Source organism: Panthera tigris, chromosome D2 (assembly GCF_018350195.1).
Source record: "Panthera tigris isolate Pti1 chromosome D2, P.tigris_Pti1_mat1.1, whole genome shotgun sequence".
NCBI lineage: Eukaryota > Metazoa > Chordata > Mammalia > Carnivora > Felidae > Panthera > Panthera tigris.
The window spans coordinates 50,219,355-50,363,533 of NC_056670.1; positions in this window are offsets into that span (position 1 = coordinate 50,219,355).

Genomic DNA, 144,179 nt, shown 5'->3' on the forward strand with positions numbered 1-144,179 from the left:
TATCTATCTATCTATCTATATATAAGTCAGTGCCTCCAGGAACGCTTTTGCTTAGAATCTTATAAAAATGACAGGTTTTATTAATAGCTGACACCACTGTAATTAAAGCTATTTATAGTTAATTTATATATAGCTGGAAAACTATACAGAATATGCAGGTGTATATTATCTCAGCCTCCATTTTTTTTTTTATCTCTAAGGAATGGTGATCATCTCTAATCAGAGTAGTTTCATAAATACCATAACCCCCTTGATCTTTATTCTGCTCTGCCTGAGCAGTCCTCAACATTTCACCTCACACTGTTCTGTGGTGCATGCTAATGTTGCTTCAGGGTCCACATTCCTCTTAAATACTTGTCCAAATTATTATATATGCACATAAAAAACCTTCCCAAATTCTTTTAGAAATTAAAGACATCTCATTAAATCCAGAAGAAGAGAATCCTAAGATGTATTTTGATCAGGGCTCAACAATTTCACCACAAACCCAGGTTCTTTCCTTTTCTCTGCTCTCCCTCTTTCTGCATGGACTTCATTCTATGACTGCTCCTCTTTGTGGTCCCAAGATGGCTGTAGACTTTCCAGAAGTTATGTTCAGATAGGATAGTACCTAGCCCAAGGTAGAAAGAGGATGCTCACCTCCCCATATCCCTTTTCAGGAAGCGGAATCTCCCTCAGAAGCTCCATGAACACTTCTTTCTTTCAAGTTTCACTGGTCAGAATCACATCACACATCCACTTCCAAACCAAAACTGGCAACGGGACTAAGAACTTAGAACAAAAGTTCCATGAGTAGTGGGTGGATTTCTGGCAGATCCCCAGACCCTTTCAGGGAATCTCTGAAGTCAAAATCCATTTCGTAATAATGCCAACACGTTATTTGTCTTTTTCACTGCATTGTCATTCACACTGATGGTAGGAGATCAATGATAGATAAAACTACTGTATCAGCACAATCCAAGCAGAGGCACTATACTATATTAGCAGTTATTACATTCTTTATTGCCATGCACTTGCAGTAAAATGTCCTTGATAAAGCAGTAAAAATTAATACATCTTGACACTTGAGCCCACATCTTTTTAATATTTTGTGTGATGGAAGTATATGCATGAATTATTTCTGCTGCACATAAAGTACATTTATCACCAGAAAAAAAAAAATCACATGTGCAACTGTTTCAATTGCAAGCTCAAACAGTTTTTCAGTGGAATACTATTTTTTTTTTTAACAAAACCAAAAATGACAAATCGTAATTATTCAGACTTAGGTATTTAGCAGAGATTCTCTTTGGGAATGAAGCAATCCTGCCACTTGAGAGAAAGAGGGTGGGCAGAAGGGAGGGAAGAAAAAACAATTACTAACTGTATTAGTTGCCAATGAAAATTTTAAGTTTTCAGGGGGAAAAATAGTATTATGGAAAACTTGTTTCTGCTACCATGAGCTTGACACCTTCCTGATACTGAAGACTTTTCTTATGAGATGTTGGGGGGAGATTACTGCATATGATTTTTGTGATTTTTTTTATATTAACATTTGAAGAAGAGCTGCATAACTGTAAACCAACATTTTTTTATGTGTTTATTCATTTTTGAGAAAAAGAGACAGAGAGCAAGCGGGGGAGGGGCAGAAAAGGAGGGAGATACAGAATTCAAAGCAGGCCCCAGGCTCTGTGCTGTCAGCACAGACTCGACACAGGGCTCGAGCTCTCAAACCGTGAGATCATGACCTGAGCCGAAGTCCAACTCTTAACTAAGCCACCCAGGTGTCCCGAACCAACATTCTTCTGACAACCAGAGCCTAATGTGAACTTAGGTATGGCTGGAAGTTCCATTTAATGTGTAAGATAGGTCAGTGAATTGTTACATGACAGGCAAAAAGTCCATTAACATGGTTTTAGTTTCATCAATTAACCTTTGAAAAACTGCCACTTTTCAAGTTTTAGTATAATATCAAGGAGGAACATCCATAATTAGCTGAAAACTTTTCTTATTAAAATATTTCTCCCTTTTCCAGCTTCATATATGTCAAAGAAATATTTTTATACTTTAATGAAAACATATTGCAATAGGTTGAATGCAGAAGCTAATATGAGAATCTCTTGCACCAAATAATAAAGATACTTGCAAAATTGCAAAACCGTTCTCTCACTACTCATTTCATTTGTTTAGAAGAATATAGTCATTTTCCTCAAAAATGGTACTCCTGTAAACATGTAGATTTATTTTAAAATACATTTGTAAGTATTTAAAAATATTCCAAAGTTTTAGTTTCTACAATGATAAATGTTGATAGATATAAACCACAAAAGCAGCTCACTGCAGTCCTCAATTCTTTGAACATCAATGGCTAAGGCTAATCAGGACCCATCATCAGAAGTCATCAGATGCATTTCTGGTGTATAAGAGGATGCATGGACAGATGTTGAGTTTCTGTTGGCAAAGAAAATGGGAGCATCTAATACAGTTATAGTGGAAACTTTCACTTTTCTCCAATATGGCTGCCAGTGCAGTAATTAATAAGAATGGCTTTGTGACATGGCAGCTCAGTCTCTCTCATTACCAGGCTCTGCAGCTGTGTTCTCTCTGCCAGGTTCGGCCCCTCTAGCTCTAACTCTGCTGTCTGATTTGTGGGAACACACTAAGGGGTTGTTTCCTCTTACAGCACTAGCAGGGCTCATATGGCCATGATCACAGATGATGATACTTGTCTCAGTGCAGCCAGAGGGGAGAAGTGTGGAAAAAGGAATTGAAACATATTAATAAACAGTTACCTACAAGCAGTGGAACCTTTGTATTCTCTTTATAGCAGCAGCATAGGAGCAGTAACCTGGTTGGAAAGGAGAGTCTATAGGAGTTGTTTAGAAACTGTATTTGCTGAGCAAGCATGCAGTTGTTTTTAATCCATGCTTTATATTACAGATATGTAAAAGCAGCAAACCTTGGTAAAGATGCTTTTTTTCAGCATTTAGAATTCATGTCAGATTTAGAAAATGACAACTATCCATCTCAATAAATGTGGAATGACCTAGGGACGGGGCAGATGATGGGTATTTAAGAGTACGGAAATTAAAAGGGGACTCCCCTATTCCTAACATACTCTTTAAATATTGCCTCTTTGGAGGAGGAAAAAAGTCAAGGGGTCATGGAGTAAGGTGCAAAATCCATTGCTAAGTCAAGGACACTAAATAAATAGCAATACTCAAGAGTAACATAGGGTGAACAATTTCTGGTACTTTCGGTACTTGAGCAATAGACAAAGTGTAACAGGTGTCAAAGAGAATGAACTTTTGCTGGTGACGTAGCTAAAAAATATTTTCCCCTGCCTCCAAGATTCAGCACACATAACACATTTAATAGAGTCCTAGCAAATATTGAGATGTTGATCACAGAGGTAATAGCATCTGCAAGACTCTGCACGCTTGAGAAAATGATTGAACAGTAGGATTTGGGGTAAGGGAAAGACATTGGGAGGCCTAAGTCTACTCAGGAGTTATTACCAATAGAACAGTCTCGCTCATGTAATATCTGATACGTCTATTAGATAAACTCATTAATTAACCTGTCTAATGTAACATTGTACTGAAAGCTCTCGCTTCAGGTCTCAAATATCCCCAAGAGTTTCCTGAGAAGTCACTGGAAGGTGGTATGGCATCTAACAATATTCCAGGAAATTGATTAACTAGGGGAACTCATAAATCTCACGGATGGATGAACTACAACTTACTAATTTAACAACAATTACACCACATGTAGGTATAGCATTTAACTCTTTACAAAGCAACCTTATTCTGTCATCCTCAGAGCATCTAACCTGGAATTACTTCACCTTATCCTACAAACAATATGCTTTATCTCCTTTTGACAGATAGGGAAATTAAGGCTTTAACTATTTGCCCCTGATTCATGAGCAAGTTGGAGCACAAAGAAAATTTAAACCCAGGTATTCCAAATTCCACATCACAGCTGCCTGCTGTTTACAAACTTGCCCTGCTACATCCAGAAATAGGAACATAGCTTCCAAAGTCATTTGACTTGTTGTTCACGTCATGACATTTATGTTTCAATATGGAGAGGCTCCCGCCCCCCCCCCTTCCTCTAGCACTTGGTTGGGCCTGACTGGCAGCACTTACTACTGTCTTGTAGCACTGGTGTTGTGTAACATGCTTGCATCTCCCGACAACTCCTGAGAGAGGATGGTGACTAGCCTCAGTGATCTGAGGCCCCCTACCGCAGCTCAGTCCCTGGCCTATGATAAGAGCTCAGGTAAATACTCATCCCTGGTTGATGAAATGCTCACCATTCTGCTCTGAGGGCTGAATGGTTCCAAGAGAAACTCATCCTCATGACAAGTCAATTATCCCATGAAATTCCTTTTGTCACCTGAATCCAGATTTGATCCTTCAGAAGCAGCCTGAATTCAGCCAGGTCAGCCAGCACTCCCAGCCCACTGGGAAGACAACGAGATGTACTTCCTAGGTCCTCTTCGATGGACTTGGTGCCCCAGCTGCTGGCAAGTACTGTCATCAGACCATACTCAGCATCAGCCCCTTCGGGAATTACTGTGACTGCCCCTCCCCCACTTCCAGGAACACTCCTATCCATGACAGATCTGTGTGGGGGTTATAAAGGCCTGGCTATCTCAATTCAACATGGGACAAACTCCGAAGGGCTATTACAGCTGGAGGACTCCCTGTGGGGTCATTGGTCATTCATTTCATCACTAAACCAATATGACAGCTCAACATCACCCTCTGCCCAGCTTTTCCTCCTCTCCCTTCCCTGAAAGTGGCTCTCAAGCACTCCCCCAATAAGCATTCTGCATATCATGTGCATCTTAGAGTTCCCATTCTGAAACACCTTCACTTCTCCCAGGATTAGAAACAAATTCAAAAAGGGTTCTAAAGGTCTTCCTTATTTCTGGATTCGCCTTGTAGAATTAGAGCCAGCCACAGCACTGCTGCCTCGCCCCTTTTGTATAGTGAAAATAGCTTTCCTGTGATTATAAAAGTAACATAGGCTCAATAAAAAGTATTCTAACAAAACAAGAGTACAAGTCATGTGAGTATTAGAATACTGCCTTCAATACTTTGGCGATGATCCTTTCATCTCTATGTACACATACACACATATACAGTTTTACAAAAATCTGCCAAACTCTATCAATGCACAGTTTGTAATCATGGACACCATATATTATGCACAGTCCCACAATATATATTATACAGCTTTCTGGTTTCACCTAGCTTTCCCTTCTCGCTGCTCCCCTTTTTCTTTACAACACCTACACATAACACAGGTAGGAAGTAGTATTCAGTAGGTCTCCTTATGTTGACTTCCCCATGATGTTATCTCAAATATATGCAGAGACACCACAGGTATTTTTGCCACTGTTTTTCAAAAACAAAATTATTCCTTTGTATCTTGCTATTTTCACTTACTACATTATGGTCATCTCTCCAAGCCAAGTGGTATAGCCTCATCTTGTTGCATTGTATTCCATCAAAGGAATGTGCAAGTCAACTAAATATATGAACTGTTTTTTATGCATGTTGGCATTGTTTCTAGGTTTTACTACTCCAGTGTTGAATTAAACATCTATTATACTAGTGGTTCTATTTCCAAGAACGTAGTGGTTCTACGTTCCCAGAAATGGGACATGGGAATACTGTGGCAAAAGATGTGTACAAGTTTATGTGTGTGTATACATATATATAGAGATACCTATAGAGAGATCTACTGGTTTCCTTCCAAAAGAGATAGAAAGACTCATGATTTATCAAGCAATATTTGGGTGGGTGTACTCCTTGTGCTGCCTAAGTATTATCACTTCTTAATCTGATGATTATATATCGATATCTTGCATTAATTTGTATTTCTCTGCACACTAGGAGTAATTTTCAATACACGCAGTGGCCACTGGATTTACACATTTTCATCCTTTCTACTTTTTCTGTTTTTGACTTCGATCTCTATTCAGAAATTGTTCAGAACTAGCCTTCTCAAATTCAAAAAAATGTTTTTAATGTTTATTTTTGAGAGAGAAAGAGAGATACAGAGTGCGAGCAGGGGAGGGGCATAGAGAGAGGGAGATACAAAATTGGAAGCAGGCTCCAGGTCCTGAGCCGTCAGCACAGAGCCCGAAGAGGGGCTTGACCTCACAAACTGCAAGATCATGACCTGAGCCCAAGTCGGATGCTCAACCGACTGAGCCACCCAGGCACCCCTAGCCTTCTCAGATTTTAAAATGTAAGTAGGAAGATGGAAGTCAGACATGAACTGTACTGATAACAGTGAAGCAGGGATGGGGAACGTTGTTCTAAAGGACAAGTTAGGGCTGATTAGAGGCAACTAGAAGGGAAAGAAAATAACATTGTTGAGCTACGCTACTCTGCTGTAGGTGCTTCACCTATCTTCACTTCTCATTTTCTCAACATCTCTGTAAAGTTGGTAGTATCATCCCTCTTACACAGGAGGAAACTGAAGCTCAGAGATTTTCAGGAGTGTTTCAAAGTCACTTAGCTCCTGATTCATAGCTGGAACTTTGTGAGCCAGAATCCCTGTCCTACCATCACTCCACACTGCTTCGCAGCATGCTAGACTTTTTATAGTCTTTTATCTGTCCCCTCTCCACATAAGGCATCAGGTCCTCTGTGAGCTTCTCATGCTCCCTTTACAGGATTAGGAAAGTGAGTCCCACCAGGGCCACAGGGGTAACAGCTAGGGCAAGAGACAGTCTAATATTTTAAAGGATTGGAGGGATGTGGAAAATAATTTATCTGCTAAAAATATCTATGGCACAAAGGTGCTACAATGTTAGAAATCCCATCATCGAATACTTTCTCAGGAAACTATTAAATCACCAAAGCTCTTTGCAGAGTACTAACAGATGTTGGTATTTTAAGAATTGATTTTTCCCCTGAATTTACTGTTCTCTTATAGCTCAACGAGCTTCCTTACGACAGATATTTTCAATAAATTAAAAAAAAATTAATGTTTATATTCCCTTGAGAGAGACACAGAGTGAGAGCAGGGCAAGAGCAGAAAGAGAGACAGACAGAATCTGAAGCTGGCTCAAGGGTCTCAGCTGTCAGGACAGAGCCCAATGCGGGGCTCGAACCCACAAACCGTGAGATCGTGACCTGAGCTGAAGTCAGACACTTAACCACCTGAACCACCCAGGCATCCCTGAATTCTTTGTCAGATAATTTCTTGATCTCCATGTATTTAGGGTCAGTTACTAGAGATTTATTAATTTCCTTCGGTAATGGCATCTTTGCCTGATTTTTCAAGATCCATGTAGCCTTTCATTTGTGTGCATTTGAAAGAACACACACCTCTTCCTGTCCTTACAGACTTACTTCAGCAGGTAAAGACCCTCTCCTGCCAGGTCTCCTGACTGATGGGATTGCCTCCAGAGTATCAGTCAAGGGAGACTGGCTCCAGGTCACATGGCTTCTGGTTGGCAAGCCTACTATTTCCAGGGGCATGGTGGATGTCTCCTGTGCAGTTCTTGGGACATCAGGACTAACTGTGAACTGGCAGTAAAGAGGGGCTGGAGGTGGGTCACCAGACTGCTGCAGGGGCCTGCAGTTCCACCTACAGTGGGGTGGAGGGCGAGCCACATGCCAAAGAATGAAACTGGACCTTTATGTTACACCATACACAAAAATCAACTAAAAATGGATTAAAGACTGAAAAGTAAGACCTGAAATCCTACAACTCCTAGAGGAAAATGCAGGGAAAAATCTCCTTGACATTGGTCTTGAAAATGATTATTTGGATATGACACCGAAAGCAAACCCCAACAAACAAAAATACAAGAACTAAAAAGTTTTTGCCCAGAAAACCACCAACAAAATGAAAAGGCAACCTATAGAAGGGGAGAAAATATTTGCAAACTATATATTCAATAATGGGTTAATAGCCAAAATATATAAGGAACTCCTACAACTCAATAGCAAAACAAACCAGCAACAAAAACCAAGACAGACCAAATCAAAACAAAAACGCAATTAAAAATGGGCAATTGACTTAAATAGACATGTTTCCAAAGAGAACATGCAAGTACCCAACAAGTATATGAAAAGATTTTCTACATCACTAATAATTAAGAAAATGAAAATCAAAACCACAATAAGGTATCACCTCATACCAATTAGAATGGTTATTTTGAAAAAGACAGATAACAAGTGTAGGTGCGAATGTAAAAAAAAAAAAAAAAAAAAAAAAGACACGTGTGTACTGTTGGTGAGAATGTAAATTGGTACAGCCACTATGGTAACAGTATGGAGTTTCTACAAAAATAGAGCTACCACATGATGCAGCAATCCCACTTCTTTTTCAAAGCAAACACAATCAGTCTCTCAAAGACAGATCTGCATTCCCATGTTCGTTGCAGCATTATTCACAATAGCCAAGATATGTAAACAATTTCCATGTCCGTTGACAGATGAAGAAATTACATATTTAGAATACTGTACAGCCATAAAGAAGGAAATCCTACCATTTACAGCAATATGGATGCTATTGTAAGGATATCATGCTAAGCGTGTGACCACGGTTGTATATGGAATCCAAAAAACTGAACACAGAAACAGAGGAGTGGTCCCTGAGGGTTGTGTGGCAGGGGAAATAGGAGATACTGATAAAAGGGTAAAACTTTGTTATAAGATGAACAAGTTCTGGAGACCTAATATATGGTATGGTGACTATAGCTAGTATATTATACACATGAAATTTGATACGTAGATCTTAAGTGGTCTAACCACATACACACATACACACACACAGTAACTATATGAGGTGATGGATAGGTTAATTAGCTTGATTATAGTAATCATCTCAATATATACTTGGGTCAAAACATCATGGTATACTTGTATACATTTTTTGTCTATTATACTTCAATAAAGCAGGAAAAAATGAATAGATTATTATACAGTCAGTCCCTTTTCATCTTGGACATGTCAGCCTTCTTCTTTGTACCACATTGTGATTTCTTATTCAACAAACCTGACAATAATGATAATTTTTATTATAATAGCAGTATTAACCCTCATTCTTTTCCTACCAGATTTTGTCAACTGTGATTTTATTATAGCAGGGCTTCAAGGGGGCAGGCACTTTCTTATTTGCTTTTTACGAGCATGGTCTCATTTAAACCTAAGTGTAGATAAAGTCTCATCCGTTAGTCATACTAACCTAAGGTAAAAGAGGACATATATGGTACATTTAAATTATCCTCTTTGCTGTCAGCTGTAACCCCTCAAGCTTTCTGTCATGTTCTGTGAGTCACTGTTGGATAGTTTTACTAATGGCTGGTTCCACTTGCCAAGTAAAGAGAGATGGTGACACTTGAAAAAAAAAAAAAAAAAAGCCTGCTCTAAGTAGGTTGCCTGCATACACTATCTTGGAAAACCTCATGTTCTGTTCATCAATCTCTGCACTGTAGGGAGGGTAAAAGTGAAACGTGCTTGGCTCTCGCTCCCAGCACTTGCATTAGCAAATTATTGTCTGGTTGCTTAGAAGTCCATCTGCTCCTGCTGGGTGTTTCGGTACTTGGAGGTCTAAGCCCCGTAAGTCATACCCAGTTACTGCCAAGGACCCAGATTCACTGCAGAAGAGGTGATTAAGGCTTCCGTGTGGGAAAAGGGCCACAGGAATAGATGACTTTCCAGAGCTCTGATTGTATCTAGATGACCTATGGCACATTGAAAAGAAAGGATGCACAATTTACAACGAACTTTTTTTCTTTTTACAGCTCATATACTTGTCCACTGCGGTGCAGTTTTAGGTCTTTACACTCTGATCCCTGCATCACAAAGGGAAATTGGGGCTTTTAGTGGAATGGTTAGTGGTGTCAGTCTTTTGTATGTCTTTCCGAACCAGCAAACACACAGGGCAGCATTCTCCTAGGGCTTCTCTGTCGGGCTGGGCAGACTGGTGTGTATAGGATTGCACTCATGGATCAGCTGCTGACCTGGGGAGACAGAGTAGAAGCCAGGAAAGAACTCTGGGGTGGAGACTCTTCTCCTGGCCTCTCCAATGATTTGCTGCTGTCTGGTGCGCACTTAGTGGCTTCCTTTTTCTGGAAGCAGAAAGTCCGAAGTATACTGTTAACGGGCTGTTAACCTTCAAAATCAACCGCTTAGATTCTCCCTAATGTGGCAGTTCCATTTTTCTTGTCCTTACTGCATGTCCTTCACTGGTTGCTGAAAACATCCATTCCAAACATCTCATCTGCAGCAACATTCTCCCTTTCCTTATCAAGGAACTCCTACCATATGCCAGTTCTTTGCTAGAGTATGGACACTGAAGCTACAATCAGCTCAGGAGAGCTACAGATGGAAACAGAACTCTTGCCCCCACTTTTCATGAACCACACTGTGCACCCCTTAGGCTCATGGGTATCCAGGAGGTGACATACTACGTAAAATATGGACTGGAAAATTAGCAGGTACCATTATTGAAGTACAGAAACAATCCGGTATCTAACTGCAGAGTGGCAAGCTGTTCCTGGAAAAGTAGTGCTGAGTGAGACTGTTTCCCTGATTTAGGCACTATCTGGGCAATGACACAATGCCCATTTTAGCTGTCCATTTCCCCATGAAAGAGGAGCTATCGGACCCTGACCAATTCCAAAGCTCCCAATAATGCTCTTGGGTGTCAGCCAGCTTACAGTTTCAACATTTTCCTACGTTCTGTTTCTCCTTCAGAGATCCTACTACTGATCATTGAAGATGGGACCTGGGGTTCTAAAGGGAAAATTCTGGGGAGCTCCTGGGTAGGGGGAAGTCAGTCGGTTAAGCATCCAACTTCAGCTCAGGTCATGATCTCACAGTCCATGAGTTTGAGCCCCGCGTCGGGCTCTGTGCTGACAGCCTGCTTCAAATTCTGTGTCTCCCTCTCTCTCTCTGCACCTCACCAACTCACACACGGTCTCTCAAAAATGAACATTAAAAAAAATTTTTTTTAGAAAGGAAAATTCTGCCTGTCCTGAACCTCACAACTTCCAGATACCTTCAAAGCATGCAAGAGGTTGGGTTTAAACATTTTCTGAGGCAAAGGTATATAGCTGCTTCTTCTAGCCATCCAAACCACTAAGTAGTAATTTTTTACTTCGGGCACACCACATGCACCTCTTTCACTGTTAGGAGGTAAGACCTGCCTTACTAGACCATGGTAAGGATGAAATGAGATGACGCTAGGAAAGCAGGGGGACAAAAATGAATAATGAATGCTTTATAAGTTGTAAATGGCGGCACCAGTATTGTCATTGTCATTACTCCAAGTAATAATTAGTTTACACATAAATGAAACTTTTGATGCATTTCCAATGTAAGTAATTTTTAGAGCTATTGTTGAGTGATTCTTAGCATTCCTTGGAATATGTGAAACATAAGAGTTCTCGGCCAAGTTATATTAAGAGGTTAATTTAGTAGAAATCAGTGTGTGTACGTACGTACGTGGGGGAGTGTCAAACATTAAGTGGGTAGATGGCGTATACACATTAAACTCAGTGTGAAAACCTGACATTAAAAAAACTCCCCTAATGCAAAATCCTTATAGAATCATCCTCTCAAATATCTGTATAATTTCCTAGGGGTACCTTGCTTCCATTTTCAGCTTATAAGCATTTTCTAGAATTCAATTAAACAAGTCAAATATTGGATGCAGACAAATTAATTCCCTTTGAGTTGGGCCTCCAGAAAAAAACTATTTCTCCTCTTGAGGCCACTTCAACTCCATTCGTGCACCTGTGCCACCATTCAGTTGGCAGTTAGTCTCTTTGCTCATCTGATTTACCATCTCCCCAAGACCTTGAATTTGCCACGGAGAGAGAAATTATTCTTTGAATTTTTGTAATTATTTTTCATTTGTTGTATCATCTATCCTGCCTCAAGAGATTCCCTTTTTCCCCTGTTGCTCTTCAGTTGCTCTCAGTGACCACTGAATTCCCACAACTTTTTGCTGTAATCATGCTGCAGAATAGCATCAGTGTATCAAGTTGGACCCATAACTGGAAGAAATTACTGCAGCTTCCCAAAATACATGGGCTACTCCCCCAAAGTTACATATTTGAAGAATCTGAGTCATGAACTATGTGATCTATATAAGCAGAAACATTTCCTAAGAGAAATTACCCTACACCACAGTTTTGCTTTTCTGAGACACAAAGCGTGAGAAATAATGGAATTTAATACAGTGTCATGCAAAGAATAAACCATTACTCATAACAAATAGCACATTACTTAGGAGCTGACAAGAATTACTAGGGCACTTCCTGCAACAGGAATCTACATGAGCAATAACTAAAGAATATGGCGCTCTCTCTCTCACCAGATGGCCAATATATGCTATTGCAGTTACCTAGCAGAATTCAGAATCACAGAAGATCATGTAATACAAGCCCCTCACCATTGTTTCTCAGACTTCAGTCTGCTTAAGAATTACTGGTAGAGTTTGTTAAAAATTTAGGTCCCAAGACTCAGAGATTTTAGGGAAGTGCAAATTCAGGTAGAGACCAAAAAAAAAAAAAAAAAACCAACAAAAACATTCACCTGCATGTTTACTGTGCACCCTAGGGAGTTATGATGCACTTACTCCATACTTGAAATAACATTACTTTGACACTGCTGACAGAGAAAGTAAAATTCAGAAATACGTATCTGTATACCCAAGGTCAAAGACCCACTTATCAGCAGAGCCAGGACAAGGAATGATTCATCATAATCATAAGTTAAATGTTTCATGGGACATTAGAAACCAATCTCCTGCCTCCCATGCAAAAGTGTCCATCGTTTGCCTCATCCTTACCTATGCCCCCCATCATGCAGGCATCTTTAAAATATTAAGCATCTACTATGGTTAAGACAGTAAGAGTAAAAGGTTTAGAGACAGACATCTGGTCTCTTCCCTCAGGAAGCTCAGAGTGTAGCAGACAATTGTTTATAGATAGAAGAACGTAGTATAAAAACAATGAAAGAAATGACTTTATTGGAACAATTCTTAAGGATCCACTCAATATTTATGGAGTTAATGTGGTAAGAATGAAGACTGGCATTTCAATATAGTAACTTCTCCATTTTTTCTTTCTCCATAAATATTATTTATTATGTGCCATGCACTATGCTAGGTACCAGGGATACACAAGAAAATATAAAAGACAAGGTCTCTGAATTCTGGAAGGGTAACTTCTAATGGGATGACAAACAGATAATCAACAAAAATCACATAATTAAACAACATTACAGATGAAGATAAGTGTTCCAGAGCAAATAGGGAAATGCAATAGAGTCAGAGGAGGAAAAAGAGGCGTTTCGGTGTGATGGCCAGAGAAAGCCACTCTGGGGAAATAACATTTTATCTGATACATAAAACCACACAGAGACCAAGTATGTATGCAAAGAGCTGATAAAAACAGCGTTCCAGGTAAAGGGAACAGCAAGTGCAAAGGCACAGATAAAGGAATAAGCTCATTACATTAAAGGGATAGAGGTGAGAAGAGTTTGATATTTGAATAGAATGTCGAGCATGACAAGCAAAGTGGTATAACAGAGTAAGTCCAGGATGTAGTCAGGAGCCAGAGTCTTTGGGATTTTGTAGGCACAAGACAGAAACTCAATTTCAAACCAAGTGGAGCAGTTGGTCATGAAAAGCACAGAGATTACTCAATTTGCATTTCTAAAGCTCACTGGATCATCTGTGAAGAATGGATTAAAGGGGAGGATGAATGTAACAAGGAGAACAAGAGACTACTATTTATCGTTCAAGATGTTTCATGCTCTGAGAGTAAGGAAGGATATTCACCAGGAACAAGAAAGAGAGGAGGGTGTCCATCAAGACATCATTGGCCATTTTAAGTAGCAGTGCACACAGTGAGGCACAGGCTGTCCGGTCTGGCACCCAAGACCATACACCCCATGACCCGGCTCACATCACTGGATTTGTCCTCCCACCTGTGTACCAAGCAGAGCAGACTCCTGGTCTCCAAGCGTCCTTACCATGTCCGGTGCCATACTGATTCCTACCCAGTTTGTTCATGCCAAAACTCTTATCTTACATGTAAGGGCTTACACATGTTTCTCCCTCCACAAAAACTTTTCTGTCACATACTACCTCTTTTTCCTTGGAGAATGCATCTCAATTCACACAGTTATGCCCAGCAGTATTGCCATTTATTTCTTTATCTTTCCTTCCCCAAGAGACTGTGAGCTGCTTAGGGGAGAAATGGAGTCTCACTTTTTGTTACCCATGATGCTTTTGCACAGGACCTCAGAACGGAGGCAGCCTTCTAGCACCTGAACTTAACTAGCTCCGGAGCTTCATTCCTAGCTCTCACCCACTGCCTGACCACATGCCGTTCCAGCTTGCAGTTCTGTGGAAAAGACCATGCTACATTATGGCCTGGCCGTTCATTCCTTTTCTATCATATGCATAGTATGCTTTACAGCCTCTCGTCTGGCCACAAATGCCTCTTCATCTCTCAATACTTAGCCAAGGACCAATCTCTTTATAGAGTATTTAATAGCATCCTCACCCTCAAGTAGAACTGACAGCTCCCTGTTAGAGGTCCTCCTCCATACCATATAAACTTCAAATATAACATCCGGTACATATTATTTAAAACACAGTATCTTGCAAGGTATTGCTAATTTATGGAAATAAGTAAATGTAAATGCTAAGTTGACAATAATAAAAAGCTCAAGAGAAAAACTACACCCGACAAAAACTACCAGTTTTTTATATGTTGGAAATCCCTGAGTTAGCAGAGAAAGCAGAGTCTGAAAAGACTGGATGCTCACCTAAACCATTGACAGTGAAGCTCACCAGTTCCAAAGTCCTGCATATATGCACAATACACCAGCTTTGTTCGTGTACCCTACTCTTAAACCTATACATATTCACAGATGAAGTATTAGTAAAAAGCCTCTACTGAAGAGAAAAGGAAATCAGAAGCTACAGAGATAAACAGAAGGATAAACAGAGATTCCTGTTTAACTATAATTAATTTCTCCAGAAAGGAAAAAATGCTATAAAAAGGAACATTCATAGCATTTCAAAAATAGCTCTTAAAAATTAAACACATGTGAAAGCAGAAATACACATGCCTACACACACATACACGAAAATACAACTGGTAAGATCTCAAAGATCTCCATCAAGAAGAACAATACACCTGAGAAAAAGTAATATTAAAAAAAAAAGAAAATTAGAGGATTAATCGGGGTAATTTAAGTACCAGAAAGAAAGTATAGGAAAAAATGGAGGGTAGAGCAATACTGAAGAAATACAAAAAAATCTCAAAGCCTGGGCTTAGTAGTTGAAAACCCTAAGGTACATAATTGTCAAATTTCAGAGTTTTGGGTTTAAAGAGATCTGGAGAGATCCCAGAGGAAAAAAATAGATAATTTACACATAATCAGAAATAAGAATACTATCAGCTTTCTCATCAGGAATACTGGAAACCAGAGAACAATGGAGTCATGTGCTTAAACTTCTCGGGAAAATAATTTTCAGTGTGGAAGTCCATCCTCAATGAAACCATGATGGAAGCTTAAGATAAAGACATGTTCAAGGACACCAGGTCAGAAAGCTACCAGAGAATGTTTTCCTTAACAAAGGGTAACAATCAGGAAGCAAGGGATTTAATCTAGGCAGAGGAAAAAACAGAAGTGAAAGATATTTCTAGAATGATAGTAGAGGGAAATCCTGGGATGAAACCTGCACAGCAGACCTAGAAATAAAGTATCTCAAGTGGGCCAGGAAAAGACTGCTCTCAAAGGAGAAAAAAATATAACTGATCAAGATTATCTAGTATATCTGATCACGGTAAAAAACCAAAAAAGTTCTGCAAAACTGTCAGATTATGGTGATGAGCACTTAAAAAACAATGAAAAGCACCAATTATTAACTCTAGGAAGGCGGCAAGAAAATATGATCACAGCGTTATCAGGTGATGCACATGGAAACAGCATTTTCATTGTCAAGGTGATGTAAATACTAAATACTGATAGAACCAAGTTCAGATGTAATTGTACTGAGTGAAGAGGGGAAAGGAAGTATGTTGGAGGTGGTTGTAAAATGGAAGTTACGTATTAGATCTTTCTACATCAAGAGGTAATCTAGAAAATGTTTTGTTTCAAAAGTCAACAAAGATCAGTGTAGTATCAACTGCACAGAAATAGCTTAAAGATCAGCTGAAAAAAACAGGTTGCTGCTGGGGAACAGAGAAGGAACAAAAACAGGAATGAATTTAAGAAAAAAAAAAAAAAAAAAAAAAAGGAGTAACAGCATGTTTTATTACTCTTGCCAGAAACATTTAAACAGACTTTTGATGTAGGAACTATTGAGACCATTCTTCTACTCTCCCCTAGATAAGAGGGTAACATACAGAACAATAGGTTTCACTCTCTGAAGAACAGTACACTTTGCAAAATGATGATTTGTCGCTATACAGGACTCAGAAATGTAATACTTTTGAAGGTGTTTGGGCAGTTTTTATATAGTTTAGAGCCAGAATGTCCTTCTTGGGTACACGAAATCTTCCTTTTTCAAAATCTCTTAAAAAAAAAATTCATGGTATTTATCTACACCACAAAACAGGATCAAAATAGGTTCATTCATTGATTATTTTACTGGTCACTAAGCATCAGGCACACCAATGTTGACCCTAAAAACAAAGAAACAGTACTGGTATGATCAGATTTGCATTTTAGAAGATCCTGGGCTGTTCTATGGACTAGACTGAACTATAGTATCACCTTACTGAATACCAGAAATTTGATGAGAGAGATTTCAGATGCTCTGGTCTCACACACCCACACACACACACACACACACACACACACCGCCACACACAGTAACTACAGGAGAAAATTGTTAATTGACTTGACTATGGTAATCATTTCACTATGTATATCAAATCATTTTCCATACCTTCAACCTTTTTTATCAAAAATAAATTTTCAAAATCGGTAGTGAAGACTTAAGGACACCACAACCGTTCAATTAAAAGTTGAGAGACAAAAACCAGAGTGTTAACAGTGGAAATGAAGAGAAATGTATTCATTTTAAATACATTTTGGGGTGATATCAAAATTTCTTGGTGGCTAACTGGGTTTAAGGATTGACAGAGGGAGGCACCAAGGATAGTTTCTAGTTTGGGTCAATTGAGCAACCAGGAGCATGGTGGTGCCATTAATTGATATGGGCAACAGTTATATTGCTGAACCACATGGTCTCATTTATGCCCTCTTCTTTAAAACAACTGGGATTTCAGTGAGCTGAAGTCTATGGAATGAGGCCTTTAGGAATTTCAAAGAACATCAAGTCTCGCTTCTTGACATTTTGGTTTTGATCCTAAAGGAAAGGCTCTCTATTCCTACTTTTACTCAAACCTTGAATAAATGAAGTTAGTTTAGGGCCAGGATTTTTTGTACTAAAACTAAAAGCTGTTCTTTTAGTTTTATTGCTTTCTTAGGACTTTAGCAGGATTTGGGGCACCTGGGTAGCTCAGTAAGTTGAGTGTCCGATTTTGGCTTAGGCCATGATCTCGCTGTTCATGATTTTGAGCCCCGTGTTGGGCTCTGTGCTGACAGAACCTGGAGCCCACTTTGGATTCTGTGTCTCCCTGTCTCTGCCCCTCTCCCACGTGGGCTCACTCATGCACTCTCTTTCAAAAACGAATAAACATTAAAAAAATTTTTTTATAAAGGGCTTTACCAGGGTCCTCTAGGCCTTACAAAGCATATCACTAGTGGGCTGGCTGAGTGACTGTTTCCTAATCTCAGAAAACACATCAAGAATTCAGGTGGCACTAACCAGAGCAAACCTAGAGGTCATCTGAGTGGTACAAAAAGCATATAGATTTCCTTTAGAGTTTTATTAAGAAATGCTATGTTCTATGGTCAGGAAGATGTACAATGCATAATCTGCAGGCGGGGTAGACCGGATAGGGTTGGAACAGCCAATCAAATGGAACCTCAGGACTCCACAAGACTGAAGATGCGCACAGACCTGCTTTGCCACCTTGAGACTGTTTAACTGGACAGAGAAGAACTGATTAATCATCTCCAATTGCACCAATTCTGTGAGGCCACTACTTCCAGGTGAGATTTGAATCCAATTTCTGATGACAGACTATTGTGAAGAGGCAGATGATCAACATGATGGAGAAGGACAAGAGGGGTTGGACGAGAGCACCATCTGATGGAGCAGCAAGCATTCTCTTTCAACTGCAACCAGTCAGCATCTGAGAGTCTGTCCAGAAAACTGGAGAAAACATCAGGCCACTAACTAAATATGCTACTCTTGGGCAGAAAATAAAAATCAAGTGTGCTTTGAAACTGATAGAGAGGTAAAAGTTGCTTTCCCTATCAGCAAACTAAAACCATTAGCTTCCTAAGGGGTAAATTAACGTGTCAGTGCCAAGCCAGAAATCCACATTCAGACTCAAGATGGCCTCATTCTTTCTACTATGAGCGTTAAATAGTCATTAACACACTAGGTCCTTTTCGCTGTCTCCATTGTGCTTGCCTGGACCAAGCTAAGGAAATTATTAGTATTTCTCTTCTCTACTTCATGTAAGGTAAGACCTTTTCTCTCAGCTTGTGTAAGGATGTGTGTGTCTCTCAATGAGCTTGTATGACAAAAAAGCTTCCGGGGACTTCCAAAGAGGCAAGAGAAGAAAAAAAAAAAAAAATCAAAAAGTATTTCCCTTATGTGGAAATGTTTCTGATGTTGAATAAAATAGAGTATTTTAATAAAAATAAAGGCCTGTTCCCGTCATGATGAGAAATCTCATGGGGGACAGGGAGCTCATGACAATATTCATGTTTACAGTTAGCAGAATTTAACAGGACAGAACATAAATACTGCTGAAACTTCAAACATCTCACACATTTTATAATTTTCTGAATTTTTTAAGTATGAGAATGTGCAAGCTCCTATCACAATCAATTCTTCATGAACCAATGAGTAACCCAATAAGGAGCAAGTATAATCTGAGTTAAAAACAGACACGCATGCACACACATTTACTTTTTCTCCACATAATGTCCATGCACATACCCTAAATAGCCTGTTAAAGTCATTTAAATTCTAATATAGTCTTCAAATTAGACATTAAAAAATAGGATACACAAACCTCAACTACATAAACATTTTCTTAGCATTGTTCATGCTTCATCTGTAAGTACAACCTCAGCAGTCCTCAGGCATATCTCACAGAAAGCTCATTTTTATTTAAATTCTTAAAGAATGACAAAAAACTTCCTTTCAGACTTTCCAAACTATGGCATTTGGTTATGCAAAGTAGATTCTCACCCATGAAAAGAAACATGCCTGAACTTTGAGTGGTCTACGAACGGGCCTTATAAACAAGGAGTTTCTTTCAATTTAGTTTTCTTTGTTCAAGTTTCTCGCTCTTGGATCACAGGCCAATATTCATTAGAGACCTGTTGGAACCCCACTGGGATTCTCATTTCAACGGTGCTCCAGGGCCTGCGTGTTGATGAGCACTGGGTTTGTCAGTCTTCTGAGGATATTTCGGTATCAATCTTTGGAATAACAGCAATTCCTCAGAGCCACTCAATCCTTCTAACACATGTAAGAGCTGTACTGGATCTTTCCGGGGCTACATCACTTGCACTCCTAAGTTCTTAAGTTTCCCCCGAGTTGGGACTCACATCAGGTAAATCGTGCAATGTAATAAAATGGTCTTTCTTGGGGCACCCGGGTGGCTCACTTGGTGAGTGTCTGACTTCAGCTCAGGTCATGATCTTGTGGTTCATGGGTTTGAGCCCCACGTAGAGCTCTGTGCTGACAGCTTGGAGCCTGGAGCCTGTTTCAGATTCTGTGTCTCCCTCTCTCTCTGCCTCTCCCCCTATCACACTCAGTCTCTCTGTCTCGCTCTCTCGCTCTCTCTCTCAAAAACTATCATTTAAAAAAATTTTTTTAGAAAGAAAACGGTCTTACTTTTTCTCTCCACTCTTTTTCATGGTCTCTGTCTCTGCTCTGGAGCTTCCCCAGGAAGCACTAATAGCCCTGGGCGGCTTTCGGCCACCCAGAACTTTGTCCCAGATCTTGCCTGCCTCCTCAAACCATACAATCAGTATTCATCAGGACAAAGATACAAATCAGGACCTACACAAACCAATGTGACTAATGACTACCTCATGATATTAATGATAGTGGAATAACAGGTCCTATTAACACAAGGGTGTTTCCCTGAACCCCCAGATGATTTTACTCTGTTGGCTACTATTCTGCTCATCATGTAAAAGAGCACACTCATTACCATTCTTCCCACCCTGAATCCATAGCAGACAATTCTAACTGATGGATTAGACTTCCCAAAGGAATAAGGTCTCAAACTCTTTTGCAGAACCCTGCTTCAAGTAAGCAGCATTAATTGGTATTATTTACTGCTGTGTTCAAGTTACCCTAAAATGTTGTGACCTAGGTCGACAAATATTTATTATCTCACAATTTCTAGGGGTCAGGAGTATGGCTTAACTAGGTGCCTCTGATTCAAGATCAAAGTTCAACTAGGTTAAGATCTGTTTCCAAGCTAACACATTATTGAGCACACAGCCATAGGTCTTCCTTGACTGTTGGCCAGAGATCTTTATCACATGGTCCTCTACATAGGAGGGTTCACAACATGGTTCTTGACATCTCATAGAGCTAGCTATTAACAGGGAAGGGGGAGGGAGAGGAAACCACAGCCTTATTCTAATATAGCTTCAGAAGTGACACTATCAATCACTACTGCTGTATTTTGTTTGTTAGAAGTGAGTCTCTAGGTCCTGTTGGTGATGAAGGGGAGGGGATTACACTAAGACATGAAAACCAGGAGGCAGTGATCATTGGAGGCTATCTTAGATATGGCGTACCCTATTTATCAATCAGTTTGGACATACAATATAGACCTTACTCTACAAATTACTGTTAAATAATTTCAAATGAAGGCATGAAAACTTGAATTTAGTAAATGATCAAAATCTAAAATATTAGTCTTTCTTCAAACTTGTTTTTAATGGAAAAATTTCTTTAGCTTCTCTTAAAAATGAACTACTTGGGGCACCTGGGTGGCTCAGTTGGTTAAGTGCCTGACTCTTGATTCCAGCTCAGGTCATGATCTTGCAATTCGTGACACCGAGCCCGGCATCGAGCTCTATGCTGACAGTGCAGAGCCTGCCTGGGATTCTCTCACCCCCTGTGTCCCTCCCCCTGCATATTCTCTGTTTCATTAAAAATGAACTGATTTTGGAAAACAGTGATTTCATTCAGAATTCCAAAAGAACAATATTAGCTAGGTCTGCAATGAGATTTCCTCCTGTAGATGGTATTTTTAGTTTTTTATTTAAAAATGTAATTAGCCATTGAGATAATAAAACCTAGACAGGTGAAAGGAAAACAAATTATGATTTTACCCTTCACAAATAAACAATAGTTTAGACTTTTTCCCCCCACAATTAGTACATTAGTATATGTATTAAACATTTTAAAGCTTCACACTTGATTGTGAACATTGTTAGCACTTACCCAAAGGGAAACAAAATTGGAATTGTTACTTGATCAAGTACATGTCAAGATGACTCATTCACTTGCAGGCAGACATAGACTTGAAGGGAATAGCTGTAAAAACCAATTGGGTCATAGCATAGTGTGGCCCTGTGGTGAATTTTTCATTTCTTACAAAATCTCTCACTGCCACAATAATGGTTTAGGAATAAATAGAAACCCCAAGAGAGAAAGGCATAGTATATTTTCTCTGCATACCTGGATTGAATGATTATGACAATAGCTATGAGCCTTTTTAAGGAAGAACATACAACAAATCAATTTTTCTTGTATGTTTAGCCTGTTTTGTTCAGTACTTTTTTTTTTTTTTTAACTATTCTATTTACCATGTTTCACTAATATCACTATTCCCACTACTGATTCTAACCCATCTGAATACCCTTGGCCCCTTCACAGTGTTTTAGGTTTGGGTTTACTAGCAGAGTCTAAGAAGACCATTTTATAATACCTATAATTTATCTTTAAAACTTGTATTAATATTAAAGCTAAAATATGTACCTCATTAGGTCATTGGGAGGACTGAGTGGGACAAGATTAATAAACCACTGGGACATAGCAAGCATGCAATGATGGTAACAATTGGAAAGGAGAGCAGGGGCCAATCAACTTCCCTGAGCAAACTATGCTTAGCAGTATTTGTGTACAGCGATGGAAAAAGAGAGGACTCTGAAAAATCTTTAACCCCCATGGAAACATGTCAAGAGGGGCTGAAAGAAGACACACCTGTCAGGTCAAGATAAATGAAAGAAGGGAAAGAATTTTTTGAATTCTCACATTTGGTCCACATTTACTCCTTTAATGGTTCAAAGGACATTTTCAGAAATTTCAGATATCGAAAAAATCTTATTGCAATCATCTAAACTCTGACCTGGGAAATTCCTACAGACCCTCCTGTTTCCTCCTTGTCCATCTCTCCTGCATCTTGGTTCCCTTTTGGACTCAACCTTACTCAATCTCTTATTGTGGCAGAGATGGCTAACTATCTATTAGACATTCGAGTTCTCCCTCTGCATGTTGAACTTTGGCTAGGAGAAGATGGTTTAGCCAGTGACTAGATTTCCCAGCTTCCTGCACAACCCTGTAACTAGTTCTTTGCAGTGGATCGTGAAAGGAAGTGGTGTCACTACCAGGGTGGGATAGTTCTCTTTCCCCACATGCTGGCTGAAAGAAAAGGGAAAGCCCAAAACAGAGGACAGAATTAGCCTGGGTCCCTGAGTAACTGCACGCAAGGCCACCTGTGAAACACAGACACTAGGCTGTTATTCGAGTAAGAAATAAACTTTATATTGTGTTAAGCCACTGCAATTTGGGAGCTTCTTACATACCAGCTGGCATTCTCTTAACTAATAGTTACCCAGCTCCAGACTAACCCTTTTGCTGCTGACCAGGGAACTCAACAGAACTCTGTCTCAGCCCATTACTAATCAGCTGCACATACCCTCCATGGGTGCTTAGGACTGTATCCAGTTCCCCAGCAAGGGTGCCAACCTGCCTAACAAACCCATCTACTCCTCTAGACCTCAAGAACCCAGGAAGAGAGAGGAGATAATGTGTTTGCAAACAGCTAGCTCTGGTCTCTGCATCTCCTTGAAATTTCATTGTCTTGTCCCCAAAGTTCAATCAGAAAAACACTGCCATAAAATAACAATTAATGGGGGTGCCTGGGAGGTGTAGGACTTTCGCTCAAGTCATGATCTTGTGGTCTGTGGGTTCCAGCCCTCCATCGGGCTCTGTGCTGACAGGTCAGAGCCTGGAGCCTTCTTCAGATTCTGTGTCTCCCTGTCTCTCTGCCCCTCCCCACTCACACTGACTGACTGTCTTTCTGAAAAACATTAAAAAAATCTTTTTAAATAACATAACTACTGGATTTTGAAAAGTGAGGCACAATTTAATGGATATAAGATATAGTAAAGCTAATTATGGCATCAGGTGATATTAAAGAAATACTTCAATTGCTAAGTCAGAAGAAAAAAAGCAGGGGTATAAAATCCAAGTTAGTTGCCAAGCACCAACAGTTTGGGTATCTGCTTTAAAGAATCAGGAGCCAGTATCCATTGATCTCAGTTTCAAGGCATTGCTGACTTTCTAGGATATAGTGAAGTCCCAAATAACAAACACACCGCACAAGTACTAGTCGGCAGCAGAGAAAGGTCAATCTCCAACATCTCTTTGACAGAAGGCAATTGTCAATTCCACTCTATCCATGTGATACTGACGGACTCCCTATAGAGTTCCAGGGTCCAGCAATTCACCCCCAGGGCTGCTGAGACAGTCCATTTGAACACATGCACAGCTGTGTTATTGTATCTGCTACAAAAGGCCAGCAAAATTAGCTGCAGCTGTTGTCCTAGTCACCCAAGACCTCTGGTGGTCTACACACAACTGAATGGAGTTTTTTTTTGTTTTTTTGTTTTTTTTTACCAAAAACAACTTCAAATGGAGTATGTACTAAAATGAGGCAGAATGCAGTTGATTTGGGATACACAGAAGACATGGAGGTAATTACAAATAGCCATCTCTAGCTTTAATTTTGTTAGTTTAAATTATTAAAGATTAAAGCTCATGAAGTTTATGGCTTTTTTATATGTTAGGCTAAATAACAAAGCATCTTTCTACCGTCATTCTTACAGCAAGTGTAACTCATAAAGCATGCAAACCATACTTATTTAAGAGGGTGCTGGCTCTTACCGCAGCTTTTAAACAAATACTCTTTTACTACTGCTAAAACCCAAGTCACTAAAGTGTAAATTGTTTAGATTCTGGTGAATCACTATGGAAGCACAAATCTTGCATTATAATAGCAACAGAGAAAGGTTGCTGTTAGAATGGAGTCAGTGGCAGTAGAGACTGTTTCCTCCCTCATGTCCCTCTTTACTCTCAGGAATGGCTATTAATGAATAAACTTTATGGAGAAAGTATGTGACCACTCTGATGGAGATAATATAGTCATAAAATCCATGTGCTTCCTAAGTAAGCCATAAACAGTAAACTCAAATTATACCTAATTATAAATTATCCAATCAATTAAACCATGAGAACTGCATATGCCCCAGTGAAAACGAAAAATAATTGTTCTGGGATATTTTTACTAAAAACACATTCACCTAAAATATTCAGGCAGTAAACCACACATTCTGGTCCCTGACAAGAACACGTACACGTTTTCAATTCTGCAGCTCAATGTACACATGTGAAATACAGCCCTAAATTACCAATGTATAGAATGTGACTTGTACCATACCATCAGCTGACCTGGACTTCATGACTTGATCTGCCTAGTGGCTGAAATGAAGACTCTGAACTTTGTTAAGGTTAACAAAAGGGCTTTGGTGACGGCCACTGTACTATCCCGAGCTAGATAAACAAACTTTCACCAACAACTATTTCACATAATATTTACCACCTCAAGAGTGAATTTCTATATTCTAAAATCTTAGTAATTCAACAGGCCTGATAGAAGGGCTTGATAAAGGGGTTGAGGGGCCTGGGTGGCTCAGTTGGTTAGGTGTCTGACTACAGCTCAGGTCATGATCTCATGGGTTCAAGCCCCGCATCATCGGGCTCTTTGCTGACAGCTCAGAGCCTAGAGCCTGCTTCAGATTCTCTATCTCCCGTTCTCTCTGACTCTCCCCAACTGGCACTCTGTCTCTCTCAAGAATAAACATCTAAAAATTTTTTTTCGAAGGGGGATAAAGTGAAGAAATAAGGTAATGAAAATGTCAACATCTGTGGCCAATACTGGGGAGGAGCTTCACATACATGATTGCATTTAGACCTTAACAGTACTACCATGTGGTAGGAACTATAATTGTTACTTTATAGATCCAGACTTGGGCTTCATTTTACCCAAACACCTAATGAGTGCTGGGCTGGAATTAGAATTTGTTTGCTTCTAAAAGCCTTTGTCCGTACTGCTACATAATCCTCCTTTGCAATACCTCTGAGTTACTGTCCTTATTGGTGAAACTGTAGACAAGCTTGTTAGTACAGGATCAAAGGATACAAATTTGATTATGTTCCTACAAAACATGCCAAGATCTAGGCAAAAAGCGTGGGGTAAATCATAATTTACTACAAATTAAAATTATGTATAAAATCATCATTTCATCAAATCTTCCTTTCTGACCATCAAACTGAATACATCCCCCAAAATAAAGATGACAATAAAACTTGGTAACTATTTCTCAAAATATTGAAGGGGTGACAATAAATCAAAGAAATAAGACCTAACAAAAAAAAGAAAGATAACTTTAAGGTGTTGCTGGTGCTTTCTGAAAGATTTTCAGTGTTGCCCAGATGTAGGGTGACCTCTCTTAGTCAAGAGTATATGAGAACATCACCTAACCAAGGTTTTGGCAAAGCAAGGAGGAAAAATGTCAGAATCAACTTTATCCAAGCTGTAGCTTTCAATTTTAAGTCATCAGTAGGCGGGACAGCTCTCAAGATAGTTTAGGCCAGGGATTAAAAAACTTTTCCTGTAAAGGGCCAGATAGTAAATATTTTAGGCTTTGTAGGCCCTTTGGCCTCTATTGTAACTATTCTGTTCTAGTATTATAGCACGAGAGCCTAGACAATAAACACATGAGTGGTTACATCCCAAAAAAAATTTTACTTACAAAAAGTATGTGGTAGGCCAAGTTGGCCCACAGGTTGTTGTTTGCCAATTCTGGTTTAAGCTCTATTTTTTCCCCCATGTTGGGAGTGGAGGAGGTTTGCTTAAGTTATTATCACTTACAAGACAATGGGTTCTTAATGGGGAGGAAAGAAAACAGGAGGTAGAAGACAGTTGTCTTGATGCAAAAGCAAACAGGGAGGTCTATGTCTTCAGAGAAACTAAAAGGAACTATATAGGGGACACCTTTAACTTCAGGAATTTCCTCATTAGCAAAAAGAAAGGCTGAAGTGGATCAGAGTTTGAGAATACTCTGTTCAATGAAGTCTTGTGAAGTCCCAATGTGTAAAACACATTAATCCACTCACACTTTAGTTACAACTCGAATGAGCAAGCCTCATCTCTCTCTCAGATCTTGAGCCATCTAAAATGCCCATGACTCTTTCCTAAATATCTGAACTCCAAGTGTAGGTTGAAAGCCACCATAGGAGACAAACATAAAGGCTCTATTTGTGACATTTTGTGATTGTGTGATTTAATTTGTATTTATTCCTGCTCTTAAGGTAGATCTACATAACACTACAACTATTCTCATTTTAAGATGTCATCTATGGCATCTTTCAAGTAAATATCTATTAGTCATTAGATCTCTAAAAGAGCAACATGGTTGGTTTAACACAGTGTTGCTGTTTCTTTCTGCACAACAAATTGCTCAAATTTGTTCAGCTGTTAAAAACTTTTAAATGAAAAATTAAAAAATTTAAAAAAAGTAAATAACACAGTCCAATAGGTCTGGTCTTAGGGTCCATGTGAACTAAATTTCAGATTTATCCCAATTTTAGTCTTGTCTTCACATGCTCAGGCTGCCATAACAAAACACCATAGATTCGTGGCTTCACCAATAGGGATTCATTTTCTCAGAATTCTGTTATGATGCCAAGATCAAAACACAAGCATGGTCAGCCCCTAGTGAGACTCGTCTTTGCTACCTCCCTCTCTTCCTCCATCTCCACTACGTAAGGACACCGGGAGACAGAATCTATTGACAAGCCAAACTATGGACAGGTTCTGCCTAGATAACCTTATTCTCAATAGATTTTCACGTCTTTGACATTTTTAATCTAACCCCATCGTTCTAGTCAGACTTTTTATGATGAGCTGTTTTTAGGTAGTATCATTTGGAGGGCAAAGAGAAAAGCTAGAAATGTTGCTGTATGCTTGGAATGCGTGCATTTACAGGAAGTGTCATCTTCATTTTTTTTTTCTTTTGATTAAACGCAGGAAGCACTACAAGAGCATTTTTTCCTCCAAACACTAAACAGATTTGAATTTTGGGCTTTAACCGTCTGTTTCAAGCAACAAGTATCTTGATTAGGAAGGTGTTTACAGAAGTGGCCTTTCTGTAGTCACTGGAATTGAGTTACTTCTGTGAGACTGGCCAACAGACTGACTGCAGGTTTCCTATGAGGAAAGCACTGCCTGGCTAGTAATTGAGTTTGGGTTTTCATCCGAGGTGGCAATTGTCTGGTGATAAGGTTTCATCTCCTGCAAGCGCCTTTCTCTAGTGCCTAGCACAATGCTGGGTGCCAAAGAAGCATGCCGTGGAGGTTTTCCAGGTGTTTTAAGCTCAGGATGCAGCCTCCCACCCGAGATTCAGGACCCCTGGGAAAGATAATACATAGAAACGCCGAAGGAGGCTGTCACTGCTATTATCTTTTTGGGAGCAGAGTAAGTCTGCTCCTCCAAGGATAGTTGTAGTTGTTTTTCCGAAAGAAATGTGGGCCCTTTTTAAGCACATTTGGTCCTAGCAGCTGTGGTATTTTATGTAGCATTTTCTTTTATTTTTCTCTCCTTTAAGACCAACAATAAACAAAGCTTACTTTTTCTTCTTTTATAACTTCACAATACATGATGCACAGTCACTGTAATTATTCCAAGAGGCAGCATGGTCTTGCATTTATCCCATTTTATCACCCACCGGAGGATACCATGTTTCCTATTACTGCTGGTGAACTTGATGCCATTATGTGTAATTTCTTCCAGATGAGCTGTAGCACTTAACTTTCTACTTCAAAATACTGAGTTATGTTTAAAACAAGCCTCGCTTCTATCAAGTGATTTCCCAAGGCAGCAGAGAATTCAAATCTAATTAAACACATTGCTTCCCCATCAACGTCTTCTCTGTGCCCAAATTGTTTCTTAAGAAGTACACAGGTGTCAAATCAAGCCTGGAAACAATTTTTAGGTTCTGGGTGGACATTAACGAAGATCGTTTACTAAACTACTAATGATAGAACAATAACCATAAGAGAACTAAAGATAATTTATAGAATGAGGTTTTTCAAGCCGCAATGCAGGGCTTCTTGTCTCGCTCTGCTGTCCCACACGTGCATAATACCTTTTGGGTTTTTCCTCCTACAAATACAAATTTAAAAGAGACTTTTTGGAATTAAGTGCCTACAGTGTGACAATGTCTTTAACAAGGTATATGGTTTATTTCTAACGGTCACAGCCCTAACAGTAAAGTATTACAGATATGCAATCCCTCACCCAAAATTCTGATAGCCATAGGTATTCCAGAATTTAGAATTGTTTGGATTTTAAAAAATAAGGTACATGTATATATTACATATTCTATAACCAAACAGGATCAGGTAAAGTATTTGGGAGGCAAATTATCTGCAGTGAAACGTAAATCATTATATTAAGTGAAATTAAAACACACACACACACACACAAAAAATGGTTCATTAATAATCACCAAGGTACTTGCCATACATTCATTTGATTTTTTTTCTCCAGAGGCTTTTGAATTGTGCACTTGCACATTAGCTGTTGTAGATGTTTAGGCAAGTTAAAAGAGGTTAAATACAAAGCTATACTGCTAAAATATAGCTGGATTGGGATTTGAACCCAGGACTGTTTGCCTCCAAAGGCTATATTCCAATAAATGGAGAGTGATACAGATTTAAAAAAAAAAAAAAAAAAAAAAAAAAAAAAAAAAAAGATCTCGGTAAGACAAAGCAGAACAAAATAGAGGTCAGGCAGGGGGAGGAACAGGGCAGAAAAATAAAAGGACATTTAACCTAAGTAAAGAAAGAAATAGCCATGACATCCTCTGCCCAAGGGTAGCCAGAGAGACAATGAGAACAGTGATCAGAGAAAGCAAGGGTTGGGGCGCCTGGGTGCCTCAATCGGTTACATGTCCGACTTTGGCTCAGGTCAGGATCTCCTGGTTCTGTGAGTTCTAGCCTGGTGTCAGGCTCTATACTGACAGCTCAGAGCCTGGAGCCTGCTTCGGATTCTGTGTCTCCCTCTCTTTGCCCCTCCCCTGCTCGCGGTCTGTCCCTCTCTCAAAAATGAAAAAAGAAAAACAGAAAGAAAGAAAAAGAGCAAGGGGATGAGCAGAGTGGGAAGAGAATAGTGTGTCAAGGGTCCCTGGAGAAAAGATGGATTCTGCACAGACTGACGGAGGCGGCTATGGGGATGACAAGAACCTTCTCATTGTACCAAAAGTGTCTCCAATTTCCATAGCTCCTGTTTATTAAGATGTATTCAAGCAATACCTACCATGTGCCAACACTAGGGAGAAAGCTATGAAAAACATGGGCATATCTCTGCACTCTTGGTCCCACCACTTATTAGCTGTGTGGCAAAGTTACACTCCTCGGGGTTGCAATCTATTCACTTGTAAAATAAGGATAATATCTTCTACCCAAAAGATAGTAAATGGTGAGAATTAATATATTACACGTGAAGAACCAAGCACGGTGCCTAGAACAAAGCAAATGAAATATTTGCCAATACTATTAAAGGAATTTTATCCTTTGAGACAACTGATTTCTCTAACCAAAGAACTGTCCACCTTCTGTAAGTATTTGCAGAAAGCAAACCAGACTACAAAGTACCAACTTCTGGTCAAATATAATTGTTATTCCATCAGCAATCCTGGTGAGTTTGCTCTATTTTCAACTCCAACCCTAACTTGTTGTGTTATCCTGAATGAGTCATTTAACAGCATCTGCTCCCCTCTCTGTGAATTGACTTCTGCTCTTTAACTCAAGGGTATTGGAAGACGCTTTAGGGATAAATGAAGGAGAAATCACTGCTTCAGCTAATATGCTGCTCCAAAACATGGGTTTTTAGATAACTCTCAGGAACTCGTTGTAACATTAGGAAAGATACACACTGAGATAAAGCAAGCTTCTCTTGCATGCTCGTCCCTGAGAGGAATCTGTATGGGTGACCACAGCATAAGCAGAGAGAGTCTGAATTAACATTGCTTTTCTCAATCCTGTAGTAATATTCCCAATAAAAAATACAGTGCTCATTTGAATACAAACATTATTTCCTCCCAAGTTAGAAAATTGAGAATTGCTAAAAGAATTGATCCATTTCAACTGCTTTTATAGTACAAGTTGATAATCCAAATGGCAGTCATTTGTTTTTGACAACATCAGTAATATATTTTGTGGGCAATCACTTTCATTGAAAACCACCTATGCTGCTTTGCCTACCTGTAAGACGGCATCCTGCAAGGGAAAAGAGTAAAGATCTTGGGTATATCCAATGCCTTGGGCGCACAATTGGGAAAGGAACTGCTAGGAGATAATTAACTCCAAGTGTTTACTTACTATTTGCTCTCAATGCAATGTGGAGAATCCATGCAAAATAGAAAGCTACCATCTTGAATACAGGAAATATACGTGGAAAAGCTGGAGCCATAGGACCATGGCACCCTATTATCTATGGGATAAAGTTCCTAATGTTTGAGGACAGTATCCGAGAGGCATAAAATAGTCTCTTTTGTCTGTGATGGACAACTAAAGACATGAGACAGAACCTTACAGAACAGATTGTCTCCCCACCAAATTAGATCCCATTGGTCTGAATTTTTTCCCTTTTATCATCCTCCAGTCCTATTCAACCACATTCCCAACCCTGCTGTGAATTCATTTTTAGTCTTTGTACACTGTGTTCCCTTTGCCTGGAATCCTTTCCCATTCTCTAACCTCTTGGTTAACTCATGTTTCATATTATGACTAGGACTCTTCCCCTGACCTCCTAATGTCCTGGTTAGCTATCCCTTTCTGTGCTCACGTAGCCCTTGACCTTCTGCATGATAAAAGTTTCTCTCCTGATCTGTCTCTTCCACTTGACAATAAGCAAATCGAAGGCAGAGGCTGTGTCATATTCACAAGTGAATTCTCAGGGCCCAGCACAGCACTAGCACGGTCACGTAGTAGGCACTCAGAAACTATCTGTGGAATGTTGACTGAATGAATGAGGCTACTTCCATGAATTAATCAAAGGATGACTGTAGTTCACTGTACCAGTGCCTCTATCAACAGCGCAACAAAAACTTATATGCAGCTTAGCAATGAATGTTTCAGGGGTGTTTATAGCCATCTACAGGACTGGCCACCATTTACTATCTTTAATTCTAGTTCAGACTTTAAGGTTTGGTTCTAACTTCAGTGAAGGAAAAGAACACGGCTTGACAATCTCTTAGTTCTGTTGATGAAAATGAACCAGAGTGAGAAATGCAGATCTCATTAGACTTGAAAGTCTTTTTAGTTGGAGAACATTGGCTTTAGACGGCCAGCAAACCAAATGGAAGAGCATTGTGATGAACTGCATACATGTTAGTGAAAATGGTCAAGTGGGATCAGGATTCAAAGAACTGCCTACTATTTCTACCAAATCAGTCTGGTTGCCCAGCAACTACTCCATATGGGAATTGCACATGACGACATAATAGATCCCCATCTCACAAGTGGACCGACAAGCCAAAATCATTAAGATGTGCAGTCTGACTTACATTAACCCTACGACCTTGGTCAACTGCGAATGAGTCTCATCCTTTGCCTACACAAAAGGTGAGGTCAGAAGAACACACAAATACTCTGGGTGCCCTGAGATACCGTGGATGTGTTTAAGGAGAGCTGAATTCATAACACATGCAGATTTGATTACCTCTGCATCCCGAACTCTTCCCATCGCACTAGTTTAGTATACCAGTGATAAAAGGTGACGTCTTGGCTGGCCTTGGCAGAGAGAGAAGACCTGTGTTTTTCTATGCCATTTCTGAGTCTCACATTCCTTCTGATCTGTCACTGTTACTACCCACTCTTTTTCCACAAGAGGGAAAATAGCAAACTGTAAAGCTAATAAAACAGCAAACTATAAAGCTACTGTTCTAACATTTTTTTTTTTTTACTTAAAAATGGAAGAAAATAACACTGTAAAAAAACTAGCAAAAAGGACATCAAGGGATTTATATACAAAATGAACAAATGAATAAATAAAATCAAGTTACCGTTTGTTAAAAATCGCTATACAGTTCTTATATATATTACGTATGCCAAACATTATTATCTGGGTTGATATGCCAAGTACTCAGAACACTTAATTTTATGAGATACGTGTTATGAACATCACCCCTAAAAGATACAAAGTTTAAGTAACTTGCTACAGGCCAAGTATCTACTAAGTATCAGACCCTGGATTCACAACAGGCTGAGTGACTCCAAAGATGACCCTCTCACCTCTGCACAATGCTCTTTCAAGAAAGGCCCATAAGTATATGAAAAACGCTTCTATCACTAGTCATAAAAGAAATACGAATGAAACCTAATAGCAATGTGCTATTCACCAATCCAGCTATGATTTAACACAATGCTAAAATTTAACATAGACACTGTTGTATATAGTGTGTAACATGGTGAATCCCAACTCTTTTGCCAATTTTTTCAATTATCATCATAGTGGAATGGCAAAAGATTGTGAGTATAATAGTGATCCTCCCTATTAGTCACTATATGCATACTTTCAGTGAATTATGGGCAGTATTTGTAATTTTTATCTCCTGTTGTTTGTTCTGATTTATTGAAATATAACTTCATGTCTATTTAATGTGATTAAAAGATTGGGTGTGCAAAAATATTCAGTGTAAGCAAGGATAAAGTAAAACTCCTTTCAGAGACTGCTGGTGAGAATATTTAGTATAACCTTTCTAGAGTGAACCTAGGCATTATGCATCAAGAGCCTTTGAAAGCTGTCCTTTGACCTACTCCAAGAAATCTGTCCTAAAGACATCATCAGAATTTTTAGCAATTACAAACATTAAATATTGACTAATAATTTAGAGTTGTAAAAACCAAAGTGTTCTAATGTTCAAAATTAGATGACTGTTGTGTAGTTATGAAAGACAAAACAATCACAGCATAGAACTCACTTTAACATGAAGTGAAATTACCAGAATATCACATACATACACACACACACACACACACACACACACACACACCCCTCCCTGCCAGAGAGAGAGAGAAAAGGAAAGGGATAAAGAGAAGGCTTCTCTGGAATACAATACCCAAAAATAAGTAGTGGTAAGTTTATTTAACAATCATCAGTGTTTTTAATTCCAAACTTCTAAGGTTTCGTCAATATTCTTAATGTAAAAATACTAAAAAATTAATTAAAACCTATAATAAAACCTACTAATACTCTGAGCTTGAATTAGAGGACCAGAAATCATTTAACATTTTAGTTTAAATGTCTACAGTGCCTTAAAGCACTTAAAGCAAAGGAAGAAATATGAAGCTCTCAGATTTTAAAGAACAACCCTTACAGCAACAAAGTGCCTTACAGTTTACAAATTCCTTTCCCAGAGAAGACAAGGCCAGTTTAATCCTGAAATGACCTTTCAGGAGAAAAGTCCTAATATTAAAACTTAAGAAAAAGAGCAGACAGACCTCACTGTTAGATGCATGAGGCCAGTATGTTGACTGATCTCACCCCATCTCTAACCCCAGCACTGAACTAAGCAGATGAGAAGTCCTACTCGGCCAGAATCGTGGGTTAGGTCATTAAGGTCAAGGCCTACACACAGACTAAGTTCCTTTGATTCTAAATCTGGCACACTTTCCCTTAAGCCATCAAAATAATCAGGTCATTCTGTGCGGGACACAGTACGGAGAGGAATTCCCTTTTTTCTGAGTTTTGTTAGGAGCAGCATGGAACACAGGTTTCCAAGTAGACTAAATTCGGGATTAAATACATAGCTATGTGTTTGCTACGTCATCTTTCCAGGCAACTCATGTTGAGCCATTAGTGTTCCTGTCCCTAAAATGAGAATAGTAATGCCAACACCTGTAAGCCTATCATGAAGATTAAATAAGATATGTATTATGTGCTTGGTGCCATGTGACTTTAGGCAGCTATTTCTTGCTCCTGCCAGGCATCACCCCCTGCCTCATCCCACTGATGCACAGGCACAGACTTGTTTTAAGCCTGAATATCTTCCTTTTGTAGTCAAGAAGACCGAGTTGGATGCCTGGGTGGCTCAGTTGGGTAAGTGTCCAACTCTTGATTTCAGCTCACAGTTCATGAGAGCAAGCCCCACAGCGGGCTCTGCACTGCTTGGGATTCTGTCTTCCTTTCCCTCTGCCCCTCACACTCTCTTCCCAAATAAATCAACTTTATAAAAAATAACAAGAGTTAAGCACCATCCTGCAGAGAACAAATATATACAAGTAGGAGTATAAATCTTAAAAATGCCCACTTTACCTAGATATTTTCTTCATACTCTGTACATTTGCTACAAAGTGCTCAATACAGACCACTGAATCTCTTTTGATGCTAAATATAAGAAACTACTTGGGTAACAGCATTCAGTCACATGTTCAGCTTCGAGAATATTAACAGGGTAAAATGCTGTTTTGCCTGCATGTGACCAGGGCCTGATGGAAGTCTTTTTTATTATTTCCTTTTTAAACATGGAAAATCTGGCTTGAAGATATGCAATGGGAAAAAGCACGTACATTTTATTTTGTCACTCTGAAGGCTTTACACTAAGCCTAAAAGCTCTTGGCTAAAGTGAAAAAACACTAGAGACCCATTTTGAATAGCAAGAGAACCTGAAAAGATTTCAGCTCATCTGCAGTTGTGGTGGCTGGCAGGAGGTACCTTTTTTTAAATTGATTTTTCAAATGCCTGATCGTCATCAAGCTTGCAGATTTCAACCTTGTCTATAGAGTATAAGCAAACGTTCACAAAGAATGAGAATTTTGAAAAATTCTAAGTTATTTGGACTCTAAATTTGAAAATGGGGAGATTGGAGACATTGACAGTAATCCTAATGGAACGAAGGTTCCCAAGTAAACCTCAGATAGAAGGCCAACTCTTAACTACTTGAACGAATATAGAGGTTAGGCCAAGGAAAGGCCTCATTTGAACAGCTGCCTGACACAAAACTCTTGCTAGAAATTTCCAAACTGGGCTTGGTTTCCTCCTCTTTGTCCACATCTGCTAGCTTTACAGTGGGAATGATTGAATGAAATGTCAAGTACAAGGAAAGCTCTTGAAATTGTCCCTAAGTCAGAGTAACCAATCCTTTAATAGTTACACTGCCAGTAAATCAGGGTATCTGCAGTCAGCCTGGCTGGGTGAAGACTTTGGGTGCCCCCACCATCCGTCATTCAAAGTCAAAAGATTCTTGGGGCATCTGGGTGGCTCAGTTAAGCATCCAACCTCAGCTCAGCTTAGGTCATGATCTGTTTGTGGGTTTGAGCCCTGTGTCAGGCTCTGTGCTGACAGCCTGAAGCCTGCTTTGGATTCTCTCTCTGTCCCTCTCCCACTCACACACACAGTCTCTCTCTCAAAAATAAACATGAAAATAAATTAAAAATAAAGTAAAAAAAAATTCTAAATCATAAGATTAAATATGATAAGTCCAACAAAATTCTCATTTTATCATTTATTATTACTTTTTCCCTTTGAGATATCTAATATTAAGTAATGGCCAGATACTTTTTCTCATTTCGAGATTCCCCTTGCTGTGCTGGTTCCCTGAACATAAACAGTCTACAGGTTAGATCGTCAAGCACCAAGTGAGAGCTAAAAAAATAAATTCAGTAACACTAACCCATTTGCTTTAGAAAAATTTAATTCATTAACAGTTACTGGTTTTCTTGCTCATCTACAATTCTTTGTTCACATCTCAATTAGGGCATTGAATACTACTGCTGTGAAATCATGCTAAATATCTCATATGAAGCACGTAATTTAGATTCTATTTAAAATGAGTTTCATAGTATATTCCAATTCCCTGTATGTCTGTATGCCCTGAAGGCAGAGCAGCTGTTACTTTCTTTCCTGTAGCTTCTGTGCTTAAAACAGTGCCCAGCATAGCAGGCACTCAATCAGTATCTGGGAAGTGACATGACAGATTCCGAGCAATCGGAGTTGATTTTCTCCTGTTGGTGTTACTGGTTACATCTTTCACATAAGGAAAGTTTTGAGAAGTTCCATGACTGTCTAAGGGCAATCAGTGGCAGAAATGGAAGGAGATCTTAGACGACCTTTCTGATGTCCTGAGAGAACATCCTTTCCACCGCACCACCCCATCTCCCAGCAACCACCTTCTTTAACTTCATGACGGCTGAGTTAAATAGTGGCAGTGGTTGTAAACAACAGAACAAGTTTCTGACATGTGTTTATGGTGAAGATACTAATAACAGAGCTGCTTCTCGTAAACTTAGCTACCAAGTTAGTTACATTTGCTCATAAATATGGATATAAACATTTGTTTGTCAAATTAAATATTGCTAATTCCCCCAGACAGAAGAATCACTTTTTGGTCTAGGAGAAAACTCTTTCCTTCCCACTTCTCCTAGGCTCTCAGCCAGTCTTCTCAAACCCTGAGCTCCTCAATGAGCCTAAGGATTTTGAGGTAGAGGAGATGGAAGGGAAACTTGAATCTCTTGCAGGCTACTTCTGTTTTCTACACCTATCTCCCCCCTAAGGCAAGAGAGCAACAGAGTCATACACCTACTTGAAATGGAGAAAGGAAAGAATGGGAGGTGTATGTCAAAGGGTAATAAGAAAACCTAAGTATAATAGTAAAATGAAGTTTATATCTCAAAAAGTCACATGTATTTTTTTTCCAAGTCAGGAAAAAGTATTACAGCAAAAACCACAAAAATTAACAGAATAAAAATATATATCCCATCTCTGTTTTCAAAATAATAAACTTTACTACTAATACACAAAAACTCAACCATTCTTTTGGACTCTCATAAAAAGATTAAGTAGTTTGATAATAAGCTATATGCAAGAGAATAGACACTCCTGTTAAGATGCCAAAACATTTTTTAAAAATGTTTGAAAAGCTTTCAACATTTCTTTTAACCCAGAAATTACATTTCTATGAATTTATCTATTGAAAGTAATCATAAATTGACAAAGATGTTTGTATGAAGACGTTCATTACAACAAACTGAATGCCAACCAGTGGGGAAATGGTTTTAAATATGGGCTTCAACATGCAATGGCATCTCCTGCAACTGTTACAACTGATGGTAATAAATTAAAAAGTTAATAAAACAGTATTACCTTCTACCCTGCATAGGCTTATGTACATGTAAAAAGTCTGAAAATCTACATAATACGAAAGGTTATTTCTGAAGACTTTTTTTTAATGTGTATTTTTCAGAGAGCAAGACAGAGCATGAGCAGGGGAGGGGATGAGAGAGAGGGAAACACAGAATTGGAAGCAGCCTCCAGGCTCCGAACCGTCAGCACAGGGCACAACATGGGGCTTGAACTCACGAACCAAACTGTGAGATCATGATCTGAGCCTAAGTCGGACACTTAACCGACTGAGCCACCCAGGCGCAACTGAAGAGATTTTATTTGACTCTTTAATTTGGTTGTATTTTCTGTGATTTCTGAATATTTATTATTTTTATGATTAGATATACCTTAAAGGTTACAGTCATTTTCATTCTAGAAAGGAAAAGAGGGAAGGAAAGGGGGAGTATAGGAGGGAAGGGAGTCATCTCTTTCGGTAAAACCAGAGTGACATCCCATAACTCAAAGATTTGGCAGCCAAGAGTGTTCTTGGGGAGAAAGTAACAAGGTCAGCATCATTAACAAGATCCTCAAAGGAACTTTGTCCTTTTGTTCCCCTGAAATTCTTCTCTATACTTTAAGGTCTACGGACCAGATGGTAATGTGCTGAAAGGTGTACTGCCTCAGATACCTTCTTACCATTGGCCTGGTCTTTCTTTTTCAGGGGTTCCTCCAGGAGCCCAACCTCAGGTCCCATTATAAATTTAAGTCCAAAACTCCAAGAACTTCTTTCTCTCCATGTTCCCTGCTTTGGATTTATACCTCTCTTACCTGTCAAAATGCATATATCATGGTCTCTGCTAAGTAGCAACTGACACTAGTGAGCTATTATGATTTAATTACAACTATTTTAGCATTCTATTTTTTTTTTTTTAATAAAGGAGCATGTTAGATGTTTTGGGAAAAATAAAGAAATATCAAGCATGGTTGTTATACTCAAGCTTGGGAGACCACAAATAACTAAGTAATGCCAGAGATTTATAAAACTAACAACAGCAATGTGAGCTATATAACAGTGAAGTATTTACGTCAACAGTGGGGTCAGATGAGTTGGAGGTTTGGAGATCATATGACCAGAGTTTGAGACCCAGATCCTTCCCCTTCCTTGTTCAGATAAGGGGTCTTAATTCCTCTGGGTCTCCATTTGTTTTTCAAGAAATTAGATATTGTAATATTAATAGCTTCTTTATGGGATTGAGAGAGATTATTTGTAAAATACTGCATCCATGGGTGTACAGGCATAATATCCTTCAAAGCACTGGTTTACTTTATTATGCCCTATGTGATCAGTTTCCTGATGTATCTCCATGTTAGACCAACCCTGTTCACTTCTCCCTGCCTTGGCAAGAACACTTGTGTTCAAATCAGCAAGAAAAAGAAACCTGAGTCACAGAAGCAGCTGCACATCGAGTTTATCACTTCGAGTTAGACATCATCAGTGGCCCCTGGGAGATACTCGTCATTTCTGAGTGATAAAGAATAGAAGACTAAAGATTTCAGTTGAGTGACATGGATAAGGCAAACATGATGTGAACCCTTTTCATTTTTTAAATGTTCTGTTTAACCCAGTGTCTCTCAGTACCAAGTTTTCAGAATTCACAGAGAGGGAGACCAGTCTGTTTTATTTGTTTCAATATAGAAGAAAAAGTTTCAGATGAACACTGAAATTAGGAATTTATGCCCTCTCTTGTACTCTCCCCACCTACTTGAACTGTGGCTTTAACATGATTCTGAAATCCCAAACTTACAAAATAAAAGGTCTGATACTTTTAAAAGTGTTCAGTCTCTCAAGTAGTGGACATAATAGAGCTACTCCCCCTGCCGGCTTTACTGAGATATAATTGATCAATAAAAATTATGTATGTTTAGCATCTAAATATGATCATTTAATATACACATTGTGAAATGGTTACCACAATCAAGCTATTATTTAACACCTCCCTCAGCTCACATAGGTGTGTGCAGTGAGAACCCCTAAGATCTACTGCCTTAGCAAGTCTCAGGGACACAATGCAAGATTGTTAACCAGAATCACCATGCTGGATATTAGGCTATCACATCTTGTTCATCTTACAATTCCAAGTTTATACCCGTAACTTTGAGAGGTCATAGAGAACAGGGGCACTGCCAGGTGAATACAGACTGGCAAATACATTAAAGAGAAAAAAGCCAAAATTCTGCAAATTACAGATTTTGTGAGCTTGTAATTAAACCATAGCAGAATCCTAACCTGCTTATGTATCAGGCAATTCATGAGCCTTTAGAACATAATGTTATGATCACTGGCTTACTAAAAGCCAGTCACATTGTGAACGTGAAAGAGATTGTAGGCTTAATTTACGTAAGTCTGTTAGAATGAGCAAGAATACTTTTTTTGTGCTTAACATTTGCGGATTTTCAAGCCACTTTCATGGTTTTTCTTAAAACCTCATAACCTCTCCCTAGGCTAAAAATGGGTTTTTGTTCCAATTCGAATTCAGGAGGAAACACACAAAAGATAATTAAGGGTTACAAGGGAGCAAAGCTAGTGAATGGAAGAGCTAGGATGTTAGCTTGACTTGTGAAGGGTGATCCAGTGTCCTGGTCACCACAATCCCAATCTCTTTTCAATGGCTGAATTTACAGATGTGAAGGTATTAGGAGGTTCGTCTACTTTGTCTGTTTTTAAGCTTTCTAACACTGGGATGATTCATTTCACAAACAAATACTATTTGCTTCAGTTCAAGAGTCAAACAGCTAAGTGGCTTAGAAGTAGGACAAATCATTCTTATATTGGTAACCATTCAAATCCCCGCATCTCTGAAATCCTGAATTAGAAATTTCTGTAATGCTTCATTCAATCAAAAAGACCATATTTTTCCCCCTGGACATTGGCTATATACTATAAATTGCTTAATTTATGAACTATTGTTAAAGGAATTGACATTGGAACTTCAACCTAAGTAATCACTGACAATTTCTATTGAAGTTTTAATTTTTTTTCTGGGTTAATTACTTCTTTTCTGGTTTTTATCATACAGGAGGTCATGATTTTGAAAATTAGCCATTATATTTCTGCATATTTTCATGCAATGAATCAGGATGTAAAGGTAGATATTTTAAGTGGATCACAGCCTAGCCATCTGACCATTATATCACCTCATAATTAAACAAACCTTTGAAAAACTATTACTTTCTGAATTGATATGAACCCCTTTTCTCAATGCAGATAATCATCCAGCACCTCAAATATCTCCGTTTCTTTCGAATCCGGCTGAAAAACCCAGTTGAAATCAAGTTCCTTTGATGTTATTTTTTCACCCAGTCTTGTATCTCCATTACTACCATGGCACTCCTCCACAACCTGCACACATGCATGTGAAGCATGTTGCATATACCTGTGTGCACACAGAGCTATATAGTTACATGTGGAGAAGTTTGGAAGACTTCTTCAGGAACACATTTAAAGTCATCCAGGATTTAGTCCTGGGCATTTAAATCAGGCTAAATCACAAACCATCAGTGGAAAACAAATATTGTCCTTGCACTTCCAGTCCTATGAATTTTCTTGACTTTTCCCCCTTTTTTCCTCTCTACCCAATTACAATGTAAAACTCACTCTGAATGTTCTTGGTTTTGCTCCTCATGTGTTAAGAAGTCCACTTATCTGTTTCTGAATTTCAGTGCTTCCCAGGACACTGTTGGTTGTTTTCCAAGCTTCTATGTATCTAGCCTGTCACCAGCAACATCAGCTTCCCCAAACCAACCTTGTCAGTGTCTGGCTCATCCCTTTGGAGAAAGGGAAGAGGGCCAACAGAGAGAGGACAACAGAGTGAGACCAAGCAGGAATGAAGATTTGTCAAATCTTTTGTTTCCTAGGCACAGCCCAATCCTCCAGAAGATTAGAGGAGGCATTTTCCTTCGAAGTTTTTAAACTCTGCCACATTCATTAGTTACTGGTTATCACTGTGGAAAATTCATCTGGGACAAGGTTTGCCACAGGCATTACCGTTTCAGTCATTTTTTAGGGCCTAATTTTCCCTGACAAAGCAAGTAAGGGAGAAAAGTTGCTAATGTTCAGCTAATATGTCTATTTAATAGCCAGTGAAATGCAGTCATGTCCATTTCCAAGAGTCATAAAGTGTTCAGTAGAAATGCTGGTTTATAACTATTCCGGGGCAATATTAGTTCAAGTATTTGGAGCGCGCGCGCGCACACACACAAACACACACACAAAATGTGACAGTGTTTGAAAAAGGAGGTTATGGGGCTAGTAGGGAAGAGCTCCCAATTTGGGCATAGATTTAATTCTGAAACTAAGAATCTCACTTCTATTACAAAGCTACCTTACCTATAAATTTGGCCCCAACAGAAAATGACTCAGGCTATCAAAAGAAGAGATCTCTGACCACAAGTCCAACATCAAAAGGCCTGCCACAGGGCCACTTCTTCCAGCACTTGAGACTAACTTACTTGGCTTTAGAAATTCTGATCTGCTCAAATCAGACTACACTTGGTTGTATATAGCCTATTAATACAGATTCATCATTAATATTATAGCATGAATCAACCTATCAGATCTTTTCTTAAATACAGGATTTTGTGGGACTAAAGGCTGTTCTAATTCTGTTAAGGAAAGTCAAAGTATAGAGAGGTGTGGTACTGCAAGGGAGGGCTACGGATGGTAGCGCCTTACAGAAGGGTACAGAGGGAAAAACAAAATTAAAGGAGTTTGAACTGTATGGATCCGTTTAGAATACGTGAATTCTTTCCCCAATAAGTAAATACAGGTCTATAAATGTATTTTCTTTACGATTTTCTTAGTGACACGATCTTCTCTGTAGCTTACTTTATTGTAAGAATACAGTATATAATACATAGAACATAGCAAATAGGTGTTAACTGTGTATGTTACTGGTGAGGCTTCCAGTCAACAGTGGGCTATTAGCTGTTGTTAACCTTTTGGGGAATCAGAAGTTATACAAGGATTTGTGACTATGTGGGGGGTTGGCACCACTCAAGCCCACATCGTTCAAGGTCCACCTATACTCAACTGTCAGTGGAGCACAAAAACAGCTATAGACAACATGTAACAGTCTGCTCTACAATTAAACCTCATTTACAAAAACAGACACAAACCAAATTTGACCTATGGTCTATAGTTGGCTGACTCTTGCCAGAAAGACCCACACAAGACTTATTTTTACATCGAGATCCCTTATCTCATGTAGATAGTAAAGCAGAACAAACATTAGATTTAGGAGCACCACCTTCCATTTCCGTCTCTAGCACTAAAGGCTGTGTGGTCTCGACTACCTTCCTTACCTCACTGGCCTCCCTGAGTTGTAACAAGGAAAAGGTAAACACCAACCTGTTTTAAGGTCTGAAATGTTTAAATCTCCTTAAGTGCACAGATAATTCTCATGAATCCTGTTTTCTCAAGTTTCGAGCCTCAGAAACAATTTCATTGCTGCAAATTATTAAAGGCTACACTTATCACATAAATCACTGGCATGGACCACTGACCAACGAACATGACTTCTTTATTAGAACACAGTATGCCAAAAGAAAAAACTGTTGAAAGAACTTTAATGGCACACCGAATCTACTTTTAGAGTTTTCATATTGTATCAAGCTCCCATGTCAAGTTCATTATAAACCCAAGTTTGAGGGTCGCACTGGCTTTAGTAAATCATTCATAAATTGGGCAGCAACCCATCCAGCAAATGGAACCTCCATAAAGCTGCAGAAAAGGAAAGGTTTTTAAAAGACCAAGAAGGAGTTGAAAAGGAAATTGTTAGCCAAGAAAACATTCTCTTAGGCAAGGCTTTCCTCCTAGTATTGACCAGAACATTCCAGTTAGCAGTTAGACTAAAGTTTACAACCCAGCAGGGAGGAGAGGAGGGTGGCATTGAAACTGTGGTTAGGTTATGTATTAAGTCTTAGTTTACGGACATGGGGCCTTAACATAACTGATTCCATTTTGGGCTTGTGGTTTGCTTTTTAACATGTTGTCTATCTCAATGGAAAAGTATTCAAACCTTTTAATACACGGTTCTTTTGAAACTAATTTTCTTAAGATTTGATTGAACTCTATTTTATTAATGTGGCATGATTGTTTTAAAGTTACTCTAGTTAACATTAAACATTGTTTTGGAAAAGGAGTTCAAATACATTATTGAAAACAAACCTATCAATTGTCAGACAATCGAATGAGCTGTCATCAGGCATAAACTGCATTAGACACAAATGGTTGTTACAATGCTTAAAAATAGAAGAGCTAATATGTTAACTTAAAATTTATGATAATTAAACTTAGAAATGTTTCTTCATGACGAAAAGAAAAAAGTTATAATGAGTTTTCTATCAGAGTATTCAAGCACCTGATCAATGTTAAACATGTTATTGAAAATGTGTACAAATTAAGCCAAACGTGAGCATAAAGAAAGAAATAATAGACATTAGAGCAGAAATAGAAAGACTAACAACAGAAAAAGCTCAGTGATACTAAGAGTTGATTATCTGAGAAGACGGGCAAAAGTGACAAACTCTAGGCTAGGCCAAGTAAAAAATCAGAAATGAAAGAGAAGACATTACAACGAATGGCACAGAAATCAAGTGGATCATAAGAGACTATTCTGAACAATTGTATGCCAACAAATTAGATAATCTAGAAGAATGGATAAATTCTTAGAAAGATACAACCTATTAAGACTGAATCATGAGGAAATGGAAAATCTGAACAGACCCATAACAAACAAGTAGATTGAACCAATAATCAAAAGCCTTCCAACAAAATAAAATCCAGGACCAGGTGGTTATAAAACCCATCCTACCAAACCGAATTCTAGCAAACATTTCAAGAATGAACGCCCATCCTTTTCAAACTCAAAGAGTTTAAGAAAAAGGAACACTTCTAAATTCATCTTACAAGGTCAGCATTACCTTAGCAAAGCCAGACAGAAACACTACAAGCAAACTACAGGACCATACCCCTGAGGAACACAGATACAAAAATGTATGAGCAGACTGAATTTCAGAGCACATTAAAAGGAAAAGATATGTATACATTGCATGAGAGTTTGGATTCACCAACCCTGAGATAATTTCTATTTTTATAAATTTGTAAAAGCCAAGAAAACTATAAATTCTGTTTCTTGAATATATAACAGAAGTATTTTTAAAATGTTCATTGTGGGATGAGTACAGTAGAGAATGCTCAACAGACGCTGAGACATGAATGAGAGAACTAAGAAGATACAGACCTTTTAATAAAGTGAGAAGACATTGTTACCTATTTTCACAGATGGGGTAAGGATCATGTCCAGAGTCCGGAAGCACAGCTGGTTACTGGCCAAGCTCAAACTACAGCCTGTACTTCTTAGTTCTTACTCTAGTCTTCTTTCCACTTTACCGCTATGAACTCACATAAATAGACAAAGGTGATTTAATAATAATATAGAGGCATCTGGGTGGCTCTGTCGGTTTAGAGTCCAACTCTTGATTTCAACTCAGGTCATGATCTCTCGGTTTATGGGATCAAACCCCGCACCTTGGGATTCTCTCTCTCCCTCTCCCTCCCCCACAAGCACGCACTCACTCACGTGCTCTCTCTCAAAATAAATAAACTTTACAAAAGAATAATAATGCTATAGATAAGGCCTAAATTTGATGCTGTAAGTGGAAAATTAGGGATTTCTTAGAGACATGCACAGAACAAGTCAAACCATGCTGACAGAGGTAGGTATAAAGGGAGGAAGGGATAATGGGAGAGGTAAATCCTCCTAGGCAAAGGCAAAGGCAAAGGCAGTGCGAGGCACTGAGGCTTCAAAACAACAAAAAATCAACTGTGGAACAGGAGAGGACAGTTTTATATATTCTCTTGACTTGGAAACTAGAGAAAAATGTAAGAAGTCTGGTTCATTCACTTATTCATTCAGCAAACATTCCTTAGCACCTACTATGTGGCACTGGCCGCGCTCAGTCCTGTAAACATGATCAACGAGCAATGTGTGGCACTGGCCCTCCAGGAGAATACTGTTTGACAAAGGAGACAGATGTTTGGCCTAGCAATAGCCTGCATGGAAGAGCAATTTTCGAGTAAGCAGAGTGTACAGGGAGAGACTGACCTAGTGAAGGAGGAGTAACTGAAGACTTGCTAGAGGAAGTAGTATTCATCAGTCAAGAGGATGAATCAGGCAGCCATGCAAAGGAGGAGGACAAGAGTTGCAGATGAGGAAACGCTTGTACTACCATTTCTCTTGACTTCTCTGCAGACTTAACAGAACTGGCACATTTTCCTGCTGGGGTTTCATGACATCACCAGCTACCCTTTTTCAATCTTCTATGCAGGCTTGTCCTCTTTTCAACATCTTAATGTTGCTCAGCCCCAAAATCTTCTGTCTACATTCTCACATTTGGTGACTTTTATCCAGATCACTAGCCTGATATCTAGGCCTGGTCTCACCACTGAGCTACAGGTCAATGAGTCCAAAAACGTTTCAAATCTATTGTTTATCAGACATTTCAAAAACAATATGGCTTACCTGGGGCAGCCCTCCATTTTTTTGTGTTGAGTGGATGAGCTCTCTTGGAACACACTCATGTTAATAAGAGGAGCCAAAGTTGGTTTAAGCACAGAAAAAGAAATGCATTTAAGCTCAGCTACTACTGAGGATGAGTAGTATTTAGCAATGCATTGAAAGAGAAAAACACTATTTCAAGCCAATTACACTCTTCTCTATTTTTACCTTATTTCATCTCTTAACAATCATCCCTAAGAAGGCATAGATGTTTTTTTAAAATTCTTTCATATGTAGCCTAAATTTTCATAAAAATTTAACAATATACATTCTCAGTAATGACGTAATTTTGCCAAGAAACATACATGAACCTGGGTCACTGGGAGAATGTCAGTGATGCCAGTCATCCATGCATAGGCGTTAATTCTTAGATACTAGACTTGGTTTTGCATGGTTCCTCCACTATCTAGCTGAACATGTATAACCAATGAACTCTTGCAGCCATCTGAGTGAGTCATTATGAAAGCCAAAGACAACAAAATGGCTTGCTAACTTTTTTGAATTCCTAGGTATATGGCCTTGCCCTTCAATTAAAAAAAAAATTTTTTTTTAACCTAACCACATCCCCTCACCGACAGCTTTTTGTTGCAAATACATAATCATGAGAAGAGTGAATAGTTCAACTCTCAGCCTGATTTATAATGACAGTTTTCTGATACAAGGGAAATGAAGAATTGAGCAGATTCTGTGAAGTGAAAATTCCCAATTATGTTGTTCCCTTGTATTAATTAAACAGGTGCTAGGTAGCTTTCAGAGTAGCGCTTCTGAGACCTCTGTTGTACAGAATTACTTACAGTTGTTAAATGCTGTGCTCTTCTCAATGCAAGCAGGGATACAAATCCTGATTGAACATCTACAAGGTACAATGTACCATTTTGCTTGGACTCCCTTGAGGAGTCACTACTAACCCTGAGGCACTTCTTATATTTTACCAAATTGTTTTTTTTTTAATTTTTTTAACGTTTATTTATTTTTGAGACAGACACAGAGCATGAACAGGGGAGGGTCAGAGAGAGAGGGAGACACAGAATCCGAAACAGGCTCCAGGCTCTGAGCTGTCATCACAGAGCCCGACGCGGGGCTCAAACTCACAGACCATGAGATCATGACCTGAGCCGAAGTCGGATGTTTAACCGACTGAGCCACCCAAGGTGCCCCCAAATTGGTTTTTTTTAATAAAGCAAAATAGTCTGCTTTAGAAGGATTCCAATATTTGTCAAACACGCTAATGAAAAAAATTAAAGATCTTAACCCACTTCACTATCACCCTATTCCGTGATTTGCAAAAGCAAAGTATTTTCACTGGGTTCTGTATGCATAAATGATCCCTATTTTTAGAGTAGAATTTAAGGTCTCTCAGAAACTAGACCATCTCATCCATTCCCAAGAGTTAAACTAATCTAAGTCTGTGACTTCAAAACCTGCAACTTTTGACAAAACTTCATTCTGATTTCCAGAATAGAATTCTAAGAAACTAATCAGTATTTTTTCTTAGTCATCTTTCAAATGCCTCAAATATCAACCTATGTGCAACAAAACTTGTCATCTTCAACAAAACCATTCTTCCATTTATATTCTCTGCATCTTTGGCTGAATATCCAGTATCTCAAACCAGAAGCCAAGAAGTTATCCTAGAGTCTTTTTCCTTACCCCTCATATTCAGTCCACTACAAAGATCTTTGAGTTTCTCTACCTAAGTATGTCTAGAACCCTTCCTGCCTCTCCATTACCAATTCTACAACTCCAGTTCAGGCCTACATCATATCTAAACAATTTACAGTAGCTTCACTAAGTTGTTTTTCTTCTATCCATGTCCCTTCTTCCCCATCAGTCACACAGTCATGGAAGCCTGTGCTCATGGTCATGAGATTTATCTTTCTAAGTCAGAAGTGTGATCACATCACTACCTTTTCAAAGTTCTTCAATGGCTTCCTGCCCCCCTCCAGAACATTATCTCAACTCCTTTACCTGGCCTACAAGACCCTTTTTCATATAGCATCCTGCGTCTTCTGTTAGCAATCTTCACCTACATGTCCCGAACCACTTTATTTTCCAATTTGTAGAGAACGCCTTCACTCACTTAGGTCTCCAGGCCTATACACATTAAGGTTATTCTTTGCATAGAATCCTGACGTATTCTTGCTTATCCATTAAATTCTCATTTACAATTCAAGTCTAAACTCAAGTAGTTTCCACTGTTTAAGCTTTCCTGGACTCCTGAAATCTTAGAATCTCATTTCAGTCTCTCTGTTGAACATATTAAAGATATAATAACCTTCCTTTCATAACACATTTTATATATCTCCCTATGAGATTATGCATTCTTTGAACTTAAGATCCTTGCAGCTTATCACTTACAATATGCCTGACATGTGGTCAATATGCAGTATTTTTAAGAAATTGATTTGAATCAATTAGTGTGTGAAAACACAAGGTTGACCTGAAAATATAAGGCATTCTTTTTGCTTCAACTGCTTTCCAACTTGATCAACTGTTACTCTAGGATCCTGAGTCACCTGAGAAATTTGACATCTGAATCCTGCCTCTGAAGTTCTTTAAAGCCTGTTTTATGACATTTCCTGCAGAAAGAGGAAGTAGTAAATGTGAAGAAGAGATACGTGAATGCATAGATGAATTTTTGCCTAGGTCACCTCCAGAGTCCCTTTCAGTTCTGTCCTGTGCCTCTTGGCCAAGCACCAAAGCAAATATATGTTATTAATGAGTTATTTCAGGCCATTTATCAGACCGACCAAGTGACTGGCTTTCCTAAACACTGCAAGGCAGGTTAAAAACTGAGAGAGGAAAAGTACATGAAGCAAATCTGTATCCTCCTGTGAAGAACCAACCCAGGGTTTGGTTACAAAATTGGAATGTTCCTTTTGCTGCCTTTACACTGGAGATTTGCCCACTGCTTAGGTTCAGTGGGCAAATAGGGAATGTGCCCAGCATATGGAGGCTTCCAAAACTCACATGAACACCAAAAATTTAAATAGGACGTGAAATAAAATCAAAGAGAAAATGAACCAAACCTTTTGTTTCACCTGGCCAGAGGATCTGTATTACATATGTTACTATTTATTCAAATTCCTAAATTTTTTCTAAAATGTCACGTACAGAGTCAGATACTTTTGGAGTTGGACAAGACCTCGGACACCCGGTGGTCAGGTGCTTCCCAGACACTGATCCTTAGTGCCCTGGGATTGTGATGTGATACCTCAGGAACCAAACAGGAGAGCAAGATCCAGCCCCCTTCCCTTGCTTCAACTCAAGCAGCAAGTCTCTTGTCTATTGCATTTCCTGTTCAATAATAGAACCCCACACATGATTTCATTTGGTGGGGATGAAAGGATTCTGTGTAAAAGTTTAAAATATTCTGTTATTCCAAATTCCTTTGATTTACACAGAAGGAATCTGAGGCTTAGAAAGGTTGATTCCTCACTAAGTGGCTGATGACCAGGACCTGCCCAGGTATTCTAATGCCCATTAAAATGGAAGCGATAGACCTGAGAATACGTTTTAGAGCACAACTGCCTGAAATCAAACTCTGCCACTGTCACCTGACTTTAAGCAATTCATTTGTCCTTTATCATCAGACCTCATCTAAAAAATGGGATTCATATTGGCACATGCCTCATAGAATTGTTTCGAGAAATCAGTGGGTTAATACATACCAAGTGTCTGGTACATAGATAATAAGCACTGAAAATACTACCTGTTACTACAACTCTTTAGTTTTCTCAAACTCAAAAACTTCAGGATTAGGGAACAGGGTAGTTTCCTATTGGTGCTTTAACAGATGGTCACAAATTCAGTGGCTTAACACAAATTGGGGCACCTGAGTGGCTCAGCTGGTTAAGTGTCCAACTCAATCTTGGTTTAGGTCATGATCTCATGGTTCCAGGCTTGAGTCCAACATTGGGCCCTGCCCTGGGCGCAGAGCCTACTTGGGATTCTCTCCCTCTCCCTTGCTCTTATGTACACATGGGCTCTCTCAAAGCAACAACAAAAAACCCCACAACAATGGACATTTAATATCTTAAAGAGTTATTGGGATCAGAAATCCAAAAAGGAACTCAGTGGGATGAAATCGAGGTTTCAGCAGGGCTAATGTCTAGGGTAAAATCTGTTCTCTTGACTTTCCCAGCTTCCAGAGGCTGCCTGCATTCCTGGGTTTCTAGTCCCTTCTTCCATCTTCAAAGTCAGTAGGGCAACATTATCCACTCACTCTCTGGTTCTGATTCTCCAGCCTCCCTCTTTCACCTATTTTACTTGTGATTATATTAGGCTCACTCAGCTAACCCAGGATAACTGCCCTAAGTCAAGACCCTGAACTTAAATCACACCTACAAAGGCCCTTTTTCCCCTGTAAGGAGATATATTCACAGCCCCTAGGGATTTGTACATGGACATACTGAAGAGACTGTTACTCTGTGTATCATAGGCAAGTTATGTAAATAAGCAAAACAGTTTTGTGTAAGAGGGAATGGGGTGGACTGTTTATGCCTTACCCAAAGGAAATCCTATTTTTTAAATATTAGACAAACCAATACATCCCAAACCTGGCATGGCATGAGTCCACTGGTGTGGGATCCCTGCTCTATGACATTTCATTGTTTGGTTGGCCCGCATCTACATGAAGCAAAGAAAGGTGGTAATTTCCAGAGTCTGTGTTACCTAAGAAACCTACATAATTCAAGATATTTTGTTCATAATGAAACAACGTAAGTTTCTATTGAAATTCGTACAGTCTGCTTCTTACATGTGTTAAATACCTGGCCATGGGAAATGACCCAGTTTTTCTGTTGACTATTTCAAATTAAACCCTTTAGCAGCCAATAACCACAGGAGTCATTCCAACAGGTGCTTCATCCTACACTCCCGTTTTATGTCTCTTTTTTAGCAATTACACCTGGTTGACTTGGAGATCCTCCAGGGATGGCATCTGTTAGCACTGTCTCCCTTGAAATACAGGCCCACGGTAGTTGATTTGCAAATGTTGATGAAAACCCGAACCGTATTTGTCTGTTCTCATGTCTTTGCCACCATATGCTAAGTCCAATTCATCTCACAGTTGGCAGTTGAAAGAAATGAAATAGTCAATGCAAAGAATCTTCCTTACCACTGGGGAAGTCAAATATTAAACGTATCTCCTTTATTGAGTCTGATTGTTATCATTGTTAACACGCAAAGTGGCTTTTTAAAGTGAGCACTAGAGAGAATCCAAGCTGGTACAGCCATTGTGAAAAACAGAGTGGAGGTCCTTCAAAAAATTTATTTACCCAAAGAAAATGAAGAGTAATTCAAAAAGATAGATGCACCCTCATATTTATAACAGCATTATTTACAATATCCAAGACATAGAAGCAATCCAAGTGTCCATCCATAGATGGATGAGTAAAGATATGGTGTGTGTACACACACACACACACACACACACACACACTGCAATGGTACTCAGCCTAAAAAATTAAATCTTGTCATTTGTAACATGGATGTACATAGAAAGCATAATGTTAAGTGAAGTAAGTTAGAGAAAGACAAATAACCAGATGATTTCACCCATACATGGAATTTAAGAAACAAACGAAGAAAAAAAGACAAACCAAAAACCAGACTCTTAAATGTAGATAACTGATGGTTACAGAGGGGAGGTGGGTGGGGGTTGGGTGAAACAAATGAAGGTGACCAAGAGCACTTATGATGAATCATTGAATCATTATATTGTACATCTGAAACTAATATAACACTCTGTTAATTATACTTGATTTTTTTTTAAAAAAATGAGCACTAGAGGATCCTTCTGAGTATACACATCTGTCACTACTATGTAGATTTGTCCTCATAAAGCAGGAGTTTCAAGCATGAAAACTAAGGGTCTTTGAGGCAAAGACATTGAAGGACATTAGTAGGAAGAAGAGAGGTAAACAATAGATGATGAAGTTATCATGTGTCCCTACGCATGACAATGGGCATGTGGGAAAAAAACTAAGGGTGATCGTCAAAAATCTTAGAAGGAAAAGGCTGGTCTTTGTCCATCTCTGGCTGCTAAGTGGATGCAAGAGTGCTAATGCTAAGAGTTACAAGCCTGTGGAGACCTTTATTTATTGAACTTTAGTTTATGAGTCATTATTTACTCAACATATGGAAGGAAACAATTACTGTCATATGCCTGATTTTCAGAAAGGAAGCAAACTCCTCAACATGGAGACTTGCTCCACTGAATCAGTTCATTTGTCACTAAATCTCCATCTATCATGGCCACTATGACCAAGTAGAGAAGATGCTGGTATGAGAGTCAGGCAGTTGCTTTTTAATTCTTGGCATATAGATTTCCTACTGCTGTTTCAATAAGTTACCATAAACCTAATGGTGTAAAACAATGAAATCTGTGATCTTACAGTCTTGGAGACTAGGAGTCTGAACGGAGTCTTATGAGGCTAAAATCAACAGGTGTTTAAGGCTGTGTTCCTTCTGGAGACTCTAGGGGAGAATCTGGGTTCCCCCCCCCCATTTCTAGCTTTCAGTGACCACCTGCATTCCTAGACTTGCGGCTCCTTCTGTCTTTAAAGGGCAACACTCCAACCTCTGCTCTTGTGGTCACATTTCCCTTTTCTAACTTAGACCTTCTGATCTAAGGACCCTTGTGATTACATGGGGCCCACCTAAATAATCCCCGATAATCTACCCATCTCAAAATCCTTAATTTAATTCCATCTGCAAAGTCCCTTTTTCTAGGTGAGGTGATATTGCCACTGATTCTGAGGATTAGGATGTGGGTGATTATTTTGTCTAGCACAGATTTGTCAAGGAAGACTTTATTCCAGAAGCTACAGAACCAAATGTCCACAGAGGACAGACAATATAAATGAATGAAACAGACCAAGAAATGGTGGAAAGGGAAGTAAGCTGGAGCATGAGTAGCAGCCTAAAGCATTCAAATCTGAAAAACCGTATGTAATTACCGTGTGGTTGGGGGAAGAAAAAAAAAAAAGGTCTCTGCTTTATGCCCGCTGACTTGCAGTCACTGTTTGAAACCAAATATTTGCCGTTTTCAAAGAGCCTCATTTGCCATAGAGGAGGTACTTTGTTAAAACAGCCACATGCACTCTGCAACCAAAGACACACTGACATGAATCTATAAAAGCCTAAAAAGAATATGCTGAAAAGAAGAATGAGGTTTAGAGCATCACGTTAGTGGAGAGACCCACCACCAACTAATGGGAACAGGCCACAAAGGAAGCTGACACTTGTAAGAAACAGAGGAAAAATAAAAAAGGATGGTGACCCTGTTCCCAGCAGGCTCAGAAAGAGCTCTCTGGCTTGGAGGCAGATGAGAGCCTGCTACGTAGCCTGCAAGGACTGATGGCCCATAAATTTCTCAAAGTACCAACTGACATTGTAGCCCATGTTCCAAGGACACAGGAAGAGACAGCAGCAATGTCATGTTCATGCTGGACTTGAACTTAGAGAAGCTCTGCCCACTCCTGAGGTTTGGTGTGTGTTATAAGGGAGATAGGGATGGGGCATCACACTGAAGATGTTGAGTATCTGGCCATGGTAAGAAATGAATTCATCATCAGTTATGAGATTCCGTGCTTGCAGACACTATGAAACTTAGATCAAAATCAGGATTTATACCAAAGGTTTCTAGAGGTCTGGAACAGAATTTAATACATGGTAGCAGGGAGGAACAAGATGGACAGTCAGCAGAAGAAGACAATTAGGGCAGCTCATGCATGGGTGGGTGGGGGATTCAATTAGAATTCATATGGGGAGAGACATCCTGTACTATTTTAAAACCAGAGCAAACAAGCACATGGATGTCTGGTTATTAAAGCAAAAGGCCCTATGATTGTCTAGAAGGGAGAAGTTGACCCAAAGGAAATTTTTCTTTTACACAGAAACCATAACAAATCTAAGTGTCTATGTAGGAGAGAAAAGAGGAAAAGAGACAGCAGGAAAGAGAAGACACAGAGGGAGGAAGACGGACAAAATGCTTTACTGAATGATTTGTACTCAGTAAGGGTGAAATTATGAATTAGCTTTTTCTGTTGTTATATGCTATCGCCTTCCAACAAGTTTTGTCAATCATTTTCCTGCCTCTGGATGAAATCCCAAAAACATAAAATGGCTTCTCCTTTCATTCACACATACAAGTGAATGTCTTCTGATATGAAATTCTCAGTTTAGTCCTATCTAACACCAAAGCCTTATTCTCTCGTGTCAGTCAAACCCTCTTCCCTGTCCTTCTGTATCTTGGGCTGGCAGAGGTATAGAGAGCTGCAGCGGTGAGGGGGGAGCTCAGTCAGCTTCTGACTTTCTCTCTGTTCCCCTCTTCAACTCACTAGGCTGTCTGGTTTTCCAGGGCTCAAGAGGAGGAAGAGGGGAGAGAGAAGGCAGAAAAGATTCTGCTTGATGGGTAGTGGTAGCCACCAGAAACTCTTTCCTCGTTCCCCTCTCTCCCCATGTCCTGGTCTCTCATGGGACACTTCTGTGGAGTCTTCAGAAACCATCACTGTGCATTTCTCATCCACCGTCCCCGTGGCACAGGATGTAACACCTCTACCACTTCTAGGTGGTTGCCCATGACTCTCCGCTCAGCCCTAACATCTAGTGGTTCACCCCATACATGCTTCCCCTCATGGACTCACACACACTCCAGGAGATCCTTTCAGGCACCATCTAAGTAATGTAATTTCAGCTCCTACATCAATGTGTATCTGGTCCATATCTAGTAGAGTAGACCCTTTTGAATGCAGCCCTGTGTCTGCTCTCCCACCAGAAACAATCTCCTTGAAGCACTTTCCTTGATAAATCCCAAGTGTATATATCAGGTTCCTCATTATCAGCAGGCACAGGTCAAGTCTGCAGGTGATTTCCTAAAGCGTCCCTGAGGAGACAGGAGATCAGAGTTCAACACCTCTCTACTTGTCTTCTGTGCCTTCCTGAAGTTACCCACAATCTTAACATGGCTTATATAGATGACTGAACACCTACCATTCTCAGCCTTTTGAATCCCTCCTGTAACTCCCAGGTACAGGGAAAAGCCACAGTTAATATCCTGTTACACAGATGATACACATATATATTTGTGTGTGTGCACGCGTGTGTATGTGTCTCTAGGTAGTGGCTAGCTGCCTAAGAAATATGGAATTGGAGCCCTAGAATTCAAAGGAAAGACATGAGGTTTGAGCAGTCGCTTCCTGCAAGAAAACAGATTCTAAGACAAAAGCTGATTAACAACAGTGGGGAAGTAAGAGATTTTAGAACAGTAATGACTGGCATTGGATTTTTAGTTGTTTCTGAATCTGGGCAGAAATGCCCTTCAGAGGGACGCCTGGGTGGCTCCGTCGTTTAAGCATCTGACTTCGGCTCAGGTCATGATCTCATGGTTTGTGGGTTCGAGCCCCGTGTCAGGCTCTGTGCTGACAGCTCAGAGCCTGGGGCCTGCTTCAGATTCTGTGTCTCCCTCTATCAAAAATAAACGTTAAAAAAAAAAAAAAAAAAAAAAAAAAAAAAAAAAAAAAAAAGAAATGCCCTTCACAACACCCAAATCTTCAGGACGATTCTGTCACCATATTATCACTGAATTAGTGCAGCATTGCTTTGGGTAACCAAGGAGAGGCGTTTTCATTCCCATTTAGGAGAGAAGGGACAGGACAGACTTGGAGCAGGCAGCATTTGTGGTGAAGTGATGGTGGGAGGTTCTTGATGATTTAGCCAAACAGGAAGTTACAGGCAATTTCAGGCAAGAGTTATCTCCACTTTGGGGCAACTTGCAGAATCTTTGAATTCTCCTTGGTATTTAGGTTGGAAGCTTGATGTATCTCAAGTGCAAGTCAAACAAGATGGTGCCTTCAGAAGGCTGGACAGCATGGAGGTATTCAAGATACATGTAACTAATAAAGAATTCTGTGTTTTAAAGCTTTCTAGTGTAAATTTGAGGTTGCAGAGTTTCATCAAACTTCAAAATGTTTCACCATTATTAAATAGCCATAGACCAAAACAAACATTACAAGGATATCAAATACCTACAAGAATCAAGTACAAACTATGTACCTACTAGCACAAATCGTTCATGTTTTGTTCAAGAGTACTTTGAGGATTAGACTGGGCAATCCCTAACTTTTTTGAGCCTTTATGATTTCAGTGTTTTATTGCTTGAGCTCTCACTTCTATGGGCTCCAAGTTCCCTTATTCAGACCATTTGCTTCCAAGTCTCACTTTGAGGTTGAGAATGGGATCGTGATGAGACAAAAGCAGAGGACAGGAAAATAATCGGTTTCCCTAGGACTCCAGACGTTTCTTGCAGAGGAGGTAAAGGGCAGGAGGCAGATCCAAGTTTGGTCTCTGCCAAACTCACCACGACACCCTGCATGCCATGTTAAGGTCAGCTGCGCTAGGCTGAGTTGCAGGTTTCCTCCCTATAGGCTAAGGTTTTGTAACTTATTATATTTCAGGACCTTGTAGGTTGACTCATTAAAGCCACAGGAGAGTGGCTCACACCACTCAGACTTGCCCAAGGCTCATTTGTAAACCAGAAAATCAATTTGCTAATTTCCAGTGATTCAGATTCAGCTACCATTTGTTTGGAACATGCTGCATGTCAAACATTGAGCTTAAGGCTTTCTTACTGGTGATCTCATTTAATCCCCCCGTCAATGGATGTCCCCAGAAGCAAGCCTATTTAGAAAAATGCCTAAGGTTTAAAGAGTTTCTTGAAAATACTGAATGAAGGCAAAGAGAAATAGATGATCTGTAGAGGTAATCTTACAATATAACGATGTTCTGGAGTCTTTCTCTTATAATATATACCTGTTTATGATACAAATCTCAGTAAGGAAACCCAAACCGTCCCCCCACTGGCAGTGGCGGACCCTGACTGATCAAAACTTTCTCCTAACCCTTTTCAGTATTTTATGCTGACACTTTGTGCCTCCCACAACATCTTATTCCCTTACAACCAGAATGCCTTTGAAGAAAATCCATGTGTAGTACATTTTTCTGAATACAGGAGAATGTCCCCCATTTCTTAAATAGATGCAAACTCTTTCCTGAACCTGACTGATCTCATTTTCCACAGTAGTATATATAGCAATTTGCCTCCAGAGTAAATCTCTGGGACCTTCTAGACCTAGGCTGAGAGCAGAGGGTAACCTGTGCCCTCTGTGGCTTTAGGCATGACATAAGGATAAGAGGGAGGAGGAACACAGATGGTAAAGATTCCAACTTTTTTTGTTTAAAAAAAATTTTTTTTAATGTTTATTTTTGAGAGAGAGAGGGAGACACAGAATCTAAAGCAGGCTCCAGGCTCTGAGCTGTCAGCACACAGCCTGATGCGGGGCTCAAAGTCACAGACCACGAGATCATGACCTGAGCTGAAGTTGGATGCCCAGCCGACTGAGCCACCTAGGTGCCCTAAGAGATTCAAACTTTTAAAGTTTACCATCACATGGAAAAACTATCTCAGCTGTATCAATGAGATTTTTTTTTAAATGATTTGACAAGTTTATTTTTTTAATTTGTTTTTTTTGAGTACATTATTTAAATTCAAGTCAGTTAACATACAGTGTAGTATTGGTTTCAGGAGTAGAACCCACTGATTCATCACTTATATGCAACACCCAGTGCTCATCCCAACAAGTGCCCTCCTTAACACCCATCACCCATTTAGCCCATCCTCCCCCCAGTCCAGCAACCCTCAGTTTGTTCTCTGTATTTAGGAGTCTCTCATGGTTTGCCCCTCTTCCTATTTTTCCTTCCCTTCCCCTATGTTTAAATGCCACATATGAGTGCCATCATTTTGCCTATTTTTTTTTAATTTATTTAAGCATTTATGCAGTGTCATGCACTTGGTATATAGAGATGAATAAGTCATTTTACTTTCAAAGAACTCGTCCAATGGGGAACACAAACACTTAAGGAGATGTTTCTAATACAGTGAGCTAAAGGTTAATGGAGGTACAAATATGGTACCACCAGAGAATTGAGGTTTGGAAAATTGTGACTATGTGGCCAAAGTCTCATAGCTAAAGTGACATTTGAGTGGTTTTAAATTAAGGGCAAATTCACTGGACAGGAAAAGGAGGGGTAGTGAAAGAAGGGGTGAGGAGAAATGTTTAGGGAAGGCTTTCCAAGTGGAAGAAACAAAGCCCTAAGACACCATAGGACTTTTTAGAAAATGTATGACCCTTGATATACTTACAGCAATTCATGTGAGTAGAAATGAGGTGAGAATTGGCAGGATCAAATCAAAATTGACTAACTGTTAAGATTAGAAGCTTGAATTGCAGTTGGTAGCCATTAAGTGTGTAATTTAAGCAATGTCATGTCAAGAATGTATTGGCCTTTTTAAAAGAATACTATTACGATTTGTAAATGTTACTTTGTTTTGTAACTGCTAACTAAAAATAACATGTGAATGACAGTATTTGTTTTAGGGAAGTATATTACTCTATCCTAATGTGTTTTATAATATTACTTTGATAATATTCTAAATATTTTGCAATGTGTTCTCTTATCTAGTATTTCCTGATATACCAACAGCTTAATATATAGTATATAGTCTGGTATAGTGGGGAAGAAAGCTAAGCTTAGAGACAGAAAACTTAGCTAGAAAGAGCAAGAATAGCAACTCAGAGCCATGCAACCTTGTTGAGTAACTTAACTTTTCTGAGATTCAATTTTCTCATCAGTGAAATGGGGATATTGATATTCACCTTCCGATTGACCATGAGGATTAAATTAACAAACAAGGGAGATAGCCCTTGGGCCTAAGGATTCCAATTCATGAAACCTAGGGTGCTGTTAGGTGATATTTAACAAACCTTGCTGATCTTGAGTGGTCAACTTCAATCTCCCTTTCTTTACTATAAAACAGCATTTGGGGTCATCCTAACAGAAACTAGGGAAGGGGCTAAAGTCCGGACCCCCAGAACAATGCACCTGCATTATTCAGAAGTGGTCTAGCATAGCTTCATCAATAGCATGCCAAAGCCTCAAAATGAGAATTTATTTAAACAGTGTGTTAATATACATGGGAAGAGGTTCTGATTCCTTGACCCAAATGTGACTGGTTTGCTGCTTAATTAAAAAAAAAAAATCTAATAGTTGAGAGAAAACCTATTCCAACCTCTTCCCCTCTTAATGAAAAAATAGAGCTTTTCCTTACCACAAACTGTATTCTACACTCCTAACCAGATAGAGTGCTATCTACTGATTTAAGGTTGATTTCCTGACATGAAAGTAAAATCCTGATTGAACAACAATCCCACTGAAAAGAAATAGGTGGATTCCCATTTCAACCCATATGTTCTATGTAATGAAGTTCTCAGGAGCAGGGCTCTTACTAAAGCTGTCAAAATACAAGCCAAAATATAACAGGAAACAAGATTTTTCCAAAAAAGTGAACACAGCCTCATTTATTAAAAATAGATTGTGTTTCTTATGATTCCAAGACCAAACTGAGCAGAATAAATGAATTTAAATAAAGCCATTCAAGTAGAAAGGAGGAAATTTGTTAGAATTCTAATAAAAATCCAAGAAATTCCATTTCAGAGAAAATGCTGGGCTAGATTAACCAATATTCCTGCTGGGGAAAAAAAATAAAAATTCTGGATAAAATGTGTTTTAAAAAAAACTTCAAGTTCATAGAAGAGTTGAAAATATAGTAAGATATCAACTAATTCTAAGTCCTGTGTGTAACTGAATCACTGAAGGTGCTTTGACTCATTGGCATTTACCAAACCTCCTGAAGATAAACTCCAGATATGACTGTTTTGTACAGAAAAAAAAGTAAAAATCTAGAGCTTATGAAGTATAAAAACCAGCAGCAGATGCTCTTCACATTAAAACAGAACCTCAAAGGACTAACCCCTCAAGCAAAGATGAAACAATTAACTATGTGTCCCAACTACTCCCCACAAAGACAACTGCACACCCACCCTCAAAGAAAATTGCATGGAGAGTTGCACTGTGGAGAAGTGTAAAACAAAACAAAAATGCTAAGAAAAAAAAAAAACTAAAACTTGGTCATCGAAAAAACAAAATAAAAAGTCTCTCAAAAAAATGGTCCCGGAGTATGACTGCCTTCAAGGACCTACCACAAGTAAAAAACAAATCTTGTCTGGAGATACTGGTCTTCAAACTAAACCTCAAAGTATCATTACAAATAGGTACCTTCAAGGACAAAAAGTAAAATAAAGCTGAGGACATATGGGAACCACGTATGTTAAGCAAGCACCACTACAAAGAAAAGACAACAGAAAAAGATTCCAAAGCCTTCTGGCATTAGAACTGGAACAACAGATTATAAATTAACTGTGCTTCAAATACTGAAAACCAAGACAAAATTGAAAATACATAGGTAATAGGAAAATGTTAATAGTGAATAGATTTCAATAATTTTTAAACCTAATAACTAAAATGGAAAACTCCGCGGTGGTGTTTGACAGCAGATGCAACAGAGCTTAAGAGAATCAATAGGGGACTTCCAAGATGGCAGAGTAAGAGAATCCTAAACTCACCTTGTCCCAGAAATACAGTTAGGTAACACCCACGTCAGGGTAAATAACCCAGAAAATGACCCCAAGACTGACAAAACAGCCTCCCACAGCTAAATGTAGAGAAGAGCATGGAACAAAGAGGGTAAGAAGGACACAGATGTGGTCAGGAGCTAAACTGACCCATGGGACTGTCCACAGCAGGAAGGGACACCATGGATGCAGTGAGATACTAGGCACCTCAAGCATGGGGGGCCTGCATGGGGAAAATAAATCCCCCTAACATCTGCCTTTGAAAACCAAAGGAGACTTACCATCAGTGGGGCTTAACATCTGGAACTTTTAAAGTCAGCAGCCTTACCTCTGGGAGATCCTGGACAGTCATCGGAGTCCCCAACCCTAAAGGAACAGCACAAGAAACAGCCCTACTGAGATACTGCACACAGGCAGCCGTCCGAAAAACGGCTGGGGTATACAGGAGGGAGATTCATTTACAAATCTCAGACCATGTGCTGGAGGGGCAGGGATCTTTGCAAGACTTCTCCAACAGAAGAGCTGGTGGTTGCCGTTTCTTTTCTTCGCACCATTCCCACTTATATGCCCCGACACGTAAGGAACCAGTACAGCAGGAACACTCTTCACCTACCTTGCTAACAGCATGCTCCACCCACACATTCTCCTGAGGAAAGTCCCCGTCCATCATAGCCTCCGCTGGAGTTTTCCCAGGCAGCTGTAGGTCCCCTCCTGTAGCAGACCAACAGTGGACCTGGCTAGTACTACATGCCCTGCCTCCATGCTTTTCCTGCCAACAAGCCTTCTCCAGCCCAGCCTGCCTCAGCAAGAGTTTTCCAAGGCAGCTGCAGGCTTCTTCCCGCAGCAGACCTGCCTCCTCCAACATCCCTTGATAGAAGTCCATCCAAGTGGTGTCACAAGCCTCCCAGGGTACAAGCAGCTCCAACAAGGGCTAGTAGTACCACACCATAGTGACTTGTGCCCTGGAGAGAGGGGGAGATAACCACACATCCTAATTTGTTTGTGGCCCCAGAAGTGGACTGGGGGCAAATTGCTGGTTGGACTATAGGCCTCACTCACCAAAAGCTTCTCAGGGTACAAGAAATGTAAAGTGCCCTGCAATTTGTTGCTACAGTCCTTCTGACCAATGACTAGTATGACTCAAGACCAAGGAGGCCCCAGACTGGCCCACTAACTCCACACAGACCAAACCTTGCCCATAACAAATAGAGTCATTGCAAATGAATAGATTGAAGGCAAGTGTGACTGTGCTACTGAGTAGGGCACACACAACACACATAGGAGGTGCCCCTGAAGCGCCAGGATGTAATGACAAGGGGACACTGCACTGCAGGAGATCATCATAAGGCCCCTACTTTCAAAAACAGGAGATGTAGCTGACTTTCCTAACATAGAGAAACAGACACAGAGCTACACAAAATGAGACAGAGAATTATGTCCCAAATTGAAACAGAACAAAATCACAAGAGAGCTAACAAACAGAGATGAATAAGCTTGATAGAGAATTTAAAGTAATAGCCATAAAGATACTCACTGGACTTGATAAAAAAAAAAAAAGTGGGGAACCTGAGACCCTTAAAGAGACAAAAACAAATAATAACTAGAAATGAGAACATCAATAGCTAAAATTAAAAATACACTAGAGGGAATAATTAACTAAAGGAAGCAGAAGAACAGATCACCAACCTGGAGGACAGAAAAATAGAAAGTATTCAAGCTGAACAGAAAAGAGAAAAAAAATGGTAAATGAAAACAGACTTAGGGAACTCAGCAACACCATCAATTGTAATAACATCACATTATAGTACTCCAGAAGGAGAAGAGAGAGAAAGGCAGTTAGAAAATTTGAGGAAATAGTAGGTGAAAACTTCCCAAACCTGGACACAAAAATAAATCCAGATCCAGGAGGCACAGAAAGTTCTCAACAAAATCAACCCAAGGAGATCCAACAACAAGACACATAGTAATTAAAATGGCAAAATGTAGTGGTGATAAAGAGAATTTTAAAAGCAACAAGAAAAAAGAAAACAGTTACATACAAGGGAAAAAACCCATAAAGCTATAGCTTATTTTTTGGCAGAAATTTTGTAGGCCTGAAGCAAGTGGTAGGATATATTGAAAGTGCTGGGGAAAAACAAAACAATAAACACCTGCAGTCAAGAATACTCTAACCACCATAGCTATCATTCAGAATATAAGTAAAGAGTTTCCAAGACAAAAAAAAACAAAAGGTTAAAGGAATTTATTACCACTAAAGCAGCCTTAACAAGTTGAAAGGCAAGACTGTAAGTAGGAATAAGCAAAGTAGGAAGCAGAAAAGCACTAAAATTAGGTATATCCATAAAAATCAGTCATGAGATTCACAAAATAAAAGGATCTAAAGGATGACACCATATACCTAAAATGTAGGCAGGACAGGAGTAAAGGAATATATTTAAACTTAAGAAACCATCCGCTTAGTATACAATACTTGATGCATAAGATGTTTTATATAAACCTAATGGTAACCACAAATCAAAAACTAGTAATAGAAATGCCAAGAAAAAAAAAAGGAATCCAAGTAGAGCAGTAAAAAAAAAAAAAAAAAAAAAAAAAAGCCAGTAAACCCTAAGAGAGCAAGAAAGGAAGGCAAGAACTACAAATACCACCACAAAACAACAAAATGGTATTAAATACGTACTTACCAATCATTTTGAATGTGAATGGGCTAAACACTCTAAGCAAAAGACACAGGTGACAGAACAGATTAAAAAAAAAAAACAAAGACCCAAATCCTGAGCAAGATGGTGGCAGAGTAGGAGGAACCTAGGCTTGCCTTATCCCATGACTCTTAGATACTATCAAATCATTCTAATTACCCCAGAAATTGACCTGAAGAATGACAGAACAAACTCCAAAACTAAAGGGGGAGAAGGGGACACCTCAAATAAGGTAGTAAATGTGGAGACACGGTTTAGGGGAGAAACAGACCCTGGCTGCTGCAGAGAAGAGGGAGCCATGGTCTCAGAGGAGAGAGGGAGGGAGAGAGGGAGAGGAGCACACAAGAGAACACACAAAGAGAACATTACCCCATAGAAAATGAGGGGGGCTGAATTTGAATTCTTGCCACCAGCAGAACTTAAAGCTAAGAGCTGTAAATTCAGCAGGCTTGGCTGGGATAGAGCCTGGAGAGCACTATGCTGCTCTTGGAGAGAAGGCAGGCAAACAACTTTGGGCATACGGTATGGAAACATATCTGAAAAGTGCCTGGAACACATGGTGAGATTATCACTCTTCTCAAAGTGCTTCCCTCAGAGGCAGCATTCACTCGCACAACTTTCCACGAACAAAAGAGCTGGCTGGTGCCATTTCCTTCTGCATCCCTAAGCACCAACCCAGAGCCACAGGTATGAGTCAGCACAGGGCCAACACTGGCTAACTTGCTTACACTAAGCCCCACCCCCTGTGCTCTGGTAGGACTGCCCTTCTCAGTCACATTTATCTCACTCCCAGTGCAATAGGCAGCTTCCCCAGAAGACCGGCACAAACCCTGCCCACACCATGTCTCCTAGCTAGAGTTTTGCAGGGCTTCATTTCCAGTGTAAGTGGTGACAGGTCTCACTTCACAAGCAGACCAGGGCACAACTAGTTAAAATTCCCCATATTCAGACCAGGGACCAAACACTGCCCACAGCAGGCAAGGAGAGATTCTGCAGACAACTGGCCCAAAGGCTCCAGCAGCCAGAACACAAAACCGGAGTGTAAGCAGCACACACTGGAGATACTTCCTAAAGCACCAGGCTCTGGGCACTACATGCCTTCTTCAAAAGGCTATTACTTTCAGGAATAGGAGACATAACTGGCTTTTCTAACACAGAGAAGCAGGCAGACTCAGACAAAATAAGACAGAGGAATTTATCCTCAATTAAAGAGCAAGAAAGTGTCATGGCCACACATCTAATTTTAACTGTAACATGCCTGAAGGAGAATTTAAAGCAACAATCATATAATAAGACCCTTACCAAAGAGACAGAAGAGTTAATAAACAATCAGAGATGGGGTGTCTGGGTGGCTCAGTCAATTGAACATCTGACTCTTGATTTTTGGCTGAGGTCATAATCCCAAGGTTGTGGAATCGAGCCCCCTATCAGGCTCTGCACTGAGCATGGAGCCTGCTAGAGATTCTCTCCCTCTGCCCCTCTCCCCCATTTGCACATGCTCTAATTTAAAAAAAATAATCAGATCAACACTGCAATAAATGACATTACAAACACTCTTGATAAAATGAACAGCAGGCTTGAAGAAGCAGAGGAACAAAGGAATGACTTAGAAGACAAAGTAATGGAAAACAATGAAGTTGAACAAAAGATAAAGAAAAATGACGTAAAACAAGAACCAACTTAAGGAACTCTAAATACAAACATAGTAAAATTTCTATTATAGGAGTCCCAGACAAAGAGAGAAAAGGGGGCAGAAAATTCGAAAAATAGCTGAAAATTTCCCCAATATGGGGAAACAGACATTCAGATCCAGGAGGCACAGATAACTCCAATCAAAATCAACAAAAGCAGGCCAATACCTAGACAGTGTAATTAAATTTGCAAAACCTAGTGATAAAAAAGAAGTCCTAAAAGCAGCAAGGCAAAAGAAGTCATTAACTACAAGGGAAAAACCCATAAAGCAAGCTGGCAATCTTTCAACAGAAATTTGGCAGATCAGAAGGGAGGAGCATGATACATTCAAAGTGCTGAATGGAAAAAAATCTGCAGCCAAGAATACTCAATCCCGCAGGCTATCTTTCAGAACAGAAGGCAAGAGTTTCCCCAGACAAAAAACAAAGTTCGTGACCACTAAACCTGCCCTGTAAGAAGTATTAAAGAGGACTCTTTGAGGGGCAAAGACTAAAAGTGACAGTATAAAGACAGGAAACACAAAAGCACTAAAAATGAAAATTTATGTGAAAAAAATATCAGTCAAGGAACTCCCAACAAAAAGGATATGGAATACAATAACATGTACCTAAAATGTAGGGAAAAGAAAACAATGGGTTCAAACTTAAACAACTATCATCTTAATATATACTGCTATATGCACAAGAAATTATATACAAACCTAATGGCAACCATGTATCAAAAAGTACTAACAAACATGCAAAGAACACAGAAATCTAAATATATCACTTAAGAAAATCAGCAAAACATAGAAGAAATCCAATAAAGGGATCAGAGAAAATCTCCACAAACCATAAAACAAGTAATAAAATGGCAATAAGTACAGATCAATCAGTACTCTGTGAATGAACACTCTAATCAAAAGACACAGGGTGACAGAATGGGTAAAAAAAAAAAAAAAAAAAAAAGACCCATCCATATGGTGCCTCCAAGAGACTTATTTTAGACCTTAAGACACACACAAATTAAAAGTGAAGGGTTGGAGAAACATTATCATGTAAATAGATGTCAAAAGAAACCTGGAGTATCAACTTACATTGGACAAAGTAGACTTCAAAACAAAGACTAACAAGTGACAAAGGACACTACATCAAGAGGACAATCCAAGAAAATGTAACAATTGTAAATATTTACGCACCCAACATGATAGAACCCAAGTATGTAAAATAACATAAAAAAAGAATCCATAGTTAATACAGTAACAGTTGTGGATTTTAACACCCCACTTATATCAATGAGCAAATCATCTAAACAGACAAATCAACACGGAAACAAAGGCTCTGACACACTGAACCAGATGGCTTTAGCCAAGATATTCAGAACATCCTAAAACAGAAGAAATGGTCTTTTCAAGCACACATGGAACTCTCTCCAGAATATATCACAAACTAGGCCACAAAACAGGACTCAACAAGTAAAGATTGACATCATACCATGCACCTTTTCTAACTACCCTATCAAACTAGGAGTCAACAACAAGAAAAATCTGTAATCATCACAAATATATGGAGATTAAACAACATGCTACTAAACAATGAATGGGTCAACCAGGAAGCAGAGGAAGAAATTTAAAAAATACATGGAAACAGGGGCGCCTGGGTGGCGCAGTCGGTTAAGCGTCCGACTTCAGCCAGGTCACGATCTCGCGGTCCGTGAGTTCGAGCCCCGCGTCAGGCTCTGGGCTGATGGCTCGGAGCCTGGAGCCTGCTTCCAATTCTGTGTCTCCCTCTCTCTCTGCCCCTCCCCCGTTCATGCTCTGTCTCTCTCTGTCCCAAAAATAAATAAAAAACGTTGAAAAAAAAATTAAAAAAAAAAAATACATGGAAACAAAGATGAAAGCAAGTCAGTTCAAAACCTTAGGGATGTAGCAAAAGCAATCTGAAGAGGCAAGTAGACAGCAATCCTCAAGAAACATGAATCATCTCAAACAACCTAACCTTTTACTTAAAGGGCTAAAAAAGAACAAGTGAAGCCCTAAATCAGAAGGAAGGACCCAAGATTAGAGCAGAAATAAATGATATAGAAACTAAAAAACATAATAAAATCAATGAAACCAAGAGCTTATTTTTCAAAAAAAAAAAAAAAAAAACCAAATTGATAAACTTCTCGCCAGACTTAACAAAAAGAGAAAGGACCCAAAAAAGTAAAATCACAAACATGAGAGGAGAAATAACCACCACGAGAGAAGTACAAGAGTTTTATGAAAAACTATATGGCCCAAAACTAGACAACCTAGGGAAAAAAAAGGATAAATTCCTACTAACAGGTAAATTACCAAAACTATAACAGGAAGAAATGGAAAACTTGAACATACCAATAACCAGCAAAGAAATTGAATCAGTAATCAAATTCCCAACAAACCAAAGTCCTGGACCAGACAGCTTCACAGGCAAATTCTACCAAACATTTTAAGAGTTAATACCTATTCTTCTCAAACTATTCCAAAAAGAGGAAGGAAAACTTCCAAATTCATTCTATGATACCAGCATTATGCTGATACCAAAACCAAATAAAGATATCACAAAAAAAGATAACCACAGATCAGTAACTCCAGTAACTCTAGTGAAAATAGATGTAAAAATCCTCAACAAAATACTAGCAAATCAAATCCAACAGTACATTGAAAAAAGGGAAAAAAAAAAAACATTCACCACAATCAGGTGGGATTCATTCTTGAGTTGAAAGTGTGATTCACTATTCACAAAAACAGGGTACATGACATTAATAAAATAAGTGATAAGAACCATATGATCCTTTCAATAGATCCAGAAAAAAAGGATTTGACAAGGTACAATACCCATATATGATGGTAAACCTTCCACACAGGTTTAGAGGGAACAAGTCTTAATAAAGGCCATATATGAAAAACCCACAGCTAATATTGCAATGGGAAAAACTGCAGGCTCTTTCTCTATGGTCATGATAAAGACAGGAATGTTCAATCTCACCACTTTTATTCATCACACTACTGTACGTCAAATCCACAGCAGACAACAAAAAGAAATCAGACACATCCAAATAATCAAGAATTAAGTGCAGCTTTCACTATTTGCAAACCACATGATAGTATATAGAAATCCCCAAGACTCCACCAATAAACTGCTAGAACTGTTAAATGAGTTCAGTAAAGTTGCAGGATACAAAATCAACATACAGAAATATGTTGCCTTTCCATATACCAATAATGAAGTAGGAGAAAGAAATTAAGAAATCCATCCCATTTACAATGGATTTTTCACCAAAGGAAAAAAAAAAAAAAAGATACCTAGGAATAAACCTCAAAGAGGTTTAAGACCTGTACTCTGAAAACTAAAAAAATACTGAACAAAGAAATTGAAAAGGACACAAAGAAATGGAAAGACATTCCATATTCATGGATTGGATGAACAAAAATTCTTAAGAAATCTACAGATTTAATGCACTCTCCATCAAAACACCACCAGCATTTTTCACAGAACTAGAACAATTCTAAAATCGTATGGAGCTACCAAAGACCCTGAATAGCCAAAGCAATCTTGAAAAAGAACAGAACTAAAAATATCACAATTTCAGGTTTCAAGATATACTATAAAGCTGTAGTAATCCCAACAGAATGGTACTGACCTAAAAACAGAAACAAAGATCAATGGAACCAAGAGCCCAAAGAAGACATCCAGATGGTTAAAAGACACATGAAAAGATACTCAACATCACTTATCAGGGACATGTAAATAAAACCGCAATGAGATGCCACCACACACCCGTCCTAATGGCTAAACTCAAAAACAAGTATTGGCAAGAATGTGGAAAGAAATGAACTCTCTCGCACTGTTGGTGGGAATGTAAACTTGTGCAGGCACTCTGGGAAACAGTATGGAAGTCCATCAAGAAGTTAAAAATAGAATTGCTATATGATCCAGTAATTCCACTACTGGGTATTTACCCTCAAAATACAAAAACACAAATTAAGATATAGGCACCCTATGTTTATTCAAGTATTGTTTACTATAGTCAAATTATTGAAGCAACCCAAATGTCCATCAATAAAGTGGCACGCATGTATGTATCAATATATATGTACATATGTATACACACACACGCACCACACATACACACAATGAAATATTACTCAGCCATAATAACATAGATGGATCTAGAGAGTATAATGCTAAGCGAAGTCAGTGAAAGATATACCACATGATCTCACCCATATGTGGGATTTAAGAAAAAATGAAAAAGTGACAAACCAAAAAACAGATCCACAATTATAGAAAACCAATGGTTACCAGAGAGGAGGTGGGAGGGAGGGGATGGGTGAAATGGGTGAAGGGGATTTAAGAGTACACTTATGATGAGCACTGAGTAATGTATAGAACTGTTGAATCGCTATATTGTACACGTGAAACTAATAACATCTGTTAACTCTACTGGAATTAAAATTAAAAAAGAATGAATGAAGCTCAGAGGATCACAAAATTGCAAAATATATGAAAGCAAGTTGAAGAGACATGGAGAACTGAGTGAGAAGGTCTAATATGTATTTAATCAGAGTTCCAGAATGTAAGAAAAAGTGAAGCAAAACTTCTGAAAAAGCTGCTGAAAAATTTCCCAAACTAATGAATGACCCAAACTACAGATTCAGAAAGCCAGAGAAATCCAGGGCAAGGTAAGTTAAAAGAAATCCATGTTGGGGCGCCTGGGTGGCGCAGTCGGTTAAGCGTCCGACTTCAGCCAGGTCACGATCTCGCGGTCCGTGAGTTCGAGCCCCGCGTCAGGCTCTGGGCTGATGGCTCGGAGCCTGGAGCCTGCTTCCAATTCTATGTCTCCCTCTCTCTCTGCCCCTCCCCCGTTCATGCTCTGTCTCTCTCTGTCCCAAAAATAAATAAAAAACGTTGAAAAAAAATTAAAAAAAAAAAAAGAAATCCATGTTATGGTAAAACTGTAGAATCCTTATAACATCGCTAGGATGTTAAGCCAGACATAAAAGATTACGGTTTACAAAGAGGTTGTAGACTGTAAGATAACCTCTCACCAGCAACAATGTAAGTCAGAAGACAACCCAACAATATCTAAAAATTATTTTGGCCAGAAAGAAATTGTTTAATATTCTAAACCCAGAAAAACCTATTTCAAGATTGATGACAAAATTCATTTTTCAGGTAAACAAGTGGTACCCCTTCATTAAGACAAATCCATCAATTATACATGCCCTATGGAAGTAAAGCGATCTCCAGATGGAAGGTCTGAGATGCAAGAAGGAACCAAGGACAAATATAAAGTGGTAATTATGCAAAGTTGTCATTACCCTGGTTCTCTTCCTTCTGTTTTTTACTGTTAAGAAATTGCTGTCTTTTGAAGTCTTTGTTCTTTGGGTAATTTTAAGATGTATCTTTTTCTCTGTTGTTATGCTGTGTCATTACAACGGAACTCAGCTACTAAACATGAATTTCTTTTTTTTTTTTTTTTTATTATACATCTGGCTTCTTGAATTTGTGAATTAGTGTGTCTCACACTCGTTTCCAGGCAATTTTCTTGAAAATTTCCTCTGCAAGTATTCACATTTTGTGTTCTCTTCTCAGAAAAATCTATGTATCAACATATATGAAGAACTCTTAAAACTATGTGTGGGGGGGAAAAACCACCTGAAAAATGGGGAAGCAGCTTGAGCAGACACTTCACCAGTGAAGATGTATGAGTTGTCAGTATGTATAACAGTATCATTTTTAGTCACTACAGAAATGAGAATGACAGATACCACTACCTCATCGTCAAAAAGCTAATCATAGAAAGCAGTAGTGAGGATACAGAGCCAATGGAATCCTCAAATACAGCTGAAATGAATGTCAAGTGTTATCAGTTTAAAAACAGCTTTTCAGTTTTTTAAATTAAGCATAAACTTATGATACAGGCATTTCTTTCCTTCATATCTACCCAAAATAAAAGCATATATCCATGAAAATTCGTGTGAATACTCAGAGCACTTTTTGTAACAGCCAAAAAAAAAAAAAAAAAAAAAAGTTATTCCAAATGTCCACTAGTAGGGAAACGAATTAAGGCATTCCCCTACAATGAAATATTATTCAGAAGTGAGAAGAATGAACTTATACACAAATTTCAAAGTTATGTAGAATCAAACCAGATGAGAAAAAGAGCAATAATGTGTGATTTTTATCAAGTTTTTATCACCATCTAGAAAATACAAGCTCATCAACATGGCAAAAATCAGATGAGTGACTGCCTGGGGGTGGAGATGGAAGAAAAAATGGATTATGAAGGGGCATGAGCAAACACCTGGGGTGATAGCAGGCTTGGACATGTCGACTAATAACCACTTTACAGGTGTGTATATGTGTCAGAATTTATCAACTGTATTTTTTAACCTGTGCTATTTACTGTACATCAATTAAAACTCAGATTTTTTTTTTAATAGCAAAAACCAAAAATGGTTATAGGAGATAAAGTGGTTGAGGAGACCTATGAAATAAGTATTTGGTCACACTATGTGGACCACTCCTAGAAAGGTTTTAAGTGTGAAAGTCAAGCATTTTGAAGGGAATTATTTCCTTAAGATTGAACTGAATGACAGGTCTGTCCCTTTCACCTCTGTGATTTGCAATCAATAGCCTTTACCAATACAGATATTGACACATTCCAGACTTTCCATACACCAGGTACTTCTCATGAATCCTAATTTTTTAACATCAGCTATTTATGGTTCCATTTTACCTATTAACATAACTGTGTGTGGCTTTCTTTTTTTTTTTTTTTTTTTAAAGATAGTGGTCTAGTTGTTTGAGATACTCAGACTATTAGTAACTTTAGTTTTGTTTTTAAATGCTACTTTTATAAAGCACAGTGGGGGGGGATAATGTTTATTAATTCAGTTGAACAATAAATTGCAAAAGCCACTTGTATGTTTTCTTTTTAGAATGTTTGAATTCAGAAAAGGCATCATACGAAATACCTCTAATGGTTCTTTTGAGTTTGTGCATTTTAGTAAGACAGTAATTACAAGTCTATGTATTCGACACTAAATTCTGTGGTTATAATTTGTTAAATGTTTATTCATATAACCAATGTTTTAAAACTTGTTTAAATATGTAATATTATAATGTAGTAGTGATATATTGTAAATGTTAAAAAGAAATCCTATTGCAATGTTCTCAAAACCTATGCATAGATCACAGTTCAGGTCTCTTCAGTGACAGAAAAATTGTAAATAAACATACTCTAACTTCGTATGCAAAGATGTAATTCCAACGCCTTATTCTCTTTTGCAACTGCAAATAAATGTTAGAACTTCCCACTCTGTCTTCCCTGACTCTTAACGTCTTTTGGTATTCTCCATCTTTTTATGCCTAAGTGTTACATTTCCAGTCATTTCTCAACTGTCTTCCCATTTCCTATAAATTAGATAAAATCTAAGAGATAATTTCATTTTGGTATCATTTTATAGAGTTTCTTGTGGGTTGCTTGAAATCAATTAGGTCCTGTTTTACTGTTTACCTTTGGCTGTACATATTTTCAAGCCTTCCCTGTATTTATACAGGCATAGGAACATAAGTGTTTTGTAATGTGTCTACTAATTTTTTATCTGAGTATTTGCCGATCTGTATATTTCTGCTGGTGCTCACTCATGGTGCCTCACTTTGTGTGCTTGGTTATTTTTGACTAGCATTGCTTAATGTTCTTGAAAAATTATCTGTAACAATTTGAAGCCTAGAATGATTGTGTATTACTCCAGAGAAGTTCTGCAGTTGTGTCTGCATCTCGAAAGGCTTATCAGTCTGAGTACAATAAGCTTAGTGAGTTCTGAACTAATCAGGCAATGTGAATCTGGCCTAAAATATACATACAAGGGCACATCTCTGGCCACAAGTTTTCAGGAATATTCCGCCCCCACCCCCACTCTACTCCATTACAAAACAAGACTTGGAGTTGGGTGGAAGCTAGGCTTACTTTCAGGTCACTTTTATTCTGTGTATATGACTGATTAGGACTAGTTTAATGTAAATAGGGTCTTCTGTTAGACTCCGTGTGTCCTCGAGTTTAATTTCTGTTCACTTTACTCTTTGATACGGTCTACATAAAAATTGAAATTGAAAACTTCACTCTAAGCAAGAGCAGCTTTGGGTCAGTTTACCTTTCTGGGTTTTCACTGTTCCTTCCATTTTAACTAGGTAATTTGTTAGTTTCATCAACTTTTTGATCATTTAAAAAAAATTTAATGTTTATTTTTGAAGGAGACAGAAAGAGGGAGTGTGGGCCAGGGAGAGGCAGAGAGAGACAGACACAGAATCCAAACCAGGCTCCAGGCTCTGAGCTGTCAGCACAGAGCCTGATGTGGGGCTTGAACCCACAAACCGTGAGATCATGACCTGAGCCGAAGTTGGAGGCTTAACCAACTGTGCCACCCAGGAGCCCCTGATCATGTTAATTATATTTTCCAAAAATATTTTCTCCAGCCACTTTTCTTTAGGGTGTGTGTGATACAGGTGTATGGCAGTTGACAGGAGGGGACAAGGCTGAAAGCTTGGCCCATCACTATAGGAAACTGAAGTCTGCACAATGAACAGTTTTAAAAATGTAATACATGAACACACAAAGTTTATACGGTTGGATTCTTTTGGCTATAGATCAAATAATCCACGTGATTTGTGATCGGATCCATCATTCCATTATAAAAATATTAGAATAATCTTTTTCAATCTTTTTGTTTTAGAGGGTGGTCAAACATACAATATTTACAAATGGAGAGTGAAACTACACAAAAGAAACATCCAAGCAAATTGATTCTCTTTTTAGGTTTATCTACAAACCCTGTCCCCATAGCAACACAAGTACTTCTCTAGATTTCTTCCTTTATACTTTGCTCAGTCATGAATTTTCACAGCAATACCTTAGGCATCTATTTTGCAATTAAATCAATTGCTTCATTGTTAACCCAACATTCGCTCTCTGTCCTTTCAGAGAATGTTTAAACACACTGATGAATATAATAAAAACAGATGCAGACTATTTATAGGAAAATAAAATGGGTGTCTTCTGAAATGTCAATATAATGTACAACTAAGTTTCTAAATTCAATTTTTAGCTTTTACAAAATAATGGCAAATCTTCACTAGTGGTAACAACAGTGTGATTTTTAATTCTTCCTGAGTTAAACTAAAGACTGAACTTGAAACTACATCAGTTCCATGTGCATAATATTCACATTACATAAGAAATATTGGCAATGACTAGAACTGAGTATTTCAACCATGTCCACACGTACATACAGATATAGGAATACTTGACTATAACTGGATCAACAGTCCTATCGCCTCAAATTACAATAAATTTCTTCATTTCTATTTTACTAGTCTCTACCTTCCTTTTTTAAGCCATGGCTGTGAAAAGTAATGAAGGGAAGAACGTGAATCTTCAAATAATTCTTCCCTTTCCTTTTGTAGTTCTATTTTTACCCTGAGTCTTCCAAGCGGACCTAAGAAAGATATGAAGTATTATCTTGAAAATACATAAGCTCATCCTCCCAGAAAGCTCTTAACATAATATTCACCATTGATGAATGTAGAGCATCCCATGAGAGTCTAAAAAAAGATTTAGAACTCATCAATGTACGTGTTGTCAAAAGTGGGACAGATATGGGTTCAAATCCTAATTAACCGTGGGACCTAGGGCAAGTTATGGAAACTGTTTCAGTTTGGTCAGGAAAGCAGAAATCGCTTGAGATAGTTCAAATAGAAAAAGATGTAACACAGAAGTTGGAGAGTGAGAAAAAGCATTGGGTTGACAAGTGAGCCAAGTATCAGGGAAGTCATTGCTGTGCTCAAAATTTCAAGAATAGGAATTACAGCAAACTGCCACTGCTGATTCACCAGCTCACAAAAAGAAGGCATTCTCCTAACCTCACATCTGTCACCTCTGCAGTCCCTGAGCCTATGCCACCACATCAGGAGCAATAGTGGCCTCTCTTCTCGCAAGTGCCCTTGTGGCAAAGTTTAACATGGTGCCTTGCTGTTAGCAGTTCCGGGGAATCTAGTGCCCAGGCTTTCTGCCTGTGAAACAGGAGAATCAGGGAGGGGGAGAGGAAGGGGAGGGTAGGTAACCTGCCAACCAAAAATCTAGCACATTCTATATTTCTCCGTGATTTCAAATGTAAATTTTTTTAATTTATTTTTAAAGAGACAGTCTAAGGGGGGGAAGAGGGAGACACAGAATGCCAAGCAGGCTCTGCACTGTCAGCTTAGAGCCCGAGCCCAATGTGGGGCTTGAACTCCCAAAACCATGAGATCATGACCTAAGCTGAAACCAAGAGTTGGACACTTAACTGAATGAGCCACACAGACACCCCTCAAATGTAAAAATGATTTTTTATTTTTATTTTTTGAGTAAATCAAGATTGCAGATGGATTACCTGCTCCAATATTCTCTTGCATCAAATCCCCTAAAAGTGAGAGAAAAGACGTACACATGTAAATATGTATACACATTTTTTCAGATAAGCTTTATATCTTCTAGAAACTACTTATAGCTTCAAGTACAGGAACAAAAATTGTTAATCATTGAAGGAGAATGCAAGCGGGATCAAACTGATACCTCAAACAGCTCAAAAAATTCAGGACCATGTCACTGTAAAGGCTAAAATCAGGATCTAAATTGGATTGAATTAAAAAGCAGAAAAGTGTTCCAAAAAATCAGTGAATTAAGAACTGAATTTAGGAAAGTAAGACAAGGACTTTTCACCCTTGCAAAATGGAACAGAACCAAGTTTCTGCATGGTTGATTCATTTTTATTAGTGGCATAAAGTTGGTTTTTCATTATCACTTTTAAACTTTCATCTAATTTAAATTTTGATTCAAATAGGTTTTGCATCACTATCCAAGTTCTTTAATTCAGCATTTAGTAACAGAGGACTTAAAGAAAATTGGTAAAGTTGTATTTTTCATTCTATTACCTCTGATAGTGATAATACCATTACACAAATACATGTGGGAAAATGCACCCTACTCTATACCCATCTTTAGAATCAGCCCTTGATTTATGTAAATATTTCTTTCATATCTCAAGGAAATGGTGTAAAGCAAGTCATATGCTGAATCCCAAGTAGCTGTGCCTCTCTTCCCAGGAAGTGTTTGGGGGTGTTACAGATTTAATTGTGTCCCTAAAAAAGTATATATGCTAGAGTCCTAATGCCCAATAACTCAAGATGTGACATTACTTGTAAATAAGGCCTTTACAGAGGTCATCAAGATGACATCACTATGGTGGGCCCTAATCCAAAAGTGACTGGAGTCCTTATAGCAAGCGATTTGGACAAAGGGACAGACACACCCAAGAGGAAAATGATGTTGAAGACACACAGTGAGAAAGCCACGTGAATGTGGAGGGTTGGAGTGGTGCATTGACAAGCCAAAGAATATTAAGGGTAACTAGCAAACCTCAGGAGCTAGAAGAGGCACAGACCAGATTCTCCTTCATAGCCCTCAGAAGGGACCAACACTGCTTACGACTTGAATTTAGACTTCTAGCCTTTAGAAGGTTAAGACATTACATTTCTGTCCTTTTAAGCCACATCATTTATGGTATTTAGTTTGATAGGGGGGCTACACTGGACAGAATGGAATAAAATACCTTAAATTCAATGTTAGTGCAGAATGCAACCTTAGAACAACCCAGCCCAAAGCTTAGTTCATAACCCACTAATGTGCTAAAAGAATTTCCCTGCATCAGCAGCAAGCTGACTGAAAATTCTCATCTTTACAATGATGGGCATATCCATACAATCTACTAATAGTAATTCTAGAAAACTTTAAACTAAAATTAGTGCATTAAGATTCAACAGGCTCCTACCTGCTTGGTAATTTTGTCAATAAATATTTTTAAACTCCCAAAATTTTTAGGGAGAGCTTATATTGTCAGCTCATCATAAATCACTGTACACGGAGTCAGAGGACTTTCAACTGTTGCTCTTTTGTATTAATCAAGAAATTTGGAGAACCGCCAATACAAGTTAAAAAAAAATTCTTGATCACTTGTTCTTTAGGGGTTAGACTTTCTCTCCAGTTCTTTTTATAAATCACTATGTTCTTTTTCTGCTGGAGACTAGGATCAAGTCAGAGAGGTGGTTCATGGGACATTGTGTCCCTTCTAAATCGGCCATTTTTTAAAATTTGGTAACCATTGCCAGAACCTCATTCCACCCCTTCGCTGATTTTATCTTTTTTTGTTAATGAGGATCAGTATCTGCTTTTGACATGTGAAGGGTTAGTTGCCCTATCTTACTATTAAAACATTTTTGATTTTAATCAAGATTCGTTGAGTGATTTAAAATGATAGGCGTCTTGAGATTTCTAACACAAAGTCTTATTTAACTCACCAAAAAATTCATTGGATACGGTCATCTCATTTTCACAAATAAGGAAACAGATTCAGAAACATTAAGCCAGTTACCTGATTTTAACATTGTTAAAACAGACAGAGCTGAGATTTGACCACTGCAAGTTTTCAAAGCTCATATGTTTACTCTTTGTGCTAGTGTTTCTTAAATTGGGTATCTGATATGGCCTGAAAGGTTGTGTTCCCCCCATATTCATGTTAAAATTCTGACCCCCAAAGGGGATAGTATATGGGGACTTTAGGAGGTATTTAAGTCATGGAGGTAGAACTCTTATGAATGGGATTAATGTCCTTATAGAAGAGGCTCCAGAGAGATTCCTACCCCTTTGCCACAGAGGGATGTAGGGATGTAAGGTTAAGTCTTCAACCTGAAGAGAGCTGTCACTCAACTATGTTGGCATTCTAGTCTCAGACTTCCAGTCTCTAGAGCTATGAGAAACAAATTTCTGTTCTTTTTATGTCACCCAGTCTGTGGTATTTTGTTATAGCAGCTCAAATGAACTAAGACAGCATCCATGGACCTCTGGGGTCAATTTGCTTTTTCCACAAGTCTAGGCCTATTTTTTTCTTTTAATTTCACAGAAGTATATCCTGAGGATTAGCTGGATGAGCCCTTTCCTGCTGACTGAGGACAGGTAGTTCAAGCAGGGACAGGTGCATTAGCATTTACAACTAAATACTTGCCAAGTAAAGGCCAAATCAAGTAGGAACTTGCTAGCACATGAAGAGTTTCTAACAGTTTTCAAAAACACATTCAAGACCTGAGTCCTGTAATGACGTACATTGGTAGAGGCATGCCAATTGTCAAGAATCTGCACAGCAGCTGTGTCTCATGAAAGTTACCTTCAACCTGTAAAAATCTGCAATTCTGATAGAATGCCATGTCACTCAGGGGCTAGGCAGGAAAAAGAGGTCATATTCAAGGGGATAATGCAGGAGAGAATTTAATGAACAGACTACAGATAAAGGTGTAGGCAAGGTTAAGTTAAATTCAGGAGAGATGGGGTAGTGATTCAGGGTAAATCATAGGGAGAAACTTTCAGAGCTTGGGGAAGGAGCTAGGACTCCAACTTGGAGAGTCAGCAAGCTGTGACCTTTAGTATAGAGAAACAACTGTACTTTGGTAGAAGTAGCAAGTGTGCCAGAAGAATTAACCTGTCCTGACTCTTATCCCCATGTATCACCAATTTCCTGATAATCCCAACCCCCTGAAGCTAAACAGAAGCCAAAAAGCCTAGTACCCTTAGTAGAGTCATACACACCAGCCTACCCGAGTACAAATCAAGGTAGGGAGGACTCAAGAGTACAGCTGGTGGGGTAAATAAAGGTACACAGCCTTGTCGTATTACCTAAAGATGTACTGCCTAGCCATGATAATATTTGAATTAATGTCTTATTTGCTGGCAAGTATCTATTAATCTGAATTACTGGGTGAGAACAACATCCCAAGCACCTGTTTCTTCCACTAATTGCAAGGAGATAAGTTAAAAGGACTCCAGCAAGTTTCTTAATTCAACCAAGACTTTGAGAGACTTCTGGGGAAGGTGGCAGAGTAGAAGGCTAAGCTCACTTGGTCCCAGGGATACAACTATATAATACCCACAGACGATGGTTATAAATAACCCAGACAATGACCTGAAGACTACAACAGACTCCACAGCTGAATGTAGAGAAGAGGTTGCATTAAAGAAGGTAGGAAGGGCAGACACATGATGGGGAGCTAAATGGATATGTGGGACTGTCCAAAGGAGGGAGGTAAGGAGAGGGAGGTTGTGGGCATGAAGACAGGAAACAAACAGTAAAATCAGAAAGACAAACCCCCATAACATGTGGCTTTGAAAACTAGAGTGGCTGAATTTCACAAGTTCTTACAATCAGTGAGTCTTAATACATGGAACTTTAAAAATCATCAGGCAGGGACTCTGGGAAAGCTGGAGGGTGAGAGGACCTGAGTCCCAACCCTTAAAGAGACAGCAAAACAAACAGCCCTGCTAAAACGCAGTAAAGAAGCAAAAGGTTGGAAAAACATGGGGGATAGAGGCAAAAGTGATTCATTTACTAATAATCTCAGCATGTGCTGAGGGGCAGGGATGGTCGAGAGACTTCTTCAAGAACAAAGGAGCTGGCAGGCACATTTTTCTTCCCCTGTGGGTCACCCCTGTGACCCCATCCTAGATATATGGACACCTGTGGGAACCAGGATGGTGAAAACACTTTCCAACTAACTTGACAGCACCACTATCCCACCTGTTCATGCTTCTGAGGATCCACTCCCTCCAATCCAACATGCCTCAGTACCGGGGGGGGGGGGGGGGGGGGGGCTGCAGGTCCCCTGCTCGAGCAGACTGGTGTGACCTTGCTGGCACCACCCCCCATTCCCACATTCTGCTGAACTGCCCTCTCCGATACACCCTTGGATGGAGCCCATCCAAAGCAGTGTCACAAGACTGGCAGCATGCAAGCAGCTCCAACAAGAGCCAGCACCATTCCAAAGTGACTGCTGCCCTGGAGGGAGAGGAAGGTAACTACACACACCAGTCAGACTGTGGCCCAAGCAGTGGACTGGGGACTGGTCTGAATACAGACTCCACTCACCAACAAAAGCTTCTCAGGGTACAACACTGTGAAAGAACCCCACAGTTCAGTGGTACTCAATCTCTGGCAAATGCCTGGTCTGACTCAACTCAAGACCAAGGTAGCCCCAGACTGGCCAACTACCACCACATGGACCAAACCCTGCCCACAGCAAGCAAAGAGCAGAGGACTAGAATGAAGAAAAATATAACTCTGTCACAACTGTAGGGCACATACAACACACATGATCAATACCCCTGAAGCGTTCTCGTGAACAGAGGACACTGAACTACAGGACCTCGTCTTTCCTAAGGCTGTTACTTTCAAGAGCAGGAGACTGAATTTCCTAACACAGATACACAGAATTAGACAAAAGGAGGAGACAGAGAAATAGGTCCCAAATTGAAGAACAGAACAAAACCACAGTAAGAGAACTAAACAAAATGTAGTTAAGTAGAGAATTTGATGTAATGGTCATAAAGATACTCACTGGACTTGTGAGTGGAGAGCCTCAGTGAGACCTTAACAAAGAGACAGAAAACAAAAAATAACCAGAGATGAAGACCTCAATAACAAATTAAAAATACACTGGAAAAAATTAGTGACCTGGAGAACAAAGTAATGGAAAGTCATTAAGGTGAACAATTGAGAGAAAAAATAGTAAATAAAGACTTAGGGAATCCAGCAACACCATTAAGCAGAACATCACTTGCATTATAAGATTCCAGAAGATGAAGGGGGTAGAAAATTTATTTGAAGAAATAGTAGGTGAAAACTTCCCAAATCTGGGCAAAGAAATAGAAATCTAGATCCAGAAGGCACAAAGAGTCCCCAATAAAATTGGCCTAGGGAGGTCCACACCAAGACACATAGTAATTCAAAAGGTGAAAAGTAGGGTTGAGGGTTTTAAAAGCAGCAAGAGGAAAAAATAAAAAACAGTTACATACAAGATTAACTTCATAAAGCTATCAGCTTATTTTTCAGCAGAAATTTTGCAGGCCAGTAGGGAGTGGTATCATTTATTCAAGTGCTCAAAGAAAAAAGACAAACCTGCCGTCAAGAATACTCTAACTACCAAAGCTATCTTTCAGGATACAAGAAAAGGTAAAGGGATTCCCCAAGGGAATTCATCACTACAGAAGCCCTATCAGAAATGTTAAAGGATGTTCTTTGAATGGAAAGACCCTAAATAGAAGTATGAAGCAGAAAAGCAGTAAAATTAGTTCTATCCATAAAAATCAGTCAAGGGATTCATAAAATAGAAAGATGTAAAGTAGGACATCATATACCTAAAACATAGAGGGGAGCAGAGTACAGAATAAATTCATACTTAAGCAAATACCAGCTTAATATAAAATGCTATATGCATTAGATGTTATATACAAACTTAATGGTAACCACAAATCAAAAACCTGTAATAGATGTGCAAATAAAGAAAAAGGAATCCACTAAAGAAACCCAGCAAACCATGTAAGACCAAAGAAACAGAAGAACTACAAAAACAAGCACAAAACAACAAAGTGGTCATAAGTACATGCCTAATAATAATCACTTTAAATGTAAATGGACTAAATACTCCAATCTAAAGACACAGGGTGGCAAAATAGATCAAAAACCGAGACCTGCCTAGAAGGGACTCATTTCAGATCTGAATACACATGCAGATTGAAAATGCAAGGGACAGAAAAAGATCTATCATGGAAATGGTAGTAAAAAGAAATCCAGGGTAGCAGTACTTTTTTCCAACAAAACAGACTTTAAAAACAAAGAGTGTAACAAAATAACATAAATAAAACAAAGGCTGTAACAAGAGACAAAGAATACTAAATAATCATAAAGGGAACAAACCTAGAAAATATAACAGTTATTTAAATTTTAACACCCAACAGGAAACCACCGAAATACATAATGCAGCTAATAACATGAATGAACTAATAAAATAATAGTAAAGGACTTTCAACACCCCCACTTACATCAATGGATAGATCACCCAAACAGAAAAAACAGGCAAACAGTGGCTTTGACACATTGGGCCAGATGGTTCTAACAGATATATTCAAAATATTCCCTCCTAAAACAGCAGCACACACATTCTTTTCAAATGTACATGGAACACCTCCAGAACAAATTACATATTGGACCACGAAACAAGTCTCAACAAAATCAAAATGATCAAAGTCATACCATGCATCTTTTCTGAGCACAATGCTATGAAACTAGAAATCAACCACAAGAAAAACTCTGGCAACACCACAAATACAAGGTTAAATCACATGCTATTAAGCAATAAATGAGCCAAGAAATCAAAGACGAAATCAAAAAAATACATGGAGACAAATGAAAATGAAAACACAATGGTTCAAGATCTTCAGGATGCAGCAAAAGCTCTTCTAATAGGAAAGTTTATAGCAATACAGGTGTAACTGGAGAACCAAGAAAAATCTCAAACAACTTCACCTTATACCTAAAGGAGCTAGAAAAAGAACAAACCCCCATACCAGTAGAAGGAAAGAAATATTAGGACATCAATATAGAAACTACAAACAACCACCAAAAAATAAAACCAATAGAATGAATCAATGAAACCAGGAGCTGTTCTTTGAAATGACTGACAAAAGTGATAAGCCTTTAATAGACTCAAGAGAGGGGCAACTGGCTGGCTCAGTCTGTAGGACATGCAACTCTTGATCTTGGGGGTCACGGGTTTGGGCACCATGTTGGGTACAGAAATTAAAGAAAAAAAAGAAAAAAAAAAGACTAAACCAAATCATAAATGAAAGAGAAACAACTGACACCACAGGAATACAAACATTAGAATATTTTGAAAAAATTACATGGCAACAAAATTGGACAACCTAGAAAAAGTGGATAAATTCTTAAAACCTATTAACTCCCAAACTGAGTCAGGAAGAAATAGAAAATCTAAAGAGACTCATTGTCACCAATTCTCCCAACAAACCTAAGTCCAGGATGGACCAGATGGCTTCACAGGTGAATTCTACCACACATTTAAATTTTTCATTAAAATTTATTTATTATTGAGAGACAGAGCACAAACATAGGAGAGGCAGAGAGAGGGGGAGACACAGAACCCAAAGCAGGCTCCAGGCTCTAAGCTGTCAGTACAGAGCCCAACAAGGGGCCCTACACTCACAAATCTCGATATCATGACCTAAGCCAAAGTCGGACGCTTTAGCAACTGAGCCCCCAGGGTCCCCTCTACCACACATTTAAAGAGCAGTTAATACCTATTCTTCTCAAACTATTCCAAAAAATAGAAAAGGGAAGCTTCCACGTTGATTCTATGAGGCCAGCATTACCCTTATATCAAAACCAAAGACCCCCACCCACACCCCCCACACACACACTACAGACCAATATCTCTGATGAACATAGATGCAAAAATCCTCAAAATACTCAAAGTGAACCTAATGATATATTAAAAGAATCAGTCACCATTATCAAGTGTGATTTATTCCCAGGATGCAAAGGTAGTTCAATATTCATAAATAATCAACATGATACATTGCATCAACAAGAGAAAGGATTAAAAACCATTTACTATCTCAACAGATACAGTAAAAGCATTTGACAAAGTACAACATCCACATGTGATAAAAATCCGCAACACAGGTTTAGAAGGAACAGACCTCAAATATAATAAAGATCATGTATGAAAAGCCCACAGCTAATATCATGCTCAATGTGAAAAACAGAGCTTTTCCTCCTGATCATGGAGGATGGTCTGTTATGTGGTGAGATGTCCACTCTCACCTTCAGCACAATAATGCAAGTCCTCTTCACAGCAGTGAGACAACAATTACTGTATATAGAAATCCCAAGAGTCCACCAACAAACTGTTAGAACTGATAAATACAATAAAGTCACAGGATACAAAAGTCTATACCATTTCCATACACCAATATTGAAGCAGCAGAAAGAGGAAATTAAGGAATCCATCTGTTGAGAACTTCACCAAGAATAGTATAACATCAAGGAATAACCTTAATGAAGGAGGTGAAAGAGTTGTACTCTGAAAACTTTAAAACACAGATGAAATAAAATGAAGTTGACACAAAAGGAAAATTTTTCCATGCTCATGGATTGGAGGAACATTAAAATGACCATAGTATCCAAAACATTCTATCGATTTAATGCAAAGCCTATCAAAATACCAACAGCATTTTTCACAGAACTGGAAGAAATAGTCCTAAAATTTGTAATCAACTATGAAAGACCCTGAATCACCAGAGCAATCTTGTTGAAAAAGAAAACTGCAATCCCAGATTTCAAAATCTACAACAAAGCTGTAGTCAGAACAGTATGGTATTGGCACAAAAACAGATACATAGATCAACAGACTAGAGACCCCAGAAATAAACCCACAACTACACAGTCAATTAATCTTCAACAAAGGAGGCAAGAATATGCAATGGGAAATAGTCTTCAACAAATGGTGCTTGGAAACCTGGACAGCTATAAGCCTAAGAATGAAACTGGATCCCTTTCTTACACCATACACAAAAATAAACTAAAATGGATTTAAAGGCCTAAATAAAAGACTTTAAACCCTAAAAATCCAAGTGGAGAGCACAGGCAATAAGTAATTTCTCTGCTTTTGTTGTAACAACACTTTTCTATATATGTTTCCTCAGACAATGTAACAAAAGCAGTAAATACTGGGACTACATCAAAATAAACTTCTGCACAGCCAATCAAACAATCAATGAAACTAAAACACAACCTACTGAATGAGAGAAGATATTTGCAAATGGCTTGTCTGATAAAAAGTTAGTATCCAAAATATATGAAGAACTTACATGGGGCCCTTGCGGGGCTCAGTCGGTTAAGCATCTGAGTTGACCTCAAGTCATGATCTCACTGTTGGTGTTTTCAAGCTCCGTATCAGGCTCTGTCCTGACAGCTCAGAGCCTGGAGCCTGCTTCAGATTCTCTGTCTCCTTCTCTCTTTTTCCCTCCCCCAACTCATGCTGGCTCACTCTCTCTCCTTCAAAAACATTAAAAAAATTTTTTTTGAATACACAATATAAGGAAACCACATCTAGAAGTCATTCTTGAGAAAAAGATCTAGTGGCTTTTCAAGGAATACAGGGTTTCTCTAAATTATGTCGTGACAAAATTGATAGGCATTTTAATGTAACCTTAGCTCAAAGGCAGATTAAGGAACTTCAGATCAACAGAATTCCCTGAAGCTTCACACAGATTGATAAATACCTGGAATACTGAACCTTATTTAGAAGAATATTGGCCAAATAAGGACCAAGCAACCAAGATCTCAAAACTAAGTTATAAAAACAATTGAGAGACACCATGGATACAAAGCCTGGAGATTTAAGGAAGGTTTAATATGGCAAACATCTGAAGCTTTATGGGAGAGGAATTAGACTGGTTCTGTGTGGCTCCAGATGGCTAGACTAGGAGGAAGAGGGTAAGTGACAGGCAAAAAGATCTGGACTCGAAATAAAGAATTTAGGAGAAACTAGAGGTGTCCAAGGGTAGAAAGCCTTGGCCCTTGAAGTAGAAGGGCTGAGGAAGAGAATGGATCTTTAAGCTATTGAAAGATTTTTGCAATGAAGATATATTGTATTGAATGATCTGAGGATCTGTGATTGGATAATAAGAGCTTATTAAAACTGATGCCAGATGGAAATAGCTAGCATGGGGTGAGGAAGGAATCCAAGGAGTTTTAAATGTAGCAGACAGGTAGACAGAACTCCAACCATGAGTGTATCTTGTGGTTAATAAGAAAAAGGAATGAGGGGAAGGTAGCAAAGTCCACACAGGATAAGAAAATGTATTCTAATAAAGACAAAATGTCAATAGGAATATGTGGGTTTAACTTTTTAGACATTTTTCTCAAGAAAAATAATTATAAAAATTACAATAAAAATAGTGAAAATTCTTTATACCACTCACCATCATAGTTTGAGATCAGATCAACTCAGTAGAGAATGTTATAATTTTTCCTACATTTTTGATGCCAATATACTTAAAACAGGATTCAGAAATAGAAAAAAAAGCAGGAATAATTACTTTTGCCGGTGTCTCAGAAATTGCATCACTACATAAAAACTTTCAAAGACTTAACTGTCAAAGTTAGGAAGTAGGACTTTAAACCAAATACTTCGGTTGTTCAATAGCTTTCTCTCTCCAAGTGTGTAACAGCTGTTATATTGTAAAACTTACTAAATTAGTAAAACCTTGTCCTTAATTTTTTTTGGTTTTTTTCTTTTTTGAATTTTTGAAATTAGCAGTTCAGAAGTTGACCAACAGGAAATTGTTTTGTTATACTTATTTACGGGTAATATTTAGAATCAAGTAACTAAGTTTCAAGAAAATTAGTATATAATTTGACTACAATTAGGCCCAATAGCAAGAGTTTTTAGCACATTTTTAAGTAACGGGCTTGAAAATTGGTTCTTCATTGTGCTTTCATCTTCAAGGTCATGACCTAAGGGGTTGGCATCTCTTCCCTGACCCCCAAGATGAAAATATCTTCAACCAGAAAATTAAAAGATGTTAGTTCTTTGGGTTTCTGTGACAAGATTCTTTATCCATCCCTGGAACTCTATAAAGAACATGAGCAGGACAACGAACAATGAGAAGGGCACAACTCCACACCTTCTCAGCACCCAAAAGCTGCCAAAAATAATAGCTATTTCTTCTCAGGCTGTGGGAATCCAGTTAGCGCAGTCTGAAGAAAACCTTCATGTAGTTAAAGACAACTAAGGCCCATGAAGCCACAAAGAGACGAAGCAAATCCATGAATAAGGATTCCAATAGTTGGAACTGTGTGCGGCTGAGTTAGACAGTTTTCCTCCCCTCAAGGAGCATCGAGGGCATAAAAGTGATATGGACTCTCCCACATAAGGATTATAGAAGAGGTATACACAGGGTGTATGAAACTCAGCAAAATGAGAGAAGTTCATCAAAGGGCAATGAAGAAAAGATGTAGTGCTGACTCTGAGCCTTGAACGAGGAGAATTACATCCTATGAAAATAGTACAAAGAGCAAAAGAGATTGCACAAGGTACAAGAGTATGAAATGCCCATTAGACCAGCCACTGGCTCAGCATACCTGGAAGCCTCCTGATACCCCTGCCATGTCTCATTACCTAATATCACTGTCCCTCCATGGATCTTGTAATAACATTGAGTTGGAATTCATTTCTTTCCAAAGGGAACAAAAGAAATTTCCTTACGCCAGCTGACTTAGCAGGAACCTGCTTCTCCTTGCAAGTGTTTAAGGCTGCAGGGAGGTCGAAGAGTATTAAGGTCTGAATTGCCACAAATATTTCCACGTGTCTTGGGGATCAAGGCACAGAAGGAAGTGCCACAACTGCACTGAGAATGCAGCGTGAGCAGGTAAGGAAACCAAAACGATTCTAAGTGGGAGAATTCAGTGGCAGAATACAGCTTCACCGCAACAAAGGCAACTGTGTCACTGAAACAACCAATCTATCCTCTGTATCCTTTCACTCAAACTTCAAGTTCTAGCTAAAAGCACCTGAATGCACTCATTTAATCGAATAGGATATACTAAGTTTTAGCAATCAGAGGAGTTGGCTGTGACAAGTCTCTGGCCTACAAGGCCAGATGTCAAATTGGAATTTTTGTTCCTTGAAACTCAGTGGGCTCCCAAGACCAGCTGTCTATTGGAGGTGGTTTGGAAATAAGACTTCTTATGCCTTAGCTCTCACCCAAAGGCTAATACAAGTGTGGTTGTATTTCTTTTAAGAGTCTTTAAATATAGGGTCTCACCTAAGGAGACAATGCTGCTGGATCCAGCTCCAGGAGGATCTGGAATTGTCTCACAGAATTGGTAATTACTGTACACAGCAAGTCACCTGTGTAACTGGGACCCTTCTGTCAATTACACCAGGTTATTAGGACACCATTGCCTGCCGTTATGCGACTTGCAACCACAATTGAGTCCATACAAAGTACTGGGCCAAGTACTTTACATGTACACTATCACTCAATACTCCCAACACCTGTATGAGGTCTTCAGGAGATTTTACAGATGAGAAAACAGACTTAGAGAAGTTGAGCCACCTGTGATGTTTAGTAGTTGCTAAGCTGGAGCTTCCACTCTAACAGGAATAGACAAACAACTAATGTGCAAATAAATGTGAAATATGTCAGATGGGGGGGGGGGGCCCTGGGTGGCTCACTCGGTTAAGCATCTGACTTCAGCTCAGGTCATGATCTTGTGGTTTGTGAGCTCTAGCCCCGCATCGGGCTCTGTGCTGACAGCTTGGAGCCTGCTTCGAATTCTGTCTCTCTTTCTCTCTCTCTGCCCCTTCCCCACTTGTGCTCTGTCTCTATCAAAAATAAATAAACGTAAAAAAAATTTTTTTAAAGACATGAGTAAGGAGACCAGTGTTGCAGTTATCTAGGGAAATTTCACTCTAGGAGAAAGGAAAACAAATGCAAATGCTCTGAGTAGAAATTGCTGATATGTTGAGAGAACAAAGACCCAATGTAGCTAGAACACAGTGAGCAAGAGAGAAAGGCTAGGAGGGGCTTTTAGAGCTGAAACAGGGCACAGACAATACAGGCCTTGGAAATCACAGAAACAAATTTGTATTCTACTCTAACTAGGGAGGCCATTGGAGGTCTGTTAGTCGAGAGAGAATAATCTGGTTCTTACTGTTATGTTAGGGATTTCAATGAAGGAGCAGGAAGAGCATTTAGGAGGCTACTGTAATGTAGCAGAGAAATGATGGTGGCACACACGAAGATGGCAGTGGCAGAATGGGGGACAGCAGGTCACATTCTGGATAGATCATGAAGGTGGAGATGAGAAGGCTTAATGGTTGTTCAGAAGTGAGAAGACAGGAGTCAAGGCTAACTTTAAGGTATCTGGAGAACTAGGAGGACAAAATCTCTACTTGCTGGCATAGGGAAATTGGTACAAGGACCAAGTGGGAGGGTACTGGAAATCATGAATTTGATTTTGGACATGAGTTAACTCCTGGTAACCTGGAGTTACCTCCTGAGCAAGGTAAGTAGATAAAGGATTTTGGAGTTCAGGTACATACAGTTTGTGAGCATAATTTATTCCAGAAATATGCTTGTAATCCAAAGCACTCGTATATCAAAGCAAATTTCAGGAACCATTAGTTCCATTGTGATCATGTGACATTCAATGTCATGTGCTACTTGTATTGCAAGACATCATTTATCAAGTTAAAATTTATTAGAAATGTTTGCCCATCTTGCAGAACACTTGCAGAGTATATTACTTGCAATCCAAGGTTTTACTATATATGGATTGAATTCTAGGCTCATGTGTATATAGAGAAAATATAAAATCACATAGCTAATGGAGATCTTGGGAGTACAGACTAAAAACAGATGTGAGAACCAAGTCCATTGACATAAAATTGCATTAAGTTGTTTATCACTGGGCTCAGCTCTTTAAACGTACGAGTACCTGGGGCACCTGGGTGGCACAGTCGGTTAAGCATCTGACTTCAGCCAGGTCACGATCTCACGGTCCGTGAGTTCGAGCCCCGCGTCAGGCTCTGGGCTGATGGCTCAGAGCCTGGAGCCTGTTTCCGATTCTGTGTCTCCCTCTCTCTCTGTCCCTCCCCCATTCATGCTCTGTCTCTCTCTGTCCCAAAAATAAATAAACGTTGAAAAAATAAATAAATAAAATAAATAAACATACAAGTACCTACTTCCCCAATGTACCTGTAACTTACCCACCTCACTGGAATAACTACATAGTTTCCAACTATCCTTTGGCTACAAGAACCCTCATCTAACATTTTAGAACTTTGAGACATCATTAGAGCACGTGCACACACATGGTAGCTTTCTGGTAAGGACTGCTTGGCATTTCTCTCATTCTGTACTTGGGGCAAGATAAGGGAGAGGAAAAATCAGTGGAGGAGACTGAATCACATCAGTCTCCTGAGAAGAATGAGCTTAGAGAAGTTTAGAGAAGAACGAGTGTGCTAGAAGCCAAGAAGTAAAGGTGCTTTAAAAGGAGAGAATAAACAACTGTATCAAAAGCTGATAAACTAGGAATAGGATTAAGAAAATCTGATTGGGGGCACCTGGGTGGCTCAGTCGGTTAAGCGTCTGACTTCAGCTCAGGTCAGGATCTCATGGTTCATGTGTTCAAGCCCCACGTTGGGCTCTGTGCTGACAGCTCAGAGCCTGGAGCCTGCTTCAGATTCTGTGTCTCCCTCGCTCTCTGCCCCTCCCCCACTCATGCTCTGTCTCTCTCAAAAATAAGCATTAAAAAAAATCTGATTGGAATGTACCCAAGAGGGAATGGGAATAACAAAAAAATCATGATGGTTGCAATGGCACACACTCCTATCAGTCTTGAAGTCCCTGCCAAGCTCACATGGCAAAAGAAAAAACCCTCACTGAAAGGCAACCCTGAATATGGCTCTACTCCCAACGATCCACATGTCCCCAAATTCCGACTTATCTGTACTCTCCACCTGGAGTGCTATCTTCAACTTGAAATAATGCCCTGCTTTCCTCCAAATCTTCAGCCATTAATTACTTGTACCCTATTCCTCCCTAGCAGTAATCACATCCCTTCAAGTCATTTATCTTGTAAGAGTTGGCTCTTCTCTTTACACTGATTATATTCATCTTTAACAATAAGAAACTGCTTCACTCTGAGATTATCTAGATTAAAATGTTACCTACTGCATCTTTCGGTCTTGTCTGGCTACACATATTATATCCACCAAATCACATTCATTTGTTAAAAATGAGAGCATTTTTCTTTCTCGTGTTTCACGGCAAGTCACAATTCTTGATGAACATATTCCTAGCCAGGCACAACCATAAAGCCCATTCGAATGACTAATAGTGTTTTAACCTGCGAGTTGATTCTTCTTATAGCAGTGAAATCCTTACTTAACGTCTAGTACACTGATTTTTTTAAAAAACATTATGCCTGTGGGAGATAGAGACTAACTAGGACATCATCCCAGTTATTTAGCCCAGACTTTGGTTTGCACAACAGGAAGTTGAGCTCCAAACTGTGTCGAGAAATCTATACAACGGTGGGTAAGAACGTGGCTCATCAAGACTAACCGCCTAAATTAGAATTTGGCCTCCAAAATTCCTAGCCAGATGACTTTGATCCATTGAATGGGCACACAGAGTTAGCTCTTGGAGTTCTGGTGAAATTAAATGAAAGGACAAATGAAAAAATCATCTGGTGAAGTACCTGCTATCTAAGTAAGTACTTGCTCAATGTCCTCTATTTTAAGCAGCCTACCTAAAAGCACCATCTCTTTAGCAGACTTCTGCTTTGCTGCTCCTTCACTTGGGCCAGGACCCCTTTTAAACCAGACACAATTTGTGCCATAGCAGCCAGATCACGTCAGAGGATGAACACGGAACTCAGAACACAATCAAGTCTGTGTTCAACCTAGTCGTCATTTTGGTCCCACCAAACCAACATTCCTTTCACCACAAAGTCATTCACTCGTTCAGCAGCCCTGGGAAGACCCTCACAAGGCAAACGTCCCAATGCACTAGTGTCTCTGACGAGGAGTACAGCTGCTGGAAACAAAGTGACAGTGTTTGTCACCAATGATTGTGGTATTCTTCCTGGGCATAGGAGACACTGGGGGCACATCGGCAGGGACACAAAGTCAAAGGCAGAGTGAAGAGTGCCAACTTAAAGACTCTTAACTTCTGTAATGGGGTCATCAGCCTCACTGACTACTTTGCAACAAACCTTCCCTTAAGGGATTCTTCACCACAGAGATCCTCAGACTTGCTCTTGCAGAGCTTTGTACTGGCCTTAACTATTTTTAATTCACACCAAGCACCTCCTCTGGGAGGTGGGGGGGGGGGGGTAATGCTAGCCAGACTTGTAAGATTTTACTGTACACGCTTGTTCTACTTTTACTTGATTTTTTACTGGATGTCATTTTTTTACATGGAAAAAAGAGCCAAGTACCAGAACAAGGGGGAATGGTTTAGAGAAAAGCTCTTGACACAAATACAGGAAAAAAATATGATTTAGGTCCCCAGTTATCATCGCATGGGCCATTCTTATTTGTAAACACAGATGTTCCAGACACAGCTTCAATAAATCCTAAACTGAGCTGGGAAAAGCGGAGCACCGTATTTCTGAGCTTCCTCCTGTGAGGATCGTGGAACACTGCCTCAGTACAGAGACTCCTTGGAGAAAACATGCAATATAAAACCTGCTTTGACTTTCCCCTTTTTTTAATAGGTTTTTCTTACAGTTCTAGATTTACAGAAGATTTGGTCTCTAGTTGATCTCAGCTGACTACCATTTCCAAGTTACTTAGGGTCAGCCCTTCCCCTATCCCTTTCAGGGAAGCTGTTTCCTTCATTTCATCACAATCTATCGTCACCATCTGCATTCCTTTCCAGGATCCTCTACCTCCTAGAGGATTGTTGGTGGTTTGAATATATCAAGGTCCACCCTTTGCGCTATTAAGTTTCATGGGTTTTGACAAACGTATAATGGGAGGTCTATCATTACAACATGCTAGAGCACAACCTCACCACAGCAAAAAATGCCCTGGGTTTCACCTCCTAAACTCTCCTCTCCCTCTTCCTCACCCTCTGATAACCAGTGATGTCTTTAGCAGCTCTATAGTTTTGGGCTTTCTAGAATGTCATAACTGGAATCATACAGTATGTAGCCTTTTCAGATTGTTTTCCACCTAGAAATAGGAATTTGATGTCCATATTTTTTTAGTTTGATGGCTTATGTTTTTATCACTGAATATTCCATTGCATGGATGTACTACAGTGTGTTTATACATTCACCATTGAATGACATCTTGGTTGGTTCCAATTTTAACAAGTGTGAAAGGAAGCGGCTATAAACATCCATGTGAAGGTTTTGGTGCAGGCACACATTTTGAAACCAGGAGCATGATTAGTGGCTTGATAAAGCTAGGTTTGATTTCTTAATAAATCGCCAAAACATTTTCCTAAGTAGCTGTGCCATTTTGCATTTCCACCAGCACTGAGTTTTCTTTGCGTCCTTTCCAGCCATCAGTACAGTCAAGGGTTTTATTCTGTATTTTTGCCATTCTGATAGATACGTAGTCCTATCTCATCATAACTTGAAATTTCTACAAATGATGTTGGGCATCTTTACAGATGCCATCTGTAAGTTGTGTTCAGTTACAAGTCCGAGATCTTTTGCCAATTTTTACATTGGGTTGTTTTCTTATTGAATGATAAGGGTTCTTCATATATTTTGGACACAATTTATCAGATGTGCACTTGCAAATATTTTCTTCTAATGTGTGCTTATGTTTCACTCATACAGTGCCATTCAAAACAAAGGTTTTTAAGTCTAACGAAATTCAACTCAGTCTCTTTTTCTGGGTCCTGCTTTTGGTGCTCTAAATACTCATCACCAAAACAGATCGTCTAGATTTTCACCTGGGTTACCTTCTAGTTTTGCATTTTATATTTATCTCTAGGACCATTTTGAGTTAATTTTGTAGCATATATGAGATTGTACCCAGATTCGTTTTTTTTAATGTGAACCCCCAATTTTTCCACTACCTTTTGCTGAAAAGACCATCCTCTCTCTACTGAATACCATGCCTTTGTTCCTTTGTCAAAGATCAGTTCACTGTTTTTTGTGATCTTTATGAGTCTGTTTCTGGCCTATTCTGTCCATGGGTCTATATGTCTATTCTTGTACCAATACCACTATCTTATTACTGTAACTTTACAATAAGTCTGAAAATTGGGTAGTGTTAGATCTCCAATTTTTTTTTCTTCAATGTCTTGGCTATTCAATGTCTTCACCTCTAACTTTTGAAACTTTTTCAATATTTACAAAATAGATTGCTGGAATTTTGATGGGGATTGCATTAAATCTATAGCTCCAGTTGGAAAGAACTGACATATTGAGCCTTGCAATCTGTCTACGAATATAGAGTAACTTACCACTTTTTTAGATCTTTGAGGTCTTTCACCAGAGGTCTTGTAGTTTTCTACACAGAAATCTTGTACATATTTTTTTGAATTTAATTATTCATTGTTGCTATGACAGATGGTTTTTTTAAATTTGCAATCAAGTGTTCATTGCTGGTATATAGGAAAACAATGGACTTCTGCACATTTACCTTATAACCTGTGGCCCCACTATGCTCACTTTATTCCAAAAAGATTTTTGTTGCTTTTTAGAGTTTTCTGTACATAATCATGTCCTCTACTATCAGTTTTATTTCTTCCACCCCAATAGACTTAGCTTTTTCTTTTGCCATATTGCACCAGCTAGTATTTGCACAATGTTAGATAAATCACAGGGATGAAAAGTACTTATTTATAACTGGAAGTTTGCATCTCTTAATCCCCTTCACCTATTTTTCTCATCCCCTATACCTTTCCCTTTTGCCAACTACCAGTTTATTTTGAGTCTGTTTCTTCTTTTTTTTTTGTTTTGTTTTGTTTTGTTTTGTTTTTTAGGTATAAGTGAAATCATGGTATTTGTCTTTCTCTGTTGGACTTAATTCACTTAGCATAAAGCCCTCTAGGTCTGTCCATGTTGTGGCAAATAGCAAGATTTCCTTTGGGGGGTGGGCGCATGCTGAGTAATATGTATGTGTGTGTTTTTAAGTTCTTTTTTTAATGTTTTTTATTTATTTTTGAGACAGAGCATGAGCAGGGGAGAGGCAGAGAAAGAGAGGGAGACACAGAATCTGAAGCAGGCTCCAGGCTCTGAGCTGTCAGCACAGAGCCTGATGCAGGGCTCAAACTCATGGAGTGTGAGATCATGACCTGAGCTGAAATCGGACACTCAACCAACTGAGCCACCCAGGCGCCCTTATATGTTTTTTAACGTTTATTCATTTTTGAGAGACAGACACAGCACGAGCAGGGAAAGGGCAGAAACAGGGAGGAAGACAGAATCCTAAGCAGGCTCCAAGCTATCAGCACAGAGCCCAACATGGGGCCCAAACCCATGACCTGTGCCAAAGTCAGATGCTCAACTGACTGAGCCACCCAGGTGCCCCTAAGCAATATTCTTTTATGTGTGTGGGTATATACGTATATACACACACACACACCCACACACACATCTTTATCCATTCATGTATCCATAGACATTCAGGATGCTTTCCTATCTTAGCTATTGTAAATAATGCTACAACAAACATATGGGTGCATCCATCTTTTCAAATTAATGTTGTTTTCTTTGGATCAATACCCCGAAGTAGAATCAATGGATCGTATGGCATTTCTAGTTTTTATTTCTGAGGAACTGCCATACTGTTCTCCATAGTGGCTGCACCAGTTTACATTACCATCAACAGCACACAATGGTTCCCCTTTCTCTACCTACTCACCAACATTTGCTCTTTCTGTGCAGCCAGATCAAATCATTGTTCTATACCTGAAACTACTCTATTTCCATTAAAAAAAAAAAAGAAAAAAGAAAAAAAGACATCATGCCTTGTTTTCAGTTGTATCCTTGTTTCCAAAGCATCTGATTTCTGTCAAGGATTACGTTAGCAGTAGGGTTTGTTTTCTTGTGTATCATTTTCCCTTTTTAAATTCTGTGTTTTCTAAACTTATTTGACCACAAGGCCCTTCGAATAAAGTACATCTATTAGTTTTTCACTTAACAATGGTGTTCCATGGAGCACAGGAGAAAATTCATCATGGTAATAAAATTGTTCAATGTAACAGGTCAAATTTACCTTAAGATCAATTCTAGAGAGAGATAAAACATTGAGATGGTTTTACCTGGTTGCCAAAACATTTTGAGCTGGTACATTTGTATCTGGGGTTTTAGTCCCATGGTTGCTAACCTTGATACCTATCAGATGCATTTATTCATAAGATGTTTGTTTTACATCGTCAGGATTAGTGTGAATTACAAGAATAGAAAGATGAATAAGGCATAATTCTTGCAATGGAGGAATTCAGTCCAGTGGACACAAAGAAACTAATTCCCAAGAAGCCCACCTGCTCATATGAACAAAAAACACCTCAAGATTTCCCCTCAGGCCTCTTGTGGGTAAATAACTATGAGTTTAAGATTTCAGAGACCCTTAGATTTGCTGGGGATTCTGCCACTTTAAGAAATACAACATGACCAATATTCTTGAAGCCCATGCGTACCTCCCCCACACTGTATTTAAAATTTATCTTCCTTGCTTCAGGTAACTATTATTTCCAATTAGGTATTTATCTTCTCTGTGAAGGTCTCTACATTCTATTACATGAATAGGTATTCCCCAATAATATGTACTATTTTGGCAGTTTAGATTTTATATATAGGACATCATAATGGATAAAACCTTCTGCAACTTGCTTTCTTCATTCCATATTTATGAGCCATATCCATATTGACAGCTCTAATTCACTTTCACTACCAGATAATGTTCCATTGTATTAATGTAGCACAATAAATGCATCCATTCTCCATTTGATGACATTTAGGCTGTTTCCAAGTCATTGATAATTCAAAAAATATGACCATGAACATCATCCCACATGTCTCCTAGGCATATATGCCAGAGTTTCATTCAGGTACCCACAGCTGCTGCCTGGAAGAGGCCATGCAACCTGACCTTTACTACCTTTTGTTAAATTGCTCTCTGGAACAGTCGTTTTTTATTTTGGTTTTGTTTTGTTTTTTTTAAATCATAGAGGAGTTCCTGTTTCTTCACGTTTTTGCCAACACTTCATCAGTCCAATAGCCATGAAGTGGTATCTGTTGTATTTCTTATTTGAGAAATGAACATTCTTACATGTGTAAGCCATGTAATTGTCTTCTGTCAACTTCGAGTTCATAACCCTTACCAATTTCTTTTGATGTTCTTTACCAAGTATTCTAGATACAAAGTTTTAAATATTTTTCCCAGTCACTACTTGCCTTTGTTTTATTTGTTCTGATACACAGTATTTTAGTTTTACATAATCAATATACTACTCTTTTTCCTTATTCTTTATGCTGTCTTAAATACTTTCTTGGACTTGGGTCATAAAATAGTCCCATATTGTCACTCAAAGCTGTTAAATGACACTGTCACTTAAGATTCTGTTCTATCTAGAATTTTTGTATGACTTATGTCGGGATAAAATCAGATTTCTTTCTACAAACCAACTTGTTTTCTTAGGGCTTTTAAGATGCTCATCTGGTATTAAATCAATTTACCAAAGGAACTAGGTCATTTACCAATTTTTCCATATAGGTGTGTATTTTGGAACTTTCAGTATGTCCAACAAACCTATGTCCCGTCTTTTAACCCTGCTTACCTAAACCACACTGTCTTATTTACTGAAGCTTTGTAATAAGTCTTGCTTTCTGGAAACATCAATTTCCCTACCAATTTCCTTTTCTACAAGTTGTCTTAGCAACTCTTGGCCCTTTTCTTGTATCTGTTAAATCAAATGGATAAAGATTTGCTCATTTTATTATTGTAGAACTAGATAATGCATAGATTCATCTTGGAAGAACTGATATATTAATGGTATTAATTTTCCATGCACACAGAATACATTTTCATGTATATAGGCCTTTTAAAGCTATTGTTAAGTTTTAAAAATCTCTCCCTATTGTTCTCATACTTCATTTTTCTTCTTCATTTTTGAAGATTTGTAGGTATGTTATACATGTGACTATAGTATAGAGTATATATTTTGTATTTAAGTTTGTTGCTGGTATATATGAAACCAAATTATTTTTGTTTATTGATTTATGTTCAGTAACTTTGCTGAACTTTTATTAATTCCAAAAACTTTTATGAACTCTTTTTTCTACAGAGACAATACTATCCAATTACTAACAGTGTGTTTCTTCCTTTCCATCTTTCTTATAATCTTGTCTTTTCTTACCATACTAGTAGGACCATTATAATATTAAATACAGATGGAATAATAATATATTTAATTTTCACCTTATTCTGAAGGAAATATTTCTTAAGTTTTTTTTCAATTAATTTGAGCTTCCTTCAAGTTTTTGGTATATGCCATTGGTCAGGCTAAGGAAATTCGATTTTTGAGAATATTAGAGGTTCAATATTTTTTTTTATTAATGAAAGGATGTTGAAGGTTATTAAATATTTTTCTACACTAAAAGGAGTTATTTTAATCTATTTTCTAAAGCTAAGCCGAACTGGCAATTTTGTTAAAAACTCATTTTTGACCCAGTGTTTTATCAATTAGTATTATTGCACAATAATGCTACATTAATAAGCCACAATGAAACTGAGGTACTTACAAGAGTAATCATTTATACTCATGGATCATCATCAGTCAGCTGGGGTGGCAGAGGCAACTTTGGTTCATCTCTGGCATCTAGAAAAGCTCTGTACAAGTCTGTAGTTCAAGTGGTATAAACTAGGCTGGGCCAGGCATCCCTGACAGGTGCCAGTCTAACTTAGGCCACTAGCTCTGCTCCACAAAACTCCTCCTCCTCCTCAGGCCAGCAGGTTAACCCCTACATGTTCTTCCCATGACAATGGCAGAGGGACAAGAAACTGCTTTATTGTACGAGCTCATTCCAAGCCTTTACGCATCATCTCTACCAAATTGCTATTGACCAAAAGTAACAGCACATGGCAGAATCCCAAGTTAAACGTAAGGAAGTATACTCGACCTTCTGTTACAGAAATTGCTCAGTTACATGGCAAAGAATGTGAGTATTGTGAACAATGAAGAATTAGGGTCAATAATGCATTCCACCACAATGTATTATTTTTTGAATACACTGCTTGGTTTTAGAAGATGCAAAAATCTTGACATAATTTCAGAGTTGGCCTTTTGTGGCCTTGATGAAACACATTCAAATAACATTCTCTTTTATCATGTAAAGTATGAACCAAGTGACTAGTGGCAACATCTCCATACACTGAGGACATGAATTGCCCCAGAGATTCACCCAAGCCAGGAAACTTACTTCTTTCTTATCTCCATTAATTCTCCTACTTTGGTAAAGAATTTTCTATGTTCTAGGAACCAAGTTGAAACCTCTCAAGAATTTCCTCACATGTTCAAATACAGGACATCACTATAGGTATATTGGTCTGTATCAGCCTAACTTCAGTCAGGGAAATAACGTCTAATGCAGAATTAAGGGGTTTAATACATGAATTGGGACAAGCATGAGTGTGGTAAAGGGACAACTCCTTCTTGCCAGGACATTCCCCACATAGAAGATACCATTAACAATAGTGATGACCAATCTGAAGTATTATACAGAAATGAACCCAACAATGAAGGCATAAAGCCTTTCAGAGAAAATGTTTTTAACTATATTATTAAAGGACACAACAGGAAATTAGAATGGAGTGATATACCATGTTTATGCAAGAGATAATTAAATATGGCATAGGGGTCAATTATCTCCCAAATTAATCTCTAAGTTCAACACATCAGCAATAGATACAGCAATGGAATAGAGCTGGAGGGATTACAAAAACTCATTCTAATGTTTATGTGAAAGAAGAGCCAAAGTCAACTTTGAAAAAAGAGCAAGGAAGACTGGCCTATGAGACGTTGACATGTATTAAGCCATAGTAATTAAAAAATATCGATGTAGGACACTGATACAGAAAGTCGATTATTTCACCTAGCTGACTAATGACCCCTAAGAAACAGATATAGGCCCTGCACATATGAAAGCTTGATGTATGGCAATGATACCACAAAACATGAATGGATAAGTTGTCTAGTTGATGAGATCTTAAAAAAAAAAAAAAAAAACTAGTTCACCATATGGAGAAAAATGGAGCTTTATCCTTATTCTTTAAGCACATGCCAAATATGCAGTAAATGAAAAACCAAAATGTGAAGAGAAATCCATAGATCAAAGAAAAAAATGGGAGAACGTATTTTTGACCAACTTTGTAGAGAAAGCTGAAATATCTTCAAAATACTATAAAATTTAAAAAAATGTATTTGACTACATGAAAACCAGATTTCCTCAAGATTATAATATCATGAGCAGACAGATGGCTTTGAGAAGATACCTGCAACCTTACAACTGATGAGGAAATTATACTTTGAATATAAAAAAAGACCTCTTGACAAAGAGACAGGAGACACAGAAGAACATCAGAGGAAGTCCATCTAATAGATCGAAGAAAGCTACTCCAATTCAGAATGGAAAAGTACTAACTAAAGAAATAATGAAACATCAATGTACACCCATCAGAACGCAATGATTCAAAAGGTCATGCCTGATGCTGGGAGTCGTGGAGCTGAACACTTGTGCGCTGCAAGTGAAAATAATGAAGTGACCCAGCCATGCTCAAAAGCAGGATGACAGTGTCCCAGAAAATTAAGTACCTATATGTTTTATGACTCTGATGCCCCTCCTGGATTTCTGCATCAAAGGAAATTCTGCATGCTCAGAGATTAAGGGTATGAGTTCAAGCATGCTCATTGTGCCATTGTGCATAATGAGAGGAACTGAAGGTATAACTCAATGTCTATCATTAGGGTGAAGTTCATAACATGGCATAATTATATAGCATGGAATACTGTGAAGCTGTAAGCAGCAAACTATGTGTGCATATGGTGTGGACCAACCCATAACACATTACAAGCGATGAGCATATTAGATCAGGATTTATAGTGCAGTCCCATTTAGCTACATTAAAACCAAACAAGTCCACATGCTTTACAAGGATGTGTGTACTTCCATGTACGTTCACTGAAATATGAAAGGGGAAAAATAAGAAACAGAAGTCTTGCATAAATCGATTCTGATCATGTGATATGGACGCAAGATTATGATGAGGTCCACTCTATGCCTGAGTTCCAGTGGTCAGAAGAGTAAGGTGCCTATGTATTCCTTCACCCTAAGGGCTCTTGAACATACCACACAATGACAAAAATCCTCTGTTGCAAGGTTAGAAACCAGAACATAAGAGGCTGAATCTAACAAACTTTTTCTGGATTTTGCAGCATTTGTTTACTAGAGACGAAGATTTTAGAGAATTTCCCCCACAGTCAAGGTATTAGGCTGTTTTAGTCTCGCCACATCTCTTTGTAGTATGGCTGAGGCAAAGATGGGTTTGCTAATACCATCTCATTGAACGGTATTGCTTAGCACTCTTCCATGCCAACACAGGCAGGCAAAGGACAGTGACTGGTTATAAACTGGTTTCAGGTTTAAGAAAGTTCTATTCTATCATTAGCTAGTCAGAAGACACCTGCCAGGAACCGTGCTTAGTTCTAGAAGTCCGTTTCTAAAATCAATTTACATAAACTCATTCCTATACAAAGAAAAAAGAACTTGACAGTCTGTAATCTGGAAACCACATCCAATCAGGAACTAAGGTGTTGGTACCAGAGAAGAGCAGTTGAGGAAGAACACTTTAAAGGCAGGTGCTTGGGTTCTATTCCTATCACAGTCTCCAAAGATCTGCTGTGTTAAACAAGCTCACATGTTCTCCAATAGCAAAGGGTTTCCATCTGAATGACAGATTGCAATGAAGATCAAGTATCAGATTACACGTACTAAGTAACAGTTTATGGACCCCTCCAGCCCTGACGCTCAATTCATCAATGACAAGGTTTTCAATGTATGAAGGAAAATGAAGACGCTCTCTTCGTAAATGGCATACGTACTAGATTTTCAAGTCAGTTTTTCCTGGTTCCAGATGAAATAAGAATTTGCCCATTATTCTGGATTTTACGGCTAGCTTGACTCTGTTGGACACAAAGCTGAGACTTTAATACCTGCAAAAACCCAAGAATGCAATCTTGGGATGAGTCGCCTTTTTTGTTTTTTTAGGACAGAGGCTGCCAGTGAAGTTCCCCATCAAAAGTGGTACTTGCAAAGTGGGGGCTATAGTTGGCACAATGTACAGTGTGTTTCTCAATTGTCTGTTTTCCCCCTTTTTCTAAACCATCTGAGACTCTTGACAGGACATTAGGACTAGGGCTTAAGTGCTTTTGTATCAAAACCATCTCAAAGCCTGATGGAAAAGCCATGCAATTTTTTACTATTCAGTAGTACATCAAGATGGAAATTAGATTTATGTTGGTACAAAACCAAAGAGAGAAAAAAGAAGCTCTCTTTCTAGATCCCTGTCAAGAGGAGGTCACTCTGGACAGCAAAGCCGATATCGACAGCAGTCACTAAAAACAGAAGCTCTGGGGGCATTTTTCTAAACCAGAAAGGAGAGTAGAGGCTGGCACGGTTAACTCAAAGCCCAATGGGACAGACTCAGGGGTCCAGCCTGCAACATCTTTCCATCTATGCCAAGCCATTTCCAAGGACCAGCTTTTAATATGGTACCTCTCTCAATGTATTTCATTCACTGTCAAGGTTCAAAGTATTCAATTATCAGCTTTCATAGGCAACAAAGGAGGTGACTGGTAACTTCTTTATTACATGCCAGGCAACAATTTATCAGAGATGATCCCCCATCCTTTTGCTAGATGAACATCCTTATCTCTCAAATATTTTCAAACCCAGAAACCGGTAGGCCTTTCTTTATGTGTTTATCTGTGAAAAATAAGGCACTGCGAACAAAGGAATCCCCATTCAGGTATTGCCTGAGCCAGGAAATCTTGGGTTTTTCCCCTTGGTTGTATTACTAGAACAGTGTTTCCCTTCAGGGGTATTACCACCCCCTAGGGGACATTTTAGGAATCTGTTGGGTCAGGGTTTTTTTTTTATTGTTAGGATTGTAACACTACCAGTCTGCTGCTTTCTAGGAGTTACTTCCGTTAGGTAAAGCAGTTTCTCAGGGGGGACAAAAAAAAACCCCACAAAAACATAACCTAGGATACACCTCTAAAGGCAGCACTTTGTGAAGTAGTTTAGAACCTTTAAAAGGCTTTTTAGTGGCAGAAAGTCAACTAAGTAGGTAGAGCCTTAATTTAACCAAATTTTAATTTATTTTTTAAACCGATAGATTCACACTATCAATTTCCCTTTACTATTTACATACTTCTGTGAAAACTGAACAGGACTGAACTTCTATATCATCCTTAATATAAATCTTTCCAAATGTAAATTTAAGTACATAAACTATTTTCAGACAGTTGTGTTCCCTCTTGAACACAGCTATGGAAATTCAAGATTAACAAAACCAGAGTGTAATTTCCTCGCAGCCCATGGGATGCCCTTTTCATGCTTGCATTCCTACAATTTCAGAACTTTAAACATGTCAGAATCCAAAATCATCCATTCTACATGCCACATAGCAGGAAGCAGAGGCCTTCTCGTTATCACTCAGGTAACTAACAGCAAAATGGAGACCAGAAATTGGGACTTTGGCTTCATACCTCCAATGCTTGTTCACCATCCAGCCCTCTCTCAAGCATCAGGTACTGGCCTAATTTTGAGTCCTGAGTATTATCATTGTACAAGGATACCACAGACCAGAGAGCATGCTCTGGATTTAGCTCAAAGTTCTTCAGAAACCTGAAGATGTATAACCTTCACTCAGGACATTAGCTATAGTAGCAATGGAATTGTTCCCTTTTGAAAAACAGGACCTAATCCAGACTGCATTTGTGATAAAAACACGCTTTCAGATAGATCAAGATTCATTACTTTGCACAAGATTCATTTTATCCACGAAGAGTATTAAAAAATCCACGGAAACTGACCTTACATTAACCTCATGGCTCTTGATACAGAAACATTTTGAGTTTTAGGATGGTTATTACATACTATACAGCTCCTTCATTATAGAAGAACATCTGATATCCGAGTAGCATTTTGAATGGGCCTTGAAATTTTTGTCAGCAAGGTCATCATCTGGATTCTATATCCAAACATTAATTTCACATGCTCTCCCACAAGAGCTCTTGAAGACATCCTCTCATCTGAGTTTTAAGAAGCAGGACAAGAATGGCTATTCTAGCCCAGCGAAAAGTAAATCCCAAATGGTAGTTCTGGCCCACAACACAACTAGTTTCAGTGGCACATGTAATTTCTCTCTCATTTCAAGCAGGAATGAGTTTTTCTTCTACAGAATTCTGGAAGCTCAGCCTTCTAGCACCATTAATTACCCTTGAAATTTATGATTATCTAAGGTTAAAATAACCGAGAGGATTCTTCTTACAGGTGATTAAAGCAACCAAGTTTTTTATTAAGGGAAATCAAAAATGAATGTAGTCAACACCTTTTGTAGGTATGGTTTGAAATTATGTTTGGGGATCCAAGAAATGGATAAAAACAGTTCTCACTTCCAAAGGAATCCAAATCTGGCTAAGGAGCAATGGTATGTAAATAACAAACGTTATATGGGCACCTGGGTGGCTCTGTCATTAAGTGTCTGATTCTAGATTTCAGCTCAGGTCATGGTCTTGCCGTTCATGAGTTTGAGCACTGCACTGGGCTCTGCACTGTGAGTGCAATCCCACTCTTTGGGTTTCTCTCTGCCCCTCCTCTGCTTGCATCACTCTCAAAATAAGCCAACATTAGAAAAGTTTTTAAGAAGGGCTATAATCTAGTGTAGCAACTTCAGGGTAGACTATCCCCCCAATCTGGTATTGAATCCAGCTTTGCCACTTTTTAGCTGAGAAGCCTCAAGTTACTTAGCCTCTCCTAGACTTTAATTTTCTCATTTATAAACCAGAATGCCTCCCTTTGGAGGTACTGTGAGGATTAAAAAGGATAATACATAGAAACGGCTTAGCACATCTCCAGGTATTAGTATGCAAGATTACCATCCTTATTACATAAGGTGCAAAAAAGCAAATGCTAATAGAAATACGAGCCAAGGGCCATGAAAGCCATTTATTCTTTCTGATGATTAGACCTCTGCTCTGAGCTACACATTCCCTTTACAGAAACAGCACAAATCGAACCGGTTTACTGCGTTATGTTTAGAAGATTTTCAGAGTAATAATCATGAGGTTATTACCCTTTCAGATCAAAGCCCATTGGCTAGGCAAGGGGTAGTCATTTGTCTGAAGCTGCCATCTCTGTGATGGACTGGTAAGAAAGGCAGATCTATTATCCCCATGTAAAAATTATCTAATAGAAGTAAATCACAAGGAAACCCAATTTACCTCATAGTAAAATTTGCCTTAAAATGAATGACTCCCATTAGGACAAGAATCTTCCAGCAACCTAAATGAGCTCTTCAAGAAGTCTCACTTGGAAGCTTTCCCTAGACCCCCATCTTAGGTTGCTCAGGCTGCTTTAACAAAATACCATAAACTGGGTGGCTTTGATAATTTCTCCCAGTTCTGGAATCGGGGAAGTTGTTAGTGAGGGTCCTCTTATATTGCAGACAACTGCCTTATTATTCTATGTTCTCACAGTGGAGAGCAGAAACTCTGGTCTCTCTTCCTTTTCTCACAATGTGAGTTCCACCCTCCTGACCTCATCTCAACCTAATCACCTTTCAAAGGCCCCACCTCCTATTACCACCCCATGGGGGTGGTGTTTGAACTACAACATATACATGTAGGGGGACCCAAACTTTCAGTTCATAATAGATTCCAGTTCTGTCATCTTGAACTATGGTACCAAGACTTTAAAAAGGCAGTCTTATTTTAGAGTAGTTTTACTTTTACATAAAAACTTCAGAGTTTCTACATATACCACACCCAATTTCCCCTATCGTTAACATCTTACATCAGTGCTGTAGTCCCCTCAGAAGAAACCAGATAGACCCCTATCCAAAATTTGGCTTGGATGTCAAGAATGATGGTGACACACACACACACACACACACACACACAAATATGTTACAGCTTATATACTTAGGGTTTCTGCAAACAGCAGGGCAGACTTTCCAAGGTGGTTCCACATGGCTTGAAAGCCCTAAGAAAGAACCATGGATAAGGGCTTTTATTGCTGGACCAGGTTGAGAGTTTGTGTGTGTAGTCAAGGGCTTTTATGATCCGAATCTTCCACCAGAGCTAAAGGAGGGAGCACCCATGCTTTCTCATTAGTTGCCCAGATGTGAGTCTGAATATGGAGGAAGGCAGACATCAAAATAGCAAGTCAGATTCTTTATTACATACAGTTCATTGGTTCATTTGTAATAATTTATCTACTACAAAATCTTTTTAACTAAATGTCAATATTTTATCCAGATTTCATTAGTGTGTATCATCTCTTCTATTCCAGGATCCCATCAAACACAGGACATTCTGTCTAGTTGTCCTGTCTCTTTAGGTTCCTCTTGGTCCTAACAGTTTCTCACACATTGTTTTGGAGGACCTTGACAATTTTAAGGAACGTAAGTCAAGCATGCTGTAACCTATCTCCAGAGTTCTCTGGTGTTTTCCTCATGAGACTGGAGTTATGGGTTTGGAGGAGGAAGACCACAGAGCTCAAGTATGTTTTTCTACATCACATAAATATACACATGGTTTGTAACTGTTAACATTAATGTTGATCACCTGGCTGAGGTAGTGGTCATGCTGTGTCTGCACTGTAACATTCTTTTCTTTTTCCTCCCCTTCCCATACTGTAGTCTTGGGGAGTACACACTCCTAAGCCTACACTTTGGGAATGCAGAGTTATGACCACCTCCTGCAGAACAAAAATCTACTTAAGTTATTTGGAATTCTCCCACAGGAGACATTTGTTTATGCTCCTCCATTTATTTCTTCAATCATTTATCTCATGGACTATTGCTTATTTATTTTATAGTTGGTATTACAATCCAAATTTTTTTTTTTTTTTTTTTTTTGCACTTCAATTGCTTTGGCCATTGGGAGCTTTTTCACTTAGTATGTCTCCTTGACATCCCTTTTTATTTTGATTACTTTCTTTTCTGGCACAAGATACTCCAGGCTTATCTGGTCTTTCTTGCACTAGTCCCAGAATTAGTCATTTTTCCAAAAATTTATGGTTACTTTCATACAGAATGGAATTATAAACACATCAAAAATATCTATGGTTTTTGGGCAGTGTTTTTTAAATCTCTGTACAACAATTTGGGCTGGAAAAGTATTGTGGGGACTGGCATGTCCATTTCAGGATGTACAGTAACATCTTTGGCCTCTACCTACCAGATGCCAATAGTACACTCCCTTCAAGTTCTGACAACCAACGTCTCCACACATTGTCAAGTATTACAATTACTTTAGTCCAAAGTTTGAAGAAAGCCTTTTTCTATCTAGATATTTAATGGAAAGTCAAAGACAACCTATCTTCTGAACGTCATTTTTCATATAAGATCTAAACTAAAATATAAGCCCATTGATCATTAAATTGAACTCATGAATTTTTCTTACTTTTTAAAAAATTCATCCTCGCTTTTGAACATTCCTTATTCCCTCTAGCTTTTATTTGCATTTAATAAAGATGTGATTTTCTTTTTAATAGTTTAAGTTTGCTAGTAATTTGTTGACAACCATATCCTAATTATTGACCCACCATTTTCATATCAGATTAGGGTTGGCTGTCTATGGAAGCCATTAGTTTGAGGTCTCAGGAGAAACCAAACCTACTAACACCTTGCTCTTGGACTTCCCAACTTCAATGACAGAGGTATAAGTTTGTTGTTTAAGACACCCCGTCTTTAAGTATTTTGTTTTGGTGACCCTAAAGCAGACCAGTGCATCCTCAATGTTGTTTCATTTTTTTGACACCAACCACATAGTACATTCTAGAACAACGTATGACATATTGGTTTACTGACATAGGTTGATGAGCTGTGTGAAGTCAAACAATTCATAGATAAAATATTTGGTGGTCCTTTGATTTTTTCTGTTGAATTATGAACTAGAAAGCAGCATCATATATATGGTCTTTATTCACAAATTGTAAGATAACAGTCTATTAGAAATGACCCTCGGTTGAAGATAAATCTCTTAATAAAGGCCTTTTTAAGATTCTCATAGAAGTGTGGCTTTCTTTCTCTAGTTCAAAACAACAACAACAACCAGTATTGAAACTTCCTACATGTCAGACACTGGTTTCTATGCTTGCCCATTGACGAAATCACATGCAACAATAGGCTTCTGTCCAGAAAAAACACCTTTCATCTGGCCACTGAGATGGCTCCCAATTGTCTGGCCAAAAATACTTACTGGGAATTTTAAGTAAACTTGAGATCACCGTTTTATTTTATAGTCTGAAATATAGAAGCAGTTGACATTATAACCTGAAAGTCCAGTATTTGGGGACTTGACAGTCAACATTAATAGGCCACAACTGTGAAAAGCCAACCTTAACAGAGCTGTGTTTTCTCCATCCCCGCTTTAAAGTGAGTTCATTCTTACTTCATTTATCCGTGATTTTTTTTTATTACTCTTTCTAAAACTTGGTAGGTGATAAATGCTACTTGATGCTTTCAACAAACATTCTGACATTTTCTAGGTCACTCTTTTAGAGCTTCAGATTCAGTACTCACACACCTGCTTCCAAGGTATTGCATTATTCATTTTACCAAGTATTAGTCACAGCATGCCAAGGATAACCAGCTTTGCAGACTACATTATCTGCTTGACCACTAAGTCAAAGCAGCTCCACTTCTAGGCAACAAACCCTGTCATGGCCATGGTTCAGCACAGGAGAAAGAAACCACTCTAGGCATTTTCAACTGGATGAGATTTTATACAAGCTGTTCTAACAAAGTTATTGTGTCACTTAGAGTAGCAGTATCAGGATCTCAGTAGACCTTAAGAGAACTGAGCTCTCTGGTGCCAGGGAAGCTGACTCAAGCAACAAGCCAAAACAGAAGGAACAAGCCTTCAACCACTTCCTGTGATAATATACGTAAGAGGCCACAACTGGAGAAAGTGCTGACTCTCTAATGCCATTCCATTTTCTCCCACAGAAAGGTGTAGTGGTAGTGAGTCAGCAAATAGGCCAGCATAGTACCTGGGGTATACCCAGGAGAAGGACTGAGGTGGGAGGAGGGTGCTCACTGTTGAGGGAACTCCCGAAAAAGTCTCAAACGTATAAATGTATATGCATAAACTCTGAGGTAGGGGAGTAGAGTGGAAAGGGGGGCAGGGGGGGACGGAATTAAAACAAAAAAAAAGTACTGGGTATGGAGTCAGAGGGTGGGGAAAGTGCCTCCGAGGCACCTGAAGAGGACCTCAGCAAGAAGATCCCAGGTAAGGCCTTCTGAATGAAGACAATGTGCTATGAATGCTATGTGTAAAAAGCAAGGTGGGCCAGGGGTGAGTCTTGACTGCAACTCCCCTTGGCTGTGCACCAAAGTCTTGAGTGTAGGAAGGTGGGTAGCAGTTTCCCCTGAAAGGTCTTACTGGTAAAGCCTTTGTAATTGCCTAGGGTAGGGCCGGAAAAATCAATACATGCATTTTTTGGTGAGTCATGCTCCTCAGCAGCACGTAGGGAGGGCCTTCAGGAATGAGACCTAGAACAATACAGAACTGACCCACCAGGAAAGACACTGCTGCCAAGGCACCACTTGGTGTCCGAAGGAACCAACATATCCAGTGGAACTGGGGTACTCCAACACCACTGCCATGATAACCACCACAATAGCCTCTAGACACTCAGGAGCCCAGAGAATGGTCCCTAGAGAATATTACAGGCAAACCTCTCTTCACAATCTAGCTTTCCACAGCCCATTAGAGGAAGATGAAAACAGAATGAGAATGAACAAGATGTCAAATAGGTCTTCTAGTTTTTAATATCTATTGTCAAACTGGCTAACATACAGTGTGTCAAGTGTGCTCTTGGTTTTTGGGGTCGATTCCTGTGGTTCATCGCTTACATACAACATCCAGTGCTCATCCCAGGAAGTGCCCTCCTCGGTGACCATCACCCATTTTCCTCTGTCTGGTCTTCTAGTTTTTAAAGGTTACCATTTTCAGCATTTAATGAGCACCTACGTTGGTCTCTGAAGACTACAACCATGCAGGAAACAGTTCTTGCCAATGAAGAAACTAGAAACCTTGATTTCCTGAAGACATTCATCACTTAAGCATCTATGATCTTAGACTGTCTTTATAGTCCTATTGCAGAATATATCTGCCACCCACTCATTCTTTGCTCTCCTCTCTCAAGATTGCTGATAGAGTTTGCAATTCTCCCATCACTAGGCACAGTAATTTCTCACCTGGATACCAAGTGAATCATAGTGTCGTAGAAGATAAAGTACCTTCCATATGCCCTTTTAATACAATCAGAACCATCAATGGCATTTTCTCTTACAAGACAGCATTACCATTATATACACCATCTTAATAATTAAGTAACTGGGGAAAAGTTTCTGTTACAATAATTATGGTAACAAACGACCTCTGAAGGAACCCCACTGAAATCTTTAATCAAGTCTGAGGAGAACTATTTTTCATGCAAAGAAACAGTTAAGGCAGATAGGAGCTTAGAATAAAAAGAGCACCAACAGTCCCCACCTTGATTATCACAGCCTCTCCTTTAGTAATCACTTAACCTTTTATGCCTTTGCTAAAACCTCATTAGTAAAAAGGAGACCTGCCTACCAAGCATAATGTTAAGGCTTTAATGCACTTTAGAGATCATTTCCATCTATGACTTAAAGCACTGAAATGCAAGTTCTTTTTATTTGAATATTTGAAAGCATTCATTAGGCATTTTTAATGGGATTCAATTGTCAGGATAAAATAAACAAAATTCTCCAGGGGAATCTGAATTTTATCCAATATTAAAGTCAAAGATGTTTAAGTAGGAAGAAAGTATTCTGGTAACACGCATTTTGGTTAGCCAAATTAGTTTTGTAAAACTTTTAATGTGTTTCATTAGCTTTAAAACTTTGAGTATCTATTCACATTGAAGGAAGTTGTTTCCTACAACTGTTTTTCACTGCCTTTGGAAACATGATTTTGGGGGCACCTGAGTGGTTCAGTTGGTTGAGCGTCCGACTCTTGATCTTGGCTCAGATCATGATCCCAGGCTTGTAGGATCGAGCCCCGGATCGGGTTCTGTGCTAGGTGTGGATCCTGCTTACAATTCTCTTCCCCTCTCTCTGTCCCTCCCCCTGCTTGTGTTAAATCTAAAAAACATGATTTTTGGCTTTGTTCTTTTCTTGTCAACTTTTGGTTTTGTTTTTTTGGTCTGAAGAAGTAGAAGGGAATCTTGGAAGCTAAATACCTTTCTGTAGTGATAACAGATAAAATGGGGCATGTTTACAATTGTAAGCATTTACCTCAGCACAAATCAATTTGGACAGTTGTCAAACCATAGCTGTGAAGAGTACTCCACTGACAGGAGCATCCAGGAGACCTTTATAGAGGAAAAAAGCAGTGGCAAGGCAAGGACATTATTGATAGACTATCACTTAAAGCCCCATTGGATTTTTGATTGGGTTGTCCTGGAGTTTCAAATTTGTAACCTTGAGGCCTTTACAGGCTTAGGTTTTGGTTTCCTTACCAAAGCTGTCACAGCATTAGAGCAACCTCAGTCTAATGAGCTTCTGGGTTCAAATAACTTAATGGACTTGTCTCAGTTTAGAATTTAATTGCATCTTATTTGGTTGACAGAATGGATAGCAGATAGTTATTCAAGATCATCTGCCATAAGATACTCTGACAAGGAAGCACAGGTGAAAATTTTTCAGGTTGCCTGTGACTAGGATTATATTCTCCCACCTCTTCACCTAATTGGTGTCTGTCCATTTATTCTTAATTATCCAGGTTACACTTCCCTTTGAGGAACTTCCTGGATGCCCCAAGCCAAGGTCAAAAGCTCCATGGAAGTGCTTCCTTAGCACTGGACGTCCACCATCAACCTTTCATTCCTGTTTGGCATTTACCTACTTGTTTCTTCCAGTAGAATACATATTCTGTGTATACACTGTTACATTGTTAAGGAGCACTAGCAGACTGCCTAGTACAGAATATGACGACATTAAACAGGGTTAACCATTTGATCAGCTGGTGACTGTGTTGTGAAGATCATAGACTGGCATCAAATTGGCTGGTATTGTTAAAGAAATGAATAAAGTACTGTGCCAAAAATGGCCGATGGGACTAAAACAAGCTCAGGGCTCTGGTGTAAAGACCCCTCTTCCAGGTTCTTCTTGCCCTCTTTGTCACACATGCAAACCCCACCCCCACGAATATGGAGGCTGACAACTATAAATCGCCATTCCTGCTTGCATTCAGCACTCAGGTCTTTGGAGAAATGGTCTCCTCTGAGCCTGCCAGTGTTAAATAAATCTCCTTTCTACCAACATCTCTGAGTGCCGTTTGGTTTTTTCTGCCAGCATTCCAGACTGGTTCTGTAATACTATCAGGTGGGAGGGAACCATCAAGGAGATTCCATGCCTGGACATTTTTTAACCTTTGGAAAGAATGAATATTCTCTATTTGGCCACAAGTGTGCAGCCTCAGGAGCTGCTAGTACCCATTTGGTTCCAGAATAGAACCAAAACAAGGAAGAAACAGGTTTTTTTAGTGATAGTTTGAACCTTGGATAAAAACTCACTAGATGCCAGAATCTGCCTCTGCATTCCTCTGTAAAACTTTCAAACAGATCAGAAACTGTGTTACTTCTCAAAAGTAATCACACGACACCGTACAAACCTGTTAAAGCAAGCAACACATCACAATGATTTGTTTAGATGTACATTCTCCCCTCCTGGCACCCCTCTGGTTTTCAGCCATGTTTGTCATAAAGGATAGTGCTTGGCACATAAAGGCTCTGTAAGTCTTTGCAGAATTAATAAGTGAATGAGTAAAAGCTGCAGTGGAGTTCTTGGGTGCTTGGGTGACCCCGTCAGTTTAGCATCTGACTTCAGCTCAGATTATGATCTCCTAGCTGGTGAGTTCAAACCCGCACTGGGTTCTGTGCTTAGCGCTCAGAGCCTGGAGGCTGCTTCGAATTCTGTGTCTGGGTCTCTGACCCTCCACCACTCATGCTCTCTCAAAATTAAACATTAAATTTTTTACAAGGGCTGCAATGGAGTTCAAAAGTAGGTTTTCAAATATTTTTATTCTAGATAAAATGTAACTAGAAAAAAAAATAGGACTAAAGTTTAGAAGGTCATTAGAGGTCAACTGTTTTTACTTTTTTTCTGAAGGTTTTATGAGGACAATGTGTGCAGTATATAAATTTATTCAAGACTGATGCCCATGTTAGAGGTCCTCAGCTGGTTTCTAGAGGTATAATCAAGTGAGCATGGAGACTAAAATTTCCAAAACCAATCTAGTGGTTTCATATTGGTCATAATTCCTTAACTTACTATCTTATCACCTTTCCTCTAGAGGCAATGTCTGCTCTGAGCATTCCTTATGGGCATGCAAAATTGGGAAATTAAACAGCATATTTAAATGCAACATTATGCTACAAAAACGTTGGCAAGGCCCCAGAATTGATGATGTGTGCTATTAGAGATTTCTGAGAATTTGCTTTGCCTGTGGTTAAGAATTTTGCATTACTGCCTTCTTGGATAAAATTAGGGCTTGAGCAGAGAAGTAAATTGCATCATACAAACCACAAGTTCCCATTTTTCACCATATTATGTTCCTAAAAAACCATGTGAGGAAGCAAGAGTATTAAGTATAGATCTGTTTTCGGGGACACCTTGGTGGCTCAGTCAGTTGAGCATCTGACTCTTGATCTCACAGTTGCGGGATTAAGCTCCTTGTCAGGCTCTGTGCTGAGCATGGAGCCTGCTTGGGATTCTCTTTCTGCACTACCCTTGCTCATGCACACACTCTCCAAATAAACTTAAAAAATCCATCTGTTTTGCTTTCATACATTTGTGTTCTGTGAATAGGTCACTGTGGTTTTATACTTAAATGATATTTATACACTGGTTAAGTAGACTGTGGCTCTCTTCTGAAGCCAAGAGAATAAAAACTGGACTCAAGCATTGGCTATGTCTCTCAGTAACTAATGCAGTAGGAAAAAAAAAAATCTAGCCCATAGTAAACCTATGGTATATATGGCACCACTTTCCCTTTCCAGAACATATGGAACATAGGACTACCTGCTGTTGTCATTTTTTCCTGTTTTACCTAAACTCAACCTTCGAATCCTGAACTCCATGTGGTCACTAGCATTCATATCAAATGGTTACCAATACGGACATATTTAAGTGTTGGCCTCATGTCCCAGACTTGGGTTGGGGTATTGGCCTGTATGGCTACCACCAGGGGATAAGCTTTCACCTGATGATGATACCTTGGATTACAGCCACAGCCCCAAGACAAAGAATCCAACATTTTAAGCATAAATCAGCAATTCAGGTCTAAGAAGAGTGGTAAACATAAGCTATTAAAAATAGTGGCTTAAGGGGCGCCTGGGTGGCTCGGTCCGTTAAGCATCCAACTTCGGCTCAGGTCATGATCTCACAGTCCATGAGTTAGAGCCCGGCGTCGGGCTCTGTGCTGACAGCTCAGAGTCTGGAGCCTGTTTCAGATTCTGTGTCTCCCTCTCTCTCTGCTCCTCCCCTGTTCATGCTGTCTCAAAAATAAATAAACATTTAAAAAAATTTAAAAAAACATTAAGAAATAGTGGCTTATATGAGCTTCTATTTCTACAATCCCCCAACTGAAGGTCCTCTTGGGATATTTTAATAGTTTAACCCAGTTGTTACATAGATGGGCCAAGTAATTCAGTTCAACCAGATCCATTGACTTCAGCAAGTATTTACTGATATCCCAATGTGTCTATAGCACATCCATGGATTGTTTCAGGACTTTAAATATTTGCTTCAATACTTGTACTCAAAAAGTTTATCTTTTCTGGTATCAAAAAGATTTGTTACAGATGACTCAGCAGACAAGGAATTTGAAGTAGCAATTATAAATATATTCAATTAAAGGAAATTTAGTCATAAGGAATGAAGGCATGTGGAAAATAAAAAATGAAAATAACCAAATCAGAGAGTTAGAATTAGAAGTAAAATATTGGAGATCAAAGATTTACTGGATGAACTTAACCCTAGATGGAAGACAAAGCTTATTTGGATAAATAATGGCCAAGAATTTTCCAAATCTGGTGAAGATATAAACTTAGATACTTGAAATTCAGTTGACCAGAATGGAAATTCAAAGAAAATCAGAGTCCAATAGGCAATACCAAAGATGAAATCTTTAAAGAATCCAGACAACACTTATGTGTTTGTAGAAAAAATTTAAATCAATGATGGTTTATGTTCTGCGAATAATGAAAATGATAGAAGCCAAAAATAAAGAAACAATACTATCAGTACAGAAATATATAGACAAATATCTTAAAATTGAAGGAAAATAAAAACAGAAGTGAACTCATTGATAACAGACTATATATAGTAACTTAAATCCTATAGGAATTTATTCAGGCTGAAAGAAATATATGTACAGAATCTCAGATCTACACGAAGGACTGAAGAGCATCAGAAATGCAAGTACATTGATAGGTTGTATTTTTTCCCACTGCATTTCTTTAAAGCCTTTGAACATTTACAGAAAACCTTCTACTGTAGGATTTAGTTGTATGTAACACACATGGTATTAGCACTAAGGACAGGGTAGAATGTACCTAGATTGGGATTCATTAGGGATGTATAGTGTTAGAGCAATCAAGAAGTAAATCCCTAAAAGTATATTTTAAAAGTCAATACAGGTAATTATGGGTTGAATTTTGTCCCTCTAGAATTCATGTATTAAAATTCGAATCCTCAGGACCTCATCATATGACCTCATTTGGAGGTAGGGTCTTGAGGGCTGCAATCAAGTTAAAATGAGATTAGAATGGGCCTAAATCCAAAATAATTGGTATCCTTACCAAAAGGAAATTTGGAGAAAGACTTGGATACCGCAAGAAAGCCATAACATGGAGATGGCCATCCATAGACCTTTACTAAGTAAATCAAAGACAAGCGTTTTATAGAAACTGAAGAGGTGATTTTGTAACTTCTATAAAAAATTCTAAGGACATAGAATAGACCCAACAATCTTGGAAGAACTAAAAGACTCCCATCTCATGACTTCATAGTAATAAAGTTGATATTGGCCCAGTAACAGGCAAATAGACCAATTCTTATATGGTTAAAAACCTTGGTGCCCTTGTGGGTAATTAACAACTTGGAGCAAACAAATTATTTCTAACAAAATGATGCTTTACCAACTGAGTATCCACATGAAAACTAAACTGTTAAACTCTATCCCGCAAAAATTATTGAGATGGACCATAAACCTCATTAGCAAAGTTAAAACAATAAAGCTTCTAGAATAAAGCACAGAACACTATTTGTGGCCTGGAGTTAAGCAAACATTCTTTAAACAAGACACAAAGCAATAATCTGAAGAAAATTGATACTTTATACTCAAAGTGAAAACTGCTCATCAAAACACATCATTAAAAAATGAAGACAAGGCTCAGACAGGGAGAAACTATTAGCAAAACAGTATTTCTGACCAAGAATTTACTTTCAGAAAACACAAATAACTGACAATAACCAGAGACAATCCTGTAAAACGAACAAAACTTCAACAGATACTTCACAAAGATCTACAAATGGTCAACAAGGTCCTAAATAAAGCCCTCGAAATCCTTAGCCTTCGGTAAAATGCAAATGGAAACCATGGGGAGACAGCAGTACACACTCTAAAGATGTAAAAAAGATAAGCAAAATTAAGTGTCCATCAAAAAAAGTGTTAGGACAGAGCAACCAGAACTCTCACACTTGGCTGGTCGAAATGCAAAATTGCACAACCACTTGGAAAAGTGTAACAGTTCCTCATAAAGTTAAACATATACCATCGCTTTTTGCGTAGGCAAATAAAAACCTATCCCTGAAAAGATTTGTTCAGGAATGTTCACAGCATCTAGCAAGTAGCTACAAAACCACCATGGGTTTGCAAACTGGGCTATAAACATGGAGGCAAGGTGATGGGAAAGGGTAGGGGCCACTTGAGTGAGATCATAAGGCAGCAGTTTGGGCTTAATTTTTTTTATATTTATTTCTGAGAACAGGAGCAGGTGAGGGGCAGAGAGAGAGGGAGATACAGAACCCAACGCAGGCTGCAGGCTCTGAGTTGTCAGCAGAGAACCAGACACAGGACTAAAACTCACAAACCATGAGATCATGACCTGAGCCGAAGTCAGACCCCCAAACCGACTGAGCCATCCAGATGCCCCAAGAAGGCAGCAATTTGAACAAGCGAATGCACATGAGGCTTATCCTCTACACCAAATCTTATCTCTGTACCACCTGCCAGAATCTTAAAAGTTTAGAGATCCGCCATTCCTGGACTCCATCAGGAGCCCAGTCCAACTTTTTGCTCTCAAGGCTGTATCCTCGAACAATGGCTCCAACCCTGGTGAAGGTGGGCAGATCATACATCCAAGGACAGAGGAGGAGCTGAAAAACCTCCAGTTTCCTCGATCTCTCAGGTCAGAGTCTCAATGACCTCTTCCAACAACAGACATGCAAATTGTGGTACTTTCATAAAAGGGATCCCATTCAACAATAAAAAGATATAGCGATGTATATAACATGCACATTATACACAGATGTTATATACACAGATGTTATGCTGAGCAAAAACAAGTAAACACTAAAGCACACAATTTTATGAATCTATATACACGGAATTCTAGAAGACTATGGTGGAAAAAAAAAAATCAGGAAAGGGGGGGCCTCAATGACAACGATTTTTCTGTAATGACAGAAAAGTTCTATCTCTTGATGGGGCTGGTTACAGTGGTTTATTTGTAAAAATTACAGGAGCAGTACACATATGATTTGTGCATTTCACTGTAAAGAAAAAGCTAGAAGCAAAAACAAAGTAAAACACACCTTCATAGAGAAGATGTATACACATACCATAGACAAAAATCAATGCAGTAAAGAATTTTAAATTTTACTTGTTATAATACTACCTTATTTAATTCATACACATGCTAGCAAATTTCTAATTTGGTTCTCTTGGGGACTCTGAGCAACACTCAAGTAGTAGATCAAGAAAATACATATGATGGCTTTGCCCAAAGCCCAAGAGCTCAAAATAAGATAAAGTTTTCTCAAATTCCATTTTTTTTAATGTATTCAATAATGAAGTATGTACTTAACAGCTTGCTTGAATGTGCCGACAAACATCACAATAAAGCCAGACTCAAATATTAACGGGAATATTTAGAAGTGTGATTTCTTAAGTCTAGGTCATTAGTTTGCCAGGGATTTTTGTATACTAGAAATCTATCTTCCTGTTACAATAGATTTTCTACTTATAGAGGTGCTAATTGTTATACTAGACTTAAATACACTAAGATCCCCTAGTGTTAACAAAGGGTATTGGAACCTCTAAGGGGTCACACCATCAGGTCTAGTTTGAGATCCAAGGTCACTGACACTCAGGACAGTTAAAGCATGGTTTTTTTTGTTTGTTTTTTACAGAGGAGACAATCTTCAAATTTAGACTTAGTTGAGCCTTAAGGGTGAAATTCCACAAGGTAAAAAAGACTAGGGAAATTCTGAGACTATGTAAGCATTGGGATTAAAGGCCCCAACTTGGGTGTGAGGTTGCCATTAGTTCAAACCCTGAAATTGGTACTTAAAAAGTATGCCCAAGATCACATAGCTTAGTCTCGTGTTCTCCATAACATCATACCCATTTTTCAGGGTTGTGATGAAATAGTATGTATATAATGCCTGGCACAAAAGTCATCAAAATCTGTTATTCAAGAATGTAATGAAGCTACCAATATTATAAATAAGCACACATCACTGAAGGATTCTTTATTTGAAGGGACTAGTTTGCTCTTTAAGATTTTTCAGGAGTGGGTGAGAGGTCAGGCTATGTAGCTTTATGGTGAAAAGAATACTTCATAAACATTAGGAATTATGGTAAGGAATAAAATTTAGACATGTGTCTAAAAAAAGCTTTAATTTATGACTAAGGACTCCATGTCATTTTAGTTGGAGAAATCTGTATCTCTTCATAGGTTTATGAAAACTTGTATATTAGAATGTATACATGGGAATAAATTCTAGCTATTTGCAGATGTGTAGTCACTGTACTAAGATATTTAGAGTAACAATTTATTCCAAATAGGTCTTGCTGTATGTCCAGAAAAATGACTCATTTTCCAAACTGGTACTTCAGAGAGAAGTCTCACTTGGCTGCAGTTTTTTGAATTGGTTTTATTATTCTGTTGGTTGTATGCTCCTGGACTTTAGTGTTCAAGATGTTTGCTCCCAAACACACAACATGAGAAAAATCTGGAGACAGGAGCCTAGTATGTTTTCACACATTTACCTATTATATCAAGAAATAGCATCTGCTTCAATTATGCTAATTGAAAGTGTTCTGTAACTCATAAGGGAGCCTGATACACTGTTTCCTGCATACTGAAAATAAAAACATAGAAAATTATGCTAATTTCAAATAAATTTACACTGAATGTTTCTCATTATGAAAAAGAGCAGTTAGCTGGCTTAGTGATACAAGCCATGTCTTTCTCAGTTGGTATTACTTTTCTAATAATCTCAGGCCAGGAAAAGCACTAGAATACTGCCTAGAAAATAGCCATTAGGATGTTGTTATACATAATGCATCTTGAAATTGCAAAATGACGTAAAATTGTCTATTACCAGGATGACCTACTTCATGACCAAACTGCTGCTTGACCTGATTTTACATGTTTGAGATGATCTTCTAATTTGCCATGTCCTTCATCTTTTTTCTAGACATCTGGTCACTTCAAAGGCTTGAAGACATTCTCTTTTGCCTTAGGAAATAGGTCAGAAATGTTTCTATGCACCAGCCCTTTTTCTCGTTGTTACACTTAATATATACATGTAGGTCTTTTGAGCTACACCAAGCATAAACCCAAAACCACGGATGCCATCGTAGATTTCACATGCCTCATGCTGACACTTATGGCCGCTGGGAATAGCAGAAAGACTCATGTGCTTGAGTTTTTGCTTTAAGGAAGAGCTTTTCTGCATTTCATGCAACAGGGCCTCCAGACACTTTTGAGTTGCAGTTCAATTGAGTTCAATTACTGACTCCTGGCTCCAGGGAAATCCTGGCCCCAATAATGGGTATTCTCAGGTTGCCTTATACCTCAAGCCTCAGTAGTCTCTTGGCTCAAAATTACAGGAGAATGGTGTTGTTCTATAAAATCAGTAACAGCCTTGAGCAAAACAAATTCAAGAAGCATTCCTGGGATGAAAAAAGTCAGCCTTAGAAAAAAAGAACTGGATGGGTTCATTACTGCCTCAGGGGGAAAAGGAAATTCCATGACATTCCCATTTTAGTACCAGTCTAATGTCTGCAAGGTCAACTCATAGGATTCCCCTTTTCTCAAATTCTAGCCAAGCTGAGAATCTCTCGGTTACAAAGTATAAGGCCTTTCTTGTCTCTGATCTTGTTACGGTATTTTCTGACACCTTACAACATACACATTCCCTTACTTTACTGAAATCCTGCCTCTCAGGCATCAGCTTAGTTACCTTCTTTCAATGAATCCTTCCTTGATGCTCCCAGATTCTCCTTAAAGTACATTCCTAGGCACTGCCTTAGTACCCTTTAAGAATAAATGAGGTTTTAGGCAGGGAAAATGAGAATACAGAAAATAGTGCCTGTCTACAGTTAAAAAGAAAAAAATAGTAATATTAGAAGCCAAGGTCTTGTCCCCCATAGGCTGAATTTGTTCTGGAGAAGTTAGGTGTGGCCTATGGTATTTAGAAATTGGGCAATACAACATTTGTCAATTATACTCAAAACACAATTTTAGTAAAAACAAACAAGTTTAAAAAAAGTGAATGATACTCAAGATTTCTGGCTTCTCCTTAAAATCAGAACATCTAAAAACACTACCCATAGATGTTTCAACATGCCAAAAATTGACTAGGGCTGGGGAGCATATGCCTTTGAGAAGGCAAAATGGGCTCCAGTTCACCACAATCCCCACCACTCATTAGGCCTATCACACTTCCCTTCTGTTGACTGCTGGACCATGATGAGCATATGAATTTGCAACTCTGGGGAAACCAGTTGAGACTGCGAAGACAATGTCCACGTTTATGTTGGTCATGTGAGACCAAAAGGGAGGAAAAAAAAAAAAAAGCAAAACAACTTGTGTTAGGGGACTGAGAAATTAGGAGAAATGTGGAAATATTTATCCAGCTCTTCTGCTTCAGTAACTGTAGTTCAACTAGCCTGCATATGGCTGTTGCACCATCAGTCAGGAAACTATCATAGGATTGTCCATACCATACATTGCTAAAATTTCCTGCACATCTAGGCATGCCCAGTTAGCTCAGTTAAGTGCCCAACTTTGGCTCAAGTCATGATCTCATGGTTTGTGGATTGGAGACCCATGTAGGGCTCCACTCTGACAGCACAGAGACTGCTTGGGATTCTCTACCCCCACTTGCACACTTGCACTCCAACTTTCAAAGAAAAAAACCTTTCTGCTTATCTAGGTGGACTAGTACCTGGATACAGGTAGCTAAGATATCACAGTATGCTAGAGTCAAATTTCTAGGACAAAAGCCATCATTCAATAATTTGCTTCAGATGCTACATTTTGATGGCTCATACTGCCCTGGCCAACAAAATGGGTGGCTCATTTGCACTCAGACATTGAGGAAAGCAGGAGGCCAGTGAGGATATCCAAAAGGAGTTCATGAGAAATTCTGTACTTCATCATAGACTCCTGCTCCTTTCAAAAGCTAGGGTATTCTTGTGTGTGATCTCCTCTCTGGAGGCTAATGAAAATATACTATTTCTAGGAGATGCAAATTTTACTTTAGTGTTATGGGAAAATAGAGACACTTTAGACCATAAAATGTGCATTTTATGCTTCAAGGAGAAAGAGTTCTAAACATGCCCTGTCATCCAAAAAATAAGTAGCTTCATAAAACTGCCCTAGACAAGATGAAACAGTTGTAAATGTAGGAACAAAGTCTTCTGAGACATTAAACGGGCTGCAGAATGCAATTATTGTCCATAATATTATGTTCTTCATGATACTTAGGGACCATCCCCAATACCCCTTTCCATACAGGTGAGAAGAGTGGCTATCACATTGTACTGGTTGCCTACTGATGTCAGAAACATCAGTAGCTTAAACGAAATAAGATCATCTTGCATCTTGAAGTCAGAAGTCCTCAAAGTGTTTGCAGGGCTGCTGTCCTTTTGGATGCTGTAAGGGAAAATCCATTCGGTTCCATTTTCCAGCTGTTAGAGGAAAAATGCCTTATTTTGTGGATTCTTTTCTTCAGGTTTAGAAGCCAGTAATGTAGCATCATCCAATCCCTCTAGGACTCTGGCCATCACCTCCCATGGATGCTTGTAATTTCATTGGCCCACCCAGATAATCCAAAAATAACTGTGTATCTCAAAGTTCTTAATCTCATTGCAAAGTCCCTTTTGCCATCTAAGGTAACATATTAATGACTTACGGTAATTAGGATGGAGACCTCTTTTGGGGGGGGGGGTGTCATTATTCAGCCTATGAGACATGTTGGAGTCATGAGATACAAACAATGACAGGAGGGTCATGGGAGTAAACAACTGTTCAGGGAGCTCTCAAGGTGTTTCAGACACAATCACCTAAGGAACACTATTTGCTAGAATTTCATACCTTTAGTCTACTAATATGTATTTGAAATAAGATTTTAGAAACATTTTTATTTGAATATTGTAAACATAAATGAATTTTTTAAAAAAAATGGGTAATAGGGGTGCCTGGGTGGCTCAGTTGGTTAAGTGACTTCAGCTCAGGTCATGATCTCATGCTTCAGGAGTTCGAGCCCCACATCAGGCTGTGTGCTGACAGCTCAGAGCCTGGAGCCTGCTTCAGATTCTGTGTCTTCCTCTCTCTGCCCTTCCCCTACTTGATTTGTCTCTCACAAATAACGTTCAAAATTTTTTTTAATTACAAAGAATGGTTAAGTATTTTGTGAGTATTGTTCTAAGCTTTTTGACCAGAATTCTCTCATTAAATATTTATTTTAAACATAAAAAACATGGGGCTATGGGTCAAAAGATAGTGACTGGATTTAGTATACTACATTGTTAAAGGAGAACATGATCTTCTAGCCCCTGCAAAGAGACCAGGACCTTCAGGATACTCAAGGTGTGTGGTATGGCGTGTACCAACAGTAACAACCTTTCTTAAGGTCTTACTATGTTCCCCATGGGGTGATTCCTACAATTACCTTTATTTTACAGATAAGCAAACAGACACAGGAAAGTAACCCATTCCAAATTTCAAACCTAGGTAGAGGGCTGAGGTTTGAACCCAGGTGTTCTCTATTCAGAGCCACAAGTTAGGTCTAGAAGATTTTTGTTTTGTTTTGGGTTTTGTTTTTTAACTGTTTTCAAGGTAACAGATCTCAGAGTTGAGCTAGAGAACAGAATATGCACAGAATATGTGATTAAGATACACTATGTGTACAGTTATCTCCAGATTAACACAGAACCTCCAAAACAGGCATTTGAATTTGAAGCTGTTCCTATTTATAATGGACTGTGCACAGATTTTAAGAAAATGGCACATTAGTTGATGAAACAGAAGGAACAGGGAGAGCACTTTAACACATTCTCACATACACACACATTCAAAAACATAGTAAAAACTTTTTGTCGAGAACAAATTCACTGAAGCAATGCTTTTCATGAAAGTGTTTCAAATTTTCCCCACTTTGAAGATCCCATGACCAAGACATCCTACATCTTCCTGAGCCTGATGGTTAAAGCTCGACCAGGCTCAAAGAATGGGAAATACAGGTGAATCGGCATCAGGGCTCCCAACTCTTTTAGCCTCATGTGCTTGCTCTATTTGCCCACATCTCGATTTGTACTCCCCAAGCCCCGGAGAGATCAGGTTTCATTAGCAGCCTTTCTTTATAGATGAAGAAACAGCAACATACAAACTCCTTGAGGTTAAGTGTATAGGGGGTGGTAAGCTGAGTTTGAAAGGCAAACTGACAGCCCAGCCAAGCTCTTAACTCGTTAACCCTCTGTATAAACAAGCTGTAGAGATGCTCATGCCTGCCTACACACACACACACACCCACCCACCATTAATAGCCAGTCGTTCTTGGTTACTCTGCTCTGATTTTTTTTCCCCCCAAATGTAGCTCCATCAGGACATATAGTTTCTCTTAATTCTTGTCTCTTTGTAATCTTAACTAAGCCTGTAAAACAAGAACCTTTCCAGCTCAGCAATTAGGACAGTTATCAAATACATGTCAGGCAATAAACCTTTGGAAGTCATATTGATACACTACCATCAAGAGGAAAATCAGGGGCACCTGGGTGGCTCAGTCATTTAAGTGTCTGACTCTGGATTTCAGCTCAGGTCATGATCTCATGTTTTGTGAGATTGAGCCTCTGCACTGTCAGTGCAGAGCCTGCTTGGGATTCTTCCTCTCTCCCTCTCCCTCTCTCTCTCTCTGCCCCTACCCAGTACTCCCTCCTGCTCTTTCACAAAATTGAAAAAAAAAAAATCAGATGTTTTGGTGTAGATCCAAAGTGATAGGTACTTTTTCTAGAAAAAAAGAAAACTTTTCAATCTTGTATACCTTCACATCTTATGCTTAGGTCTCCTGAGTCAGATTTGTCAGAATAGGAAGGAAACTGCTATGAGTCAGGGCTTTGCCCAGTTGGGTTTTATTCTTCCAATAGTATTTCCAAGTAAGTATTACCCACGTTTTCCAGGCAACGTAGAAGAAATGGGGGCTCAGAGAGATCAAGCAGTTTGCCAACACGATAAATGGAAAGTCTAGGTTTGTATCCATGTCTGACCCAAAGGCTCATCCCACTAACTCACCAGAGCCAGGAAGGAACCTGGTTTTGCACGCATGTTGCATTCTTCCTATTCAAAGCAGAGTGGACAGTGGGGGTAGGCCTTCTATTGAGTCTATATAAACGCTACTACTTCCCCTGTCAATTTCCAAATCAACAGGTTAACTCCAAGGAGATTAAGGTAGTAGAGGTGGGAGGAGGCAGAGGTCATGCTTGCAATGCCAAAAAGCCTTTAAGGCAACTTTACATATAAACCTCAGAACTAAGAACAGCTTTATTCTTAAAGGCACTTTCAAAAGGTCAGTTGTAACACGTTCATATCTGTCAGTTTCCTGTTTGTCAGGTCCTCAGGTAAGAATCCATTAATAGTGACCTTGACAATGAGTTTTCTCTACACCTAGGCCTTCTCTCTGTTCAGTGGGAATCCCAGGTCGTAGGGAAGGATACTGAGACCCACTATTTTTCTGAAAAGCACTCTGTCAGAATAGCTTTGGCTTCCATTTTTAAGATCAATTTTTTATTATAGGCTAAGTTATTCTTAAGGCTTAAAGACTTTCAATTCAGACTCTTTATGGCAAAGGAATTTCAGAATAATAAAAAGAAAATAAAGCTAAGTATGTTTGAAATTATATTTGCTTAAGATAAACAGTTTAATTCAAGTGAGGAAGTATAATATGGAGATTTTGTCCTTCGGGTATATGCATCCATAGTTATAAGCATGTAAATTAGCTACAGAAACCATTTCCAGATCCTAAAACTCCAAAAAATACTCACATAGGCAGACCTGTCCCTGCTGACAATGAGAGGACACAACATAAATAGAACTACTAGTCCCTCCCTAACCTCTGTTATTTGCCAGAGCCCCCTTAGCTACATACACTTGGACCCTCAGCTTCTAGTTGCCCCCTCTACTAACGGGAAAAACTGAGGTTCATGTTCACTGCGAAAGGGAGCCCACATGCAACTCCAGCCCGAGGCATCAATGTGTCACCGAGGCTACACCTAACCAGCATCCTCCACCTTTGGGCTCTTTCATCTCTGGAGGAGTGATAGTTAAGCACATTTCAGCTGTTAAGAATTGCCTCAGTTCTATTCTAGCAATTTCTGCCAAGAAACTTTTTAGTGATGAAGACCCTTCAGAGATAGTTACAAGGTTGCTTTCTCTGAAGGTTTTTGGTTTTTTGTTTTTTTTAGTGTCCAATAGGGGGTTGCTTAATTTAGTCCTTCAAAACGATGTGGTAGGTGTCCATGGCATAAGGTCAGTCAACAACACTGGTTAGGATACATTTTAATCCCAGTTTTACCTACGTTCACATGGACACCAGTGGACACACTCATCAGTCAACAGTGGGAGTCTAGGTATTTTCAGTTTCTTTATATGGATTTTCTATGGTTTTCTACACTAAAAACAAATCCTTCTTTATTACAAAGTCTTATGTACACAAGGTTTAAGAGACAGCCTAGAAACCAGAATGAAAATCAGAATCACGTACCTCACCCTCTGTCAGGCCATCTTGAAATGTCACCTCATCAATGCCAGCCTCTGTGGCCCTCTGTTTAAAATGCAGCCCCCAACCCCTGACACTCCATATCTCCCTGCCCATACTTTATCTGCGTAACACTGTTTGCTAGGTCATCTAACAGGTCATATCTTCGTTTTTAGTTGGTTTGGTTTTTTTGTGTGTCTTCTTTCTCTGTACTGCATTAGCTCCTTGAGGGCAGGGACTTGATTCACTGCTGCACTGCTGGTGGTCCCTAGGATAGTGACTGACCCTACACCATGGACTCAAAAACTAGCTATAGAATGCTTGACTATAAAGGAAGGACTCAGACCACATCAAGAGTCAGCAAAGTTAGAGTCTCTAGTGTACAAGGCATATAAAAAAAAAAAAGGAAAAGAAAAAGCTTAGAGCAACTAGATAGGGGAGCCGGGAGAGTTGAACTCGATCCAGAGCAAGAAGATACAAATTTGGTAGTCCACTGAGTAAGACAGTACAGGGTTAGAGGAGGAGGGAATCCATCACACTTCTCATTGGTTACTCAGGCTTCTCTTTTATGAGACGTCAGCCAGAGAGGTAGAAGGGACACTGAAATAAGCACTGAACTACTCTAAAGCAAGCAGAATGTAAAAGCTCTTCAGCTACTCTGCAAGATGTCTGGCCTAGAGGACCACAACCGTTTCTGGAAGGACTTGCATCTGCTTTAGGCACCCAACATACCCTGGGTTACCTTGTTGGAACACCACGATTAAAATTACTGCTCCTTTAGAAAGTCAGATCTTTGAACATAAGCATTGTATTCCATTCACTGCTGAAGCCTCTGAGCCCATCTTAGTACAAGTCCCCAACCAATACACGTTTTATTCATTAACCACAAGTCAGGGTAGTAAGAAAACTTGCAGATTAGTTTGACTCACCCTAAGGGAACTTTAATTATCAGGATTAGAAAAATAACAAAAGATAGAGAACAGATGATTGTCTGATTTTACAAAAGTAGAACAATTATTTTGGCAAATCATTAATTGATGGGGTTTCTTGTTGATCTCAGGCCACATTCTATACTGAATAATTCAACAGAAACTGCGTAAGTACTTCAGAAAATAAGGCATAATCAATAGGGACTGTCATGAGTTCATCTAGAAATATTTGTGCCTGGCCAGCCAGATTTTCTTCCTGGGGACAGTAAACATTTTAGAAAACTGCCAGGAACTTTTTATTTCTGCAAGGCATTGAACAAGAGCTAATATATTATCTTTGTTGACAATGTCTTGCATGTAAGTGGTACCTAATAAAAGGAGATTGGGCCAATGCTTTCTAGGGGTATTGAGGAGTTCTTTCCATCAAATCCCGGGCAACATGGCAGCTTGAGATCATCGATCACTTTTCCCTCAGAAAATACTCAGGTTAAGGGAAGCAATGAAGTAGATGCTAGAGGGTCAAGATGGATCGACAGCTTTGTCTTTTCCTGGATTTTTCTTTCAGAATCAAACCAAAATTGTATTCCCATTACCCTTTTACTACCCTGGTTATCTACATAAAAAGGATATTAATATGATAAGTTTATTATACTTACATATAGAGGATTGAATGCTGTATCACCATGGAATTTTTTTTCACCATTGGACTTTTAAAGGAAGATGACAGAGGTCAATCATTTACATGTAGTAACTGACAAAGGCATAGACAACAATATGCATTCACAAAACTCAAGCACACTTCCTCCTGCTCTGATACACATGGATGCTCTGGAAACAAGTCTATACCAACATGTGCCTGTGTGCACACACACACACACCACTCACACTGCTAAAGTTAATGAATTCCTTCTCCACTGGATATATATTTTTGAATAGAAAAACATGCTAAAGGAAGTTAGGAGGCTTGAGTTCTTGTTTTCTATCTTCTAACTAGCCAAATTGTGTACCCTGAGCAACTCACTTGCCTCCCTAAACTCTTGTAAATGGAAAGGTATTTAGTACAGTACCTCTAGTCTGTATAAAGCTGTTAGAAGGGCTGAAGAAGTGGGCTCTTAGGCCAGTCTGTTGAAATGTCTCCAGAACAACACAGAACATTCTGCCTAAGGCCACCAGTAAGTCACACTGCAACTTCTAAGGCCACCAATAGCATCATGCAGGCTTGTGTCTGGAGCTGTCCACTCACCACTCACCACACTGCAGTCTATCAGTACTGCCACACAGGAGAACAGGCACCCAGATCACCAATGCCGAGATTAGAGTCAGGTCAAGAAGTGGTCCCTATGGTTAACCATGGACAGCCAGAAGACTGGCAAGTGAATACCGGAATATGGGGGGGGGGAAAGCACATCTTGGTTGGCTATCTTACAACCAGGAGCCACAGTTAAGAGGTCTCACCCTCAAGTGAGACCTTCAAGTTTCTATCCCTTCAAGTTTCATGCAAATACACCTTATCAGGAAGATTTAAGTCCAGATCCTTAACTGTAAGTAAATTCGGGGAATACGATTTTTACCTTTCTAGTTTCTGTGAGACAAATGAGCACATAGAGACCAAGACTGAATGTGGAAAGTGGAGCAAGAATATCCAGCACGGTTACGTTCTGAAAAGGCAAGAAGGTGTTTCAGAAGCCAGTGAGTTCCTACTACTGGAGGTGTACAAACAGGAACCAGATGAACGTTTGCTAGGAATGCCATAAAGATGGATTTTGACCAGTAAATTTGCACATCTTGCTACCTATTTTAATCCACTGGCCCCATTTCCAAATATCCAGGCTCAGTGGGGTCTATGGTTGATCCCAGGGTTTTGTTTTTGTTTTGTTTTGTTTTGGGGGGGGGGGGGGGGGGAGTTCTTTTTTTTTTTTTTTTTACTTCCTCCCAAGTGATTGTGGGGCATGACTGGATTTACGAACCACTTGACTACAACATTCAAGACCATTTGCAGTCCTGTATACTTTCACATCCTTGAATCTAGACCTTTAAGTTTTTAGGTCTAGACCTTTAGACCTCACATATACCATCCATTTTTAGTACAAGTCAAATGTTACCTTCAGGGATTCGAATACAGATCTTTGAGAAACCAGAGGCTGTCAACTGGGATACTACTCTATTTGGTATGTGATTTGAAGGGATCTGCTTATCAACTGTTTTGTCGTAATAAAAATGAGTCCCAAGGACACACTAACTTAAGGCATTCTTTCACACAAAGAATACGTTACTATAGAACAGGGAGAAGAACGCTGAGCTGTTGCTCTGTCAACAGCATTTGAGGCTGGGGACGGACACACACACACACACACACACACACACACACACACACATTAGCAGCCCACATTGGCAGCTGGGGATTTATCCTCTGCACAAATACCAAACCCAGTGCTTTTGTATACTTGGCCTTGAAGAGTTAAGGAAATGTTTGAGCAGAAGCACAAATACAAACCAGTTTTACCACTAGTATTATAATCAGTGACTCAAAAATGATTATTCCATCCAATATGTAGTTGAAATCCAGACTTGTCACAGTCAGTAAGCACCAGGAATTTTGCTGCAACTGCAGGTCCTGGTGTAGAGGACGCATGTACCTTGTAAGGCCTGGGGTACTTTCTGTCCGTCAGCAAGATTGCTCTAAAACTTAAGAAAACCTGTTGTTTGGCCCCATGCTACAAGGACATGAGCTAGGAGGTCAGAGCCACCCAGACATAGAACAGTTGGCATTGACCCCCCAACAGCATTCATACTGAACTTGGACACAGAAGGGAAACAGGCATGCAGCTGCACTTTTGTAGCTCAGCTCACTGTGCTGGTCTTCATCGTTAATGTGCCTGAACCAAAAATCCGTGCTCCCAAAATAAAAATCCACTACAACCAAAGAAAGCCTCGGTGCATTGTTTGATACTGGTGAATATCAAGTTCTACACACTGAAATTTATGAGCACACCTGAGTCTACTCATCAGGCTACCGACTTTTTTATGCTAAGAAGGTATTCTAATAATGACTACCTCATTACCCTACCTGTTCTTTTACAATTTTTTTGTAGTCTATAAACTCAGTACTCCTTTTCATGCCCATTTTTAGGTGGTAATTACCAAAATATTAAGGAAATAAGTTAGAAGGAAAAGAGTTTTTCCAATGTGGTGAGAAGAACAGCCCCCAAATATGCCCACTCACTTGTCCCTGAAACCTTAGAAGGGTCTCATGATATAATTAAGGGTGTGGGCCTGAGATGGGGAAATAAATGATCCTGAATAATCTGATGGGCCCATGTCTTCACAGGAGTCCTGAAAATACCCAACTTCTCCCCCAGCTGAACTGATCAGCACAAAGTTCTAGGAGTTCTTCAATTGGCCCCTGCTAGCCAGGGAGGAAAGGCCCCAAGTCAACAATGCAGACCACCCTTTAATAAACTGTGAAGGCAAGGATGGGGGGAGTCTTCCTTAGAGCCTTCAGAAAGGAAGGCAGCCTGGCCAGCATCTTGATTTTAGTTGAGGGAGATCTGTGTTGGATTTCTGTCCTGCAGAACAGTGTGATCATGACTTTATTTAGGTCACCAAGGCCATTCAATTTGTTATAGCTACAGTAGCAAACTACAACATCCTGTATGTTTCCTGTAGATTGTTCCCATCTCATCACAAAAGGGCAGAGGCTGATAATTTCCCAGTAATAGTCAACATAGTTTGGAATTGAAGGCAGGTGTCAACCAACAATGTGACCCTGAGAAAAATGTCAATCTTTCTGACATCTAATATTATCTTTTATATACAGAGAATTATAATCCTTGCTTTTTGTGGGGTTTTTTTTTTTTTTTTTTGAAGAGTTGAAAATAGATTTAAAAAGGGACATGTGTGTGCCTGGGTGGCTCAGTCAATTACGTGTCCGACACTTGATATCGGCTCAGGTCATAATCTCACAGTTTGGGAGTTCAAGCCCCAAATGGGGCCTTGCACTGACAGTGCAGACCCTGCGTGGAATTCTCTCTGCCCCTCCTGTGCATTCTCAAGATTACAAACTTTTTTGTATCCTACTCTGTAAAGAACCATACTAATTTCTTTTCCTCCAAGGAGAAATGCATTTGTATTATAGCATTTGTCAAACTTACAGCAAAAAGTAGTTGTCTCCTAAATATCCATTCCTCTTTTCTACTCTTGTAAAACCATCTCCTCAGTTCTAGTTGGGAACATGGCCATTGATCCCTTGCCGCCAGGCATGGATGTATGACTACGTTCTCAACAATGGGGCATGAGTGACAACTTAAGTATGCAAATCCTAGATGATCCTTAAAGAAAACAAGGATGTTTCCCTGTCTTCCTCGTGTTCCCATGGACTGACATCACTGGAGTAACAGATTCCCAAGTAAGAGCATTATGCTGGAGCAGGGTGGTCAACAATTCAAACATACCTATTCATTCATAGATCATAGCAACAGCAAAGGTGAGGAATTCCAATTTAAAAAAAGAAAAACAAACGCGACCTTAAAGGTATTTATCATGAGCCCTTTACAGATACCTAGGGCAGGGGCCAGTAAACTGTATAAGTTCAGCAATATAGATAGAAACTGGGTCTTGGAACAACCTCCCAGAGCAGAGATGCTCTTAGCCCTCTGACTGCCTACCAGCTTGTAGGTTTAGGCTAGCCGAAAATAAACCTATGTTGTCGAATCCACTATTGTTTTATCAGTATATTTTGTTAGTCATAAACTAGACCTAGTAATAGCAAACAATGATGAAGCTAAGAGGGTTGTGAACACATATGGTGCTTCCTACATTCTAGGACCCTTCCAGATATGTTATACATATGCACACATTTAATGCTTATGTAGTATTTTCTATTCCCACTTGACAGTTGGGGAAACTGAGGGCCAGCAGTTCAGCAACTTCAAGATCATACCAGAAAACTGACAGAATCAGGTTTTGGACTCCAGTCACTGGACACCAGCATCTCTGCTCTTAACCATACATTAAGTTGCCTCTTAGTAGGTCCCCGCTATTTCATTCTGACAGAGCAAGCCTTCTAGTCCAACCTCCTGAAATTAATTTTAACAAGAGACCTATTAGAAACAGCTTAATCAAAAACTGATATATATATCTCAAGTGGGGAGTTAGGGCTGGGAATACAAACAGCAATTTATTTTCTTTTAAGTAAAATGTCCTTATTATATATCCCATCTTCAGACTCAGAGATAGCCTAAATTAAAGATTTTTAATTAAGTTTAGCAATCTTGTTTGAATTGGGTAATCTCTTTGGAAATAAGGTAAAAGTTCAGAGGCAGAAAATAAAGGAGGATAAGAGGGAAAATAAGTGAGCAAACAAATCCTGATGTCCTTACCAGGCACTAAGAAACAAGGCAGAATACTTGACTTCCTAACTGCCTACAGGAGTTTATATTGAAAACAGATTCAGGAAAATTGAGCTAGTTGCTCAAGGTCACAGAAATAGTCAATGAACCCCAGATCTTTGTTACCACAAGCCAAGCTTCTTTATGCTACAGTGTCTTTAAAAAAAACAAACAAAAAAAAAAAAAACAAAAAAAAAACACTGATTTCAGGAAAGAAAAAGTTGTATGAGACTGGTGCTTATTTCGAGCTTTTACGAATGATCAGACAGGGATTTCAGAAGGCCATGAAGCACAGGACTGACCCAAGGTTGATCAGTGTCTGTAGGGAAAAAGAAAATTCCCCAGTGCTGATGTAAGGAACAAAGTAAAGTCAGTTAAAGGTCAGAGCCACCCTCCCCCCACCTTGTAACAAGTACCAGGTCATGAAAAAGAGGTTCCATCTGTGAGGAAATTAAGCATTAAAGATATGTGGCTGGCCTATTTTCACTTCCATAGAGGAGATTAGTTACTGATAAGCTATTTATTATTGATTTCTCTGAGCCTTGAAGTTCCCCTAAAGATGGAGACTATGATTAGGAGGAGCTCCATTACAACTGCGAGGTTAAATGCAAGGCATTGTGGTTGCCTCAATCGATTCATTAGAAAGAAAGGACCTGTAGAATTAACTCACTGTGTAATATTATCCCTCCATTCCATACTGCCTAGAATTGAGAAATGAAACCTTTCTCAAAATGAATTTGAATCATGGACTCAGAGTTGCAAAGTCCTTTTGGAAATTATTCATTTTATAGGTGAGAAACCAAAATTTTCAGCAAAGACATAGGTCACATTGTGCTTTTTTGGTCCTAAAGCATGAAATCATCTGCTGCCAAACACATCCAAAACTTGTGAATGGTACCGTGTTCTGTCTGGAGCTATAACAAAAACCATAATCACAAAAATGATCTTTGCCTACGTGAACAGAGATATCTGCCTGGTATGGTCAAAACCGGGAATTGATGTAGAGGATGTGGGGCAAGATGTGGCTAGAAAGATCAGCTATGACCCAGCTGCTTTGTAGACCACAATTGGAAGGTTGGGTTTTTTTGCTGTTTAGGTTTTATGAAGCGCAATTTGGGTTATTAGATGTGTTTTGGCAAGAACAGGACATGGCTATTTTTGACCACTCATCTGCTTCTTCCTTTTATAATCAAGATAGTTCTGGGCTCTGGGAAACCAGTAAGATATGTTGATACATTCTGCCCACAAGAACCTTAGTCTACTGGAAAAGACAGGGCTGTAAAATAGAATACAAGGTAACAAGAAGGGAGCAACAAAGAATAGAGACTGAGGCAGGCGACAGTCTGAGACAGAAATGGTTCAGTATGTTCTCTAGCCAAACAACGAAGTCTTTAGTTGTCAATTTCATATAGGGACTCACTTGATCCTTACAGTAAAACTGGGCTATACAGGTCTACCCTCACCATTTAGGAGACAGATACTCAAGGAAGCTGCTAGACTGCGGGAGACCATACCTCAAGGATGACAGAGTCTAGGGTCAAACCTAGACTGACAGCCACTTCTGGTTACATATGGAGAATTGTATTATGCATTATGGAAACCCGGTAGGAAAGAATTTAGTAGTTTATTAGGATGTGTAGAACAGAATGATGGCACATTTCTACTTTTTACTACCAAGGAGAAAAAGAGCACCAAGGACTGACTTCTGGTTAGAACACCTCCACAGAGCATTCAGAGCTCCATCAACTACTTCGAAGTTTCATGATCTTTTCAGAAATAAACACGATTTTACCTTCTATTTGAATGGCAGATCATGGCAGCACTTCAATTCAGCTTCTGAATCAAGAAATGTCCTTTGTCACTACTATTCTTTCTTGCTTTAGTATTTATTTTGATTTTGCTTCTGAAGATTCATAAACAATTAACTGAATTAGCGATAAAACTGTCTCATGGCATTGTACTAAGGAGTAAGCAAGAAAACAGTCTCCCGTATCTTAGGGAGGTGGAGTTGGTGGATTCTGGGAATTCTGGCGACTTGGAGAGTCCCATTTTTCCCAGGGTAACTCCAATGACTTGCTTGTCCTGAGGCAGCCAGCTGGAGTGGGAATGGAGTACAGCTTGCAGGAGATGAGCAAGGTCTAGGACCCAGACAGACCTGTGTGCTTCTCTTCCACCTGTGCGCTGCAGGAGAGCCTGAAGAGATACCTGGGGTAATTGTCAGGAGCTTCCTGAAAAAAACGTGTCCTACTAACTCCAAGGACTCTACAGAGAAAGGGCAGAGCTGGCCCACTTTGACATTCTGGGAGGAAATCTGGTGTTGGCAGCCCTTCAAAGCACACAGGAGATCAATCCTTGAATCTCTTAGATCCATACCACTGGGAGATTTCAGGCCTTCACAGCTGATGAGAAGGAAAGCAAAGGAGCATATAATGTATGCCCTGTGGGGAGACAAAACAGAATGCTTGCTAGTATGGCTGGGATCTTCTAAGCAGGCAGTCAGGCCTGAGGTGCAGATTCTTCAGGGCTTAGGAAGCATCATTAATTAGTGTGACTGACAGAACTGTTTTCACCTGAGCTTCAAATGGGTGACACAAAAAAGTGACCCAACTCAGGATCCCCACTTGAGAGTAGAAAAGAGACCATTTAGAACTCCTTGAAAAATACAGCTACTCATATGGGTAACAGCTAGTTAAAATAAATTTGATGACAATCACAGCATGAACACCTTTTGAACTTACAGGATTTTTCATTATCAAAGTTTCGTAGAGGAAACTGAAGAACGAGTTTATAGTATTTTCAGATAGTGATAAAATCAGTATTTCCCCATTTATGTAAAATTGTGGGTGTATGTACCCAAGAAAAAAAAAGTTCTCATCAACATGTTAATGGTAATTATCTCAAGGTGATTCGCAAAGATTTTGTGCTTCCTTTAGATTTGTGTACCATACAAGTTGTATCAAGCAATCAGAAAAGCTATGTAATCAAAGATTTTAGTTTTTTGTAATGTTTAGTGGGAGAGTGGCAAAGAGAGAGGGAGACACAGCTAGCACAGAGCCCGACATGGGGCCTGAACCCACAAACCAAGACATGACCTGAGCTTAAGTCTGATGCCTGACTGAGCTACCAAGGCCCCCAGATCCTATTTTTAACGAGAAGACCAGTATTATTAAATTACAAGCGTTCTGTAGCCCACAGGATAAAAGACCTGAACAGATAAGCAGTAAGATAGGTGGGCTTCACTGGGAAATTAATCTTATCTCAAGGATTGGATCTTCTATCACTCACTGATGAGCAGCTGAACACGAAGGCTAGGGAAGCAACAGGCAAGGTAGCATCACTGATAGGATCCCCCCCTAGTGTGAGCAACAGGTCTCAACCCTCCACTGCAACATGAGCATGTCCTCACTGTCACAGGTATTGTGGACACATTCTTCAGTCATCTTAAAAGAGAAGCCACTGTCTTTCTAAATTAAGAATCACTGCATAGATCGTTAGAGGAATTTTCTTTTTTAGTAAACATTTTTAAAACATACCACTTGTTAATGTGTATCACTGAATTCCGGACTAGGAAGGAGTAGGACCAATCAGAAACTAGCAATGCCCTCACTTTGCACAGCTCATACACGGGGAGCCTTGTTTACAATGCTCAGAATTGGGAGACTCAAGTCTAGTGGTACTTAACAAGGCACTTTATAAGCAACAGAAATCAAGTGAAAAAGTGAATTTCCAGTAATTACTGTGACTAATACTAATTAAAAATATCCCTAAATGGAGACATGACAAGGACAGAAAATTTGAAGATTATGCAAAAAGCCAACCCAGTGAAGTTGAGAAGATCACAGTTGCCTCGGGTCACTTGTTGGCCAAGAGGCCACTGGTCCTCTGACTGCAGAGGGGTCCCTCCTCTGCCTTCAATCAACCACCTGAGAAACCTGGGCAGCCCGCATGCTGCACCCCTCCCCCTCAAGTAGAGAGAGAAGAAGAAGGGCCAGTCCCAATCATTGTGGGCTGTTTGTTCTGCCAAGCACTGTAGAGGAGAGATACCCTTCTCAGCTTCAATGCAGAGACATACTTAGGGAGCTCAACATTGCTGAAAATATTAATGAAGATATAGGTATTTATAATTTGAACTTTAATTACAGACCCACGTGCCAAACTGAGTATTTAAGAGCCTAGATATGAAGGCTATACCAGCACAGAACATCATCAGACATGAAGAATTGTGTAGGTTTACGGATGCCCGTGTTTTTGATCTAGCACCACTTTCTACCTCCTCATCCTAAGAGATTTCCACTTGGGTGTGGGAAACCCTTGCCCCGTGGTTTGGGTAGGGGTGATTTTGCCTGCCACCTTTCCACAGTAATGCTCATTAGCCCCAGCTTGGCCAAGAAAAGCACTTCACAGATCTGACCAGTGATTGGATCGCTGGGGCCCAGTCAGATCATCTCTAAGGCTTGAGAGGTAAGTGAAGAAGAGCACAGTCTTATTCTAGAGTCAAGAGCACAAAGTACCATCTGCACCTTGAGTTTGGGTCACTAGCATTCCTGCCACGAAGGGAAAAAGAGCTCATGAAAACCAAGTCCTTTTTGAGGGTAAGAGTAAAGATATGAAGGGGGAGGAGAGAGAGAGAGAGAGATGAAGGCAGACACGTGGAGGAAGAGAAGAATTGTTGGGACAACCTTATCCGACCACTCTGATCCAGCGACGCCTGAGTGTGGTTTATTCACGTACTTCCCAGGTGCGTGAAAATTTGAGAATTTAGTTTAAGATCTATTATTTGAGATGGAAACGAACTGCTCTGAATTACACAGCAGTATCTGAATAGCAACAGGGGGGAAAGTACTATTCACATCAGGAAAGAGTTCATTTGCCCGGGGATTTTACCTATTGTTTACATTAATGTAAATTATCACTCAGCATTTTACCCTTTACAACAAGAGACCTGAAGTCAGTCTAGAACTATTTATAGTCATGCTTTTTTATATAATTATAGCTAATAGAACTGTATAGAATGCTAGATAAAGCCCCATAGCTCTTCTCTTAGATTGAATTTCCAATCTTACAGGAATCCTCAATTTGCTTAACTTGTAATACAAAAGCATCAAATGTACAGTGGCTATTCAAGACAGGGGTGGATGAAGCATCACAAGTGACTTCAACCCCCATAAAACCTCTAGTTGCTAGACATGTTGTGCTTATAAGCTAGGCTCTCCCCAAATGCAAGAAATTCCTGCTATTCCACTACCATCTTTTACTCAGCTCTAACAAAATAGACACCCAAACACCAAGTATCTACGTATTGTTTCCGAGAATTATACCAGGCTCCCTTTGTTCTGAATTCAGCATCCTCAAGCTATGCCCTCGTCCGAACCCAGAAATTGGAATCCTCCTCCAAATGTCCATGATTAATATCTCTGCCTTCAGATTTCCAGCATTCTGGAAAGCTCATTCACCCCCACCTCTATTCATGTCTTGACTGATTTAATACCCTTTTAATACAGAGTTTGGTCCAAAGGTGAAAGTCACAAATCAATTTCCCTAATGTTTTAAATCCAAAATGCAGGTTTCCATCACTCTAAATCAATTTTCTATGCCTGTATTTTGAAGTCTCAAATTAGAGAATTGCTTCAGATATTTTTAAAGGTGGAAATTTGAGTTGGACATACTTCAAGTCATAGTTTCAATTAAGTTTTTGGTTCCCAAAAAAGCCAGACTATTTTGAAAACACTCCGTATAAATACGGTCTTTAATGCAATTGTCAGGAGGTGTCATAACCACAAAATAGAGTTATAGATTTGTAAATTTGGTATGAAAGCAGATGAAAAGGATTTATTTGGCTTGCTTGGAGAAATTAAGTTACCAGAATCATCTTTATCCTTGAAATGTTTATTGAATGTTTATAAACACTTATGTAGGTATTATCCTTACATTCATCTTCTAGATAAGAATGTTCCAAGCCATTTTAGAATCTATTTCCTCATACCAACACCTAGAAATCTCGGACAAGATACAAGAATGTAAGAAGTGAATATAAGATTGACAGGGTGCCTGGGGCATCTGCTGACATGAAAAAACTATTTGGTTTTAACAGTGGAAGAATGATCTTAGACCCTCACAAGTTGGAGAATTAGATGGCAACTTCTGCACATGTCCAGGACTAGCTGAGGAGGAGATGCAAAATTAATCCCAACCTCTGCTCGGGCTTGATGGGCAGCAGGGTGGGGTGAGTCTCCCAGATAATTTGTAATCACAAACTACCTGTCTTGGTTTATTGCTTCACTATTTCCATTTATTTTGTGGCTTAACACAAATTTCTTCTCCTAGCACTCTGGAAGTTTGAAGTACAAAATGGGTTTCAGGAGACTAAAACCAAAGAGTAGGGATGGGTTTCTTCCGGAGGCTCCAGGGGACAACCCACTCCTTGCTACTTCTAGCTTCCAGATGCTGGTCATGTCCACTCCCTCCACCTTTCAGGACAGCTTCAAAGCATCTTTTCTCTATGGCCACCTGCCTCACTCTTTTGAGATTTCTGATTATTTACAGCTGACAACCAGATAATCCAGGATTCTCTCCCCAACTCAAGATCCATAATCACATGTGCCTGATCAAATTTGCCATCTAAGGAGCATACTCACAAGTTCTAGGCACTGGGATGTGGCCATATTTGGAGGCCATTATGCAACCAGCATAGTAGCCCTAACTTGAATCTGGGGCTTGAATTTAGACTGGCCCAGGGAACACGGGCCAAGTGACACAAATTCTCTGGAAGAACCCACCTTCAGCTTAAGTCCCTTGATACACAGAGTAAGCTTTAGTATCAGGTAAACATGAGCTCACCATCGGGGTGCCTGGGTGGCTCAGTCAGTTAAGTGTCCGGCTTCGGCTCAGGTCATGATCTCATGGTCCGTGAGTTCGAGCCCCACGTCAGGCTCTGGGCTGATGGCTCAGAGCCTGGAGCCTGCTTCCGATTCTGTGTCTCCCTCTCTCTCTCTGCGCCTCCACCGTTCATGCTCTCTGTCTCAAAAATATGTAAAACGTTAAAAAAAAAAAATTAAAAAAAAAACAAAACATGAGCTCACCATCAAGTTTACCCCTTCCAAGAGAAAACAAGAAATCAGTAGCAGTGAGCTGGAGTAACAATGAAACCTCTAAGAACTTCAGCTAATGAAATTATTGGGTACAGCACAACAAAGTAGTAATTGTTGAAATATTCAGAGAAAATAAAGGAACTAAGAATCTGGAGTCTATAAAGTAATCACCAGATAAATTTGATAAAGATCATGTAAAAATTCCAATTAGAAGCTCAATCGGTAGAAATAACTTGCAGTTGACCAGGGTGGTCTGTGTAAACAAAACTGTTGTGTATACTTTTAAAAACCATTAAAGGGATTAGCAGCTGCTAACAGATTCAGACAAAGGAGTAAACATTCTGGAAAAGGGACAAATGAGTGCCAACATCATTTTTATTGAGCTTATTGATGGTATTGTACATACTATGTAAAACTGGCTAAGCTTGGTACAAGGCAAACAGGAAGAGCTTTCAGCAGTTTGAAGGTCCCTGGAGACAGAACTCCTGCTTCAGGTACAGGTGATTTTGCCCTCCAGACGTCTGTCCAATTCTTAAGATGGGGAATCGAAGTTTTCACCAGAAGCAGCCCCTAGCATCAACACCATTTCAGGATTTGAAAACACTGGATTATTATACCCCAAGGATGGGAGATGAAACAAACAGACTGATCCTGTCAAAACTCCAATCCAGGGTCAACTCAATCCAGACTTTGATAGTACTGAGGTACTCTGTCACCATTCTAAACACAGAGTGAACTCTTTACGGAGCTTACCCAAAGAAAGCTTTACCCAAGAAAATTATCCCACAGGGAAACCTGCATATGCATGAAAGTATGAAAAGCAACAGTATCAATGAGTTAACAACTTAGTACGGTCCTTACATAATCTCTTGTGTGGTTTGAATAGAATTAGAACAATTACAATACACCAACACAAGAATTCAGAAGAGGGGGGAGATAATTCTGCTTACTCATAATAAAGGACTTTGAAAATGCGTAGAAAAGAATATACAAATACAGTGTTAGATTTCAACACCTTTGTCTAATATAGAAAGTAAGGACATAGATTTGGTAACAATTTGACCCAAATGACAATTCTACAACACTTCAACAGTCTTTTTTTTTTTTTCCCCAGTTATATCTGGCACATTTACCAAGATATACCACCAAAAAAAAAAAAAAAAAAAAACAAACCACTCTGGATTAACTTTAAGAGATTTAAGTCATAGAAAGTGTTTTATATACCTATAACTCATTAAGTTAGCTAACATACAGTGTATACAGTGTGTTCTTGGTTTTGGGGGTAGATTCCCATGATCTGTCGCTTACATACAACACACAGTGCTCATCCCCAACAAGTGCCCTCCTCAATACCCATCATCCATTTCCCCCATCCCCCACGCCATACATCAACCCTCAGTTTCTTCTCTATGGAGTCTTAGAGGGAGGCAAACCCTATGTTTGAAACTGTATTTCCCCTTTCCTTCCCCCATGGTCTTCTGTTAAGTTTCTCAAGTTCCACGAGTGAAAACCTATGATGTCTTTTCTCTGACTTATTTCACTTAGCATAATACCCTCCAGTTCCATCCATGTTGTTGCTAATGGCAGGATTTATTTCTTTGATTGCCAAGTAGTATTCCATTGTACATATAAACCACATCTTTTTCCATTAAATCAGTTGATGGACATTTGGTCTCTTCCCATAATTTAGCTGTTTAAAGAGAGGCTATAAACACAAGAGTACATGTGCCCCTATGCATCATCAGCACTCCTGTATCCTTTGGATAAATTCCTAGTAGGGCTATTTACTAGGTCATAGGGCAGTCCTATTTTTGATTGAGGAACCTCCATACTGTTTTCCAGAGAGGCTGCACCAGTTTGCATTCCCACCAGCAGCGCAAAAGAAATCCCCTTTCTCCACATCCTCAGCAGTATCTGTTGTTTCCTGAGTTGCTAACATTAGCCACTCTGACCAGTGTTAGGTAGTAGCTCAATGTGGTTTTGATTTCCCTGATGAGTGATGTTGAGCATCTTTTTATGTGTCTGTTGGCCATCTGAATGTCTTCTTTGGAAAAGTGTATATTCCTGTCTTCTGCCCCTTTCTTCACATTTGCCACAATGAAACAAGATTTGAAATAGGTAACTGAAAGGTACCTGGAAAAGTTACAAATATTGGGAATTTCGGACAGTTTAATAACCCATAAGTCAAAGAATTAAAAAGGGAACTCGGAAGTCACATCAGACAGTGGAATTGGAATTTCCCATGATTGTGTCCCCTCCCAGACCTATCAGTTTGAACACCTGTCTGCACACAAAGAGGTCTTCTCAAGAAGGATTCCAAGTGAGGGATGACAGCGCCTGGGTGGAGCACAGAAATCAGACACATTGAAGACCATAGGAAAGAGTTCACATTACCCTGTCACACCTCCCCCAAATCCAGGCAGCCCAGTGCAGAGAGACACCCTCCTCATGGAGGGGAGACACGGAATGAGCAGACTTTCCCCTCAAACCCAGGCACATACCAGCCCAAGGGACTCCAAGAGCTCCAGGCTCCCAGGTCACACCAGTACTAGCTGGTTCCCGTGGTCCCCGACTCCCAGCTGACTCCAGTTAACTGAGACTTCAGGTGGACTCCCACAAACCCAAGCCCCCTAACTCCAGTCTCCCAGGCTCCTGAACCACCCAATGCCATACTGGCTCCTATAATCCCTGGCCCATACCTGCCCCAATACCAGGCTAGCTCCAATAACCCTAAGATCCCAGCCTGCTCTAGTGCCAGGCCAGTCTCCAGGAACCTACACTCCAAACAGGCCCTCATGGGCCCAGAATCTGGTTCTGCCCCAGCACCAGACTGGCAATGTTACAACTCCCTTTTAGATTGGATTCTTCAGACATAGGCTCCTGGCTTGCCACAGTGCCAGGCCAATCCCAGTCAGTAGTGCCAGCCTCCAGACCAGCTCCCATGGACTCAGGCTCCCAATCTTCCCCAAGACTGGGGCCAGTAACCAATGAGTCCAGATTCCAAGCCCACCCCAATGGTCCCTAGAGCCTGGTTAGCCCACTCAGACCCATGTTCCAGGCCCCATCCAGCAGACCCAAGCACCAGGTTGGCCCTGATGAGCCCAAACCACAGGTCTGTGTACCTTATCATTTAAGTACCAGACCCATCTGCCCAAGAACTTCAGCAGCAAGTCTACCTAGGGACACCACCAGAGAGCCCACCTAGAATCTCTGCACTGGAGGACTAGTGAAGGGCTCTCATGACCAAGCAAAGCTAAGAGGTGCCTACTTCCTCGAAGGGCACAGACACCAATGCAAGGGACAACCTGCAGTATATATACACAGGCAAAGGGAAGGGAATGAAAGTATACCACTAGGCAAAAATCAGTAATTCATAAAAGCAAGCACCAGGAGACCTAGAAAGGAACAAGGAACTACCAAACAGCCAGAAAACTGGTAAGATGGCATTAGGAAGTCATTATCAATAATTACTTTTATATATAAATGGATTATAAGTGGATTAAGTATAAATGGATTAGGTTCTTCAATCAAAGGTATAGGTCAGCTAAATGGATTTAAAACAATAAATACTCCATGTGACCTACAGAAGACTCACTTCAGCTTTGGGGACACATGTTGGCTCAAAGGGAATTAGAAATGGATGGAAACATATTCCATGTGAATGGAAGATCAAAGAAAATAGAGTTTACACAAAATAGACATCAAGTCAAAGTCATGACAAGAAAAAGTCATTTAATGATAAAATGTTACAATGTTTTGTAACATTACATTTTACTGGCATAAAAATGGAAAAGAATCAAGAGCTCAGAAATAAACCCATATATCTATGGTCAGTTAGCAGGCCAAGGATAGTCACTTCAATCAATGCTGGGTAAACTAGTTTTGTTCTTTTAAAAGTTTATTCTGAGAGAGACAGAGGGACACAGAGAAAACAGGAACAGGGTAGAGGCAGAGAAAGGGAGAGAGAATCCCAAGCAGGCTCCACACTGATAGCACAGAGCCCGAAATGGGCTTGAACTCACAAACCAGGAGATAGATCATGGCCTTAGCCAAAACCATGATTTCACACTTAACTGAGCCTCCCAGGCTTCTCGGGAAAAATAATGTTCATATGCAAAATGAAAAGTCTTACACCATACATACAAATTAGCTAAAGATTTAAATTTAAGACCTGAAACTGTAAAACTCCTTGAACATAGAAAAAGCTTTAGGACATTGATCTTGGCAATAATTTTTTGGATAGGACACACAGCCCAAGAAAAAAGCAACAATACTTGAGGCTCAAACTCAAAAGCTTCTATAGAGCAAAGGAAGTTAAAATTAAAATGCAGCCTTTTTTATTTGGAGAATGGGTAAGAAATATTTGTGAGCCAAGTTCAGTAAGGGGTTAATATCCAAAATATATAGAGGATCTCCTACAAATCCAGAGCAAAAACAAAAACCCAAAATGTCTGATTAGTAAGTGGGCAGAGAACCTGAGCAACATTTTTCCAAAAACCAAAGTGATCAATAAGTACATTAAAAGATACTAAACACCACTAACCAGAGATATGCAAATCAAAACCACACTAAGGTATCACTCAATACCTGGT